Below are 144179 nucleotides of genomic sequence, written 5' to 3' on the forward strand. Positions count from 1 at the left end.
TAGTGTGACGTCACACACCGCCGCGCCGCTGTCTGCGCAGCTCCCCCCTCCCCGGGAGGGGGAAGGGGGAGCCCCAGACCCCCGCGCCGGCTACCCACACCTCAGTTCTTGAGGCTGGATGTCAAAAACGCGAAAAACCGCCGACCGGAGGGAGGGAGGGATGCCGGGGAGCCTCCGGGACTCACCCAGAAAATTGCGTTTCATTACATTCAACGCTGGTTTTCTGGGGGAAGCCCCGTCGGCTCCCCGGAGCCAACTACCCACAGACAGAACAAAAGAGGGACTTACCCGGGAGGCGGTCGTCACTCACCCCTCAACTCGAAGCCGAGACAACTGGCTGCAACCGCCGACCCAAAGCAACACAGACCCGACTAGGCCCAGGGACATTCACGAGGTAACGAGCAGCCAGGACCCTGTTCGACCGCCAAAATCCCCGCGCCCGAATATCAGACCAAGACATATACCCAAAGACGGCAGCAAGAGCCGCGAACTTACGAACGTCATGGGCACGGGGATAGACCGCAGGCTGGCTGGACCTAATAACCCTGCGGACGACCTGAGAGACCCGAACCCGCGAACAGGGAAGAAGGGAAACCGGATCAACCCACAGCGCGTCCCCGGACACAGAAGCTGTGGCACGCAAATAACGGCGAAGCGCCGCAACCGGACACAAAACATGATGCACCCCCGGCCTGACCAACCAAGCATCAACCACCCATGGACCCCTCCGTAACGCAGCAGTCTCATTCTTCGCCAGAAAAGAAGGAGACGGCTGCAAACGAACAAAACAATCACCACGACCAAAAGAGCAGAAACCCCTGCGCCGGAGGAGAGCATGGAGCTCCCCCACCCGACCCCCAGAGGCCAAAGCCAACAAGAAAAGTGCCTTGGAAAAACAATCCTGGACCGAAGGGGCCACAACGAAACGAGGAGATGAAAGGAAAGCGAGCACTCTGTCCAAAGACCAGGACGGCTCAGGCGACGCATGAGCAGGCCGGAGGTGAAACAATGCACGAGACAGCTTGCGAAACGGCGCAGACGTAACATCGATACCGAAAGCAAGCTGAAGCGGCTCCGCCAGCGCTGCACGATACGAAGCGACAGTGTTAGGCATAAGATGACGATCCTGAAACAACCACGAGAGGAAGGACAAGACCACCCGAACAGACAAGGAGCTAACACGACGAAGACGCAAAAAGAAACGGAATGACTGCCAGGAAACTTCATACTGCCGCCGAGAAGAAGCCCTCAGGTGGGACACCAACAAGGAGGCCACCTGATCACCATAGAGATGATGATAGACTCGAGTCAAAAAAACCATACGCGAAGACTCGAGGAGAAGACCGAACCAGCCACGTGACGTACCGGCCCGATCTGCTGAAAGAGGCGGAACCGCGGGAAAACCCTCGGGTTCGGACACCGAGCAACCAGCGCCTGAAACCAAGGCTGGGCCGGCCACCAAGGGGCCAGAAGGACAACTCTCCCCTGGTAAGTCTCTAAGCGAGTCAGGACCTGGAGCAACAGCCGAACCGGGGGAAAGAGGTACAGGAACCCCCACCTCGACCAGTCTAGCCGAAAGGCATCGACCCCGACGGCCTCGCGATCGGGGAAGAGCGCCGCATAAACGGGAAGACGCCGCGACCACGCCGACGCGAAGAGGTCCACTTCAGGGCGCCCGAACGTCTGGCAAAGCCAACGGAAGGACTCGTCGTCGACCGCCCACTCCGTGGAGAGTGGAACGAAGCGAGACATGGCGTTGGCCAAGACATTGGACACGCCCCGTACGTGAACTGCCAGGAGAGCCAAACCCCGAGAACTCAGCAGACGAGTCACCCGAAGCGACCAACCCCAAAGAGACAAGGACCGCATCGAACCCCCATGGTTCAGGCAATGAACCACCGGAGAGCAGTCCGAATGGAGCCGAATCGTCGATCCGCGGGCCACCCGAATCCTCCCCAGAACAAACCACACTGCCGCGAACTCCCGCACCGTGCTGTGAGCTCGACGGAAGGACGGATCCCAACGCCCCTGGCCGGCCTGGGGAGCACTGCCCGCCAAACACACACCGAAACTACGACGTTGGTACAACGTTCGAACAAGTTTTAACACCTCCTAACCAGTTATAACAACCAATATAGCAAGTTGTAACAACGTTCTAATCCGTCATAAACACGTTAAGCCAAGATGTAACAACTTTATTACAAGTTGTAACAAGCGGAAAATAGAGACAGTTTCGGTTTGTGTTTCCAGGGTGGTCACAAAACCCCAGTCGAGAGACGACGCATCCGTGTACACATCGAGCGAGGGCTCAGGTAGGCGCCAAGGCACTGAACCCCGAAAAACCCGAAGAGGAAGCCGGTGACGCAGCAACCGACGCAAGGCCCCCGGGGGTCGAACTCTGCGATCGCGAGAGAGGCGGAAGGGGGAACCCCGAAGGAGCCAGAAAAGCCGTCGAAGCCAAACCCGACCCGGCGGGTAGACCACCATCGCGAAGTTCAGGCTCCCGCACAGCCCCTCGAGCAACCGCCGGGTGACCTGAGGGCCCTCCAGAAACAGACGAAGGCGGGACCGCAGCCGCAGGAGAGACTCCAGAAGGAGAGACAAGGAGGCAGTTCGAGAGTCCCAAACGAGACCCAGCCAAGTCCGAACCTGAGAGGGAACCAGATGGAACTTCCTCCAGTTCACCAAGAACCCGAACCCGGCGAGCTGGGAAAGAACCAAATCCCTGGCTAGCAAGCAAGCTGACTGGCTGGGAGCCCAAACCAGCCAGTCGTCGAGGTAGGCCAACACCCGAACACCTAGGAGACGCAAGCGAGCCACCACAACCCGTGTAAGGCGCGTGAACACGCGAGGTGCCAGGTTCAACCCGAACGGGAGACAACGAAAGCGGTAACTCAGACGCCCCACAACAAAACCGAGCCAGTCCCTGAACCGCGGATGAATCGGGACATGCCAATAAACGTCCCGGAGGTCCAGGGACACCATCCAAGTTCTCGGCTCCAAGAGGAGCCGAACCTGAGACAGCGTAGTCATCCGAAAGGAGGGGCAAGGAACCCAGGGGTTCAGACGGGACAAGTCCAGAATGAACCGCAGGTCCGCGCAGTCCCGTTTCGGAACCGGAAACAGACGGGAAACCCATCTGAGGGACGACGTCGTTTCGACGACGCCCAAGCGTACCCACTCCAAGACGACTCGACAGAGCGCAGGGGAAGAAACCTACCCTGCCAGCCCCGACCCCCCAAAGGGGGGAGGGGCCACCCAACGCCACCGCAGGCCGCGAGACACGACCCGAAAGGCCCACGAATCGTGGGACCAGGCGTGGGCGAACAGCGCAAGCCGCCCCCCCCATCGCCCCGTCAAGGGGGCAAACCGCGAAAGGGCCGGCGACCCTTACGAAACCCAGAACCCCGCACAGCGCGAACACCACGCCGACCAGACGAGGGAGGGTCCGCAGGAGGAGCCAACCCCAAACCTGACACCAGAGGCCTACCACGACGAGAGGAACCCCGAGCCCTGGCACGACCTTTCCGGGAAGACCCACCCCGGGACCCCTGGAAAACCAACAAGTCCGACATCGGACGACAAGCCGCCGACGCAGCCTGAATAAACTGCGCCACGGCCGACTCCCCAAACAGGAGAGGACAAAAAGGTGAAGAACGCCTAAGAGCCAGAGCCCAAGCAGATTCCACGGAGGAACCCAACACCGCCTGCCGACACGCGAGACAGGGAAGCATAAAACAGGGAAACCGCATCCCGCAAAATCGGCGTGAACAGCTTCAACAAGGCAGCCGACGAACGCGCAGCCGCGGACAAGGAGCCGGACCCCGGGACGGACCCAAGCGTCCCCACATCCTCCATGAGCCAATCCGAAGACAGCTCCAGGAGGAAAAAGAACCGCAAGGCCGAACACAAAAGGCCCCGGGCGCGCAAGTCCTCCGCAACGAGCGCCGCCGAAAGGGAGGGAACCTGCACATGGAGCCGAATAACGCCCACATCGCGGGGAAGGGCAGGGGCAAACAAGCACTCATTCAGGTACTCAAGTTCGCCCCCCAGGAAAACCTGAAGCACCGTGGAAGCTTCCCGCCACTCCAGCGTGCGGGAACGATAGAAGGAATGCCAGGAATCCAGACCAAACAAGGGGCAGTCTGCTAGCCAGGACGACTCCGGAACCTCGTAATGGAGCCAGAAAGGGAACGAAGTCCCAAACCTGAACGTGGACGGATCCATTTTCGAGGCATAATCCGGGTCACGCAGGAGGTAAGCTGCAAAGGCCGCTCGCACCACACCAGGTTGGATGCGATAAGCCGAAAACCTCCGGAAGGACGGAACCGACGTACCCAAGGGAACACGGAACCGAACCCGGGGAGGCGCCGACACCAAATCCAACTCGTACACAGAGGGGGGAAAAGAAAACCCCACTCCTTGTAACAATAAGCCCCGCTCAGTGGGAAGAAAATCCGAGGCGGGGTCCAGTGGGGCCCAAGGCTCCCAAGTCAGCCCCTCCCCAGCCTCGAGGTCCGTCACCACAGGACCCGAGGCCGAGTCCTCTCCCCAAGCCCCGACCCCACAAGACAAGGACGGAGCAGCCGGAAAAGCTGGAGGAAGGGGGGCCCACTGGTCAGACCCTGAAGCTTCGGCCGGGAGACAAGACTCGAATGCCTCTGCCGCCCCCCCGGAAGGGGCAACCCCCGAAGCTGCCTGAGTCTCGAGATCAAGCAACCCCTGCTCCAACCCCGAAACCCTCAGACGCTTCGGAGCCGGAAGCAGGGGCGGGGGACCAGAACGAACAGAAGGGGAAGGACGAGGAGGTGCGGACTGAACCAGGATCGAAGCGACCCCCACCCCCAAGTCCGGGTCTCGAAAAGCAAAGCGGGGCAGCCCCGGGGCATCCGGGGAAGCAACCAACCGAGCGCGTTGCAACAGACGAAACCTAGACTGCAACGCACGCGCCGCCTGTACCCGAATAGAATCATCAGGGGATTGGGTAAATTGAGTCACAAGCAAGCAGCAACACTCACAGGACTCAGGGTCGAAAGTATCACTGACCCAACAGGCAGCGTGGCAGAGGCAAAAACAATGAGGGTCACCCTGAGACAAGGGGACCGAGCAACCCTCAAACTCGCACACAGCGAGTGGGGACTCCGGGGTCACATCCATCGGACCCACGCGCCCCCTAGGGGATTCCCAGGGTCCTGAGCGTTTACTTTAAGAGGACTCGCGCTCAGGTAGTCCCAGGCAGGGTGGTGCAAACCGGCGCCCAAAACTACCAAGCAAACTTCTAAAGCTGAACCCCAGGGACGTGTACACTCACGGGGACCTAGCAGGGGGCGCCACCGAGGAAAACAGTGGAAGGGCAAAAACAAACAATAAAATGACAGAACCCCCCACCAGGCAAAAACAAAAAGAAAAACAAAACCCCGCAAGAGGACAGCGAACCCCAAGGAACAGAGCCGGCCGCGATGTCGGGAAATACAAGCTGAGCAGCACCCTGCGCCCCTACCAATACAATACAATACAATACAATTTTATTTAGGTAAGGTACATACATACAATAAATTTTTACAAGGATTGGTTGACTTATAGGTAGAGCTAGTACATACAATGCCTAAAGCCACTATTACGCAAAGCGTTTCGGGCATGATAAACTTAAATGACAAGCTTAATACTAATTGAGCATAATGAGTAGAATGAAAACAAGAAATGAAAACATAGATGAAAAAGCAGCACAAATACAATTATGTCGACAAACAGCGCTCTTTAAAGAAAAAAACAGACATTGGTTGACAATAGAAGGGTAAGGTAGGTTACAGGGAATTTATTAGGTATAGCTTCGCTTTTAACTTAAACTGGTTGAGAGAGGTACAGTCTTTAACATGGTTGGGAAGGTCATTCCACATTCTGGGCCCCTTGATTTGTAGAGCATTTCTAGTTTGATTAAGTCGTACTCTAGGAATATCAAAACTGTAATTATTTCTGGTGTGATGCTCATGGGTTCTGATACAACCTTCTATGAAGCTTTTAAGATCAGGATTGGCATTATAGTTTAGCGTTTTATATATGTATAATACACATGAGAGAATGTGCAGTGACTTAATGTCTAACATATTCAGAGATTTAAGTAGGGGTACCGAGTGATGTCTGGGGCCAGAATTGGATAATGTCTTAATAGCAGCTTTGTGTTGAGTAATTAGAGGACGTAAGTGATTTTGGGTAGTAGAGCCCCAAGCACAAATACCATAGTTGAGATATGGATAGATAAGGGAGTAATGGAGTCACCAGGGCAGGGCGTGGTACATAATATCTGATCTTAGAAAGAATGCCCACAGTTTTTGAAACTTTTTTTGATATGTTTAGAATGTGTCCCTGGAAATTCAGCTTGTGGGCAATGAGAATGCCAAGGAATTTGCCATCTAATTTGTTACAAATTTGGGTATTGTTTATTTTGAGATTTATTTGATTAGAGGATTTATTGCCAAACAGAATATAGAAGGTTTTGTCAATGTTAAGGGTGAGTTTGTTGGCAGTTAGCCACAGATGGACTTTATTTAGCTCAGTATTTACTGTGGCATTTAGAGCAAGGGGATCAGGACTGGAGTAAATGAAGGTTGTGTCGTCAGCAAATAGAATTGGTTTGAGGTGTTGGGAGGCATTTGGAAGGTCATTAATGTAGATGAGAAAGAGGAGAGGGCCAAGTATGCTGCCCTGGGGAACACCAATGTTGATGGGTAGGGTGGGAGAAATTGTATTATTCACAGAAACATATTGGAGCCTGTCAGTAAGGTAGAATTTGAGGTATTGTAGGGAGTGTCCTCTGACTCCATAATGATGTAATTTAAGAAGAAGGTTTTGGTGGTTGACAGTATCAAAAGCTTTACGCAGGTCCACAAACAACCCAACAGGGAACTCATTTTTATCAAGAGCTGTATGAATCGAGTTAAGCATACTAATAAGTGCATCGTTAGTGCTTTTTTTGGGTCTGAAGCCATATTGGCAAGGGCTAAGTATATTGAAACTGAAACTGAACAAATACCTGCGTTCACAGTTCATCCTCGTCGCCAATGTGGTGTTTGTGTGTTACTGAGGAAGTCTTGGTTGTAGGGTTGATGTAAAGTCATGACTTGGTTACTGACTTTAATACTTAATATGATTACATGACTAGTAGCTACCAAGCTTGGCGGGCGTCCTGTACGCTCTCCATTGTTTACCTTCTCCCTCTCTGGCGTCTCAGCCGCCGCACATAGAAAACGGATGGTACCATTTTCTGTGAACATGACAGCTAGATATGAGTAAAGCTGCTTATAGATTAGTTTTCCAAACATTTTTGACAAGTTTGACAGGATAGATATAGGTCTGTAGTTGTTAACATCTGTGAGATTACCACATTTGTGGACAGGCGTTACTCTCACTTTTTTTAGAATATCTGGGAAGGTTTGGAGTTCAAGTGACTTGTTGAAGAGCAAAGCAATAGCAGGGGCTAAAGATCTGGAGGCTTTTTTGTAAATTAAAGTTGGTATCTCCTCAAGGGCACCAGACTTGGTTTTAAGGGAAAGGATATCTCATTGACGTCAGTGGAATTAATAGGCTTTAGGTACAGAGACTGTGGATAGTTACCTGAAAGATAGTCATTAATGTCTGTACTGGAAGATGGAATATCATTTGCAAGGGATGAACCAATGGAAGAGAAGAACCTATTGAACTCAATAGCAGAATCAGAGGCTGAAAGCTGACCATCGTTATTAGACAGGAGAGTCGGTTTGTTATTTAAAGACTTCTTTGATCCCAATATTTGAGAAATGGTTCTCCAAGTTTGTTTAATGTTGCTCTTTATTTGGGTAAATTTATCTTCGTAGTATTTAGTTTTGGCTCGTCTAATTATCTTAGACAGCAATAATGAGTAATTCTTTGAGAATTCTTTGGAGACAATTCCTAACCTATACTTCTTCTCAAGGTCATGTTTTTTTTAATAGATTTAAGATTCCCTTTGTAAGCCAGGGATTGTTAAGCCTTTTGGTTGTGACTTGTTTTGTAAGCATAGGACAGTGGGTATTTTAAAGGCTAAGAGTTTTTTGAAGAAAAGATTGCACTGCTAGGTTGATGTCCACTATGTTACCTAACTCGGACTCCCAGTTGACATTATCAGCAGCAGTTATAAAATTGTCTATAGCAGTTTCATTGTGTAGTCTAAAACGTATCACTCTTGACTCAAGAGGTGGTTTGCTAATGTTAGTTAAGAGAAATGTGGGGTAATGATCTGTAGTGCTATCGGTGATTATACCTGAAGTAAGCGGAGAGGTTATGTTTGTCCAGATGTGATCTAGCGTCGTGGCAGTGCTATCAGTGATTCTAGTAGGTCTAGTGATTAAGGGTATGAGGATACCCTAGTGATTAAGGGTACCAGTGCAAACTGCCTCTTACCTGCCGGTAACAAGGGAGCACAGAACACCCAAGAGCCCAACAGGCGGCCGAAAAACCGAAAGGTAAAACGGACCAGCAGAGGCAGACCCCGAGGAGCCTGTGGAAGGTGGCCCCAAGCCCCAAGGGCAGTACTTACAGGGCACCTAGGGAAGGCAGCCCTAGGCTCATGCAGCCCGAGTACTGAAGATAACTCCTGGCTCTCGCACCCACAAAACCAACACCACACGCAAAGCACAGTGCAGTAGCGACACCGGAGCCAGAGCACACGACCATCGCCTATAGCATCAGCCTCAAGAACTGAGGTGTGGGTAGCCGGCGCGGGGGGGTCTGGGGCTCCCCCTTCCCCCTCCCGGGGAGGGGGGAGCGGCGCGGCGGTGTGTGACGTCACACTAGTTTGCTTGTTTTCGGTTGGGGAGTTCTATCCACTAGTTCGGTTTTTGGTAGCAATTTTAACCAGAATAGGGGTTTGTTTTGGGGCGCTTACCTTTCTGGGTGCCTGTTCCGGTCGATGGCAGACATAGAATGCTTCCAACTACATGGGGGCTTCTATAGGCCATTGCTCCCCTTGCCTCTCTGAGGGGGCCCGGTTCTGGCCGTGGTCCCCGGTAGGCCTAAGAACTCCATACACATGACTGATGCCAAAGTCTGACATTAGCATATCAGCCTGGGATAGCTCCGGGGAGCTTTCCCCCCAGAAAATACATGAAAATAGGTTAATATTGTTTGTAAGGTTGATGGGAAATGTTTATTACTTTTATGATTTAAAAGATGTATAGCCCTAATACTCCATCCTGGGTGCATTCCACCAGGTAATGACCACAGCAAAAGTTTTCCACGAGGCTCTATTGTCACACAAACTTTTCACATTTTCAAACTTGATTCATCTTCCCCCCCCCCCCCTCGTTCCAGGGGTTTTCTTTAAAAGGTCTTCATGCAAATGCCTTGGTTTCTCACAAATGATGGCCTCTGAAATGCTATCACCTGCTAACTCCTTGTTGTGTATCCAAATTAATAAAAACTTTTTAACATCCTCAAGTGTTTGTGTTCTTTGTTTCGGGATTGTTGATATGCCTTTTGCCACTTTAATGCTCATAATGTCCTTATTCTTAGCAAGTACAGTGCATATTGTTGACATAGATTTAACCTCTGTAAATTTAAATTTAGCCTCTGTAACCTTTTCCACTACTGCCCACAAGATGATATGGGGCGCATAATTAATGAACTAAACTAACTAAACATGTTTAGAATCGAGAATTATATGAACGGACAGCCTAAAACTTCCACTAGTGTCACAATGACAGTGTGACATTGTAATTGCCAGAATTAGGCTAGGATATCGATATGTATCGCAGGTGGCTGCAGGTAATGAATAGCCCCCAGTGGTGAATATTCCAATTGTAAACTATGTGTTCAAGTTCAAGTTCAAGTATGTTGATTGAGATAAGCAATAAATACATCTCAAAGGGATAGAGTAGCTTAGGCTATTTCTACCCCCCTCTACTTCAAGTCCCTCAAGGGGCGCACAAATTCAGTGAGTACAAATAGACATATAACAGTACAAGAATCCCATTTAACATTGCATACAGCAAGTACAGCATATAATTGTTACATTCTTGGGGCAAAATTCTTGTAGCTCCTAAGTATACTGTCTATTATACCATTATCACACATCCAAACAATTTGATGTGGTACACTATTTATTTCCTTATTTCTATATTTTTCAATAAGGTGACACTCTAATACATAATGTTCTAAGGTGTGGGCGTACGGCATACTACATAATTTACACTCCTTATCTTTTTCACTGACATCAACACCGTATTGCCAGATATATTTATATCCTAATCGTAATCTCATGTAAATTGAATCCTTCCAAGTAGACTTTCCTTTACCATAAGTGAAGGACGAATTTGTATTTATTATTGAATAATTCTTAAGTGTGTTACTACTGTCCACCATTGCCATTCTCTTTATCATTTTTTCACCCTCCTGAATCACCTTGAGTCTTGTTTTTATTTGTTTCAAGGTTAACTGACATACAACATCAACAAGAGTTTTTTCAGTTGCTCTCTTCGCTATGTCATCAACTACCTCATTCAACAGTATTCCCACATGTGAAGGGATCCACATGAATCTTACTTTATACCCAGTTTTTTCTAGTCTCTTAACATTCTCTCTACACTCTATCACAATATTCTGGTATACTGGGCGTCTGCTATTTAAAGACTCTAACGCTCCTCTGCTGTCCATAAAGAAGCAAGCATTTTTACCACATTTGACTACTTCCTGTAATCCTGCTAATACTCCTTGGAGTTCAGCCTGCGTTGAAGAGACATTGTCAGTTAAGCGGCGTCCAATAACAGTATCTACAGTGCCGATGTCAGTGTACTCCCTGATCGAGACTCCACATCCTGCCTTCCCATCCCTAGCTACTGACCCATCACAGTATACATGTAGAGTGTTTTCCGTAGGCAGTTTTCTAATTATACAATCATATGTTGCCCTCAGCTCTCCTATTTCATACATACTTTTTTCTTTTGCAAGGGAGCAATTTCTACATCTACATTACAATCCTCCCATGGTGGTGTGAATTTTCTCTTGGGCACAACAATACACTCTGTAATAACATCATACTTTATAACATTAGTACATAAGTTATTCATATATACTCTCTTCTTCATCATACACTGTTCACTACTTCCCACCTTTTATTATTATTATTATTTATTTTATTAATTATTTAACAGATGACGAGATAATGAACATTGGAACAAATGTACAGCTCTCTGACCTTCATATAAAAGCTGCATGTGCCAAACCAAACAAACTGTGCCAAGCGTAGAAGGCCTTCATGACCCAGCGTTGCAGCCGGACCTCTCCTGACCAGTTGCAATTGGTGAATTTATTCAAATTATTCAAGTTGATGGTTGTCACTGGGTCACCGTTTCCAATATTGGAGTAACTGGACAAATTAACATATACGACACCAGGCATAAATTACCATCCAAATCTACTGAAGTTATCTTGTGTGCTCTTGCTAATTGCCAGGATGGTAAGCTGATATGTAATATAATGAATGTCAGCAGACACAGGGACTCAAGTATGAGTGGGGTATATGCTGTGGCGTTTGCTGCATCACTTGCAAGTGGTGAAGATCCGGTGAACCTTGTATATGTTGTGGAGAATATGAGACAACATCTACAAGAGAACTTTAAAGGAAAGTATCTCACCTCATTCCCTGCAGCTCAGACACTGAGAAGAAAATGAATCATCTGGTCATGCTCGATCGAAGTTTACTGCATTTGCAGAAAGCCAAATGATAAGAAGCTGATGGTATGCTGTGACCGTTGCAATATTTGGCACCATGGATCATGTGTAGGTGTTACAGAATGTAATGATGATTCGTGGATTTGTTTCTTATGCGCTAGCGAGTTGTGAATTATAAATGAAAAAATATTTGAAAATACATAACTAATACATTATTATAACCTTACCAAATGCTTTGCTGAATCAAATAATGTTATTACTTTCAATGTGTTACAATATCATAATTAAGTGCTGCAAGTGCATGTCAGGTCTTTTGTATAGTCGGTATTTGTTTTATTGTGTACTCTTTTTATGTTATTTAAATTTGAAATAGAAATAGTTTTTAAAGTATGTATCTTAATAAATTTGAACCTTATTTTATTTAATATCAACAAATTAGATTTTGAATTTTACAACCAATTAACGGATGTATTCTATAATATTAAAAATTGTTCAAACTGAAATAAATATATAACACTGTACAGTACAGTTGTGTTTAATTATGTTTTGCAATTCCTTTGGAAAAGGTACTTGTACACCAAGCTGAAGTTCAGTCTCTTGTCTTCTCAAGAGAAGATAGAGGCCAAGGAACTTTCCATAATTGTTATTGCTAATGTTTACTTGTAATACTGGGTATTATTACACACATCCGGTGTTCTTATATACCCTCGACCGCGGCGAGGGTAAGCCGCGGTCGTGTGGTCTGAAAGTCACAAATATTTACAATGGGGCGGTGGATAACATTTCCTCTTCAAGCACTCACACACGAATGAACTATGTTACTTAACTGTCATAAGCAATCATTTGTTTGTATCAAGTGATCGCTGGAAGCACTCGTGCAACATAATTTACACGAGTTCTCAGGATTACTATACTTCTTATAAGCATATACATAATATAGTGCCTAGGAGATTATCTATAATGATATACAATTACAACAACAATTTTATTTAGGTAAGGTACATACATACAATAAATATTTACAAGGATTGTTTGACTTATAGGTATAGCTAGTACATACAATGCCTAAAGCCACTATTACGCAAAGCGTTTCGGGCATGATAAACTTAAATGACAAGCTTAATACTAATTGAGCATAATGAGTAGAATGAAAACAAGAAATGAAAACATAGATGAAAAAGCAGCACAAATACAATTATGTCGACAAACAGCGCTCTTTAAAGAAAAAAACAGACATTGGTTGACAATAGAAGGGTAAGGTAGGTTACAGGGAATTTATTAGGTATAGCTTCGCTTTTAACTTAAACTGGTTGAGAGAGGTACAGTCTTTAACATGGTTGGGAAGGTCATTCCACATTCTGGGCCCCTTGATTTGTAGAGCATTTCTAGTTTGATTAAGTCGTACTCTAGGAATATCAAAACTGTATTTATTTCTGGTGTGATGCTCATGGGTTCTGATACAACCTTCTATGAAGCTTTTGAGATCAGGATTGGCATTATAGTTTAGCGTTTTATATATGTATAATACACATGAGAGAATGTGCAGTGACTTAATGTCTAACATATTCAGAGATTTAAGTAGGGGTACCGAGTGATGTCTGGGGCCAGAATTGGATATTGTCCTAATAGCAGCTTTGTGTTGAGTAATTAGAGGACGTAAGTGATTTTGGGTAGTAGAGCCCCAAGCACAAATACCATAGTTGAGATATGGATAGATAAGGGAGTAATAGAGAGTCACCAGGGCAGGGCGTGGTACATAATATCTGATCTTAGAAAGAATGCCCACAGTTTTTGAAACTTTTTTTGATATGTTTAGAATGTGTCCCTGGAAATTAAGCTTGTGGTCAATGAGATATCTATAGATATCTCAATATGTCATAGATATGTCAATATCTAAGATAATTAGAAGAACCCAAACAAGCTACTGTGGAAATGTGCAGGACAAACATATCAATTGTGACACCAGCTCTCCACATATGTCAGTTGCTTAATTTAGAAACTGTACTTGTGGTCGATCTCGAAGTCCAATGATTGAGAGAATCCTTTGGTTCAAACGCTTTACCCCAAGAGCTTAATACACAAATTCAAGTTGTTGAACCAATTTTATTTGAATTGTTTTACCGGAAAGATATTTAGAGGTTTTATAGTGATTATGTATGTGCTGTTTAGAAGCAACACATCTGGATGGTCTGGATGATGAAAAAAAAGTAGTTAGTGTAGTTAGTAAACAGTTGATTGACGGGCCGAAAGAGCAAAGAGAGGCGGGCCGAAAGAGCAAAGCTCAACCCCCGCAAATACAACTAGGTGAATACATACAATTATAAGCTTTATTTGTGAATCTCAATTAATTAAAGACACATTTTACATTTGGTCAGGTCTACATCAGCAGATAATGAGAATTCCCAGAGATACTTGTAACCGAGTCTAAGCCGAGCGAAGAGACATGGGCGTGTAACGGTTCTATTGTTACGTAAAGTATGGTGACAAATAAACACAGACACTAAGATACTATATATATATTTGGTCGAATATACAGAAGTACACCGGTGATACTTTGGTGTGAGTTGAGCGCACTGAGCGTCGGTACAGTATCTCGCAAGTGTCTGCTCTAGACCACACTTGAAAGTAGACTAGTTAATGTTTGCTATTCTTGCCGCTTATATTGCTCGGGCAACACCTCACCGTGCTGCCCGGGCAACGCCTCACCTCATTCATCTCCAAAGGTTGACAGGAATATTAACACTATATTTGGAGCGAGTATATTATTGGGATAATCTACTCGCTACAGAACTCCCCCTCCCAGGGGATGAAAGGAAAAATACTTGATCAAGGAACTTAGCTGGTCGGTGAATTGTACGCCCTGCTCGCGTTACATAACCATCAAAGTTAACTTCCTCCTCTTCGCTGATGTCATCTAACTGGGTTCGTAGGGTGGGAGGTCGCACAGGATCGTCCGTCGTCGTAGGATCAGGTTGTGGTGCGGCTGGTAACTGGGGTTGTAGGGTGGGAGGTCGTACAGGATCGTCCGTTGTCGTAGGTGGCGGTGCTGCTGGTAACTGTGGTCGAAAAGTGAACTGCGTAGTCGGCGGATGTGTCTCTGGATTTAGCAGTGTCGCAGACGTTTGAGACGAAGCCTGGAGCAGAGCAGAGAGCTGAGTGAGGCCGGAGTCGTGGAGCTCTATGTGGGAGAGCGTGGCGGCTCGATTGAGAATTGTGAGTGTCTAAACTCGGGGAGCGAGAGCGTGGCAGCTCGATTGAGAATTGTGAGTGTCTAAACTCGGGGAGCGAGAGCGTGGCGGCTCGATGCGGTCGTAGTCTGCTGTCTGCTCTGTGTCGAAGCTGTAGCGTCTTGGGTTGATTAGGACTGTACACGCCGAGTACTACGTTGTTGACTGTGGAAATTGTAGTCTGGTACTAAAAGATGTAGGCAGTGTGTGGACAAGCTCGGTGTAGCAGGAGAGAAGAATGTGCATAATTGTTGCTTCCTTGGGTCGCTGGTGGAGCATTTAGATCCGGGGCGGATGGGCTCGGGCACCAGGACATTAGGAGGTAATGTAGGCACGTAGTTAGGACAACGAGGGAATCACTGCTAGAGCTGAATTGTCCTGGAGGCGACGAAGAGTCGGAAACGCAAGCTGTAAGTCCTGTACTGCGCAAAGGGCTTGAGTCGGCAGAGTATCGAAATGCAGTGAACGTGTAGATGAATCTGACGAAAGAGCAGCTTTCGTGGGCGCCCCTGTAGAACAAGCAGTGCCCTGGCAGCGACGGAGAGTCGGCAGGGCAGGCTGTAGATCCCACATTATGTAGTTACTGATGAAGCTGCCAGATGAGTGAGTAGTGATCGTGGAGCAGCAAGCCGTAGTAGATGAAAATGCAGAGATGATCGCGATGAAAATCATAGCTGTGGCAAGGGTGTTGGCAACGTTCCACGACAGGTGGCTGCGGTCCACAGCAAGCAGCAGCAGTGGAGGTCCAGTGAGAGTCAATGTTGTAGTCCATCGTGGCTGGGTATCGTCGAAACTCTCTGGGGTCACCAATGTAACGGTTCTATTGTTACGTAAAGTATGGTGACAAATAAACACAGACACTAAGATACTATATATATATTTGGTCGAATATACAGAAGTACACCGGTGATACTTTGGTGTGAGTTGAGCGCACTGAGCGTCGGTACAGTATCTCGCAAGTGTCTGCTCTAGACCACACTTGAAAGTAGATTAGTTAATGTTTGCTATTCTTGCCGCTTACATTGCTCGGGCAGCACCTCACCGTGCTGCCCGGGCAAAGCCTCACCTCATTCATCTCCAAAGGTTGACAAGAATATTAACACTATATTTGGAGCGAGTATATTATTGGGATAATCTACTCGCTACAGGAGATTTTACATAAGTACAGTACATGGTAGTTTAAGTAGCGAACGCATGTCAACGAATAACAAGTATATATAACAAAACTAATATAATATGTTTATTCAGGTAAGGTATATACATACAAGTGATGTTACATTAATGGATTGATATATAGATAGAGCTAGTACATACAATGCCTAAAGCCACTATTACGCAATGCGTTTCGGGCAAGAAAAACATTAATATCTAGAACTTAATACTAATTGAGCATAAAGAATAAAAAGTGTTGAGAACAAATATAAATAAAGATAAAAAAAAAGGGGGGAACATGACTGAAAAAGCAGCACAAATACAATAGGTTGACAAACAGTGTTGGTTAAAAAAAAAGAAAATAACAGACATGGGTTGACAATAGAGGAGTGAGGTAGGTTACAGGGAATTTATTAGGTAGTGTTTAGTTTTTATCTTAAACTGGTTGAGAGAGGTACAGTCTTTAACATGGTTGGGAAGGTCATTCCACATTCTGGGCCCCTTGATTTGTAGAGCATTTCTAGTTTGATTAAGTCGTACTCTAGGAATATCAAAACTGTATTTATTTCTGGTGTGGTGCTCATGGGTTCTGATACAACCTTCTATGAAGCTTTTGAGATCAGGATTGGCATTATAGTTTAGCGTTTTATATATGTATAATACACATGAGGGAACTATTGTCCTATGAAATCGATTTAACTTCCAAACATATATTTTTTAATAAATGTTAAATGTTTTCTGGCTTGTTATGTTAGATTTTATTAAAAATACGTATTCTACTTGTTAACATTATTTAAATTTGTGATAATTTGTGCAGAGAAGTGCGACAACTGGATATGCCAACAAACACTTTCCAAACAACGATATATCTTGGATAAGTCGCTCCACAACATTGACGCTTAGACCGTCGACTTCTTTTTTTTTTTTTTTTTTTTTTTTTTTTTTTTTTTTTAAATATATACAAGAGTTGTTACATTCTTGTACAGCCACTAGTACGCGTAGCGTTTCGGGCAAGTCCTTAATCCTATAGTCCCTGGAATACGATCCCCTGCCGCGAAGAATCGTTTTTTCATCCAAGTACACATTTTACTGTTGCGTTAAACAGAGGCTACAGTTAAGGAATTGCGCCCAGTAAATCCTCCCCGGCCAGGATACGAACCCATGACATAGCGCTCGCGGAACGCCAGGCGAGTGTCTTACCACTACACCACGGAGACTGCAAATGATGCCACTTATTTACTTATTTCATAATGAAATTATATTAGTTTGGAGTAAATATATGTTTTCTCATGTTCTGCATTCAGCACCCACATTATAGTGAGTAAATATACCATATTACTTCATTACTTAAATAATACTAGGATGGTTTGAGTAGCTTTGGGTCTTTAGTGCACAGAATCTCCAATAGATGGGGCGAGAGTCGCCTCATCTCTCTCGCCCGGGCGAGAGTCGAAACTTAATTTAAAATTGATATATCTTTGTCCTCCAACATGATATATTTCATTTGGTGCAATCATAATAATGTTCATATCTGAGACTTTCTGGAGGCATATAAGATTTTAGGTTTTATTAGCGTATCTTCACGGGAGACATCTCCCGTCACGCAGGGTGCAGTCGCACCTCCACAGATTTCCAGTATCAGCTCTTGATACTGGTGATGGCTCAAAAGGGCCACCACTTACGGGCTATTCATGCCCGTGCCACCTTTTGGGTGGCTTAATCTTCATCAATCAATCAGCGTATCTTTGTTAATTATACAATATATCGGCAAGTGCGTAGGCGTCTGCACTCCATGACCGAAAAGCTACTGAACGCCACTATAAAAACATATATTTTCACTTGAGCTATAAATATGTTTATTGTAATGGATTTAAAATGAAGCTCATATTTATATCTTGCTTAAGACATATAAAACATTTGTGTTTATTAACGAATTTACGTGAAATAAACATTGATCTGAGAGAGAGTTGCTCTGTCGTTCAGTCTGTACGTGGTCGGAGCTCTGTAATTTTTAAAATACATGTATCTTCATTAGAACTTTAAATATGTCTATGGTAAGGTGTTTAAAGTGATGCTTATATGTCTGCCTTTCTTGAGACATATAAAACATATATATTTATTAACGAATTCACGTGAAATAGGCATTGTTTTTTTTTTTTTTTTTTTTTTTTTTTTTTCTACCACAGACGTGGCCACACATTTACAATGCTAACCAGCATATATACATTTTCTTCTGTCCTCCATGGACAGGGTTAGAGAAGTGTTAAACATACAGTTCAAGGGTTTATTGAACACTCAACCACAGAAGGTGATTCGGTGCTTTTAAAATGCTAAGCTAACCTACATACGTAAATACAAAGATACACAGATTTACGTACGCCCTACATAAAGTATTAGATGTGTCTTTTACATAGTGTCATTAATGTACATTCACAAAGGTGAAATGTAATTCTGATCAGCTTCCATATATGCTTTATACCCATACATATACATACACACACACATACACATACATATATACACACATACATGCATTCACATACATTTGTCTCATTTACCCTGACAGGGTGAGGTAGCTGATAAAGAAACTAGTGTGCAATTAAGCACTTAATCACTGAAGGTGATGCAGGTGCTTTTACAAGCTCAGGTTATATAGTTACATCACATACATACATTGTATGATTGATACATTACATGGTCAATTTTGGATACAAGTCCAATATATCATCAAGTGTTCCAGTACTCATATAGTAACTACAGAGTTCAGCATACCTTAGCCCAGGAGGGCGAAAGTCAGTCAGTATGGGACATTCTACAATATAATGTTCAAGAGAGTGCATGTTTTCTCTTTCACAAAGTTGACACATTGTGTACTCGACATTTGGGTTTTGAGAGAGCTGCCAGATACGTCTATATCCCAGGCGTATTCTGGCCACTATAACATCACATTGCCGGGTTCTTGTTCTATTAGTCCCATATGTGAATGTCTCCTCACGATATCTATCATAATATTTAATGCTACAACTTTCAGGTCTTTGAGAATTTGTTAGGTCGGTGAGATTTTCATTAGATATTTGTTTAAGTATTCTCTTTGTCACTGCTAATGAAACACCCATATCAATTTCTACCACTGGTTTTCTGCAAGCTGACTTAGCAAGCATATCAACAGTGTCATGCCTTGAGATGCCAACATGTGATGGTATCCATAGGAATTTAATCTCAAATCTGTTTTCTTTGGCAGCTAAAACATTCATTCGAATATCACTGACTATTTTCTGGGTGTCACTACTATGTGCGTTCAATGCCAGGAGTGCACTCTGCGAGCCACAGTATATAAGTCCACTGCCTTTGTCTTTTAAAAATTCAGTGGCAAGGTATATGCCTGCAAGTTCGGTTTGAGTTGTACTTGCCCAGTCATTGACGCGCTTCATTGCTGTATGTACGAGAGAAGATTGTTCAAATATGTTACATGCACATCCGGTACATCGTCCACCTTCTTCTACAGAGCCGTCGGTATAGCACTGATAAACATCGTTACCCATACTCTGAGTACTTTCAGTGATGCTTTTCAGTGTTAACTGTTTTAACAATGTAGTGTGCACACTATCTTTCTTGGGCGCATTTACAAAATCAACTGATAGATCCCAGTTATCCCATGGAGTAATTGGCTGATTAATCATTAGTCGAGTTGGGTACATATTTAATATTTTGATGGAGTTGGCTACCTTGTAGAACCAATATACATAATCAGATTTCGTTCTTCTTCTATAGACCTCAGGTGAGTGTAGCATATTAGAAAGTTTAGCTTGAAACTTCATGTGTTGTCTAGATCTACTCAATGCCTTCACGCCGAAAACTGTGCTAATAGACAAGATTCTCTCACTTATGGTAGGTAATTTTAACTCTGCTCTCATGTTAACTATTCTCGTGGACTTTGGAGCCCCAAGGATGAGACGCATAGCTTCATTTTGCAAGGTTTCAAGAGATTTCAGCTCTTTGTCAGTATACAGTGTGAGATGTAGAGCATTGTAGTCAATCACAGAGCGTATAAATGATACATAAAACATTCTAGCAAGTCTCACGTTAAGCCCATGATTGACACCAACAAGGACCCGCAAGGGCTTTAATCTCTCCCAAAGTCTCCTCTTGAGAGAAGAAAGGTACCCAGGGTCGTTAATGGGGACACCAAGGTATCTGTAAGACTCGCAGTTCTCAAGTGCTCGCCCATCTATATGATAATTGGGTGGTGGAATACCACATGGAATGAGGGCACGAGTTTTCTGTACAGAGATAAGGAGGCCACATTCCTCAGCTCTAGTAGCAAAAGCGTCGAGCAGAACTTGCATTCTAGGCTCGGTGGCAGCCTGTAAACATATATCATCAGCATAACAAATGACAGTGTCTTCATTATTAGTTGGAAGATCTTTAATAAGTTTATGCATCAGAACGTTGAACAATAAGGGACTGAGGACCCCTCTTTGTGGAGTTCCCAGTTCAAAGTGTTTGCTCTCTGTGCTTTTAACACCATTAAACAAAACATATGCTGTTCGATTAGACAAATAGCCCTTTATCCATTTCAGTAATTTTCCTTGTATTCCCAGCTCGGCAAGCTGTTCCAGTATGATTTCTCTGTTTGCTGTATCAAAAGCTGCTGCTAGGTCGATGAAGACTGTTTGGGGGGAAGCTTCAATATGTGCGAAGTACTCAGCAAAACAGTGTTGTGTACTGAGCCCAGGCATAAATCCAAACAGTTGGGGTGACAGGTGCCCCTGTATACGATACATGAGTCGGTTAAGAACAATACGTTCAAGCACTTTACAAACACACGATGTTAAAGATATGGGTCTATAATTATCTGAGTGTGGTTTGGGGATGGGAACAATGACACTCTTTGTCCAAGCATCAGGTAATACTCCTTCACGTAAACTCATTCTGTACAACACTAATAATGGATTACCTGGTATGTGTGAGACTAATCTCAGTAGACTGTAAGTAATACCATCCTCTCCAGGAGCAGTTGATTTTCCCATCTTTAGTGCATGATTTAATTCCCATTCAGTTACATCATTAAGGTCCGACACGTCGATAGCTGTACAGGCAAGATTGATGGTTCGTTGTCTGTTGGGGCGTGTGTCATCAAGTTTGTGCTGTATGTTAATTGGGAGTGAGTCGTAGCTCGATGTTATTGCCCATTGATCAAGGAGGATGTTTGCTTGTTCTAGTGGGCTGTGGTGCAGCGGTTTGGTTGGGCTGCTTCTAGAGATTTTTCGTATCTTTTCCCAAACTTCAACAAGTGTTGTTTGCTCATTTATACTTTGTAGGAACTCTTCCCAATGTTTATTACGTATGACGTTGCTCATGTCTCTCACCTCTCTATTTGCAACTAGAAATGCATGCAGGTCACCTTGTGCTTTGGTTCGTTTGTACGTATCTCCAAGTTGCTTTACTCGTTCATGTTCTTTAACAAATACGGGGTCAAGGACCCACTTGGGTGGTGGCAGGTGTTGCCCACTTCTGCTAGGCTTACGACCAGTTCCCCAACACACCCATGTGTCGTAGTAGGTAGTAATCGTATCAACGAGATCTCTGGAGAAGGCTTGTACATTCGTTATTGTGTAATCTTGATACCATTTTGATATACAATTAATAAAGTGGTCATGCAAGCCATATGGAATATTCATTTTCCGTCTCTGATGTCTATTAGGTACATCACACTGTACCTCATAGGAAGCAGAAACTGCATAGTGATCACTAACTAAGTGATTTACCAACGAACATTCCATCCTATCTTGCACAAGGTTTCTACCCATTACATAATCAAGTCTGCCTCCCAATAAATGAGTTTGGGTATCCGTAGTATACACGGTTAATCTGTTGTCATAAACATATTTGATAAATTTGCATCCATTATCGTTGTTAGTACTGTCTCCCAGCGTAATATGTCTAGCATTAAAATCTCCCATGTTTATTGTCCTATGATTGTCTAGATCTGGGAACAATGTTACATTGAGTTTCTGGCTTCTGGCATATACGTTGAGGAATGAAAAGTGGCCTGCTGTAGTTTGTACATGAAAGTGATGGTACTGTGTGTGTACATTGTGTGACGTGCTCACAAGAATGTGCGGTAAATCACTTCTGACGTAAGTTAATAGGCCTGTGGCGTTACTGTTATTATAGGATGCATACCCTCTGATCTTTGGTGGGGTTTGTTTATCATGTTGGACGTGTAGGGCTCCTGTAAAGCAATTATATCTATGTTGTTACAGGTAACATATGCAATTAGGTCATTCAGTCTTTTGTTGATGCTACGAATGTTCCAACTGAGAAACCTAATGGTTCTTGTGTCAACAGCAGCCATCGTCTTGGTGTTGTTCCTCCCTGGGACTGGTGGTCCCATTGTTGTCCTCGTCCCACTTACACAATGCGTCAATAAGTGACTGTACTACGTAAAGAGCCACACCAACCTGGCGTTTGGTGTCGTCAGGAACATCTGGTGACATCATTAGATTCTTGATCACTGAGGAACTCGGGATGGTCCGCGAGTGAATGCTCTCTGTAAGTCGTATGGCATAATTACTGTCACGCAGAATATTATCCTTTTCATTCTCGTACTTGGCTTGAGCGCGTTCCTTAAGGTCATGAATCATTTTAAAATATTCTGATGCAGGTCGACTTCCTTTTTCAGTTAATGTTTCTGTGTCACTATCACTGTTGTCATCCCTGAGTTGACTGACGACGTCGCTGCCACCGCCTCCGTTGTCGCCGCTGCTGTCGCCGCTGCCGCCGCTGCTGCTGCTGCTGCTGCTGCTGCTGCTGCTGCCGCCGCCGCCGCCGCCGCCGCCGCTGCTGCTGCTGCTGCTGCTGCTGCTGCTGCTGCTGCTGCTGCTGCCGCCGCCGCCGCCGCCGCCGCCGCCGCCGCCGCCGCCGCTGCTGCTGCTGCCGCCGCCGCCGCCACCACCACCACAGGAACCTTTACCAGCGCGGGCCACGGCTGTGACACAGCTGCATAGAGGCTGCTGTATCTCTTGTGAAGGAGCCTGACGTAGCGCCTGTATAATTTCAGTCAGTTCAGCTACCTGTGCTTGCAAGGTTGCCAACTGTTCTTTAACTGTTGTATCAGGCTGTTGTGTGTTGTCAGGGGCGTTGCTGGTACTGTCACCACTATGGGATGGGTCAACAGTACTAGAGCCGGCATCAGTAGACACTTGTTGTGTCTCGGGCACTTGCCTCCTTGTGCCAAGGGAGGCTGGCCGTTTGGTACAATCTGAGTGCCAGATGGTGACTCCCTCCATACCACATCTGAAACACTTCAGCGGCGGTTTAGACGGAGCCACAGATTCAGGATGTTGCCCTGCTTCTGTTGCAGTGTTCTGTTGCTCCTGTTCCTGCTTTCTTTGGTCTCTGGTCTTCTTATACTGACAGTCCTTCAGTGGATGAGGACCGGAACAGAGAGCACACTTGGGTGTGGGGCACCAGCAGTGCTTAGCTATGTGGCCACTGCCACAGCACTCGTAACACTCCACAGGGTTCGGTTCCCACACCCTGAACGTGCTGGGGGGCGCATACAACCCACCAAACCAATACTGGTCAGGTGGCGGATCAGGCTTTTTCCAGACTATGATTATTTGATCAGTAGGCTTACCATTCTTGGTCAATCTTCGTGCTCTGTGTACCCCGTCTAATTCATAGGCCCACTCTAGTGGATACTTGTGACTGTACCTGTAGACTAGGTATTCATCCATCTTCTTGTTCCGTGTTGGATTATCTAGAGGGGAGAGCTTTACATCACCTATTTTCCCTTGTAGAAGAGCCTCCACAACCTGCTGCTTCTCTCTTGAAACATACACATATGGAGAGTTGACATGTGGACGAAGCACGCCTGCAGAGCCAGGTGGGTACACCTCGCTCAGTTTCTTACTCCATACAATCCTGTCCGCCACACTCGTGCCTTTAGGGAAGGTCAGACGTGTGTACTCGCTCCTTGGTGCTATCGGACGCCTTCCACCCTGTTGTTCACCATCTTCTGTTTCCCTTGTTTCCTTCTCTGACTCTTACTTAGCACCTCCACAAACCCATCACTGGGTGGTGGGGTGACAGTGTCACTGGTCATGGTAGGGGAGAGCCCTGAGGGTCCAGCAGCTACCTCCTCCATACCTGCTTCTTCAGGCGGCATTAATTGTTGCTCTAACCTCGTCCGATACCTGGTTAATACCATTTATAACCATGTGCTGATGAATAACATGACAAATGGCAGGGCAGGCAGCAAGCCTTACCAGTCATCAGCGCCAACAGTCATAAACCTGCTCTGAGGGGAAGAGCACTCTCAGTGGGTTTGAGAGTGCTCAGACCACTTGGATAAACACTTGGATATTCCACTTGGTTGGTTGGGACTCGCAGAGGGCAGCCCTCAGTGACTTATTCTCCTATGTGTGGACAGAATGTCCCCTAAGACAGCCTAACCCTGCTACAAGGGTGAACAGATGCCCAAGTCAAGTGGCCCCCCAGATTTTACAGGTAACCGCATGGGCCACTGGACCGTTCCACTTGACCTGTTGAAATGGCGAAATGAGAAGAATAAGAGAAAGTGGGGAAGATAAGTCTTATAACTAGGAGTGTACAGGTGCTCTGTACAAAGCTGGCATCATTGTAGTGTTGGCGGGTGTCAATTAACCTCCCGCCAGGGAAGGGATAGGGGGGACCGTTGGGTCAGCGCTCTAACCGCAAGGGTCAGAGGTCCGTGGGGGACAGATTACGATCCCACAACTCTCCTTGCTGTTTGTTGCCTGACGCTGTAGATGCCCTGTGGTTCTTGCTAGAGTCTTACAGTGAGTCCCAGGTACACTGTACAGGTGATGCTGTGTTATTAGCACCAGCAATGCTGCATCAAACTAATGTTTGGTAGGCTGCCCCTAAGGGAGCGGAGGGGGCAGGCTGGCCTGCCTTCGACCTCAGGCGCCACTCACTAGTTCACTCTAGGGTTCCCTTGATACTAGTGACTTATGCAACAGTGTTGAAACACTTAGCAGCACAGTAGTATTGTGACGATACCGCCCTGGCTATCACAGCACAAGGTTGGGGGCGAGGGACTTGACCCAAAGAGGGAGATTAATGTAACATCACTTGTATGTATATACCTTACCTGAATAAACATCTGAATCTGAATCTGAATCTGAGAGGAGGCGCGCACATCCTCTCAGTCCAAGGCCTGGCCAGCGAAATGAATAGGCATTGTTCTGAGAGAGAGTTGCTCCGTCGATCGATCTGTCCGGAGTCGGAGCTCGGCTATTATAAAAGTACACGTATCTTCGCTTTAAATTTAAATATGCCCATGGTAAGGTATTTAGAACGAAGCTTATATATCTGTCTTTCTTGTGACATATAAAACTCTTACGTTTATTAAGGAATTTGCGTGAAATAGGCATGGTTCTGAGATGAATGCTGCGGTTTTCGAGCTCGACGAGCGATGAAAACTGCCACTTTTATACAACTACAAATATCTTCGGTTTTACTTAAAATATTTGTCTGGTAGAGGTTTTACATATAGATCGCGTTTTTGTCTTTCTTCTGACTAATAAATAATTTTGGTTTAATCAGTTATCAAGATGTTTTCAACAATATTCTTTCAGCGTTCTTCTTTTCAAACACGGGCGACCCTTTTGAAAACGCGATACTTGGGCTAACCCATCCTATACTTGGGTCAGTTTCCATTATGGTTCGGAACAATTAGAGGGACCGCCAGAGGGTAAACAAGTCTCCAGCCGGCGACAGCTGTTGTGGGAAGGTCTTCGTTATTTGTCCCAAGTTACCGAAGTTGGCGTCAACCATGGCTCACACTGACGGAGGAAAGAAGGTCTTATTCATCTGTCTGGGCGAGTTTAATTACAGTTTTTTTAGTGATATGTGAACCAAATGTAAAATCACATCTTGGGGTAGCATACGGCGGTTATAGCGGTTAAATTTCAGTTACATTTCACATTATAATTAATAGTAATTCATTGTGGCGGGGGACAGGCAGCCAATGTATATGTTCATGTCAGGCCTACATCGTGGTCATCCCCCATGGTCGAATTACTGACCCCCAGAGGATGCAACCCCCACAACAAGCTAACCCTTGGTGCCTACTTACTGCTAGGTGAACAGGTGTATTAGGTGATGGGAAATGCACCTAACTATTTCTGTCCTGCCCTGGATTCAAATACTTGATTCAATCAAGTATTCATATTCGATGAATACTTGATTGTGAGTCAAGAACATGCTAAGACATGGCAAGGTCACTGCAGCCAAGAGATAGGCTGTCTGTGAGGTCAGGCACTCAACAGTATTTACCTATTAGTGTCAACAGTGAGTTCTAGCTCTTTATGCCCAGCCTACTTGCCTTGTATCTGTTGCATTTTTTTTTTGAGATACTATAGTTTTTTTTTTAGTTTATTTCATTTATTATGCACCCCATACCCATCTTGTGGGCGGTAGTGGAAAGGGTTACAGAGGCACATAATGGGCTCAGGGACTGAACCCCACAATTCATTTAGCTAAGCAAGGTACAATCTTGATGAGCTAGTTACAAAATTCAATATGTCGTCACATCAACAATGGGTTCGAGATCGACCTCAAGTACAGGTTCTAAATTAAGCAACTGACATATGTGGAGAGCTAGTGTCAAAATTGATATGTCTGTCCTGCACACCGCCCCCCATCCAGTGGGCAGCGGTAGATAGGTTACAATCACTCGGTTACTACCTACAGTTAGCAAACTGGGGATATTTGGCTAAAATTTCTAGTAGCAGATCATTTTGAATGAAATATTTACACATCGCTGGAACATTGGTTATAGAATTGTCTCTAAATTCACGTATCTTTTCGCACTCCATCACATAGTGACGGAGGGTGTGCGAATAATTTTGTTGACACAGTTTACATTTGGTCAGGTCTACATCAGCAGATAATGAGAATTCCCAGAGATACTTGTAACCGAGTCTAAGCCGAGCAGTAGTAACATCTAGAAGTCTGCTGATTTTATTGGATGATCCATAGATGTGTGGCTCCTCTTGCATGATAGTATGATGATAGATGGAATTACTGGTGTCAATTTCACTTTGCCTCGGATCTACAAGATCTTGTTGAAGTTCTCGGTGTACTGCTGCTCTCAGTTTGCTCATTGACAATCCAAGGTTACACTCAACGGCTCCTTTAAAGGCAGATTCTTTGGCTAACTTATCAGCTCTATCATGCATTCGGAGGCCAACATGAGATGGAGATCACATGAAATGGACTCTGTTACCATCCTTAATAATTTTGTTGTATGTGTGTCTAGCTTCGGACATGAGCATGTTACAGTTATGTCTTAATGAGTTGAGAGCATTTAAGGATGATAAGGAGTTACTTACAATTAATGTATCAAGTTTGGAGACTTGTACACATTTCAGTGCAAGGATCAAGGCAAATAGTTCGGTCTGAAGGGTAGAGGCCCAGTTGTTTATACGGACTCCCCACTCAAAGTACAAGCCATCGCCCATTGTCAGAACAACTGCACTTCCAGCTGCACCCGTGGTGCGGTGTAGGGAACCATCAGTGTATATGATTTGAGAGAGAGAATGTTCTGTGGACAGAGCATCAATATGGCTTAAGGCGTTGAGGTTTGCCTCAAGACGAAGCTTGGGCTGATCTCTAATTTGCTTCTTGGGTGGAAAGGAGGGATTAAAACTGGAAAGGGTGTAAACTCCCACGGTGCAGGAAAGTGCAGGCGATGAGTCACAATAACGTGGCTGAAGTATGTTGACCAGACCACACACTAGAAGTTAAAGGGACGACGACGTTTCGGTCCGTCCTGGACCATTCTCAATCGACTTGAGAATGGTCCAGGACGGACTGAAACGTCGTCGTCCCTTCAACTTCTAGTGCAGGAAAGTGCCGTTGTTGTTTCTCTTGGTACAAATCATGAACCTGATACATTCTGAGTTGAGTTCCATTTTTTGTTATCCATTTGGAACAATGCTGATCTTCATTAAAGAAATTCTGGAGGGCGTCTGTGCAAGGATTAGGATGAGTTAGCCTAAGCATTTGTATACCAATTTGACAGTTAATTTCAGTAACACGATCAACAACGCTCAGAATATTAAGTTCCTTTCTCGTATTAAGTATCTTGGTGGTACAAGGGCACCCAAGGATTATCCTCAAGGCTTCATTCTGCAATTTTTCAAGCCCTCCAAGCTTTCTTTCAGGCATCAAAACAAGCAGAGGTGCAGCATAAACCACTAAAGATCTGATGTGTGCAAGGTACATCATTTTGACAATTCTGACATTGGCACCATAGCCTGAGTGATAACCTGCGACAGCCTTGAGAGCTCGGAGCCTCTCTTTATACTGACGACAGAGTCTGAATACAACAGGACCATACAGTGGCACCTCAAGGCCAAGGTATTTGAATCTGTTTACATAGTCAAGCTGGGAGCCATCAGACAGATGCATCTTGCGAACAGCTTCTTCCTGCCTGGGTGGGCGCCGATTTAGTAGCTTTGTTTTCTCTGCTGAGATAATTAAACCTAGGTCCTGACATGAGTCTAATACAGAGTTAAGAGTGTTCTGCATGTTAGCATACCCAGTCATGTGTATCATTATATCATCAGCATAGCTAATGATGTGGACGTTGGGTTTGCTCGGTATAGAGTTTAACAGCGTATTTATTAAGATATTAAATAAGGTAGGACTAAGGACACCACCCTGCGGGGTACCTAGTTTAAAGTCTCTTGTTACACTTCTATGCCCCTGGAAAAATACAGATGACTGCCTGTTGGATAAGTAACCCCTGATCCAACAAAGAAGCCTACGACCAATATTCATTCTTGCAAGCTCACTCAAGATAACATGTCTATTTGCAATATCAAAAGGCAGACTTAAGATCTAGGAAGGTGGTATATGACTTTTCAGTGTGCAGGGTAAGAAAGGTGGTGATGCAATGATGCACACTCCTTCCATGCATGAAGCCATATATCTGGGGGGATAGCATGGTTCTTATTCTATGGAGGAGATGGTTTAGGACCATTCTCTCGAATGTTTTGCAAATGCAGTTAGTAAGGGAAATTGGGCGGAAAGCATTCTCTTGATTTGGCATGGGAATTGGAATGATCATACTGTTGGTCCAAGAGATAGGAAGCTCCCCAGTAACATAGCTCATAATATACAGCTCAAGCAGGGGATTCCCTGGTACTAAAGGGAGCAGACGCAATATGTCATAAGTGATACCATCTTCACCGGGGGATGTGGCTTTGCCTTTGTTTAGGGCCGCGAGTAATTCAAACTCGGTAAATGGCACGTTGCATTCATCTTCCTCGTGGAGCATGAAGTCAACGAGCCTTTCTCGATCTCCGTAACCAGCATTTAATCTGAACTGTATGTCTGGGGTAAGATTATTGAAGCTAGAGGTGGTTGCCCAAGCATCGACTAACTCGTTTGCTCTGTGTAGAGGGTGAGGGTGTGCTACTTGGCCAATCTTATCGCTTTTAATTCTTTTAATATCTTTCCATGCCTGGCTGAGCGGGTGTGAGAGTTGAGACTGTTAACAAAAGTTTCCCAGTTATCTTGCCTGAGCTCTGTCATGCGCTCCCTCGCCTTGGCTAGGGCTTTCTGAAAGAGCTTGAGCATTGCTGGCGTACGTGTTTCCCTATATGCAAGCTCAACTCATCTGGCAGTGCGTTTACAGAGCATTCAGATGTTTGCTGACCTTTAGGTCGGCCCCCTGCACCATCCAATAGTCGGAACGATATGAAAGGTAATAAATGCCATGCCTATTACAATGACCCCCAAACTGCGTACTTTGAGATACTGTATATACAAGAGTTGTTATATTCTTGTACAGCCACTAGTTCACATAACATTTCGGGCAGGTCCCTGAATTATGATCCCCGCCGCGAAGAATCATTGTTACAACCAAGTACCCATCTTACTGTTGAGTTAAACAGAGGCTACAGTTAAGAATTTGCGCCCCAGTAAATCCTCCCCGGCCAGGATACGAACCCATGACAAAGTGCTCGCGGAACGCCAATTGAGTGTCTTGCCACTACATCACGGAGACTGGTATTTCAACCTAAGTGCTCTGACTTTCAAATTCTTTGTCAAATCTGGCCTTAAAATTGTGGATGGAAGTGGCTTCCACACAATTTCTCTGTAAGAACATTCCACTTGCGAGTATTTTTCCTACGTCCTTCAGCTTGTTTGCATTTTCATCTTCCACTTGTGCTCTTTTGTCCAGCTCTCTCTCAATCTGAAGAGGTTGTAGTGAGTATATGTAAATAATTAGAGTATATTATGTAGAGTATATTAAGAGTATATTATGTAAATAATATACTCCAAATTCTCATTAGCTTCGTGAGTGTAGCACAACTCTCATTAGCACTAATGAAAAAACTCATACCTCTTCACTGATTACAAATTACAATTAATACTTCTTCCCCTAACCTGCTAGAGAATGATGTGAGGCGTTGTATGATATTATAAGCAATCAAGAAGCGAGTAATCATCAGTATAATTTCCACAGTGATTAAGTTAACTTTAGTACAGACGCTTGATAATTACCGCACACTTTCAACCTTAAGAATGTAGTACTTGGTGTGTACAGTTCCAGCTGACTTCAAGACGCTTCAGCTTCGAAGCAGACAGCCTGACTCCGACCGCATCGAGCTACCACGCTCTTATTCCCCATCGAGCTTCCACACTCTCGGCCTCATTGAGTTTCCACTCTCTCGGCCTCATTGATTTTCCATGCTCACTATCTCACATTGAGCTGCCACACTCGTCCCACATTGAGTTCCGCGACTCCAGCCGCACTCGGCTCTTCTCTGCTCCAGGCTTCGTCTCAACGTCTACGACACTGCCAATAACTGACTGCTGTAACCAAGACTACTAAATAAATATGAAAGATCACTAAACTCTGTTTATCTAATTTAACTAAACAGTGTAACATAATCGTACGTTACAAGGCTATCCTTGTCCACCTTATTGATTCCTCTTAGTATCTTGTAGATTGTGATCATATCCCCTCAGTTCCTTCTATCTTCTAGGGTTGTGAGATCAAGTTCCATTAGCCTATCTCCATTAGATCTATAAAGAAAAGTGCAAAGAAAACACGTGTGAGAATGACCACAGAGGAAAAGCAAGAGATCATTCATAAACAGGAAAATGGTACACGTGTTGTTGAACTAGCTAGGCAGTACAACAAATCTTCAGGGGAGGAGGAGGCAGTAGAGGAGGTCCCTTCCTCATTAATTAAGAAAATGTGTGCAGTATGGGAAGAACTGCAAAGTTTTGCTGAAAAGACTCACCCAGATAAAGCTGTAGCAGACTGTTGCATTGATCTTATTACAGTAATGACAATGTGATGTCTCACTACAGACAAGTGTTACAAAGAAGGGAAAACAATCTTCAATGGAACAATTTCTAGTGAGAAAATCAAGCAGTGAGCACAAGCAGGTCCTAGTGGTATGCAGGCAAAAAGTGCCAGGGTGTGTACCCCAGAGAAGTCATCACTGTCTGATGTTATAATGAAAGGGGGACTCCCCTTCTAAACGGTAACACCTCTCCTCCTCCCTCCCTCCCCTCCTCACCGTCTTCCATACACCAACAGGAGTCATCAGTAAAGGCAAGTAATAACTCGTACATACTTTTGTACAAGATTTGGGTGAATTGGGTATAAATTTTACTTTGAAGTTAACTTTTTGGGGAGTCTAGAATGGATTAATTCATTTTCCATTATTTCTCATGGGGAAATTTGCTTCAATTTACAAATTTTCAGGATACGAGCTGTCTCTGGGAACGGATTAAATTCGTAAGCTGAGATACCACTGTATTGCATTTCCTTGTTAAAGTGTTTACTCATGTCCTTTCATGTTCCTTGTTTCTTTTTAGTTTATTTATTTATTTATTTATTTATTTATTTATTTATTTATTTATTTATTTATTTATTTATGCATATACAAGAAGGTACATTGGGATTGTGAGGATACATAATATGGTAATTATAATCTTATAAAGCCACTAGTACGCGCAGCGTTTCGGGCAGGTCCTTAATCTAAGAAAATTTTGTAGGTAAATACTTGCAAAATTTATAAAAAATGATAAGTTACAAGGCAAGAAAAAAAAAAGATGAGGGAAAATTGTAGGTATATTAAAGCACATGGGTAGCTCAGATTGATTGTAATGACAGCGTGAATGGTAGTTGACAAAAATTGGTAGGCACAATACAGTATATGGCTAGCACATAAAAGAAGACAGCAATGAACACAATGGTAAGGTTGTTTGGGTTAAATACATAAAAATTAGGAGATTGGGTAACACTAGGTACAGAGCAAATTTAAAGCTCATTGTAGGAAACTAAGAAGATGAAATTAGGTACTTTTTGGTTTTGCTTTTATATAAGGCAAAAGTTTGACAGCTTTTCAATTCACTAGGGAGTGAGTTCCATAGACTAGGTCCCTTAATTAGCATAGTGTGTTGGCCCCATTCACCTTAAATTACTATTTTACTCTTTGCTCTGTTATGTTCGAAAGAAAATGTTATGAGAAAGAGTCCAACTGCTTTTCTATACTACACCGTGTATTTCCATTCTGTTTTTAATGTAAATAAATGACTGTAGAAGCTCGCTAATCTAGACTATGTGGGAAGGACCCCTTGCCGGATTACCACGTTTTCCGGATTAACATACTTTTTCACCGCGGAAGTTTAATAGTGAACATTTCCAACAATTTTTATACCACAAACAACATAATTTGAATTACCACATAATTATAAAATATTCAACCAGGAACCTCAACTTACCTTGTTGTAGTTCGTCTTCTTGATTGATGCTACACATCTTGAAGTTAAGAATTCTTGACAATTTACATAACCTATTCTAACACAACACTAAAATTAACACTTAAAATTACTGTACAGTTCATGAGGCAAGGTCAGTTTTGACTGCCAGCTGCTGAAGCGTCACTGGTTGAAAGCACTTGGCTTGCATGTGAAGCCTCACTGGTTGAAGGCGCTTGGATTGCCTGTGAGGCCCTCTGGTTGAAGGCGCTTGGATTGCCTGTGAGGCCTCGCTGGTTGAAGGGGCCTGGATTGCCTGTGAGGCTTCATTGCTTGTAGGACTTTTGGTTGCTTTTCTTACAAAACAGGAATCAAGTTTAGCTGCTTGCACCTTCATTCTCACTGGTTGAAATGTATTTCAGGTATTGCTCTTTTTGTTTCCTTATATAGGAAATGGTATTAGTGCTTATATTAAAGTCCTTGGCAACACTTGAAGTCGACCGGCCACTTTCACAAAGTTATGACACGTATCTTGCCTTTAATTGTTAGGGGTAACCACCTTCCTCTTAACACCTCCAGAACGATTGATGCTGCTACCCGACATAGTCTTCGCCAAAAATATTCAAAGTTACTATGAAAACAAAAAAGTTATTTAAAAAAATATTTCACTAATGGCGGCACTGTGGTATAACACGAGGGTCGGCAGCACAAGGGCTTTTTGGCTTGACCTGGCCTGAACGGGGGCCACTTGGGGCAGGCAGGCACGTTACGTAGGTCGCCAGGCGAAAAAAAATTCCCAATATTTTTTGGAGCAAACTTCAGCCTGTGCAAATTGTTTTTAGAAAACTTGTATATTTGTTATAATACAGTATTATATGATACTGTATTTCTTTTGCTTTTGACTGTAATGAATTGTTCTAAAATTATTGGTAATTACTGTACTGTAAAGGCTCTTTATCCCCCAGGCAGTCCCTCCCAATGCTTCCCTTTCCTGACACCACATCCCCTCCTACAACATTCGCCTCGAGCCACAACCTTACAGGATTAATACAGTACGGCCTGATGCCTGCCTTTCTGATTCAGAATAATCTCCGCTTGTCTGGCTTACTGTCCGGGTTGGGCAACATTGGTAACAAGGTAATCGAGTCAGATTTGAACTCTAACGGTATACGCTGATCCGGCAAATATCCACCAGTCCGACTTCTATGGACATTTTGGCCGGATAGGAAGATTAACTTTATCTGGTTACGATTTTTGCCGGATTAGGGCGTTTTCCGGATTGGCTGGTCCCTGATTAGCTAGCTTCTACAGTACTGTACTGTACTATTGCTACATCTATTGATTCCATGTTGTAATAGTCTATGCCTGTCATCCTTAATTATCACCTTTTTGCATTCATTTGTTATTTTCCATGAATGTTTCCATTTTGTTAACTTATTTCTCCCTTGGTATTAAGTGTTTGGTACCCCCCCTCACACTGTGAAATTGTTTATATTTATTTTGTTTTGTTCGAAACGCTTTGTGTAAATTAGCAGGTTTCATTAGCATGTGTAATGCCTATCCCTGCAATTGTACATTACTCTTATGTTCTTTGTACACACATTCTTTTGAATAAAGATTATTATTATTATTATTATTAATTATTATTATTATTGTTATTATTGTTATTATTATTATTATTATTGTTATTATTATTGTTATTATTATTATTGGTTGAACAAATGTGTAGATTACATTAAAGATCCTGATTTAGGTTCCTAAACAAGGATCTTATAATTGCAATTGTACCACATCCTGCCGATGTTGTCCTGTTTGTCTCCAGTGTGAGTGTCTGAATCATATCCACTTCCAGATCTTTCTATCTTAATGATTCTTGTTGCTGTCTTTCCCGTATGGTATGGCTTATATGGGGTTGTGCCTTCTGGTCTCCTCTCTTCCTTTCCAATCCTTGTTACCTTACACTTGTTGGGACTGAACTCCAGCCGCCATTTATCTGACCACTCCTGGGGTTTGTCAAGGTCCTCCTGTAACTTTCTGCAGTTTTCATCTGTTTTCACATTCCTTATCAGCCTTACATCATCTGCAAACATTGACTTGTCCGAGCCAACTCCCTCGGGTACGTCGTTCACATAAATTAGGTATTTTTTATAGATATTTTTTATCTCGCTCCATCTATGTTGGTATATACAATTTTCAGGAACGTGTTCCCTTTCCCTTTGTCCTTTACTTCCCCTTCCTCTAATGTGTAAGTTGTTGGGGGAGTTCTTTTGGCAGTTTTGAGGTTGAGTTCTTGTTTCTAACCATGCAATGGTTTCTTTCGTTTTTGTTGAATTTCTGGGTGCTGTTCCTAGTGGTGGCAAACACGAATAACTTTAATTGTGAGGTTTTCATAGTGCCACCACTCTTTTTGCTTCTAGAAGGGAGCCAGGTTCTGGCTCATGGTCTTCAGTAAGCCTTCAAGAACTCTGCAACTGATGGCACCTAGTAGTATGGCATTGAATTAGTGTAATAGCTTCAGGGAGCCTCTGGGGCCTACCCAGAAATTGGAATTTCATTACATTTAATGGTAGTTTTTTATCTTGTGCTTTGGGAGGTTGTCAGCTATTAACAGCTCTGGAGCCCAGGGGTTAAGTATTCAAATCGGATCTAGGAAAATGTAAGGAAGGGTTAGCTAAGGATGGATGATGCTAGAATTATTTCTGTCAATCTTCAACAGGAAATATCTGCCGCTCACCTATAGCAGAGGCTGTATTTAACCATGTGCTGAAGGAACGAGGTCACACAGATTGGGAAGTAGATTCTGGTGCCATTGGCTCATGGCATGTTGGACTTGGACCTGATTCAAGAGCTGTCAGTGTCATGAAGCGCAACAAAATACCAATGAATCACAAGGCTCGGCAGGTGAGTTTGTCATGGTTAAAGAGGACATCATCTGTTTTACTTAATTCTTAGGTTCAGGTATTTACAGAGCACCACTTGGTTTCCGAACCCGTTGGGGACGAGACCCGTCGGTTAACATGTAAGTTCGTATACGAGAAATGGAGGAAAAAATAAAAAAATAATTTGAAACAAATCTAGGGGAACAAATCGACAGGTTCATAGCGTAAATGCGTGACCGTATTTTGTTTGTACTCACCAATAATTGAAGTCCTGATCCGCTTATGTTGATGATCGATGTTGATGAAGCACAGTTATTTACATGGAAGAGGTGGTGGTGGATGTTGATGGTGTTGGATTGACTGAAGTTGTTGGGTTGACTGGGTCAACATGCGATGAGTCAGGTGCTGGTGATGCAATGCGAGCTTTCTTAGAAGCCATTGCAAAAGACTCTGTAATTGACATTTGTTTCATTCCCTTGGCTCTTAGTTTCAAACTCGCTGTAACTCGTGTCCATAAATGCCAGAATGTATTCAAAATTTTGCTGAACTTTTTCCATATCACATTTTTCCTTTAACGTTTCTTCATCCTCTTCCTCTTCCTCTCCATCTTCTTCATTGCACTCGTCTGGCTTTTTTGCTGTACATACTAATTCTATAATTTCATCATTAGTCATGTTTCGATTGTTTGGGGCTTCTTCATCAAAATCTATCCATCTATCTATGTCATCTTCGATTGTTTCAGTCACCAGTTCTGCTCTAATCTCAGGGGACTTAATCCCCTTGACATAGGCTAGGAGTTCCTCTTAATTTTTTCTTCTCGCTAACTTTCTTCACCGCAAATCCTTCAAAATCTGCCTCGTCATCTTCCTCAGGAAACAGACTTGACGCGGGCCAAAGTTTTTTCCAACCATTTCTTAGTGTTGTCTGCTTTACCTCGTCCCACGCACTAGCAATAGTCCAGATAGCTGACTTTATTGTGAAGACTTTATAAAAGTCCTTAAGTGTTCCAAGCTGATTGTTAAGACGTCTGGCAAACATCCTCTTGTAGTGGTGTTTAAGGTTCTTAATTATTCCTTGATCCATGGGTTGGATCACTGAGGTTGTATTGGGTGGCAAGAACGTTCCAATAATATTGCCATTTATAAGCTCATCACCTCGTGGATGCGTTGAACTGTTATCTAGCAGCAGCACAACTTTGCTGTTTTGCGGGAGACCAACACTTTTCAGGTGCTCCTTCACCTCGGGTACAAAGTTCTTATTAAACCACTCGACAAATATTACTCGAGACATCCACGCACTTGGCTGGTCCTTATAAATCACAGGGAGGCACCTGGCTGACTTTAAAGCCCTGGGGTTTTTACTAATTCCAATCACAAGTAACTTTAATTTGTGCGTGCCAGCTGCATTTGCACAGCACAACAAAGAAATTCTGTTTGTTCTGTTTATAACCACCTGAAGGATCGTCCTCACCACTATGAGCCATCGTTTCTGTGGGAAGCATACGCCAGTACAAACCTGTCTCATCAGCATTATAAATTTGCTCTGGAGATAAATTTTGTTCCTGCACCATCTCCGCAAATTTACTCACATACTCATCAGCACCAACAATATCAGCAGATTGTCTTTCACCATGCACTTTAATAAACCTAATGCCATGACGGGTTTTAAAACTTCTGAGCCAACCATCACTGTATACACACTTTTGAGTAATTTTCATTGCTTGGTGAAATTCACGCGCCTTTTCCACGAGGAGCCAGCCTGCCACTGGCTTCTTCGTCACTTTACGTCTCTGTTTGTACCACTCCCACACTGCGTTATCAACACTCTCCACTTTTGCTTTACTTACTACCTTTCTATTTCGTATTGCTTTATCACTTTCACTTCTAGAGAAATAGTCAAAAATGATAGGTTTAGCCTTAAGAAGATCAAAAACAGTACTTTTACTAATGCCATACTCAGCGCACACGACACTTCTCGGGACACCGCTTTCCACCTTCTTAATTATTTCAACTTTCTTTTCAAATGTCATCACTGACCTCTTTCTTTTACGTAACCCGCTTGTAGATGCTTTCACTGACACAATGCGTGCATTTGGAGCCGACATGGTGCACGGATGTTCCTTGATTGTGCTGATATGTAAAACAAAGTCACGGAATGAACACTCCAGTCTCGTGACAAATTCAAACAATGGGAACAATAGGCCGTGAGTCTGTGACATCACAGGGTAGCAGGCGGCGCCCGACACGGTCAGTGAGCAAACTAAACCATCACCCACCACCCCACCCACCCACCACGGGCCGGCACGACGCTTGGCTGACCGCTTCCTTACCCGAGCCTGCCTGCCTGCCTCCTTCCCAGCCTGCTTGCCTGTCTGCCTGTGCCTGTCTGCCTGTGCCTGTCTGCCTGTGCCTGTCTGCCTGTGCCTGTCTGCCTGTGCCTGTCTGCCTGTGCCTGTCTGCCTGTGCCTGCCAGCTTGCCTTTCCCTCCCTAATTCTCACTACTTCCGTCCCTTCCTGCCTACCTCCTAACATCTCTCCCTACCTCCCCCTCCCTCTTAGCATCTCTCCCTACCTCCTAACATCTCTCCCTACCTCCCCCTCCCTCTTAGCATCTCTCCCTACCTCCCCCTCCCTCTTAGCATCTCTCCCTACCTCCCCCTCCCTCTTAGCATCTCTCCCTACCTCCTAACATCTCTCCCTACCTCCCCCTCCCTCTTAGCATCTCTCCCTACCTCCTAACATCTCTCCCTACCTCCCCCTCCCTCTTAGCATCTCTCCCTACCTCCTAACATCTCTCCCTACCTCCCCCTCCCTCTTAGCATCTCTCCCTACCTCCTAACATCTCTCCCTTCCTCCCCCTCTTTCTTAGCATCTCTCCCTACCTCCTAACATCTCTCCCTACCTCCCCCTCCCTCTTAGCATCTCTCCCTACCTCCTAACATCTCTCCCTACCTCCCCCTCCCTCCTAGCATCTCTCTCTCCCTCCCTTTCTGACTAATTATCCCCCTCTCTCACTGATTCTCCCCCCCCCCCCCTCTCATACTGCCTCCCACCTAAGCTCCATCGTCCATCCACCCACCAGTCAGCCATCAATGACGCAATGCGTCCATTTGGAGCCAACATGGTGCACAGATGTTTCTTGATTGTGCAGATATGTAAAACAAAAGCACAGAATGAACATTCCAGCCTTATGGCAATTCAAAATACTGTAATAGGAATAATAGGCCGTGAATCTGTGAAGTCACAGTGAGCAGCCTGGACCATCTCCCACCCACCACCACAAGCCGGCGTGACGCTTGGTGGACCCTTCCTACCCGAACTTTGTTCGGGTAGCATGACTCCCCAACCCCAATCGGGAAACTGGAAGTTTCGGATAACTAAAGTTCGGAAACCAAGTGGTGCTCTGTACTACTTTAAGTATTTTATATTGTATTTGTCTCGGAAGTTAAACAATTTTGACAATGTACAGTATTGTACTGTATTTATATTTAAAATCTTGCAGGTTTTTAAGGTACAGTACAGTATCCACTCGATTTAATGGCCTATATGGGGCTGTTCCCAGGTTGTTAAATGTGGGGGTTCACCTAAATCCGGAGTTGTTGAAATGTTGGTAATATTTCAAGTAACATTCAGGTCCCTAAGGTATGTTTTATATAACGAAAATTATATAAATTCCAGTTTATAATTGCGTTCCAAGTTAGTGACACGCTGATGAATAAGCCAGCTGTTGGCTACTGCAGGGCTGATTTGTGAACACGGTCTGATCAAGTCCAGATGGTTGGAAAAAAATTAGTTAATTCCTTTATATTGCGAAATATTTCGTGTCTATCAATAAATGATTGCTAGTGTTTTCTCAATAAAAATTAGAGATGTTTTGTTTTACCCTGTACAGTACAGGTAATATATTTTTGTTATTTATAATGTTATGACACAGGCTATGGGGGTTAGGCCATGCAATGGCGATCGAGCCTTGACACTAACCTAGAGCTAGCCAATACGAAATCTTGCGAGTTCACCTTTTCTCTGCTAATGATAGAAAATACATTTGCAGAAACTAATATGCAGCTATTGTTGAAAAACACATTTAATATGTTGTAATCTATATAAATAAAAATGTAAACGTTCGTTTGTTCAAAATCGCTAATCTCCGTAAGTTTTTCACCGATTGTTTTGAAATTTTCACACAACGTTCCATTCGCATCCGAGCGGGTTTTTATATACATACTATATAGATGTCACACCTGTGACAGATAAAAAACATGCTTTTTTGAAAAACAGCGCCATCTATTGCACATAACAACACTTGCTATACTAAATATGTTATGATTCCATTTCATTGTTTCCGATTGCATTAATAAATTGAATTTTCATAGATTTTGATTTATTTCCATTTTGATATAATTATTTTGTATGACATTGTGCTGGAATTGAGTTGTGTTGTTTACCATACCGTTCATTTCGTAAATATAAGTATTTGTTGCCACTTTTGTGACGGGTAAAAACTTTTTTTTTTTTTTTTTTTTTTAAGAAACGGCACCATCTGTCACCATAACAGCAACTCTTGCTGTTACGTGCCTCTCTGAGGGGGCCAGGTTCTGGCTCGTGGTCCCCGGTAGGCCCCGGTAGGGGTACTGTGCAGCTGGTTTTCACCTATTATAGCGGCTGGCTCTCTTCCTCCTGGGTACGTTGTCCACTTGCGGGGTTTTTCTTTTTATTTTTGTTTCTGCCTGGTGTAGGGGGGGGGGGGGTGGTCTGCTTTTGTTCCCCTGCCCTCTGTTTTTTAGGATCTTGACCTCCTTGACCTCCTGTGTTCGGTGGTACCCCCTTCTTGGGCCCCATGAGTGAACACGTCCCGTGGGTTCAGTTTTAGAAGTTTGTTTGGTAGACTTGGGCGCCGGTTAGTAGTACCCTGCCTGGGCTTACCCTTAGCGATAACGGTCTAAGGGCCCTGGGAAACCCTGCAGGGGCGCAAGGGGGTCCAATGGAGGTGACCCCTGGGTCCCCTCTTGCTTTGTGCAAGTTTGAGGGTTGCTCTGTCTCCTTGTCTCAGGGCAACGCTCATTGTTTTTGCCTCCGTTATGCTGCCTGTTGGGTCGATGATACCTTCGACCCATAGTCCTGCAAGCATTGTTACTTGTTTGTGACTCAATTCACCCAATCAACTGATAACACTATTTGGGTACAGGTGGCTCAGGTGTTGCATGCTAGGTTTAGGTTGCTGCAACGTGCTAGGTTTGTTGCTACCCCAGATGCCCCGAGGCTGGCCCGCTTTGCTTATAGGGACCCAGACCTGGGAGTGTTGGTCTCTTCGGCCTTGATTCAGTCCGCACCTCCTCGTTCTTTCCCTGCTGTGGTTCATTCTGGTCGTCCCCACCCCCCCATCCTTGCTTCTGGCTCCAAAGCGTCTGAGGGCTTTGGGGTCGGGGTGGGGATTAGAGTATTCTGAGACTCGGGCAGTTTCAGGGGTTGTCCCTTCCAAGGTGGCAATGAAGGCATTCGAGTCGGTTCCTCCAGCTGTGGCAACTGGGTCTGACTAGTGGGTCACTTTCCTTTCTGCTTTTTTGGCTGCCCCAGCTTTTTCTGGTGAGGCCGGGGCGTTGGAGGATGACTCGTCCCCGAGGCCTGATGTGGAGGTTCCCGGGGTTGGGGAGGGGCTGACTTGTTCCTTGTGGAACAACGGGCTCTATTCCCTTGTAACAGAGCGGAACAAGGAGTTACAAGGAGTGGGGTTTTCCTTTCCACCCCCCCCCCCCTTTGCGTACGAGTTGGATTTGGGTTCAGCCCCTCAACGGGTTTGGTTCCGTACCCCTTTGGGTCTTTCCGTTCTGTCCTTCCGGAGTTTTTTTTTTTTTAGTTTCTTCGCCTTTTAGTCCTCTGCTGTTTGCAGAGTCTGCGGTTGGGCAGTTTCTGCAGGCGGCCTGGGATAGTTGTCGTCTGATGTCGGACTTGTTGGTCCTTCTGGGAGGTTCCTCCCAGAAGGGTCATGCCAGGGCGTGGGGTTCCTCTCGTTGTGGTAGGCCAGAGGTGTCAGTTTCGGAGCCAGCCCTACCTTCGGAACTGTCTGCATCTGGCCGGCACGGTGATTGCTCTGTGCGCAGGTCTGGTTCTCGTAAGGGAGTTGGCCCTTTTGCGGTCCGTCTCATTAACCAGGCGATGGGGAAACCCCCTTCTCCTTTGGGGTGGTTCGGAACTGACGGGGCAGACCTCCTCTTCTGCGCTCTGTAAGGTCATCTTGGAGTGGGTGGGCGTGGGCAAAACGACGACATCTCAAAGGTGGGTTTTCTACCTGTTCCCACGGACCTGCAGTTCATTCTGGACTTGTCCCGTCTGAACCCCTGGGTTTTTTGCCCCTCTGTTTGGATGATTACTGTCTCAGGTCCAGCTTCTGTTGGAGCCCGCCGCTTGGATGGTGTCCCTGGACCTCAAGGACACGTATTGGCACGTCCCGATTCACCCGGGGTTCAGGGACTGGCTCGGTTCTGTACTGGGGCGCCTTAGTTACCGCTTTCGTTGTCTCCCGTTTGGGTTGAACCTGGCTTCTCGCATGTTCACATGCTTTACCCGTGTCGTGGTGGCCTGTCTGCATCTTTTAGGTGATCGGGTGTTGGCCTACCTCGATGACTGGCTGGTATGGGCTCCCAGTCAGTCCGCGAGTCTGCTCACCAGGGATTTGGTTCTTTCCCAGCATGCTGGGTTTGGGTTCCTGGTGAACTGGGGGAAGTCCCATCTGGTCCCATCCCAGGTTCGGATCTGGCTGGGTCTTGTGGGGGACTCTCGGACCGCTTCCGTGTCTCTCCCTCCGGAGTCTCTCCTTCGGCTGCAGTCCCAAATGTGCTTGTTTCTAGGAGGCTCCCGGGTCACCTGGCGGTTGCTCGAGGGTTTGTGCGGGAGCCTGAACTTTGCGATGATGGTCTACCCTCCGGGTCGGGTTTGACTTCGTCGGCTGCTCTGGTTCCTTCGGGGACATCCCTTCCGGCTCTCTCTCGCGATTGCCGAGATTTGGGAAGTTCTGTCCACTCGTTCGGCTTTCGGTAGCAATAGTTTTACCAGAATAGGGGTTTGTTTTGGGACAGCTACCTTTCTGGGTGTCAGACCCGGTCGATGGCAGACATAGAATGCTCTCAATCACATGGCGGTTTCTATAGGCCATTGCTCCTCATGTCTCTCTGAGGGAGCCAGGTTCTGGCTCGTGGTCCCCGGTAGGCAAGAACTCCATGCACATTGACTGATGCCAGACTGATGCGCATATCTATTCAGCCTGGATAACTCCGAGGAGCCTCCGGGTCTCATCCAGAAAATGGCATTTCATTACGTTCAAGGCTAGTTTTTTTCCTCTGGACTTAATCAGATTGTCTTCACACATCAGCATTGAATTAGCCAACAGCTGGCTTAATTGTCGGTGTGTCACTAACTTGGAATGCAATAACATACTGGAATTGTACAGTATTTTGCACACTACATAAAACTTTTAGGCATTTTAATGAGTAAGAAGGCTGCACAGCTTCCAATAAGAGGGAAATATACAATTGTTTTTGTTAAATAATGTTCATGGCAGATGTTACTGTACAAGTAAAGTGCTGTAATTAACCCCTAAGCTGCTTGGGGCTATTTGGCCTTCAACACCCACAGGTGCAAAAAAAAAAAAAAATCATCTTATAAGTGTTCATTTGTGTTCCCTGATCACGGGAAAAATAATATAAAAATCGTAAGTGGCATAATTTAGCTGCCATACCCTGGGAAATCCGGTAAAAAAAGAGGCGTTGACAGAGAAGGCACCAGACGAGGTCTGCTTCGCTTCAGCTGTCAGGCGGATGTTGCCACAAAGATGATATTATCTACTTATTTCAATATCTCCGATTGACTTTTTCTAAGTTTTTTACAGTAATATTATTCAATAGTGTGTAGTGTGATATATTTATATAATAAAATGTGTTTATCATCGCTATACTCAAAATTATGTTGGTGATTCAATTATGTTCATAAAATAATAAACAAATAGTTATGCGGTTATTACACTATATACACACATGTTATATATAAGTATCCTGCATGTTTTGTTCACCATAACGAACCACTGAGTTGGTATTGTGAGTCAAAAAGCAACAAGGAGTGACCACCACACACCAGCTACTCACCACCACTCCCTAAACGCCAACATCCTCCTCCCGCCATACTGTTTTTGCTATTATTCACTATATACAGATGTTATATATAAGTATCTGCATGTTTTGTTCATCGTAACTGTTCAACTAAGCTGGTATAGTGCCCAAAGAGCATAGTGGGCCACCCTTACACAGCATGACAGGTCATGCAGATGATGTCACCACCCTTCACCAAAATGGCTTCTCCCAACACTCCTTTTGCTATTATTGCACTATATATACATGCTATATATAAGTGAACACATTTGTGTTCACCATAACGAACCACTAAGTTGGTATGCTGTCAAAAAGCAACAAGGAGTGGCTACCACACACCAGCCAGCCAGCCACTCGCACCACTCCCTCCCTCGCCAACATCCTCCTCCTCCCACCATATTGTTTTTGCTTTTGCTTTTATTCACTATATACAGAAGTTATATATAAGTATCTGCACGTTTTGTTCACCATAGCGAACCACTGAGCTGATTGCATAGCAACATAGCGAACCCATCATATGATGTATTGGAGTACTATGCATGATTTAAAAGGCCTGCGGATACACGGGGTTCACCTCACCTTCATCAGGGCTCTTGTAAACAGATGCCATTTTTTTTTAAATCGTGGGCCAAATTCCCAAGTGTGAGGGCCTCAGTATTGAGTGAGCCACCAAGCCTGACGCATGCAGCATGAGCTCACAGCACTGCTGTTCAGCTTGTGACCACAGCATCGCCTAAAAATGCCATAATATACATGTTCATGCTATTATTTAGCTTTGATATTATTACAGAAGACCCCTGACTGTAAAAATTACCAGGATTCTGATAATAGCAGGATTGTTGTGATAATTAGCGCTATAGTGGGAGGAGTAATCTTGGTGGGGAGGGAGGTAGCATTGTCTGCTGACTGTGTGACCACGATTTACTGTCTGGACTCACTAGACTCACGATTTTTTTATTATTTTTCCCATGAACAGAGAACTCAAATTAACAGATTAAGAAGAAAAAATAATTTTTTAATTTTTTTTGGTATGCACCTGTGGGTGACAAATGCTAATTAGCCCTGAGCAACACAAGGGTTAACCCTTAAATGGCGCATGGCTATATACTGATTGACACCAACAGGCGCAAAGAAAGAAAAAAAAAAAAAAAAAAAAAACTTCCTAACCTGTTAAGTCGTGTTCCCTGATCACAGGAAAAATATAAAAAAACACAATTATACTTACTGGCGATGTAATTGAGCCTAGAAGATGGATGATGACGCCACAGTTTGCATGTTCGCTCGTGCACTGTGCGTCCCGGAGGTGTCACGCGCGCTCTTCAAGCAGCCACAGTTGCCACGAATTTATTTTCGCGTCATTACAGTGTCTAGGCGTGTATTCTTTGCAATATTAGTCACTAATTATGTTGCACATAATGTCACTTGACAGTTATTGTCAATATATGTTGCACACATCGAGTATACACATGCGCACACAAACGTTTTCCATTATGGCATTATATTATGTACAGTAATCACAATGTTCATTATTTTATATGTACACACTACCTTGAGGTGCTTCCGGGGCTTAGCGTCCCCGCGGCCTGGTCGTCGACCAGACCTCCTGGTTGCTGGACTGATCAACCAGGCTGTTGGACGCGGCTGCTCACAGCCTGACATAAGAGTCACAGCCTGGTTGATCAGGTATCCTTTGGAGGTGCTTATCCAGTTCTCTCTTGAACACTGTGAGGAGTCGGCCAGTTATGCCCCTTATGTGTAGTGGTAGCGTGTTGAACAGTCTCGGGCCTCTGATGTTGATAGAGTTCTCTCTCAGAGTACCTGTTGCACCTCTGCTTTTCAACAGGGGTATTCTGCACATCCTGCCATGTCTTCTGGTCTCATGTGATGTTATTACTAGCACGCACTATGTACAGGTTTTTGCACTATTATTGCACATTTAGAAATCTTGAGTGAGTGGTAGTCGTTGAAGCAGTCGACAGCACACAATGCAACTCCACACCCTTCACACCTTGTTTGCACCATTTTACGTTTTTGCTCTCTTCGTTTTGTTGTTTTACATACTACGCATGCACGTTGGCCTATTGCACGCTTTCCACCTGCTGGCAAATTCTTTAGTCTGTGTTGCTGAAAGGCATCCATGTGAGCGAGCCTGGGTGTTCCATCATGTTGCAACACTAGGTTCATGATTGGTCTTCGTATGCCAGGGACTTCTTGACCAAACTTTGCTAATAACTGTGTTGCAAGTGTAAAGCAAATGAATGGAAAACAGGTTTACGTCCAGTTTTCACCAGGTACAAATTATATCAGTTCAACATGCTCATGTCAACAAGATGGAAAAACACTTTTTTCGTCCACCTCAATGTTTTCCGCACACACTCGATAGTGCCAATCATGATGTCAACCTTATCAATCAAACGCATGTTAATATTGTAGTCAAGAACACAATCTGGCTTATATACTGGTTCTCTCGTTACACGGTGCACCTTGCCACTGTTCAACATTGTACCCTCATGAACGGTTGTCAGCAGATTCACTTCTCTCTTGTCTTTCCACCGTACTGAGAGTATTTCATCACATTTCCGTACCTGACACTCACCAACTGCAAGTCCACCGACAAACACTGGCATTTCCCTTCTTCGTGGCTTTACTGTGCCAACCAACCCGGTTCTATTTTCAGTCAAGAACTTGGCTAGCAATGGACTTGTATAGTAATTATCTGTGCATAGGATGTGGCCCTTGTTATAATAATAATAATTTTTATTTAGGCAAAGGTACATACATAAAGAGATTTTACAAAGTTTGTTGGCTTCATAGATAAGAGCTAGTACATACAATGCCTAAAGCCACTATTACGCAAAGCGTTTCGGGCGTTTCGGTTAATCCATGGTGCCATCGGTGACTTCACCACACTACCAGAGAAACCATGTTCGTCGTTACCGGGAATGTCTACATCGCTAGCTGAATACAGAATCATGTGTAACACGTATCCTGTTTCACAGTCACACAGTACAAAGAATTTCAATCCAAATCTGTTTCGTTTGGAGGGAATATACTGTTTGAATTAAACACGTCCTTTGAATAGTTTAAAGGATTCGTCAATCACCAGCTTCTGTGCTGGTACGTAAAAATCTCTGAATTTTCCAATCACCTCATTCATATAGTGCCTCACTCGCCAAAGTCTATCCTCCTCAGTCTGGTCCTCATTAGTTGCAAAATGCACACACCTGAGGAGTATCTGAAATCTGTCTCTGGACATATATTTCCCGAAGAAAGGTGTTGGAATAGTCAGATCTTTGCTCCAGTAATCTGTGAGAGCGTGTGTGACACAGTGTTTCATCAACATACATATTGTAAGAAACACATACATTTCACCCATATTGGTGTTTTTCCAACGTTGCAAGCATGAAAATTCTGTTATCTCTTTTCTAATGAGATGAGCCGCATGAAGGTTCGTTTGGTGTACAATATATTCCATGAGTGGGTCATCATAGAATGCGGTAAAATAATCACATTCACTCATATCATCACCATTATCAGGGAAAAGATCTGTAATCCCAGCGTCTTTATTGTCAAAGGCAGGAATTCGTGGAATAAAACCAGCACCATCATTCCACACTAGTACACCTGGTGTCCTGGGAGACGCAGGGGACGCAACAGGGGCGCTACGGCGAGGAAGCGATGCACCCCGTGGACCAGGAGCTGAAGCCTGTCTACCCACAGTATGGCCGCTAGGTGCACTTGAGGTAGAGGCACGTGAACATGAGGCTCTTGGTGCCACATGTTGTTCCATGCGGTGGCGCTTGGCTGGGCGAGACGCTGCTGACGCGACAAAATCTCGTCCAGTAACACCACTGGTACTGGCACCAGGCTCGGTAACACTATGTTTTGATTCCACTTCACTAAAACCAGAAAGAGTCTCCTTCCTTTGACTCGTCACCAAAAATATCCTCAGACTCTAAATAATCACAGGAACTGTGTGGCCGAGGGAGAATTGGGGTAGACACTGGGCGAGGCTGCATGGGTGAGCGTATAGGCCTCGCCATGGGAGGCGGCTGTATCTCATATTCACTGTCCGTGCTATCAACATCGGTCAATTGTGTGTAGTCTTTATCAATATCAGAGTCATCAAAGTCGCTTTCCTCACCATCGGAAAATAATTCACTGGTTATTTGCTCTTGGGTGAGTGATTGTGTGGGGCGTGCCCGGGAAGCGTTCAGCCGTGCGCTCGACATGGTGGCTGCTGGGTAACTGAGGCCTCCCAAGCGATAGTAGCCTGAGCTGGATTTTTTTCAAAATGGCGGCTGTTTACTATAGCCCCTGGCCAGCGTATGGGGACTCCCTCTACCCTGCGGGCCTTTCAAATCGTGCGCGGTATGCCCGCGCATCATATGATGCGATGCACAATTTACTGCAAGTCGGGAAAAGCATCATATGATGTGATGCGCAATTGAAGGGTTAATCATTGGAAGAATAAAAAAATGAATCTTACTTATAAATGTTGTAAATGAGCCGAGAAGTTGGGCGATGACGTAAGAGCAAATGCACGCTCAAGCAGCATGCATCCCGGAGGCATCACGCATCGCCTTCAAGCAGCCAGAGTTGCCACAAATTTATTTTTGCGGCATTATTTACAGTGTCTAGGCATATTTTACCACAATTGTTTTCACTCAAATTGTTCAATATAATATCATGATGTTGTATTATAATACAACTTGCGTACATTCAATACATATTGTCATAATTATGCGCGCACACGTGTTTTCTTTTACAACATATATAATGTGTGTTCAGATTTTTCATCATTATATACACGCACTCATTCAATATGTACAGGTTTTTGCACCATTATTGGACATTTACAAGTCCTGGAGACAGTGGTAGTTGTTGAAGCAGTTAACATGACACAATTAAAGGGACGGAACACACTTCACACCATGTTTGTACCAGTCTACGTTTGTGTGGTTTTACAAACAATGCACTCATGCTGGGCTATTGCACGCTTTCCAGATGGTGGCAAATATTTTAGTCTGTGTATTTGAAAGCCCTACTTGTAAGTGAGCCTGGGTGTAGAAGCATGGTGCAATACTGGGTTCTGCATAGGTCTTTGCATGCCAGGAATGTCTTTCTCAAACTTTTTTAGTAACTGTCACAATGGAAAACTAAACACACAGAATATTGGTTTATGACCTGTTTTCACCAGATACATATTGAAACTGTTCAGCATGGTTACATCAACAAGATGAAAAATCATCTTTTTGGTCCACTTCAGTGTTTTTCGTAAACTCGACAGCATCCACCATCATGTCACATTTATCAACCAAATGCATGTTTTGTTATAGTCCATTACACAATCTGGTTTACATATGGGTTGTTTTGTTGTTCTGTTCACCTTTCCACTGTTCACCATTGTATTAACGGTTGTCAACATGTTCACTTCTCTCCTGTCTTTCCACTGCACTGAGAGTATTTGATCAGTTTTTCTTAGCTGACAGTCACCTATTTCAATATTATTGTCAAACACAGGCATTTCCCTTTTTCTTGTTTTTACTGTTCCACACACTCCCGTTCTATTTTCAAGCAAGAACCTAGTTAACAAGGGACTTGTATAATACAGTAGTTATCTGTATATAAAATGTGCCCTATGTTCAGCCATGGTGCCATCAGTGTTTTCACCACACTTCCTGAGAAACCATATTGGTCATTACCAGGAATGTCTACATTGGTAGCAGAATACAGAATCATGTGTAACACAATTCCTGTTTCACAGTCACAGAGAACAAAGAATTTCAATCCAAATCTGTGGCGTTTGGAGGGAATATACTGCTTGAAGGCAACATGTCCTTTGAAAAGCACTAGGGATTTCACCTGTCAATCGTCTGTCAATCTCTGAACTTTCCAATCAGTTCATTCAGAGCATGCCTCACTCTCCAGAGTCTATCATCCTCTGTCTTGTCTTCATTACTTGCAAAATGAAGATACCTGAGGAGTATCTGAAACCTGTCTCGAGACATACATTTCTCGAACAAAGGTGTTGGAATAGTGTGGCATTTGCTCCAATAATCTGAGATGACGTGTTTTACACAATGTCTCATCAACATATATAGTACAAAAATATATACAGTGGTACCTTGCATAACGATTGCCCCAAAAGACGAATATTTTGGGTAACGAACGGCCCGATCGGCGTCAAATTGTCCCATATGACGAACGCTGGTTTGAGTAACGTCAACACCACATGGTGGGGTCGCGCTGCTTCTTGCACATTCTTAGACGCCTCCGACGATGCACATAAAAATATGTTGTTCTTGTTTAAAGATGCTAATGATGCTGGGATATAAAGGGGTGACTGCTGAGATGTTGCAAAGCATTGACGTTTTTGTAGGAAAAAAGAAATGAAATGTCTGATATACAACAAATGTCAAAAAGGTTTGTTCGGTGTTCGGCAGGTAGGCTGCTCCATTATAACAATCTTTGTTTCAAATGTGTTCCATTTGTTTTGTATTTGTCATATACGTCTCAATAATGGAGAAGCCTACCTTACATACACTGAATAAACCATTATGACATTTTCCTTTCTTCAAATGTGTTCAATATTTATTTTTCATTTGTCTTATAGCAAAAGGTTCGTTCGGTGGTCGGCAGGTAGGCTGCTCCATGTTTCTTACATACAAAAATACGTATATAATAAAAAAAATGAAGAATTTTGAAAACCAGTACAAATGTCAAAAAGGTTCGTTCGGTGGTCTACAGGTCGGCTGCTCCATGTTTCTTAAAAAAAAAAAAAAAAAAAAAAAAAAACGAAAAATAAAAACTGTTGAAACAATTTGAAAAAAGGACAAATGTCATAGAGGTTCGTTCAGTGTTTGTCGGGTAGGCTGCTCCATTATTGAGACGTAAGTGACAAATACAAAACAAATGGAACACATTTGAAACAAAGAAAGATTGTCATAATGGAGCAGCCTACCCAACAAACACTGAACGAACCTTTTGCTATAACGAATATGAAAGACAAGGGCTGCTGGCTGGGTTAGTACTGCGTGAGCAACCATTTGTGGCACATGCGCCTCTGGCTCTCAAACACCTGTCCCACACGGTGTTGAAAGACTGTGCTCAGTCGGTGCAATTCAGACCCTATTGTTTGAAGAACATAAGGGTCATAACATTGGCGAAGCTAGGCGCAATAAGGGCTTAACACAACGGTCGGATGCCAGTGATACAGCACCTATGAGGATGATACAGCGAGCATATCCAGGTGTAGCTCTGAGCTCCACCCTTGCCATCTCTAATGTATATAGATGATACATAGATGAATCGTTTTCTGCGTTCAGTGATGATGCATCTGATACAAGTAGCATAGATGAAGTGTTAGCGGCTTCCATGGTGGTGGTGGTGGTCATTGATATTTTCAAGAATACCTGAATCTCTTCCTGACTGATGGACACTCTTTGAGGCTAGCTGAATCTCTTCCTGTGGGGGACCTTACAAAGCGATCTTTTCAAGACTACCTTACAAATTGAGCTTTTCCTATAATCGTTTCAATACTACTTTATGCTTTACAAGCTTGGCTACATACCACCTACAAGTACTAAAGCCAAGGGTGCACGCGAGTGCGTTATGTGCAAGCACACACAACGAAGAAACAGGAAACGAAAATCTATCTGTAGCTGGTGCAAGGAGAGCAAAGTCGCGCTGTGTACCATGGACTACTTCGTTGACTATTACGCACCTCCAAAGTACTGAGTGTGTAATACAGTGTGTTACTGTGTAAATAGTATGTGAAACTGTACATATTGTAATTTTAGTGAATTTTTACCACGTAATATTGTGACAATAAACATTTATTGTGGACACATTACTGACACATGTATCACAGTTTCATGGAAAATTATGAACATTCTACTGTATACATATTGTAAAGGTCACAAATATGCATCATATACTATAAAAGAAACAAATAAAACCGCATTGGAAATGCATAGAAAAAATATTTGAAAATATATTTGGCAACACGCGGTGCTTGAATGGCCTGCGCGACCGTGTCTGGGAGCTTCACACACGGGCGACCAGCCCCTAATGACGTCACAGCGCACCTTTTCCACGCCCTCACAGCCAAAGTAAGTGGAATTTGGTAATTATTTTTACATAGACATGTTCAGGGATTGTAATTTATCATTTTACAAAGAAAAATTATATTTTGGGGAGCATTTGATGTCATGCACACTGGGGATATTTCACAATAAACACAGTGCATCACACTGGTTACATGGGGGGACACTCGTTTTGTATGACGTCCGTTTCACATGACGAACATGGAACGGATTAAATTCGTTATGCGAGGTACCACTGTATATACATTTCACCTACGTTAGTGTTTTCCCATACTGTAATCGTGAAAAATCTGTTAACTCATGTTCAATGAGATGAGCCGCATAAATGTTCGTTTCCTGAACAATGTGTTCTATGAACGGCTCATCAAAATATGCAGTAAAAAAAGCCCATTTCACACATGTCCTCACTAGTATCAGGAAGGTCTGTAATCCCAACATCTTTTTTTCCATGTTTTTATGTAGGCATATGCACTTATAAACTGCAAATTATTGGTTTCTATACATTGGTAAATTCTATTCATCAATAATTTTGCACATTTTTATTTTATACACAGGTATTCCTTATCTGTATGCACCTGAAACAATTCAGATATGGAAAATACTAGTAAAACAATAATGACCTGAATTTCTCCATTTAGATTTTTTATATTAGAAAAGTGATGGATGATAACTAAATGTTTATATTTGAAGGCTGCATTACTTGCCTTACCTTTAGATGATTTCGGGACTTAGCATCCCCACAGCCTCATCATCAACTAGGACTTTATGATATGCAAAAAATTTAAGGCTTTCATTTAATATGTATGCAATTCCTATCATGTGAGATCTAAATTTGTTATTTGTTGACAGCTCAAGAAAGCAGACTTTGCACATTATGACTACATTTTTGGGATGGACCATGATAACATTTCTGACATCAAATCTCGGGCACCTAAGACGTACACAGCCAGCATTGAACTGTTTGGTTCATATGACCCCAAAAAGGAGCTAATTATCAGAGATCCATATTATGTAAGTTGCTTCTGCTAGTACAGTTTGTTTTTAAATGAGTGTTTTGCACAAAAATGTGCGTTTAGATTGTCATTTTAATAAGGTAAATATAAATAATGGATATAAGATCATGATAATCTACAATTAAACCTTTACCTAAGAATTCTATAAAAGGACATTAATAAATATTTAGTGTTGGTGCAACTTTTCTGGGAAGCCCCTTGGTGGCTCCCTATAGCTATCTTGCAGAGATAGCTCCATACTACAAGTCACATCAGTTGCAGGAGTTCTGTTTAGCCTATTGATGACCAGAGCCAATACCTGGCTTCCTTCTCCAATGGAGGTGCAGAGAGAGAGAGGAGCATTCTCTGCACCTCTGCAGAGAATGTCACCTCCCTCTGCACAGGTGCAGAGGTGACATTCTGGTATTTCACCAGGAAAACATCCAGAAAGTCACCGATGCTTTACAGACAACTGCTGGATTCACAACACTCAAAGCCTTGAAACACACTCAACTGATGTGTCCTAAGACATAGGAGCAATCTCAGTGACATAGCCACCAGTGCTCTGCCAGAAACTCCCAAACAACTCCCCAAATGACTCAAACGAAACAAAATAATTCGCTCAAAACAAGTTGGAACCCATTAGTACTGATGAATGCGACCAGGTGGCCTGAAGTTTGGTCCTCAGCCAGTTCATCATTTAGTTCTGTCACTGATGTGTTGCCTAGGGCATCACATTAGTTTTCCATGGTCGTCATCTCTCACGACAAGTCCCAGTGAGAGTCATTTTCCTGTGTATAGTTCCAATATAGTATTTGTTTATTTTCTGGGGAGAGCTCTGTCGGCTCCCCGGACTATCCAGGCTGATATGCTAATGTCAGACTTTGGCACCAATCATGTATATGGAGTTCTGTGGGCCAACTGGGGACCACGAGCCAGAACCTGGCCCCCCCTCACAGAGACACGAGGAGCAATGGCCTATACAAACCCCCGTGTGGTTGGAAGCAGTCTGTCTGCCATCGACCGGGTTAGGCACCCAGAATGGTAGGCGTCCCAAAACAAACCTCTTTTCTGGTGAAAATTGCTACAAAAAGCCAAACAAGTGGATAAACTCCCCAAACAGAAACAGGTTTGTTTGTTTTGTTTTCCCGAGGTTCTTTCTTGTTGGCGTTGGCCTCTTGGGATCGGGTCGGGGTGCTTCATGCTCTCCTCCGGCGCCAGGGTTTTGGCTCTTTTTGGTTCTCCTGATAGATTTCTTTGCTTGCAGCCGTCTCTTCCTTTTCTGGCGAAGACTGACACAGCTGCTTTCCGGAGGGGTCCTTGTTCCAGGGTGCAGTTCTCCCGGGTCGTCCACGGGGTGGTTTGGTCCTGCCAGCCTGCTATCTTTCCCCATGCCCACGTCGTTCGTAGGTTGGCTGTGCGTTCCTTCGTTGATGTTCCAGGGCCTTGTCGGGCCTGTGTGGCCTTGGGTTGGCAGTTTGTCTTTTGTTTTCGCTTCGCGTTGGGGAGTGTGCGACTTCCACCTCCCGGGTTAGGTCCCTCTTGTTTTCGTCTTTGGGTAGGTAGCTCTGGGGAGCCAACCAGAAAACCAACGTTGAATGTAATGAAACGCCATTTTCTGATTGAGACCCAGAGGCTCCCCGGCAACCCTCCCTCCCTATGATTGGCATTTATTTGATATCTAGCCTCAGAACTGGGGTGTGGATGGCTGGTGCGAGGGTCAGGGGCTCCCCCCTTCCCTCTCCCGGGGAAGGGGGAGCTGCGCAGACAGCGCGGTGACGTGTGACGTCATACTCGTTTGCGCGTTAGTTTGGGGAGTTCTATCCACTTGTTCGGCTTTTTGTAGCAATTTTCACCAGAATAGGGGTTTTGGGACGCTTACCTTTCTGGGTGCCTAACCTGGTCGATGGCAGATATAGAATGCTTCCAATCAATAAAAGGCTGTTAAAAAAGTAGGATGCAACAGGCAGGAGTAAAAGGGAAGGTGCTCCAGTGGATAAGGGAGTACTTAAGCAACAGGAAACGGCGAGTAACGGTGAGGAGGGAGACATCAGAGTGGCGAGATGACACCAGCAGAGTCCCACAGGGCTCAGTACTTGGACCCATCCTGTTTCTAGTACAGTATATGTAAACGATCTTCTGGAGGGTATAGACTCGTTCCTCTCAATGTTTGCTGATGATGCAAAAATTATAAGAATCAAGATGGATGAAGATAGACAGAGACTACAGGATGACCTGGACAAACTGGAGGAATGGTCTAGAAAATGGCTGCTAAATTTCAACTCGGGAAAGTGTAAGGTAATGAAATTAGGGGAAGGGAGCAGGAGGCTGAACACAAAGTATCATCTGGGAAGTGAAATCCTGCAAGAGTCAAATAGAGAGAAAGATCTGGGGGTTGATATCACACCGAACCTGTCCCCAAAGGCACACATCAAAAGAATATCATCAGGGGCATATGCTAGACTGGCCAACATAAGAACTGGCTTTAGAAACTTGTGTAAGGAATTGTTCAGAACCCTGTATACACTTATGTAAGACCAATCCTGAAGTATGCAGCTCCAGCCTGGAGTCCATACCTAGTTAAATACAAGACAAAGTTAAAGAAGATTCAGCGGTATGCCACCAGGCTCGTTCCGGAACTGAGAGGAATGAGCAACGAGGAAAGGCTAAAGGAGCTGAACCTCACATCCCTGGAAAACAGAAGAGTAAGGGGAGACATGATAACCACCTACAAAATTCTCAGGGGAATTGACAGGGTGGACAAAGACAAACTCTACAGCACGGGTGGGACACGAACAAGGGGACACAGGTGGAAACTTAGTACCCAGATGAGCCACAGAGATGTTAGAAAGAATTTTTTCAGTGTCAGAGTAGTTAATAAATGGAATGCACTAGGAAGTGATGTGGTGGAGGCTGACTCCATACACAGTTTCAAATGTAGATATGATAAAGCCCAGTAGGCTGAGAAATCTGTACACCAGTTGATTGACAGTTGAGAGGCGGGACCAAAAAGCCAAAGCTCAACCCCCGCAAGCACAATTAGGTGAGTACAATTAGGTGAGTACCACACGGGGGTTTCTATACGCCATTGCTCCTCGTGCCTCTGTGAGGGGGGGCCAGGTTCTGGCTCGTGGTCCCCGGTTGGCCCACAGAACTCCATACACATGACTGATGCCAAAGTCTGACATTAGCATATCAGCCTGGATAGCTCCGGGGAGCCTCCGGGTCTCACCCAGAAAATGGCGTTCATTATATTCAACGCTGCTTTTTTGGCTATGTATTGTACACGAGTACTGAAGTTTAGTCTCTTGTCTGTGTATAGGCCAAAGAACTCAATTTTTACTATTAATGTTGACATTGTCTATGTGAAGGGGAATTTGGTTTGATGGTTTGCTTTTAAATAAAATGTTGTAGGTCTTTTCTATGTTTTGTGTGAGTTTGTTGATTGTCATCCATGAGTGGACTGTTTAATTCATCATTTACAATATTATTTAGAGTGTGGGTGTTGGGTTTTGAGTAGATGAAAGAATTATCAGCAAATAGTATAAGTTTATGAACACTAGAAACATATGACAAATCATTGATGCACATAAAAAATCGAGATGTCCTAGGGTGCTGCCCTGTGGCACTACAATGGTCAATGTGGTTAATGGTTGAGAGGAAGAGGTTATGTCATTGATGGCTACATATTCCCGGTAGTACAGTCGGGTTCGTTCTCAACACACAATCGAGAATTCCGAGTTTGAATCCTGGGCGGGACAGAAATGGTTTGGCACATTTCCTTTCACCTAATGTGCTGTTCACCTAGCAGTGAGTAGGTACTCAGTAGTTAGTCAGCTTGTTGTTGGGTTGCATCCTGGGTGGGTGTTATAAGTTTATGAGCTGCTATGGGGGATCTAGTATTATGGAAAGGGTCAGCAGTTAGAATCAAGGTGTAATAGGGTAGTGACACAATTAGGCCCGGCCCCCAAGCAACATAGGTTCCTGTTTATACTTTAAGGTATTAGAACAGATCTGTCGTCTGGGATACAATCAACTACATCACTACAACAGGAGTAATGGATACACCTCAAAAAACTAACTTATTTATTAAACCCTCTTAACAACCCCCATATACATTAAATAACAATAACAATAATTACTTTACCACACTATCTTACGTTAAAAGCCTTGGTCCACATAGGCAGGATACAAGGTTTTACAATTAGGACAAGCTAGGGTAAAGTCTACTGGTGAAGAACTTGAAGCTTGAGGCAACTTAGGGTAGTGAGTCCACGTGGTGTACCCTAACACAGCACAACACTTAGGGGTACCCAAAACACTGGAACATAATTACTTAATGTAAAATATGCTAGAATGTTCTACATGATGTTAGCAATGATGTTACTACACAATATCTACACTTATGCCAGAAAACGTACATGCAACTGGTACTTAGCTTTGTAAACTAGACACAGGATAAGGTAAGGGAAGGGAGAAGGAAGAGGAGAATCCAGGCAGAGTCCAACAGGTAGGTCTCTACACCCCACAGCCTGGACAGAGAAGAATGCAGCCAGCGTCCAGTCCAGAGCTCCCGAGTTGTTGTGGTTGCCGGGAAGAGCCTAATTGATCGTGCAGCTTACACACATTACAAATCTTCACCGACGTACAATATTGTTTACTTTACTCGTTCTAAGGATAGTTAATAATTACTTCACTTACACTTAATCCACAACAAGCTCAAGAGTCTGACTGCTCTGTGTGAACAAGATTCGTCTTACGTCTGGCAAGGAAGATAGGACAACCACGCATCAGCAAGCGCATTAAATAATGTAAAGTAAATTATACCGAGCTCAAATTGACCTCTGGTTTCCACTGATGAACCCAGGGTCCTAACACTGGGGGTCAGTAATTTGGCCTTGGGTGGGGGAGGGGACCTCGATAAAAGTCAAACGTTTATGAAATATACTGTAGTCTGGTTTCCTTTTCCCCGACATAGTGATTTGTTATAAATTATTATTTGTATCTTTTATTAAAATATGATCGAAGATAGTTCAGAGCAAAACCCCAGATTTCATAATGATGAAGTTTAAATAGGAGATGGTTATGATTTACAGTATCTAAGCACTTTCTCATGTCATTGAAAAAAGTAAATTGTGAACTCACTTTTGTCAAGGCCTGTGTAGATTATATCAGGCAGACTAATAATGGTATCTTTGATACTCTTTTTTTTGGGACTGGAACCCAAATTGACAGGGACTTCATATATTGAATTTTACAAGGTAGGAGTAAAGCTGTATTTAAATTTTTTTTTTTTTCTGGGGGAGCCCCTTTGGCTCCCCAGAGCTATCCAGGCTGATATTTAAATCAGCCTGGATAGGCTGATATTTAAATCAGCCTGGATAGGCTGATTTAAAATCAGTTCTCCGACTCCCCAAAGTCAAATAACCTATCCAGGTTATTTGACTTTGGCATCGGTGTGAATGGAGTTCATAGGCCTACCTGGGACCACAAGCCAGAACCTGGCTCCCTCAGAGAAGCACGAGGAGCAATAGCCTATAGAAATGCACATGTGATTTGGAGCATTCTATGTCTGCCATCGACCAGGCCAGGCACCCAGAAAGGTAAGCGCCCCAAAACAAACCCATATTCTGGTTAAAACTACTATTGAAAGCTAAATGCGTGGACAGAACTCCCCAAATAATAATGAGCAAACGAGCATGACGTCACACGTGCTGTGCCGCTTGTCTGCCCAGCTCCTCCATTCCCGGGAGGGGGGAAGGGGGAGCCCCAGACTCCTCATGCTGGTTATCCACACCCCAGTTCTCAGCTGATATGGCTCAGTGTCAGTCGTGTGACTCCAGCTCCTAATTGTTATCTCAGTGCTGTGTCTTAGGTTGGTGCTGTCTCCACGGTGGTGTGTGAGCTGGGAGTAAATTCACAGGTGCTCGGTCTGCATGCGCTTAGGGGTACCCTTCCCCAAGTGCCCTGAAAGTACCGCCCTTGGGGACTTGGGATTATCTTCCACAAGTCATGTAGGGTGTTCTGTGTTTTGGCCTATTTTGGTGACTGGCTGGTTTGGTTCCTTGGCACCTTCCTCCTTCCTTGCTCAACATCTTTATGGATGCCTCAGCTCTGAGCTGGGTTGTCTCTTCCCCCTTTCTATCCACCCTTCATTGGGCTTGCAGTGCAGTGCAGGAATTTGCAACCTTGAGGAGTTTGCAGCTCTAAGGAGGATTCAGATTCCTCTGGGGTCCGCACTCTGGTTGCATTTGAACTGAACCACAATGCTCCTTTATCTGTACCTGAGAGCTCTTTTCGATCCATTGTCCTTTGGAGCTGTACCCTGCAAGTAGCTCTTCTTCTGGATTCTTGGAGTTCCTTTCCATCTCCATGGAATGAACCATCATTGCTGAATTCTTCCTATGACTATGCAAGCCATTTGGGTTCCTCTTTGCATTGGCATGGAATTAGCACCTTCCTCTTTATGCCGCTCTGTTTCCCGATCACGAGACCCTCAAAGTGGATGCATTTCACCTGGATTGGTAGAGGAGGCGGGGTTCCTGTATCTCTTTTCCCCAATCCAGCTGTTGCTCCAGGTCCTGGCTATGTGAGAGTCCTACCAGGAAAAAGTGTTCCTTCTGGCTCCTTGGTGGCTGGCATGCTGTCCAAAATTATGCAATTTTCCACAGCTCTGCCTCTTTCAGTAGATTGGCCCAGCAAAGTACTTTGCTGGTTCAACCTTCTCCTCTGCTCTTTGCACGGAAGAGAAAGTCAAAGTTTTTTATGCATTTTTATCGCCATCTTTACAGCGAGCATGTGGCTACTTTGATGGTGTCTCACCTGTGATTATCTTCTCGATGGCAATATGAGGTTTCTTGGTGCACTTTTTGCCACTTCCCCTTTCTTCATAATTGCCACTTTATTTGCAAGTGTGTGGTGCTCTCACTTATTTCTTGGCATCTTGTGCCAAGAATTTGCCTCATACCGTATGGCATTTACAGAGCCGCTGTTGCTTGTGTTCAGTGTTGATGCTACCTTGGTGCAGTCTCACACACTGTTTCACCTCTAACCTGCTAATGTGCCTCCTAAGCCAGCTTGGTCTTTTTACTGCATTCTTTCTTTCCTGTCTTATTATTGGTTTACTGTGTTCTCTCCAGTCTGTGATTTTTTGTCTCAAAGAACTCTTTTTGGTGGTTCTTGCCTCTGGTTGTTGGGTTGAGGGACTTCATGCTCTCCTTTGGAGCTGGGTTTTTGTTCCTTTGGCTCTAGTGGCTGGTTTGTTCATTTGAAGCTAACTCCTTTTCTGGCTAAAAATGAGTCGGCTGGCTTCTGGAGGGGTCCTTTGGTTGTTGATGCTTGGTTGGTTTAGCTTGGGGGGGGGGGGGTGTCATGTGATGTGTCTGACGGCAGGTCTCTGCTGCCATCTTTGTGCCACCGGTTCTGCTCCAGTGCATGCTTTGTGGGTAGATCCTGTATCCTTGTTTTCACTGTTCCAAGGTTCATGTTTCTTAGGTTGTCGGCAGTGTTATTCAATCGAGCAACCTTCGTGCCCATGATATTCAGAAGTATGCCTTATCATGGCTGTTCCTTATACTGTATGTTCTCGTTTAAATGCACTATTTGGGAAGGCCCCACAAGATAACCCAGACATCTGCATAAGCGGTATTTCTTACCGGGAAATTAAAAAAAAAAAAAAAATGGACGTATTTGCAATTTTTTTTTTTGTACCACAACCAACATAATTTGAATTTACACACTAATTTAAAAAATATACTAGTACTGTAATTTAAAAGAGAAACATCAACTCAACGGGAGCAGTACTCGTCAAAAGTTTGCGCCGCCCTGCTTGAGGAGGTATGTACTTATGGCAAAAAACCCCCTCCCCATCCGGCCCGTTGGCGTCGTGAGGGGGCTTGGTGGACGGCTGCCGGAGTGTGATGCTCCGTTGGGCAGTCCTCTGTCTTTTTCTGGCCTTGCACTCCTGCTGCTGTCTTCTCCAATTGTGCCGGATCGCTTTTCCTTTTCCTTATGTTTCGTTTTTCTCCCCCCTCTTCTCCTATCTGCTTGTCGTTTCCTGCCGACCTTTTGCTTGTTTCGGATTATTTCTTTGGACTTCTTCTATTTTGACGCCCGGGTGCTTGAGGAGGCATACTCTTGCACCCGTAGAACTGTAATACCCAACGTCTCGAGCGAGGGGAACCTTTTATTGTCAATCCCCCTTTCGTCGCTGAACCCGATCTCGACGGACTGACGGTTCTTAAGGTGGCGTTTGTGGGGCGTATACTCACGACGCACCCCTAGGGGGCCCCGGCATGATCGGCGATAGCTTCCTGTTGGGTGTCCTGCCTCTAATTGTGGCTCCATGGTGGGTAAGGGGGCACATTCGTGGATGAATTTGTCACTTTTCGTCTCTGTCGTTGAATGTTTCCGTTGTACCCTCTCAGGCTCGTGGGGTGGGCGACCAAGCCCCCGAGTCGGCCTGTATTGGAAGACCAGGCTCTGTAGCTCCCGCTGCGTTGGGCCCCGACCTTGCTCCTCCTTTGACCGTCCTGACTTCTTCCCCCAGCTTCCCTCCCTCCTCTGTGGTTGGGTCGAGCCTCCAGCCCCCGGTGGTGACCCCTTCGTCCCCTGGTGTGGCTAAGTCTTTCGTTGTGACTACTGCGCCTTTTGACCCCTCTCTCTAGGGGTTCTCAACGCCGTTCGCGCCCCAACCACACTCGCTCGATTCCTTCCTGTGCTGATGCGTATCAGGCCTTGTTTGGTCCTGCTTCATGGGCCAAATACTTTGATCTCCTCCCTCTTGATTCTGCGCCTCCTGACGATTTCTCCCTCCATCGGCATCTTGTAGATTCCGTGGATGCGTCTGTTACTTTCAACCCCACTCGTCTCGGTACACGTGTCGTTGCTGCTCCTTCTCAGGATGCGGCTTCCTGCTTGGCTGCCTTATCTTGCCTTGGCGAGATCCCTGTTCGGGTCTCCAAGAACGTTCAGATGAATGCCAGTGTTGGCACTATTCTCCTCCCACCCCATGTTGCAACCGGTGTTCGGAATCTACAGGATTGCCACGATGATATTCGGCATATCCTTGATGCCCAAGGCCATTCTGTCCTCCAGGTTGACTCGTTTACTCGTCCCCCTCGTGGTCGTCGCCGTCAACCCCTTCGCGTTGTGAAGATCACCTTTGATGGTAGGACCCTTCCATCCTCTGTCATTCTTGCTGGTGCTAGGTGCTCTGTCCAAGAGTATATTCCTTCTCCTCGGCTGTGTAACAAGTGCTGGAGGTTTGGGCATGGTGCCCTCCGCTGCTCTGGGACTGTCTCTCTCTGTCCTTTGTGTGGGAGTGAAGGTCACTCTAAGTCGGAGTGCACTTCTCCCCAAGCTCGCTGCCTCAACTGCGGTGAGGCCCATCCTACCTTCTCCCGTGCCTGTGTCCATTACAAGCTTGAGGCGGCCGTCCTCAACCTGAAGCACCGGGAGCGTTTATCTTTCCCTGAGGCGAGGCGCCAGGTTCGCCGGCTCCCGCCTTATACTAACATCTCTTATGCTCGCGTGTTGCGCTCTTCCTCTCCTCGTCCTTCCCCCCCTTCCTCAGACTCTCAACCGTTTCCGGGCCTTCGACCCTGATACGCCCACTGCCCCCTCCTCTGTTCCTTTGAGTTCTCTCCCGAGGGGTCCCCCTCCTGGTCCTCTGTCTGGGGTTCCCCTTCTTTCAACCCGGTCTGTCATGTCTCCTGTGTCTTCTTCCTCGTCCCCCTCCGATCCTCCTTCCCATCCTCTTCCTCCATCTATCGGCTCTCCCCACTGCCTGTCGGTGCGGGCAGATGTCCATCGCTCTCCTAACGGCCGTCGTGTGTGCTCTCGTTCGGCTTCTCCTGTTGAGACACTGGAATTTGTTGCCCGGTACGTAGTTGCTGGGACACCGGTCTCTTAAAGTCAGAAGCGTAAGCCTGGCTCCTCTCCTTCCTCTTCCCTGGCGGGAAAGAAGGCTTCGCTTTCTTCCTCAGCTCCTACTTCTGGCTCTGTTGCTCCTTCCCCTCCCGTTTCAGTGATTGCGCCCCCTGTTCCTGCTGTGGAGGTTTCTTTGGCCCCTGCTTCCCTTTCGGTTGCTGTTCTTGCTGGGGTGCACTCCCCTCTTTCTACTCCCCCTCTTCCTGCTGCTGTCCTTGACTGCTCCTCTCCGTTGTCTCCTCCTCTTCCTCCTCCTCCTCCTCCGGACCCCGCCCGCCCACCTCTGATCTGTTCTCCCGTTTCCTTCCCTCCGTCTTTGCTCAGTTTACCCATGCACCCTAACCCTGACTTTGCTGACCCTGATCCCGACCCTGATATTCTTTAACGTGTTCTGTTGCTCTTTTGCCTTTGTTTCTTCCTTGTTCTCTGTTTTTGTCCTTTCTCTTCTCGTCGTTGTCCATTCTTCAATGGAACGTTCGAGGTTATTACGCCAATTTCCTCGAACTCCAACTTCTGATTTCGCGGTTTTCGCCCCTTTGTGTCTGTCTCCAGGAGCCAATGCTTGGTGCTCGTCCTGGTCATTTTCATGGCTATTCCTTTCTCTCCCCCCCCCCCCAGCCATTGCTGGGGCTTCTAATTCTTCTGCTCTCTTGATTCGTGCTGATGTTCCCTTTGTTCCTTTACTTTTTCCTTCGCCTCTCCATTGTTCTGCTGCTCGTATCTTTGTGGGGAATTGGTACACAGTTTGTTCCATTTATCTCCCTCCGAGTGTCCCGCTCTCTCTTCCTGATTTGAAACACCTCCTAGACTCCTTGCCGGAGCCTGTGCTCCTGCTGGGTGACTTCAATTGTCGTCATTCTCTTTGGGGTGACGTTCTGACGAATACCCGGGGTCGCCTCCTTGAGCCGTTTCTCCTCTCTTCTTCCCTGTCTCTAGTGAATTCTGGTGAGCCCACTCATTTGGACTCTCGGACTCGCACCCTTTCTTGTCTTGATCTTTCTCTCTGCTCTTCTTCTCTTTACTTAGATTTCACGTGGCAGGTTCTTGATGACCTCCATGGAAGTGATCATTTCCCCATCCTTGTTTCCTTTTTCTCTTTTCGCCCTTCCCTCTCTTTCCCTAGGTGGCAGTTTGCTAAGGCAGACTGGACCCTATTTACCCTCAGTGCTGCTCTCTCTGACCTCTCCCCTCTGCCTCTCTCTCGCGCTCTCCTCCTTTTTCATGACACTGTCTTCAACGCTGCCCTCCGCTCTATTCCTCGCTCTTCCTCTCGGGGTCCACGGAAGTGCGTTCCCTGGTGGAATGCGGACTGTGCTCGGGCTGTCCGCTGTAAGCGTGCAGCCTGGAAGAGGCACCGCCGTAGGCAGACGACCGATTCTTTTCTTTCGGAAAGCGAGTGCGGTGGCCCGTAGGGCCATCCGTACGGCTAAACGTGAATGTTGGGCATCTTATGTCTCAACACTTACATCCGAAACCCCTCTGGCCCAGATCTGGAAGCGTATCCGCAAGATAGCGGGTAAGTTCGTTCCCGATGTTTCACCGGTCTTTCACCTCCATGATACTCTTGTGGCGGACCCGTTGCAGGTCGCTTCCGAACTGGGTTCCCACTTTTCTTCTGTTAGCTCTGGTCTTCATCTTCCCCAATCTTTCCTTCTTCGTAAACCTGTCCTTGAGTCTCGTCCTTTAGATTTCTGCACTCATCTTCAGCTTCCCTATAATGATCCCTTCTCTCTCTCTCTGAACTTCGTTCTGCCCTGGCCCTCTGCGGTTCTACGGCGGCGGGCTCCGATGGTATTCATTATGAGATGCTTCGCCATCTCCCTCCGAGCACGTCTCAGTATTTACTGAGTCTGTATAATCGGATCTGGGAGTCGTCAGTCCCTGAGGACTGGCTCGATGCCGTTGTCCTCCCTGTTCGCAAACCGGGGTCTCTGGGTACTTCCCCTAAGGACTTTCGCCCTATTGCTCTCACAAGTTGTGTCTGCAAACTCTTTGAACGTATGGTTAACGTTTGTCTGATGTGGTTCCTGGAACGCCATCACCTCCTCTCCCCTTCTCAATTTGGTTTCCGCAAGTGCCGCAGCACAACAGATGTCCTGGTGAACTTGGAGGTCTATATTCGTACTGCTTTTGCTGCGAAGACCTCCGTTGTTGCCGTCCTTTTTGACCTGGAAAAGGCTTACGACACCACTTGGCGTTATCATATCCTATCTCAACTTCATTCTTTTGGCCTTCGTGGCCATCTCCCTCTCTTTCTCCGCAGCTTCCTCTCTCGTCGTTCCTTTCGGGTGCGCCTTGGTACCGCTCTCTCTCCCTCTTTTCAGCAATACGAAGGTGTGCCCCAGGGTAGTGTTCTGAGCACTACTCTCTTTCTGGTTGCCCTCAATGGTCTTCTTTCCTCTCTTCCTTCTGGTGTCTTCTCCGCTCTCTATGTCGATGATCTTACCCTTTGTTGTCAGGGTGATGATTCGCCTCTCCTTCAACGCCGGCTTCAACTTGCAATTGATGCCGTGTCGTCTTGGGCCACAGATCATGGCTTCAAGTTCTCTACTTCTAAGACTTGTGCCATGACTTTTACGCGGAAACGGGTTGTTCTTCGTCCCTCTTTGTCACTTTATGGTCATCACCTTGAATACAAAGATTCCGCGAAGCTTTTGGGGTTATTCCTTGACACTCGTTTGTCTTGGTCTCCCCATATCTCTTACCTCCGTGTTGAGTGCTCTAAGGCCCTTACCCTCCTTCGGGTCTTGTCCCATACTTCTTGGGGGGCAGATAGGCGCACTCTCCTTGCTTTACATTCCTCTCTCGTCCTGTCTAAGCTCGATTATGGTTGCCCTGCTTACTCGTCTGCTTCTCCTTCTACTCTTCGCCGTCTTGATGCTTTGCACCATACTGGGTTGCGCCTCAGTTCTGGTGCCTTTCGTTCGACTCCCATCCTTAGCTTGTATGTTGACACTGGCTTCCTGTCTCTCCAGGACCGCCGTGATCGCTACTGTCTTCGCTATCTTGCGCGGTCCTTGCAACATCCTTCCTCTCGCCTCTGTCGTGCTTTAACTTTTACCCCTCCTGCGGTTCCTGTTCCTCTTCACCACCTCCCTCTTTCTGTCCGGTTATCTCGCCTACAGGATTCTCTTTCCGTTCGTATTTCTGATGTTTCTCCTCGTGTTGTTCCTTCTTTGCCCCCGTGGAGGGTCCCTCTTCCGCGGTTTTGTACATCCTTGACCCGTATCACAAGCTTTTACCCCTCCTACGGTTCTAAAACGCCTTTTCCTCGAGCACTTTTCTTCTCACTCCCGCTCCGTTTCTGTCTTCACCGATGGGTCTAAGTCAGCGGGCGGTGTTGGCTACTCTGTTGTTTTTCCTAATCGCACTTATATGTGTCGCTTGCCTCCGGAGACTAGCATCTTTACAGCGGAACTTTATGCTATTCTCTATGCTCTTCGTCTCCTGCTTTCTCGTTGTCAGTCTTCCTTTGTAGTTATTGTTGACTCTCGTAGTGCCCTCATGGCTCTCGGGTCCTTTAATCCGGTTCATCCAGTAGTTGTCGAGATCCAGCATTGGCTGTTTCTTGTTCACAGTAAATTTAAGTCGGTTGAGTTTTGTTGGGTTCCCAGCCATATTGGTGTGTCTTTAAATGAGCGTGCGGATGCTGCCGCCAAGGAAGCTGTCTGCTCTTGTCCCATCTCTCGTAAAGGCATTCCGTATTCCGACTTTTACTTGGTTATCCATTCCTCAGTCCTTACCCGTTGGCAGGCTTCTTGGTTGTCTGTTACTGGTAACAAGCTACGTACAGTACTCTTAAATGTTGTGTTTCCTCGTGGCCATCCTCCTTCCACCGTAACCGGTGGTGGGAAACAGCTCTGGCGAGGTTGCGTATTGGCCATACTCGCTTAACCCATGGTCACTTGATGGAGCGCCGCCCTGCTCCTTATTGTCCTAGTTGCATTGTCCCTCTTATGGTCGTGCATGTCCTTCTTGAATGTCCTGACTTCCAGGACGAGCGTGTGTCTTGCTTTCCGACCGCCCCTCGCGGTCACCTGTCCCTCGATAGAATTCTTGGTGACTCGGATACTTTTGATATCGTTCGCCTTATGTGTTTTTGTTCTCATATTGGCATCCTTGGTGATATTTAGCGCCCTCTGATTATTTTGCGTATTTGATGGTGCTACATAGCCTTCCCGGTTTGGTGCCTTTTGATAATTACTTATGGCAAAAAAAGAATGATGGCCTTGTGGTTGAAAGATTTTAGACAGAAGTGTGCACTAAGTACTTGAGGTCATGGTGTGCTCTACCTCCATGGAGCCACATAACTGGGATGCTTAGTTGCACTTGGGCATTCTTAGTGAGTGATTGTACTGTATTGTGCATCTCACTGGCATCTTGCCGTGTTTTATTACAGTGGTGTTGGTGGTATTATATTGTTCATATGGCACCACCAAATTAATAAACAAAGAAACCATTTCTTAGGTTTCTTTAAAGGAAGAAAAGGAAGCAGGCCACCAAAGTCAGGAAATAAGTTAATTGTTGGGTGTAGCCTACCTTGGTTACCTACCTTGAGGGGCTTCCGGGGCTTAGCGTCCCCGCGGCCCGGTCGTCGACCAGGCCTCCTGCCTAGCCAAGTTGACATGAGGAAGTATTGTACACAGTTCCGAAGGGGAAACACTGATGACACCCTATCACAGAAACATCGGTCTGGTCATTTGAGGAAGACCTCTTCAAGGTCTACCCTTGCTGTAACATGAAGGGTACTCTCCATGAACATTTTAGATCATTCATAGACCTTGAAGATATCTTTATAGGACAACCGGACCAATGTTTCTGTGATGGCATGTCACCAGTGTTTTCTCATGATAATTTTAGGTTAGTTTCAAATTTAAAAAAAGTCACCGAATCTAGGCTAATATTCAGAACAGTTTTTATAAGAATCAATTTTAATTATATTGATCATTTACTCTTTCCACTTGCACACATCAAATTATTTACCACAATACTCTATTTTCTGATTTATTAAACAAAGTAGCAACATTTGTGGAAGATAGTAACTAATCATGGTAACATCACATGTTTGGCACTTTTGTTGCCATTCCAAGCAATGGATTATTTACATTAACTCTAATATAAGTGCTATAATACTAGTATTGTAAGACACTTCACAGGTCAATTTAATCATCTCCCAGAATCTAGTGATCCAATTGTTAATTGCTCTCTGACTTTAAAAAGTCAAGATATTTTTTGTGCAAATTTCACTAATATAATTTTGACCTTGTCTTTCACATCCACGAAGAGGGAGGCAAAACATTTGATCATAAAAAAATAGAGAGGATTTGGGTAAAAGCAAAAACAATATAAAAAGCTTGTGCTTAAATAATGTACAACAGTGTTCTGACACATGCATGCATCCACACAAATTTTATATTAAATAATGTATTCAGATAATGCATTTGGTGTTAAATGAGGGGCCAGATAGAATATCACAGCCTTTTCATAAACAGTACAGGTAATTAAATTATATGAAAAGTTGTAATACTTATTCTGGCTCTTCTGCAGTTGAATATTTTGTAGCTTGAAACTGCATAGTATGAAGGCATTCTATGATTCATCTCTTAGGGAATATTGGTAATAATAATTATTTAATGCCAATGTTGTAATAAATGTAAAATGTCTTCTTTCTATAGGATGATGATGATAAAGGTTTTGAGAAATGCTATGAACAGTGTCTACGATGCAGTAATGGTTTCATCGACTCGTTGAAGTAGCCTTTGGCAAGCTGCCAGAGTAACTAATTTTCATGGCAACTACACGCTGTCTTAATTATATTGTATCTTAATTGTTATTTGTTTTTACCTGTTTTTAAACTTAAATTAATTAGTATTTTTATACTGTATTACAATATTTAAAAATTAATTGTTATGTTTTAATGTTCATTCTGCTTAGAATTATAACTGGGACTAAATAATGTCAATATAATTCCAGTGTAATTCAATATATATCCCTAGTATTATTTGTGGCAACTCTGTGTATACTTTTGTTGAATAAAATTATATTTGACATAGAACCTGTGTGTATTCCTCTGCATAGAAGTAAGAGCTTTTGTTTGAAGGTGTTAGATACTTTTCATGCCATACATATATATACAGTCTTGGAAAACTCCTAGAGGCATTTTAACTCTTGAAATTAAATCAAATATATAGATGTTAGTTAAAATGATAAGTTAGACAAGAAAATTCAAGGGAGAAAAGAGCTTTCGTCAGAAAAAATGGGAGGAGGATATAGGATAGTGCAAGGATGATATACAGCTAACCTATGCACAAAGCGGCCAAAGAGAAAAATATTAGAAGCAGTTAACGAAATGACTGAACAATAACCGGGATCTGTAAAATCTCGTCCTAAATCTTTCAACAAAGAGCCATCACAGATTGCATTACGTATAAACCCAGACACTCAAACAAAGCATGAACCTGGACAGAGAATGTGGCTCCCCAACTGGAATCACAGATATTAACACCAAGTAAAATACCTAGCACTTCCACAAATATGATAACATCTTTTCTATTTGCCAATATACAAGGTATTAAAACTCCCAAAACAAAGTTCACGTTATAACTGGTCTTCTAAATGAGGTAACTGCAATGTTTGCAGCGTTAACTGAAACTTATACAAAAGACCTGTACGACAAATATGGATTCCAGAATTCTATCTTTTCAGATAAGGTAGGAAAGAGGCTACTGGAGTCAATCAAAAATCATCAGTCATCAAAGACACCCTCATCTACACAACTGCTAAACACCACAAACAATATGGTGGAAATGCTGATAATCAAAATAGAAATTCTAATTGTGGTGATAGTCTTTGTATATAAATCACCAGATGCAAATCCGCAGTTTAAAGACCAAATTATGAAAATAGAATACTGCTTAGAAAAACTCACAAATTTTGTCCCAAACATCATCATATCATGTTGGTGACTTCAACTTACGGCACCTAAATTGGAAAAATGTGGCAAATAAAGTTATACCAGAGAGAATACCAGGAAGCAGTTTAAATGAACAGTTGACACATAGTTGCAGAGATGTGACAGATTTGCAGTAAATCAGCAAATAGTAGAACCAAGTAGAAAAGAAAACACTCTAGATCTTATTTTTACAAACGATGATGACAAGAATTAGGGACATAATGACAAGAACCATACATTACCATAAAATTGCTCTTTAACTGATAAGAAATGTATCAATATTATCAGTTAAAGGGCGATTGATCAGTTAAAAGGCGATTTGAGTAGGATCATTGATACACATTTATCCACTAATCCCTAAATCTCATTAAAGACATTGACCCTCACCTCACTTCTTTCCTGTCTATATATTCAATCTACTGATCTGTAAATCCATCCTTCTGAAGATGTATTATTAAATATGAAAGTACTTAAGAAAATTCCTGTCTTAATCATTCCTTCGTGATCTGTCTCATATATATATATATATATATATATATATATATATATATATATATATATATATATATATGTCGTACCTAGTAGCCAGAACGCACTTCTCAGCCTACTATGCAAGGCCCGATTTGCCTAATAAGCCAAGTTTTCATGAATTAATTGTTTTTCGACTACCTAACCTACCTAACCTAACCTAACCTAGCTTTTTCGGCTACCTAACCTAACCTAACCCATAAAGATAGGTTAGGTTAGGTTAGGTTAGGTAGGGTTGGTTAGGTTCGGTCATATATCTACGTTAATTTTAACTCCAATAAAAAAAAATTGACCTCATACATAATGAAATGGGTAGCTTTATCATTTCATAAGAAAAAAATTTGAGAAAATATATTAATTCGGGAAAACTTGGCTTATTAGGCAAATCGGGCCCTGAATTGTAGGCTGAGAAGTGCGTTCTGGCTACTAGGTACGACATATATATATATATATATATATATATATATATATATATATATATATATATGTCGTACCTAATAGCCAGAACGCACTTCTCAGCCTACTATTCAAGGCCCGATTTGCCTAATAAGCCAAGTTTTCATGAATTAATGTTTTTTCGTCTACCTAACCTACCTAACCTAACCTAACCTAGCTTTTTTTGGCTACCTAACCTAACCTTACCTATAAATATAGGTTAGGTTAGGTTAGGTAGGGTTGGTTAGGTTCGGTCATATATCTACGTTAATTTTAACTCCAATAAAAAAAATTGACCTCATACATAATGAAATAGGTAGCTTTATCATTTCATAAGAAAAAAATTAGAAAAAATATATTAATTCAGGAAAACTTGGCTTATAAGGCAAATCGGGCCTTGAATAGTAGGCCAAAAAGTGAGTTCTGGCTACTAGGTACGACATATATATATATATTATATTATATATATATATATATATGTCGTACCTAGTAGCCAGAACGCACTTCTCAGCCTACTATGCAAGGCCCAATTTGCCTAATAAGCCAAGTTTTCATGAATTAATTGTTTTTCGACTACCTAACCTACCTAACCTAACCTAACCTAACTTTTTCGGCTACCTAACCTAACCTAACCTATAGAGATAGGTTAGGTTAGGTTAGGTAGGGTTGGTTAGGTTCGGTCAAATATATACGTTAATTTTAACTCCAATAAAAAGAAATTGACCTCATACATAATGAAATGGGTAGCTTTATCATTTCATAATAAAAAAATTAGAGAAAATATATGAATTCAAGAAAACTTGGCTTATTAGGCAAATCGGGCCTTGCATAGTAGGCTGAGAAGTGCGTTCTGGCTACTAGGTACGACATATATATATATATATATATATATATATATGTCGTACCTAGTAGCCAGAACGCACTTCTCAGCCTACTATTCAAGGCCCGATTTGCCTACTAAGCCAAGTTTTCATGAATTAATGTTTTTTCGACTACCTAACCTACCTAACCTAACCTAACCTAACTTTTTCTGCTACCTAACCGAACCTAACCTATAAAGATAGGTTAGGTTAGGTTAGGTAGGGTTGGTTAGGTTCGGTCATATATCTACGTTAATTTCAACTTCAATAAACAAAAATTGACCTCATACATAATGAAATTGGTAGCTTTATCATTTCAGAAGAAAAAAATTAGAGAAAATATATTAATTCATAAAAAATTGGCTTATTAGGCAAATCGGGCCTTGCATAGTAGGCCAAGAAGTGCGTTCTGGCTACTAGGTACGACATATATATATATATGTCGTACCTAATAGCCAGAACACACTTCTCAGCCTACTATGCAAGGCCCGATTTGCCTAATAATCCAAGTTTTCCTGAATTAATATATTTTTTCTAATTTTTTTCTTATGAAATGATAAAGCTACCCATTTCATTATGTATGAGGTCAATTTTTTTTTATTGGAGTTAAAATTAACGTAGATATATGACCGAACCTAACCAACCCTACCTAACCTAACCTAACCTATCTCTATCGGTTAGGTTAGGTTAGGTAGCAGAAAAAGTTAGGTTAGGTTAGGTAAGTTAGGTAGTCAAAAAAACATTAATTCATGAAAACTTGGCTTATTAGGCAAATATGGCCATGCATAGTTGGCTGAAAAGTGCGTTCTGGCTATTAGGTACGACATATATATATATATATATATATATATGTCGTACCTAGTAGCCAGAACTCACTTCTCAGCCTACTATTCATGGCCCGATTTGCCTAATAAGCCAAGTTTTCCTGAAATAATATATTTACTATAATTTTTTTCTTATGAAATGATAAAGCCACCCTTTTCTCTATGTATGAGGTCAATTTTTTTTTATTGGAGTTAAAATTAACGTAGATATATGACCGAACCTAACCAACCCTACCTAACCTAACCTAACCTATATTTATAGGTAAGGTTAGGTTAGGTAGCCAAAAAAAGCTAGGTTAGGTTAGGTTAGGTAGGTTAGGTAGACGAAAAAACATTAATTCATGAAAACTTGGCTTATTAGGCAAATCGGGCCTTGAATAGTAGGCTGAGAAGTGCGTTCTGGCTATTAGGTACGACATATATATATATATATATATATATATATATATATATATATATATAATATTATATATATATGTCGTACCTAGTAGCCAGAACGCACTTCTCAGCCTACTATGCAAGGCTCGATTTGCCTAATAAGCCAAGTTTTCATGAATTAATTGTTTTTCGACTACCTAACCTACCTAACCTAACCTAACCTAACTTTTTCGGCAACCTAACCTAACCTAACCTTTAAAGATAGATTAGGTTAGGTTAGGTAGGGTTGGTTAGGTTCGGTCATATATCTACGTTAATTTTAACTCCAATAAAAAAAAATTGACCTCATACATAATGAAATGGGTAGCTTTATCATTTCATAAGAAAAAAATTAGAGAAAATATATTAATTCAGGGAAACTTGGCTTATTAGGCAAATCGGGCCTTGCATAGTAGGCTGAGAAGTGCGTTCTGGCTACTAGGTACTACATATATATATATATATATATATATATATAATATATATATATATATATATATATATATATATATATATATATATATATATATATATATATATAAATATATATATATATATATATACAGTATATATCAGTAAATAGTAAATACAGTAAACACAGTAAATACTGAGCTAAATAAAGTCCATCTTTGGCTAACTGCCAACAAACTCACCCTTAACATTGAGAAAACTTTCTATATTCTGTTTGGCAATAAATCCTCTAATCAAATAAATCTCAAAATAAACAATACCCAAATTTGTAACAAATTAGATGGCAAATTCCTTGGCATTCTCATTGACCACAAGCTGAATTTCCAGGGACACATTCTAAATATATCAAAAAAAGTTTCAAAAACTGTTGGCATTCTTTTTAAGATCAGATATTATGTACCCCGCCCTGCCCTGGTGACTCTCTATTACTGTACTCCCTTATCTATCCATATCTCAACTATGGTATTTGTGCTTGGGGCTCTACTACCCAAAATCATTTATGTCCTCTAATTACTCAACACAAAGCTGCTATTAGGACAATATCCAACTCTGGCCCCAGACATCACTCGGTATCCCTACTCAAATCTCTGAATATGTTAGACATTAAGTCACTGCACATTCTCTCATGTGTATTATACATATATAAAACGCTAAACTGTAATACCAATCCTGACCTCAAAAGCTTCATAGAAGGTTGTAACAGAACCCATGAGCACCACACCAGAAATAAATACAGTTTTGATATTCCTAGAGTACGACTTAATCAAACTAGAAATGTTCTACAAATCAAGGGACCCAGATTGTGGAATGACCTTCCCAACCATGTTAAAGACTGTACCTCTCTCAACCAGTTTAAGATAAAAACGAAGCTATACCTAATAAATTCCCTGTAACCTACCTTACCCCTCTATTGTCAACCAATGTCTGTTTTTTTTAAAGAGCGCTGTTTGTCGACAGAATTGTATTTGTGCTGCTTTTTCAGCTATGTTTTCATTTCATGTTTTCATTTTACTCTTTATGCTCAATTAGTATTAAGCTTTAGTCATTTAAGTTTTTCATGCCCGAAACGCTTTGCATAATAGTGGCTTTAGGCATTGTATGTACTAGCTCTATCCATAAGCCCACCAATCTTTGTAAAAATTTCTGTATGTATGTACCTTACCTAAATAAACATTTATTTATTACTTATTTTATTATATATATATGTATGTATATATATATATATATATATATATGTATATATATATATATATATATATATATATATATATATATATATATATATATGTATATATATATATATATATATATATATATATATATATATATATATATATATATATATATATATATATATATATATATATATTAGTATATTTTGGTAGCAGTCTTTCCTGTAGACATATATTATTAAATATGACCGAAAAAATAAGATTAATAATTCTAACACGAATTTTCTCAATCTTTCGTACATTACGCTTCACTGTTGGAGGTAAATCAAAAATCAATTCTCCAAAATTCATTTTTAATATAAAAAAAAAGAAATAAAAATGAATTTTGGAGAATTGATTTTTGATTTACCTCCAACAGTGAAGCGTAATGTACGAAAGATTGAGAAAATTCGTGTTAGAATTATTAATCTTATTTTTTCGGTCATATTTAATAATATATATATATATATATATATATATATATATATATATATATATATATATATATATATATATATATATATATTATTAAATATGACCGAAAAAGTAAGATTAATAATTCTAACACGAATTTTCTCGATCTTTCGTACGTTTCTTTTCACTGTTGGTGGTAATTCAAAAATCAATTCTCCAAAATTCATTTTTATTTCTAGTCTGACGCGACACTTGAGCGCGTTTCGTAAAACTTATTACATTTTCAAAGACTTTAGCTTACACATACACAACTGAATAGAACTTACACATCTTCGATTTGTTTATATCTACATTTGAGTGAGGTGGATGGGGTGAGGTGGTATTAATAGGGTATTAAATTCCTAAACACAAGACAGAACACGAAACAATGGGTATTTGAATGGAAGTGATTTGTAGAAAGCCTATTGGTCCATATTTCTTGATGCTTCTGTATTGGAGCGGAGTCTTGAGGTGGGCAGAATATAGTTGTGCATTAATTGGCTGTTGATTGCTGGTGTTGACTTCTTGATGTGTAGAGCCTCGCAGACGTCAAGCCGCTTGCTATCGCTGTATCTATCGATGATTTCTGTGTTGTTTACTAGGATTTCTCTGGCGATGGTTTGGTTGTGGGAAGAGATTATATGTTCCATAATGGAGCCCTGTTGCTTATGCATTGTTAAACGCCTAGAAAGAGATGTTGTCTTGCCTATATACTGGGTTTTTTGGAGCTTACAGTCCCCAAGAGGGCATTTGAAGGCATAGACGACGTTGGTCTCTTTTAAAGCCTTCTGCTTTGTGTCTGGAGAGTTTTTCATGAGTAGGTTGGCCGTTTTTCTGGTTTTATAGTAAATCGTCAGTTGTATCCTCTGATTTTTGTCTGTAGGGATAACGTTTCTATTAACAATATCTTTTAGGACCCTTTCCTCGGTTTTATGAGCTGTGGAAAAGAAGCTCCTGTAAAATAGTCTAATAGGGGGTATAGGTGTTGTGTTAGTTGTCTCTTCAGAGGTTGCATGGTGTTTCACTTTCCTTCTTATGATGTCTTCGACGAAGCCATTGGAGAAGCCGTTGTTGACTAGGACCTGCCTTACCCTACAGAGTTCTTCGTCGACTTGCTTCCATTCTGAGCTGTGGCTGAGAGCACGGTCGACATAAGCGTTAACAACACTCACTCCTTATGTCCCTTGCGCCTTCAGCCTGAAGTGTCCAAAGGTATTTGTTGACTTACTGCGGGGCACACGGGCCACAGGGATAAGAGCCTCGTTGGACGTAGAATCACTGTTTACCAACGTACCTGTGGACGAGACAATCGGGATGATAGCCGACAGTGTGTATCGTGATCCGGCCTGCACTCCTCTTGACATACCAGAAAAAGTTCTAAGGAAACTACTCCAAGCTTGTACTAAAGAGGCACCCTTCTTGAGCCCGGATGGGCACATGTATAAGCAAGTAGATGGGGTCACCATGGGTTCTCCCCTAGGTGTCCTGTTTGCAAACTTCTACATGGGTACCATCCAGCAAAAAGTCTTAGTCGAAATGAACTTGAAACCGGCCATATACTGCAGGTATGTTGACGACATTTTTACACAGGTACCTGATGTCAGACATCTGCAGGAGCTGAAGGAGACATTTGAGCAGAGTTCCGTGCTGCGTTTCACTTACGAGATGAAAAAGGATGGGAAGCTGCCCTTTCTAGATGTAACAGTCATGGAAAAGAGCGGAGGTTTCCACACTGCAGTCTACACTAAGGAAACGAACATAGGAATGTGCCTAAATGCCAACAGCGACTGCCCAGACAGGTACAAGAGGAGTGTTGTTAACGCTTATGTCGACCGTGCTTTCAGCCACAGCTCAGAATGGAAGCAAGTCGACGAAGAACTCTGTAGGGTAAGGCAGGTCCTAGTCAACAACGGCTTCTCCAATGGTTTCGTCGAAGACATCATAAGAAGGAAAGTGAAACGCCATGCATCCTCTGAAGAGACAACTAACACAACACCTATACCCCCTATTAGACTATTTTACAGGAACTTCTTTTCCACAGCTCATAAAACGGAGGAAAGGGCCCTGAAAGATATTGTTAATAGAAACGTTATCCCTACAGACAAAAATCAGAGGATACAACTGACGATTTACTATAAAACCAGAAAAACGGCCAGCCTACTCATGAGAAACTCTCCAGACACAAAGCAGAACGCTTTAAAAGAGACCAACGTCGTCTATGCCTTCAAATGCCCTCTTGGGGACTGTAAGCTCCAAAAAACCCAGTATATAGGCAAGACAACAACATCTCTTTCTAGGCGTTTAACGATGCATAAGCAACAGGGCTCCATTAAGGAACATATAATCTCTTCCCACAACCAAACCATCGCCAGAGAAATCCTAGTAAACAACACAGAAATTATCGATAGATACAGCGATAGCAGGCGGCTTGACGTCTGCGAGGCTCTACACATCAAGAAGTCAACACCAGCAATCAACAGCCAATTAATGCACAACTATATTCTACCCACCTCAAGACTCCGCTCCAATATAGAAGCATCAAGAAATATGGACCAATAGGCTTTCTACAAATCACTTCCATTCAAATACCCATTGTTTCGTGTTCTGTCTTGTGTTTAGGAATTTAATACCCTATGAATACCATCTCACCCCATCCACCTCACTCAAATGTAGATATAAACAAATCGAAGATGTGTAAGTTCTATTCAGTTGTGTATGTGTAAGCTAAAGTCTTTGAAAATGTAATAAGTTTTACGAAACGCGCTCAAGTGTCGCGTCAGACTAGAAATAAAAATGAATTTTGGAGAATTGATTTTTGAATTACCACAAACAGTGAAAAGAAACGTACGAAAGATCAAGAAAATTCGTGTTAGAATTATTAATCTTACTTTTCGGTCATATTTAATAATATATGTCTACAGGAAAGACTGCTACCAAAATATACTAATATATATACATACAGTATATATATATATATATATATATATATATATATATATATATATATATATATATATATATATATATATATATATATATATATATATATATATATATATATATATGTCGTACCTAGTAGCCAGAACGCACTTCTCAGCCAATTATGCAAGGCCCGATTTGCCTAATAAGCCAAGTTTTCATGAATTAATTGTTTTTCGACTACCTAACCTACCTAACCTAACCTAACCTAACTTTTTCTGTTACCTAACCTAACCTAACCTATAAAGTTGGGTTAGGTTAGGTTAGGTAGGGTTGGTTAGGTTCGGTCATATATCTACGTTAATTTTAACTCCAATAAAAAAAAATTGACCTCAAACAATGAAATGGGTAGCTTTATCATTTCATAAGAAAAAAATTTGAGAAAATATATTAATTCAGGAAAACTTGGCTTATTAGGCAAATCGGGCCTTCCATAGTAGGCTGAGATGTGCGTTCTGGCTACTAGGTACGACATATATATATATATATATATATATATATATATATATATATATATATATATATATATATATATATATATAATTAATATAAATTGAAATGTTCGTTTGTTCAAAATGGCTAATCTCCAAAAGTTCTTCACTGATTGCATTGAAATTTTCAAACAAAGTTCCATTCGCATCCGAGCGGGTTTTGTATACATGCTATATAGATGTTACGTCTGTGATGCAGAAAAACATGCTTTTTCTGACCAGGGGGAGAAAGATACTGGCAGTATGGGGCGTTAAAGTTTATTGAAGATTAAATTCTGCAGAACATGTAAATATATAAAGTTCACATAAAGTAAGTAATTATATAAAGTTTATATTAAACACGGTTTATATTATAGACTTAAAGTTGATATTATATAAAACTTAATATTGAACATGTAAATATACAAAGTTTCAAATATAATTTAAGGAATATATAACGTTTATATTAAAATATATAAAGTAAATATATAAAGTAAATATATAAAATAAGAATTAACAGTAACAATTCCAAGGACTAGATTTAACTTAAAAGGTACACCCGTAGTAAGTATGAGACCTTAGCCTATAGTGACATGGAAACTAATTCTGCAGAAACCTAAAGGTTAACTGGTACTAGAATTAAGGCCGAGTGCAAATGTGTAGTAATTATATAACACTAGGATATAACAGGCAGGACACAAAGAATAACTAATAAGTGAGAGACCACATAACACGTAATGTACCCGGCCAAGAGGCCGTAAAAGACCTAATGGATAAGGAGAAGGGGGTGTGACTACAAGTAGGGCTTACTAGCACCTAGACTGGGCAAAGTATTAGCTGCGGACAGCGGGACACTTGGGGACCGGCGCTGCACCCCCCTTCCCACATGCAGTGGGGAGACAATCGGGACAACTGTGCAAAGCATGACGGGGGTACAAAAGCAGCCGCTTGCAAAAGGGGGGGAGGGTGGGGTTTTGCGAGGGCAGCGGCGAGGGCAGGCGGAGTGAGGCGGAGCCCTGTTGTGCGCCCGTATTTATACGGCCCCAAACTGCCCGCGCAACGCCGCGGGACGCGCTGCGCAATTGTTTCTTTCTCCCCCGCCAGAAACATCCCCGCTTGTGTTGCAAGCAGTGACCATTTTCTGACCAGGGGGAGAAAGATACTGGCAGTATGGGGCGTTAAAGTTTATTGAAGATTAAATTCTGCAGAACATGTAAATATATAAAGTTCACATAAAGTAAGTAATTATATAAAGTTTATATTAAACACGGTTTATATTATAGACTTAAAGTTGATATTATATAAAACTTAATATTGAACATGTAAATATACAAAGTTTCAAATATAATTTAAGGAATATATAACGTTTATATTAAAATATATAAAGTAAATATATAAAGTAAATATATAAAATAAGAATTAACAGTAACAATTCCAAGGACTAGATTTAACTTAAAAGGTACACCCGTAGTAAGTATGAGACCTTAGCCTATAGTGACATGGAAACTAATTCTGCAGAAACCTAAAGGTTAACTGGTACTAGAATTAAGGCCGAGTGCAAATGTGTAGTAATTATATAACACTAGGATATAACAGGCAGGACACAAAGAATAACTAATAAGTGAGAGACCACATAACACGTAATGTACCCGGCCAAGAGGCCGTAAAAGACCTAATGGATAAGGAGAAGGGGGTGTGACTACAAGTAGGGCTTACTAGCACCTAGACTGGGCAAAGTATTAGCTGCGGACAGCGGGACACTTGGGGACCGGCGCTGCACCCCCACCGCAGGCCAGCGGCCGGACCCCCCCCCGAAGGGCGAGTGCCAGCTGGCCGCGTGATGCACTCAATGTAGCAGAGCAACAACGTCCCGTCTGACGTAGGATGTGAGCACTACTCTTCCGCCTGCCGTTTGCCATTATTTCTGATGTGGCGAGCCCGTCCCGAGACAGCTGGGTGCGGAGCGTAGTCTTCTGAAGTCAAGCCTAGCGCCGAGAGGGCAGCGCGTAGGATCCTGGAGAAATCTCGCCTGGTGACAGGAGCGCTTGTAGGATCTGTGCTTGTAGGATCCGAAGAGTGTTGATTCCTGACCGTGTAAGCGATACCTGGTCCAGTCGGAGCGTGCGTCGATTTTTTGTCGCGTAGCTCACCTCCCCCGGGCTGAAAGATATAAGGCAGTAAGGGTGGGCAGAAGCGGCGTGCAGTGTTATCGTGACAGGCAAGAGCACAGACGAGAGGGAAACCCTAGCTGAATCAATACGGAGACGAAAAAACGGGGGAGGGAGCCCGGCAGCAGGAATTAAGAGAAACCTTAATTAACAATCCTGGATGAATAAAGAGCATCCGAATAATTATACTGTAGCAATGAAGGGGGGCTAACAAATCTAAGAATCTTCCAGCAAACGGAAGGGGGAAGTACCTTTGCTAAGAGCAAAGGTGGGAGAAACCCGGAGAACAGCAAGGAGGCACAAAGCAACTATAACAGGGTAAGACGAAACACTATAAATCTTGAATATAAACAATACATATACCAAGAAAGGGTATAACAACTAAGCAACATATACATAAACAATAAAATGGAATAAGAACCAATTCTTAAAGCCAAATCTATAACATGCTTGTGTCCTAATCGGATGTAGAATGTGAGCGGGGAACATTACCCTTGGTCTCTATCCCATCTCTGCCTCCAGACGGGTGATTGGGCTGGGTAGAAGCCAAGGAGTCTGCCTGAGTGGCCGCTGAGTGTAGTCTTGTGTTGTCAATGAGCGTCTGCGAGCCGCAGCTAGTACGCCGTGAACTTCGGCAACATCTTTAGAACAGGAGCAAAGTGAAATTGACGGCAGGGAGCTGCCATTCAGTAACTGTAATAAGGATAATAATAAGAATACAATGTCGTAAATAATCGTACAATGAAGAATACAATGTAATATCGTAAATAACAGATGACGGCAAGTGCCGCAGAATGGAAGAAATTAAGAAAGCAACGCCAAACCATAATAACAATTTATATTTTAATAAAATAATACTGGAATGACAGTAACGGTACGGAGTAATATTAATACTGCCATATAGCCCAGCAAATAAAGAGAAGATAATAGTATTAACGTAGGCCCTGGGCGGCTGCATCCCGGCACCGCTGCGTGCGTTGATGGTGATCAGAGGAATATCCGGCTCGCGTTCTCTTCCTCGCCGCAGTAGGGTGTGATAGGGGGGGGGGGGGGTTCCGGCTTGTCGTGGCTGCGAATAAAGGGAACAGAAGAAACCGGCATTGAGCGCCAAGCGGGCAGAGCGCAGTGGAAGGAATAGCGGTTGGAGGTAAGGGGCCCCTAACCTAATGAATAGACGAGGTAAAATTAAATAGAATACTATTACGTAGTAGGAAACAACAATGGCGAAGGAACAAGAAGAGTAAAATAGCCCAGAAGGCCGGATGGCCAAAGAACGTTAGCGACCTATGGCCAACAGCATGCTGGCTGCGCTGGCCAACCACAAGCTGGCCGACGTCATGCTAACTGACTGGCTTGAGCTTGCCGAAAGGAAGGCCGAATGGCCAGTTTTTTGCATGACACCGTGCGCGAGGCCATGCTAAACTTCTCGGTAGCATCCAAATGTAACTTAATGTACTGTCGATACGATGAAGAATGGGTGGTCAGATATAATGCACAAAATTCAGAATAGAATATATAATGAGGGAAACGAGTGTAATAGGACGAAATAACCGGAGGAGAAAAAAAAAATTGTGGGGGGGGGGGGCCACCCGAATGCACTGCAATTAGCGTACCTTAGCTGAAAATAACTTAAAGGCACAGAGGCAAAGCAATAGATTAATACAAATCCTAATTGATAGTCCCTTAATAACAAATTGAACGTGAAACTTAAACAAAGAGTAAATTGCGGGAGAAAAATTTTTCCGTAATAAATACAAATCAAATTGCGAGTCCAACAATAACAAAATTAACAGACACGCAGACGTAGGAGGAACCGATAAGCCGCGGCTCGCGCACCGCTAGCCATACCTAAACATACCTAGACAGGAAGGGGAGAAGCATAAAGGTAGCCCAGCGAAAGACTAGTAATTAGTAACTCTGCAAATAGCACATCCTGGCTGACTTCTTAATAATTTACTTAGTAACTCTGCAAATAGCACGTCCTGGCTGACTTTACTTAATAATTTACTTAGTAACTCTGCAAATAGCTCATCCTGGCTGACTTTACTTAATAATTTAATTAGTAACTCTGCAAATAGCACATCCTGGCTGACTTTACGTAATGACGTAAGGCAAGGAAAATGAACAAACATACTGAACACAGCAACGCAAAATTAAACATGCGACATGAGCAAAGCATCAACTGTCGGAGTAAACTAAGGTAGGCTGTTTGGGAAAAGGAATCCGTGGTAATCTGAAAGCAGGAGGCATGTTAGTGCTGAAATGTAGAACGTAATTAAGAGGAAGGGCAAGGCATGTCGCGAGATGTCTGCCAACAAAATAAGAAACCTTCCATATAAGCGTATAAAATCTTAATTTACATTGTCTTAGGAAGGCAAAGAACGGGATATCATTAAATATACGACGTTCCCGACGACGCTTCGACGCCGCCATCTGCTGGAGTGTACCGTGCCCCAGGCAACGTGGGGGCCACCCCCCTGTCCAGGTCACCTGAATAGGGCAAGTCATGGCACGTGAAGTCTGCAGGTACAAAATAAGGGTATACAATCGGCGTGCATATATAACCATTTTTACATTAAGCGAACGGAGGGAAAGCATAACAAATATAACCTGATAAGTAGCGTGAATAAACTGCAAGAGCCAGGCGTAAATACTGTAACCACTGAGGAAACTAAACTGCAAAGCTAAGCATAAAGTACTGTAACTACCGATGAAACTAGGCAAAAATGCAGGGCCAGGAGACGTGAAGCTAAAATAAGGGCCCGCGAATACTGCAAATAGCACATCCTGTCTGACTTTACTTAATAATTCTTAGGAACTCTGCAAATAGCACATCCTGGCTGACTTTACTTAATAATTTACTTAGTAACTCTGCAACTAGCACTGCCTGTCTGACTTTACTTAATAAATTACTTGGTAACTCTGCAAATAGCACATCTTGGCTGTCTTTACTTGATGACGTAAGGCAGGGTAAAAGTGGGCAGCATACTGGACACAGCAACGCAAAAATAAACATGCGACATGAGCAACGCATCAACTGTCGGAGTAAATTAAGGAGGCTGATTGGGAAAGAAAGTCCGAGGTAACCTGAAACAGGAGGCATGTTAGCGCCGAGATGTAGAACATAATTATGAATAGGGCAAGGCATGGCACGTGGTATCTGCAAGTACAAAATAAGGGTATACAATCGGCGTGGATATATAGCCATATTACATTAAGGTAACGGAGGAGATACATAACATAAATATAACCAAATAAGCGACGTGAATAACTGCAAGAGCCAAACGAAAGTACTGTAACTACTGAGGAAACTAGGCAAACTGTGCTATTATAACATAATTACAATTAATACAATTATAACATAAATAATTATAAATTGCAAAACAAAGTATGCTCGAAATAAAGCTGGACTATAATTCGTTAGAGAAACGGGATTAACACTTGTAAGTTTCCACAGTCGGTGGCTGTGGAAACGTTCCGGGCTACACCGGCAGATGAAACGTCTGGATAAACCAGCGGCCTGGGGGGGGGGGGGGGCCCACTGTGACTTCCGGGCTACCAGGCAGACAACACGTCTGGATAAACCAGCGGCCTGAAAGACCACATTTATATGGCCAATGTAAATAAGATACCTGAATAACATCGCCAGCTTAACTCACCACAGGAAGAACGTCGGCTGGACATGAACCCCCGAGCGCAGACAGCGAAGACGGCAGCGGCTATGCCAACCTTCGTGGCTACATTGGGCAGACAAAACGTCTGGAGAAACCAGCGGCCTGGGGGGCCGCAGTAGATTCCGGGCTACACCGGCAGACAACACGTCTGGATAAACCCGCGGCCAGAAAGGCCGTGTATTTATATGACCAATATAAATATAATACCTGTAGAACATCGTCGGCTTAACTCATCGCAGGAAGGACGTCGGCTTAACTCGTCGCAGGAAGGACGTCGGCTTAACTCGTCGCAGGAAGGACGTCGGCTTAACTCGTCGCAGGAAGGACGTCGGCTTAACTCGTCGCAGGAAGGACGTCGGCTTAACTCATCGCAGGAAGGACGTCGGCTTAACTCATCGCAGGAAGGACGTCGGCTTAACTCATCGCAGGAAGGACGTCGGCTTAACTCATCGCAGGAAGGACGTCGGCTTAACTCATCGCAGGAAGGACGTCGGCTTAACTCATCGCAGGAAGGACGTCGGCTTAACTCATCGCAGGAAGGACGTCGGCTGGGGAGCAGCCCCTGAACGCAGTCAGCTAAGACGGCAGCGGCTGTCAACCTTCCTGGCTACGTTGGGCAGACTAAACGTCTGAATAAACCAGCGGCCTGGGAAGCAGCAGTATCTTCCGGGCTACACTGAGCAGACAATACGTCTGATAACCAGCGGCCTGGGAGGCCGCAGTATATTCCGGGCTACACCGAGCAGACAATACGTCTGATAACCAGCGTCCTGGGAGGCCACATGTCTGGATAAGCCAGCAGCTGGGAGGCTGCAGATTCTTCTGGGCTACACCGGGCAGTCAAAACGACTGTAAAAAACGTTTACTGGTACTGGTAAACGAAACTGGTACTGTCTAGCGTCAGTACTTAATAACTTTGACAAAGTCAAGGAAACAAGTATAAAGGTAAAACAGTAAGTAAAATGACATGCACTTAGGCAATGCATAATTAGTAATAAATTGCTGATGGAGCTAATCAATACGAGTCCGAGATAAACTTAAAGGGAGAGGCATGAGGCCCGAAGACAGCATCTAGGACATCCTAGCTGACTTTACTTAAAGGTGAAGCATAAGTTAAACAATTGTAAACCAGTAAAGTAAAAACATGCAGCAAGGGCAATGTAAAAGCAGGACATTTGCTGAGGAAACTAAACATAAATGCAGGGCCAGAAGAAACTTAAAGCAAGAGGCAAGGGCCCGATCCCGACAACTATCGCATCCTAGCTGACTTTACATAATAACTTAAAGGCAAAGCAGAGGTTAAACAAACGAATATAAAACCAGCAAAGAAACTAGCAGCTTGACACTGCATAAAATTCATTAATAAATTAAGGAAACTTATGGAAAACAAGTCCATAAAACTTAAAGCTAGAGGCCGGAGGCCTGTGAACACAGCAGCTAGCATAACCTAGCTGACTTTACATAATAACTTAAAGGCAATAGCAAAAGTTAAACAAACAAATGTAAAACCAGCTAAAGAAAACATGCAGCTTGACACTGCATAAAATTCATTAATGAAGGAAAGTTATGGAAAAACAAGTCCATGAAACAAAGCTAGGAGCCAGAGGCCTGAGACACTGCAGCTAGCCTAACCTAGCCGACTTTACCTAATAACTTATAGGCAAGCAAAGTTACACAAACCTAAGTGTAAAACCTGCAGCTTGACACTGCATTAAATTCAATAATAAATTAAGGAAACTTATGGAAAACACAAGTCCAAGAAAATTTAAAGCTAGAGGCCGGAGGCCTGAGACACAGCAGCTAGCATAACCTAGCTGACTTTACCTAATAACTTATAGGCAATGACCAAAAGTTAAAACAACCTAAATGTAAAACCAGCTAAAGAAACACGCAGCTTGACACTGCATAAAATTCAATAATAAAATGAGGAAACTTATGGAAACAAATCCAGAAAACGAAGCTAGGGGCCAGAGGCCTGTGACACTGCAGCTAGCCTAACCTAGCTAACTTTACCTACTAACTTAAAGGCAATGACCAGAAGTTAAAACAAACCTAAATTTAAATCCAGCTAAAGAAACATGCAGCTTAACACTGCATAAAATTCCAGTAGTAAATTAAGGAAACTTGTGGGAAAACAGGTCCATGAAAACAAAGCTAGGGGCCAGAGGCCTGTGACACAGCAGCTAGCCTAACCTAGCTGACTTTCCCTAATAACTTAAAGGCAAAAGCTAAAGTTAAATAAAACTAAATGTGCAGCCTGCAAAAGAAACAGGGAGCTTGACACTGCAATAAATTCGTTAATAAGTTAAGGAAACTTATGGAAAAACTAGTCCATTAAACTTAAAGCTGGTGGCCAGAGGCCTGAGACTCGGCAGCTAGCCTAACCTAGCTGACTTTACCTAATAACTTATAGGCAATAAGCAAAAGTTAAAACAGACCTGAATGAAAAGCCTGCAAAAGAAACATGCAGCTTGCCACCATTAAATTCATTAATAAATTAAGGAACTTATGAAAATACAAATCCATGAAAATTAAAGCTAGGGGCGAAAGCAAAGGTAAAATTACAGTAAATATTGTAGCGTGAGGAAACACACCCTGACTAACAGTCAGACTGTAAGGAAGGACATATAAAGAACGTAAATAATAAATAACGGCATAACAGAAGTCGCCCAACAGCATACCTCACGTCGACTGGGTGGGGAGCTTAAGGACAGGGCTGAGCAGGTGGGGAAGGAGAGGGTAGGGGTGGACAGGCCTCCTCCCGAGTGTGTTTCAAATAACAGCCACCTACTGGAGAAAAACCCAGTGCCCCATAACACCGAGGGTCACCTTCCCCTCTAGGACCACTGCACCTGCATTTGGTCACCAACGCTGAACCAACAGGCGTGCTTCAGGGCGCGCGCGCCAACAAAGAGACAAACACTGGTCTGACGCGCCAACACAAACACTGGTCCCGCGCGCCAACAAAACACAAAAACTACCTTAAATGTTGAGAAGGGCAGTACGCCCCTAACGGGTCGCTCCGAGTCGTTGTCGCGAGGAACTGTTGTAGGGTCCATGCTGTGAGAACAGTTGAGCGGGCTAAACTTCTGTGTTTACGACTCGCTGAGCAGCAGTGAGTTTTGCGAGGGCAGCGGCGAGGGCAGGCGGAGTGAGGCGGAGCCCTGTTGTGCGCCCGTATTTATACGGCCCCAAACTGCCCGCGCAACGCCGCGGGACGCGCTGCGCAATTGTTTCTTTCTCCCCCGCCAGAAACATCCCCGCTTGTGTTGCAAGCAGTGACCATTTCTGGGGGGAGTTCCGTTGGCTCCCCAGAGCTTTACCAGGCTGATATGCTAATGTCAGACTTTGGCATCAGTCATGCGTATGGAGTTCTAAGGCCTACCGGGGACCACGGCCAGAACCTGGCCCCCTCAGAGAGGCAAGGGGAGCAATGGCCTATAGAAACCCCCGTGTGGTTGGAAGCATTCTATGTCTGCCATCGACCGGATCAAGCATCCAGAAAGGTAAGCATTCCAAAACAAACCCCTATTCTGGTTAAAATTGCTACCTAAAGCCAAACTAGTGGATAGAACTCCCCAACAGAAAACAAGCAAATTAGTATGACGTCACCGCATCGCTGTCTGCGCAGCTCCCAGACCTCCCACGCCGGCTATCCACCCATCAGTTCTTCGGCTAATGCTATAGGCACCGGTTATGTGCTCTGGCTCCAGTAGTTGTTTCAGCACTGTACCTAGAGTGTGGTGTCTGTCTTCTAGGTGGTGCGTGAGCTGGGAGTGAGTCTCCAGTACTCGGGCTGCATGCGCCTAGGGTTCCCTTCCCTAGGTGCCCTGTAAGTACTGCCCTTGGGGCTTGGGGCCACCTTCCACAAGTTCCTTGAGTCCTGCCCCTGCTAGGCCGTTTACTGCTTGGTTTTCGGCCGCTCTTTGTGTGCTCGGGTGTTCTGTCTCCCTTGTTCTTAGGGTAAGGGGCGGTTTTGCACTGGTGGGGCGCAGGGTACTGTGCAGCTTGTCTTTACCAACCATGGCGGCCGGCTCTGTTCCGCTTGGGTGCGCTGTCCTCTTGCGGGGTTTTCTTTTTCTTTTTGTTTATCTACCTGGTGGGGGGGGGGGTCTGCCTTCGTTCTTACCCCTTGTGTTCCTTGTTTTCTGAGTATTTTATGGTGGTACCCCCTGCTAGATCCCCGTGAGTGTACACGTCCCTGGGGTTCAGCTCTTAGAAAGTTGTTTGGTAGCTTTGGGCGCCGGTTAGCAGTACCCTGCCTGGGATTACCTGAGCGCGAGTCCTCTTATAGTAAATGCTCGGGACCCTGGGAAACCCCTGGGGACGCACGGGTCCGATGGATGTGACCCCAGAGTCCCCCCTCGCTTCCAGCGAGTTTGAGGGTTGCTCTCACCCCTTGCCTCTGGGTTACTCTCTGTTTTGCCTCCGTCTGCTGCCTGTGGGGTTGGTGACACCTTCGACCCCGGAGTACTGCGAGTTTTGTTGCTCGTTGTGGCTCGGTTACCCAGTTGTGCTGACTAAGCGGGTGCGGGCAGCAGGGGCGTTGTACTTTGAGCCTTGGTGGTGGCAACGCTCTAGTTGTTTGCTCCCCGGGAGCCCCAGGGCTGCCCCATTTTGGTTCGTGTTGGGACTTGGGGGTGTTGGTGGCTTCGGTTCCTTCCATGCCCCCTTGTCTTTCCCCTGGATCCCCCCTTCCTGCCTGCATCCGGGTTCCTTACCGTCTGTGGGATCGGGGCGGGGTTTGATGGTGTTGAGACTCGGGCAGTCTCGGGGAATTCCCCTTCCGGGGTAGTGGCGGGGGCATTTGATCCTGTTCCTCCAGCCGTGGTGTAAGAGTCTGCCAGTGGGCTCCCTTCCTTAGTGTTTTCCCGGCTGCCCCGGTTTTCTGGTATGGCCGGGGCTTTGGGGGGACGGCTCAGCCCCGGGGCCTGTCGTATAGGTTCCCGGGGCTGGGGAGGGGTTGCCTTGGGGGGCCTTGGCCCCGTAGGACCCCGTGGGGGTTTTTCTTCCCCTCTAGGCGGGGCTTGTGGTTCCGTGGAGTGGGGTCTTTCTTCCCCACTCGCCGTACGTGTTGTTGGGCGTCGGCCCCTCCCCGGGCTCGGTTCCTTGGCCTTTGAGTCGGTTAGTTCCGTCCTGTGGGCGGATGCTTCCCCCCCCCCTCGTTTTGGGGACGGTGTCTTCGTCATACTTCCCTGTTCTTGGGGTTCTACGTGACTTCTGGTCTCGGGTGCGCCTGCGCCTTTGTGTGCCTTCAGGACTAGTGTTGGCTTCTGTGTTCTCGAGGGTTCGGGAAGGTTTTCGCTACTTCCCGCATTATTGGAACGTCTGTCGGCTCCTCATTCGGATCGCCGTTTTGGGCTACTTGTAGCCCGGTTGGGCTGCTTGTGGCCAGTGGCCCGGTTGGGCTACTTGTACTTGTGGCCTGGTTGGGCTACTTGTGGCCTGGTTGGGCTCCTTGTGGCCCTGTTGGGCTACTTGTGGCCCGGTTGGGTACCCTTTTGGGCTTTGTCTTCGCTTCGTTGGAAGGTTTTGTTGTAACTGCTTCCTCTTTTGGCTCCTTTTCTAGTGCAGTAGTCCTGGTTGGCGCCTTCTCGCAGTACGGGTTGTGCGGTTCGGCCTGCGTGTCATGCGCATGTGCGGTGGAGTTTCTTTTGGTCTGGGCAGCGTGTTTTTGTGCTGGTGTTTTGCGCCCTTTTTTCTCGGTGCTTCGCCTCTCGCTCTTCTTCCTTGCTGCGGTATGTGCCCCTTCGCAACGGGGGTGTCCTGGTTTCCAGCTGTGGGGAGGATGCCGAGGTTTACCCTGTGTCATGGGTGTGGGCCGCCTCCTTCGCCTCTACACTGCTCTCCTGCGTGTCCGGCTCTGGCTTCTTCACCTGGCGGTGCTCCCAGGATCTTCTGGGCACTGTTGGGTCGGGTCACGTTCGTGCCTCTGTTTCACAGGTGAGTTTCTGCGGTCTGGTGTCTTTTGGTCGGGCACTGGTTGCAGAGATGTTTATATACCTATCTTTATTTAGGTATATTTCTGTACGACTGAGACCGTTCGCACACCAGTGACTGTCCCTTTTTCAACCCTTCCAGTCCCACTCATGTGCATGTCCAACCCATGCTAGAGTCATTCAGGGGACCTACCTTTTTTCGTGTTATGAGGTGTGTCGGTTGTGGTGCTAGTTATGTACTCACCTGGTAGGGCTCTCCTGGTTGTGCTTGCAGGGTTTGAGCTCTGGCTCTTGGGTCCCGCCTATATGGAAGAACTTGCGGGATAGTACCAGTGGAGTGCAGTGGTGCTATAGGCACAATCGGGGTACACTGTATAACCATCAGAGGTCTGCGATTGTTACATGACCTACTTGCGAGCATACGCCATCTTGCCGGTAAGTCTGTGGACTTCCAGGGCACACTAGCCTGTTTTTGAATAGAAGTTCCGACCCATCCTGGTTGTGGGGGGTATGTGGGCCTGGGGGCCGTTCCAAGCAGCTGCCTAGTGGGCCACCCTCTGGCCGGTCTAGCCTAGCCTCGGGCCGGGCTTGGGGTGTACATGAGCTCCCAGTACCCCATCCAGCAGATATCGAGCAGGGTTCTCCGCTGTCGGTCGCCTGGTGTGCAGGTTCCTGGGCCAGCTGGATTCTGTCGTGTTTCCGTTGGCCCTATCTGGGGTCTGTCTGCTCCGTTCTCTGCCTTTGCAGAAGCGAGTTGCTATTTACATGTTGCGGTGGTGCCTGTTGCTGCTGCTGAATGTGTGCATTGGTAACGCGTTTCGCGGTGGCGTGTCCTTGTTCCTGTGTCCGGTTGTGGTGTGGCACTTTGCTGCTGTTTTGTGCATAGGGTTTGCATATGGGGGTTTGCTTGTTGTGTTTTTATGGTCGGTTTCCACCGATTCCTTTCCTTGTGCGTTCCCTTGTTTCCTCCTCTGCCGCAGGGTTGTTCTACGTGCGTTCCTTGGCTTCTTTGGCGTTCTTTCAGCCTGTGTCCTGTGGTGTGCTTATTTGTCTCGGTCTGTTGCAGTTGCTCGTACCCCTTGGTTCGGGTACTGTTTTCTGGCGGCAACCCTTCTGCCTTCTTCGGTTTCCTAGCTTATCCTGCCGGTTGGCTTTTCGGGGTCTTGCGATGTCTCGCATTGCACCAGTAGTTTCTGAACTCCTGGCGGGCTCGCTTGCTTTGGGGAGTTTTTCTGTTCGGCAGGCGTTCCATCTCCTTGTGCCGCCTGGGTTTCGGTGGTCGTGCTCGAGATCTTCCTGCGGCTCCGCCTTTTCCTGGGCTCGGAGGGGCCTTGTCGGGGCTGCTTACATTCTGCCTCGCGGTCTCGCCTCAGGTTGGTGGTCGGGTGGCTTCGTGGTAGGTATCTAGGTATCCCACTTGCGTCCTTCTTTTTGGCGGCAGTATGGGGTATTTTGGCGGTCCTTCCTTTTCCTGTACCTTCTTAAGTGGCTGCACTTGTTAGCGCCGGCTAGGTTTTCTGGTGGGGGTTGGGGGCCGTCGTCTTGCCACATACTGTCGCCCCTTTTCATGCGGCGCTGGCGGAGCCTCTTCGGCTTGCTTTCGGTCTTGGTGTTGCTTCTGCACCGTTAATAAGCTGTCTCGTGCGTTGTTTCACCTCCGGCCTGTTCGTGCGCCGCTTGCACCATCCTGGTCTCTGGTCAGCGTGCTCTGTCTTCTCCTCGGTTAGTAGTGCCCCCTTCGATTCCGGTTTGTTTTTTCGTCGGCTCTTTTTCCTTTTGGCATTTGCCTCTGGGGGTCAGGTCGCTGAGTTTTCTTGCTCCCTCGGTTTTAGCGTTTTGGTTCGGTGGCAGCAGTCTCCATCTTTTCTGGCGCGGGGTGGGGCTGCTGCGTTCTGGAGGGGTCCTTGGTTTGTGAGGTGCTTGGTTGGTTGGGCCGGGGGTGTGTCGTTTTTTGTGTTCCGTGACGGCCCTCCGCTGTTGTTTGCGTGCCACGGCATCTGTGTCCGGGGTGCGTTTTGCGTTGATCCGGTTCTGTTCTTCCCGGTTCTCGGGTGACGGTGTCCCGGGTTGTCCGCCGTGTTCTTGCGGCTAACCTACCTGTGTTTTTCCCCCATGCCCGTGGCGTTCATGGCTTCGCTGCTCTCGCTGCCGTCTGAGCGACGTGTCCTTGCGGTCATTCGGGCATGGATCTTTGGTGTTCGTACGGGGGCTTTGCTGCTCGTTGTTCTCGTGTTGTTCCCGGGCGTTTTCGGGGCTGTGGTGCCTTGGGTTGGCGTTTGCTGTCGGTTGTCTCACTTCCGTGGGGGATGTGTGGTGTCCGCCTCCCGGTTCCGTTCCTTTGACCTTCCTCTGTGGGTAGTTAGCTCCTGGGAGCCGACGGGGCTCTCCACAGAAAACCAGCGTTGAATGTAATGAAACGCCATTTTCTGGGTGAGACCCGGAGGCTCCCCGGCAATCCTCCCTCCCTCCGGTTGGCGTTTTTTCGCATGTTTTGACATCCAGCCTCAGAACTGATGGGTGGATAGCCGACGTGGGAGGTCTGGGGCTCCCCCTTCCCCCTCCCGGGGAGGGGGGAGCTGCGCAGACAGCGGCGCGGTGACGTGTGATGTCATACTAGTTTGCTTGTTTTCTGTTAGGGAGTTCTATCCACTAGTTCGACTTTAGGTAGCAATTTTAACCAGAATAGGGGTTTGTTTTGGAATGCTTACCTTTCTGGATGCTTGACCTGGTCGATGGCAGACATAGAATGCTTCCAACCACACGGGGGTTTCTATAGACCATTGCTCCCGTTGCCTCTCTGAGGGGACCAGGTTCTGGCCGTGGTCCCCGGTAGGTCCATAAGAACTCCATACACATGACTGATGCCAAAGTCTGACATTAGCATATCAGCCTGGTAAAGCTCTGGGGAGCCTCCGGGTCTCACCCAGAAAATGGCATTTCATTACATTCAACGCTGTTTTTTTAAAAAAGCTTTGTTTTTCATGTGTTTTTCAAGCGAGGGAAATCTTTGAAACCTCTTTACAGATTGCTTTGAAATCTTGACACAACATTGCATTCGAATAAGCGAGTGTTTTTATTTACCTACTATATACATGCCTCACTTGTGACAGGAAAAAACATGTTTTTTTGAAAAACAGCTCCATCTGTAGGACGTATGAGCAACACACACTGTAATCTCCAAAAGTTCTTTACCGATTGCTTTGAACACAACGTTACTTTCGAATACGTGCGTGTTTTGATATACCTAATATTTAGATGTTATTTATTCACTTATTTATTCACCTGTGACAGGTGAAAACATGCATTTTAAAAAAAAAAACAGCGCCATCTGTTGCAAGTAGGAGCAACATACGATGTACAAAATATTTTACAATTCCATTTCAATGTTTATACAGTTTACAGTCAATGTAAATACAATAAATACAGTGTAAATAATAAATTCAATGTAATACAATGTAAATAAATAACAATAAATACAATGTAAATAAATAAATACAGTCAATGTAAATACAGTTTTGATATTCCTAGAGTACGACTTAATCAAACCAGAAATGCTCTACAAATCAAGGGGCCCAGAATGTGGAATGACCTTCCCAACCATGTTAAAGACTGTACCTCTCTCAACCAGTTTAAGTTAAAAACCTAATAAATTCCCTGTAACCTACCTTACCCCTCTGTTGTCAACCCATGTATGTTTTTTTTTTTTTTTTTTTTCAAATCAACGCTGTTTGAATGTAATTTTCTGTAATAATTTGTAATTTTATTTGTGCTGCTTTTTCAACAATGTTCCCCCCTCTTTTACCTCTATTTTTATTTGTTCTCAACACATTTTATTCTTTTTACCCATTAGTTTTAAGCTTTAGTCATTAATGTTTTTCCTGCCCGAAACGCTTTGCGTAATAGTGGCTTTAGGCATTGTATGTACTAGCTCTATCTATAAAGCCAACAAACTTTGTAAAATCTCTTTATGTATGTACCTTACCTAAATAAAAATTATTATTATTATTATTATTATTATTTAAGATTGCATTGATATATTGAATTTTCATAGATTCTGATTTATTTTCATTTTGATTTAATTATTTTGTGTGACGTTGCACAGGAATTAAGCTGTTGTTTACCATACCGTTCATTTCGTGGGTATAGCTTATTTGTTTCTTTTTTCATTGTTTTTCATTTCGTTTTTTAAACTGTTCTTATTTTTCAATGCAATTGGTGGTGAATTTGAGCTGTGTCGATTGATCTGTTTGAATTAAAATATTTCGTTAGTGTTTCTTGTTTTGCTTTGAAAACATGAAAATGGACAGCACGTTTATTTCACAGCTGCAAATGTGCAGCAAATAGCTATGAAGACTCCTGGTTCAACCTTCACAATGAGCAGATGTCTGGATGCCTCCTCTGCCTGCGGGCCGCCTGAGCACGTTCTGTTTTCGCGTTTTGGCCTTGCTACTGTCGTTTGGCATCCCTATTCAACGGTCCGGTTGTACGACGCCTGGCGCTCATATCGCCTTGGGTCACGGGATTGTTGATAGATTTTTTTTTGACGTGTTCTGGTTGGTTCTCCCGGCGGGGTGACGGTGTTCGGGGGCCGGCTTGGCCGAGAGGTGCCGGGGGTTGGCGGGTCTTGGTGGGCTCCTGGTGTACCCTCAGTCGTGGTGGGTGGCTGGCTTTAGCTCTGCCGGAAGACACTGGATGACTTTTGCGTTCTAGTTAGGGGCCGAGTTTTGGTTTTGCTACCTGGTGTTCTCTGTGTGGGGCCGGGCTGGTGCTTGTCACCCCTGAGGGACTCCTGGGGCTCCCCAATCATCTGCCCGTTTGCGTTTTTTCGTCACATGGCGTATTAGTTTCAAGTGATTGGCGTCACTCGCTTCGCGATTAAGCTTGGCGTTTCACCTTTCCTGGCTTCGCGATTAACCCATCACTGGTAAGCCGGGGCGAATTCGATCCGACGATCACCGTCGCCCCTAAATCAACAACAACAACAACAGCTATGAATCCACCGGCTACAACGTTAACTGCTTTCTTCACGTTATGTCAAAATGATGCGTTTGTAAAAACTGCTGTATTCGGAAGTGCCTACGTATTACACATGGAATGCCAGTAGAAAATCATTTGAACGACGTAAACAAGGAGAGCGAGTCGACGGACAACCTGGCATATTCAAATAAACAACGGTAGGCAGACTGTACACCGTGCATCCCAATCAAGATGGCTGCTTCTTTCTTCGCATGCTGTTGGTAAATGTGCCCGGTCCAACGGCTTTCCAGCAATTGAGATTTGTCAACACCACAACACATGCCACTTCCCGTAGTGCTTGTCAAGCTCTGAATTTTTTGGAGAACAACCGACACTGGAATGTATGCATTAATATGCGTCCAACACATCACATCCAAATCAAATTCGTGCATTGTTTGCAAGCATATTGACCACCGACTCTCCTTTATCTCCAACTGAGTAGCTGCGACATTGCTACCAGGTGGAAGAACTACTACTTCGGCTTTGAAATTGCCATTCAAAATGCAATTCATTGAAACTCCCACGTGCAACATTTCCAAAGCATCCGGCATGGGAAAAGTATTGCAGAAATGTAAACTTATTGTTTGGGATGAATGCACAATGGCCTACAAAAAATTGCTCGAGGCTCTTAATCGATCATTGCAAGATTTGCGTTTAAACATCAGACCATTTGGGACCGCATTAATATTGCTTGCAGGAGATTTCATGCAAACATTACCTGTAATTCCTCGATCGACACCAGCGGACGAAATAAATGCTAGGCTGAAATACTCTAACTTTGTGGCGCCACGTAATGACGTTAAAATTAACTACAAATATGCGTGTCCAGCTGCAAAACGATCCATCAGCTGAGATATTCTCACATCAGTTGTTGGAAATTAGGAACGGAAACGTGCCGGTTGATCTGACCTCAGGACGAATTTCATTGCCTCATAACTTTTACAATTTAGAGGCGTTAAATGAAGAATTAGTTGAAAATGTATTTTCCAATATTTAAACCAATTATAAGAATCACGATTGGCTGAGTGAACGAGCTGTTCTTGCGGCCAAGAACAAAGACGTCTACGAACTTAATATTATTCAGTCTAACATACAAAGCGAGGTAGTCACATACAAGTCCGTCGACACTGTTGTGGAAGCAGATGAAGCAGTTAATTACCTAACAGAATATTTGAACTCACTCAATCTGCAAGGGATACCACCGCACGTACTGCAATTGAAAATCGGCGTGCCAAATATCATGTTGCGAAATATCAACCAGCGAAAGCTTAGCAACGTCACGCGGCTTGCATTATAGAATTATTCAACAACGCCGTAGAAGCAACAGTCTTGACAGGACCTTTCGAAGGTGAAGATGTCCTCATTCCTCACATTCCTATGATTCCAACGGATTTGCCATTTCAATTTAAGAGATTGCAATTCCCAATTCGATTTGCGTTTGCAATCACCATCAACAAAGCTCAGGGCCAATCTTTTGAACTGTGCGGTTTAGATCTAGACACGGATTTCTTCTCACATGGACAATTATATGTGGTATGTTCTACAGTTGGCAACCTGACAATCTCAATATCTTCACAGAATATGGAACAAGAAAAAATATTGTATACTCACAAGCATTGTGAAATTAAACCTGTGTTATAAAATTGGTGGTGCTGCTATGGGGGATCTAATATTAAATGAAAGTAGGGGCAGCAGTTAGAATAAAGATGTATCTCTGGCAGTGGGGATCACTAAGGCCCCCAATTAAAACTATACAAAAGTAAACATAGTGGCTTATTACTGCAATTGTCAGCCTAGAGGTTGATCAAGATCTCCTACACAGGATGAATGGATACTCCTTTAACTAACTTACTTATTTATTAACCCCTTAACAACCCCCCCCCAATATACATTCACACCAATAACAATAATAATAATTACTTTACCACACTATCTTACGTTAAAAGCCTTGGTCCACATAAGCAGGATACAAGGTTTACACTCAGAACAAGCTAGGGTAAAGTACTACTAGTGAAGAGCTAGAAGCTTGAGTCAGCTTAGGGTAGGGAGACCACGTGGTTCCACTGGGACCCCTTTTAGAATAACTAGTAATACAAACACTATCAGCATATCAGCTGAATAACCAGAACATAATTTGTAGTCTCACATACAACCAAAGTGTACTTAAGCTCTGCCTTTCCTTTCCAAAGGTGTTTATTTTTATTTTTATTTTTTTGTTTTTTTATTTTTTTTGTTTGTTTGTCATCTTTGCCTGTTTTATACTCTTAATTATTTGTTCTTAGTTAATCCCCTTGTCACTAAACCTAGGGCTTTTTATTACCCTGTTAATTAACCATTACTAAGCTAATTATCTTCAAGATCACTTTTTTATGATTATTATTTTTCTTATTATTTTTTATTTTACATTTATATTGTCAGTCTCTACTGATTTTTTGTTTTTTATTTTATGTAACTTCTGTGTCCTCCCTGGCTATCTATTGGATCTTTATTTTACTTCTAAATTGTTACTATTTTATTGTATTTGCTTTTATTCTTGTGTTTTGCTTTATCGTGTATCTTGTATCGTGATCCCTCTGCATCTCTATGCACACTGATATTGATCCTGATCAAAATCTTCTGTCTCATATCTACACCAACCAGCACAATGATCATCATTATTGCAAGTATTTCACAGCACACCAGGCTAAAAACAAACTTCAAAATAGCACCTGTCTATCAGTTTATAACCAAAATGTTAGATCACTTGGTAAACATTTTGACGATTTAAATGCATTACTCACAGCACTAGGTACTAACCTATCGTTCATTATTTTAACAGAAACTTGGCTAAATAAAGACTATACCCAACTCTACAACTTAGCTGGTTATAAAGCCATTCATAACTGTAGGCCTAATAAAAAAGGTGGTGGCACAGCTATATATTACCGAGATACATTTATCTGCAACAGTGTTATTAGTGACAGAGATGACTACTGTGAATATACTGTTGCTCAGTTTACAATTAAATCCCTTAAATCCTCTTTGACTATTGGAGCCATCTATAGATTTCCCAATACTAACATAGCTTCTTTCTCAGACAACCTAAGGAATCTTATTATAAACAACAATCTCAACAAAAACCACATCATTCTGGGAGGAGACTTTAATATTGACCTCGGTCAACAAAATTGCTCTCAAGTTGACTATTTCCTTAACAGCATGAACTCCTGTATGCTAATCCCCACAATCACCAAACCTACCCGAGTCACTCAAACATCAGCCACTACCTTGGACCACATATGGACAAACATAACAGCTCCCCTTGTATCTGGTATAATCTACGACAGAACAACTGACCACTGTCCTACCTTTCTCATAGCGAACATGGACATAACACCACCAAAAAGCAAAAAACTTTCATTTAGGCTACACAGTGAATCAGCTTTAGACAATCTTACAGAGGCACTTCACAATATTAACTGGGATTCTGAATTCAATAATACCCATGATATAAATTCATTAGCTAACCTCTTCCTCTCCAAAACTCTAAGCCTCTACAACCTTCATTGTCCCCTTCTTACCAAGCAAGTAACTGACAAAAGATTAAACAATCCATGGCTCACAAGTGGCATTCTCAACTCAATCAACAAGAAACATGAATATGAAAAGAAAGTTAGGATTGGCCTAGTTTCAAAGGAAGTAGCTAAAAGGTACTCATCAATGCTTACCAGTATCATAAGAAAGGCAAAACTTGCATATTATGTGAATAGATTCATTGAAGCAAAAGGCAACATGAAGAGCACTTGGAAAACTATCTCTAGTATCCTAGGAACTAAACCACACTCACATAACCAAAAAAAAACTCTACAAGGATGGGGATATACCGTCAACTGATTTAGAAATGGCAAATGAATTTAATAGTTTCTTTTCATCGGTTGGTGCTAATCTTGCCAGTAAAATCCCACAGACTCAGACACATATCTCTCAGGCAGCTATCCAAACTCTCTTCTCCTTTCACCAATCAGCCCAGCAGATGTTGTGTCCATCATACACTCTCTAAAAACCAAGGCAGGGAACACCAGTGAAATTCCGTCCATTGTGTACAAGAGAGCCTCCCATGCCCTTGCCCCACCCATAGCACTACTGTTCAACAAATCTATAGAGTGTCACACCTTCCCTGATATCCTCAAAAAAGCAAGAGTAACGCCAGTCCATAAAGGAGGCAATCCGGCGGACATAAACAATTATAGACCAATATCAAATCTACCCATTTTATCAAAAATATTTGAAAAAATTATTTACAAACAGCTCTATTTCTACCTCGTAAAATTCGACATACTCAGCCCCTGCCAGTTTGGCTTCCGGTCCCAAAAGAGCACCAACGATGCAATCATTAGTCTCCTTGACGTTATCTACTCAGCCCTTGACAAAAATGAGTTTCCGATTGGACTCTTCATTGACCTAAGAAAAGCCTTTGATACTGTTAATCACAACTACCTCGTACTTAAACTCCAGCATTATGGAATCCGAGGCCTTGCCCTTGACTACATCCGATCCTATCTTAGTGACAGACACCAATATGTAACCATCAATGATACAACTTCTTCCACTCTACCAATTACCGTTGGAGTGCCACAGGGCAGCATCTTAGGACCTCTTCTATTTCTTATATATATAAACGATCTGCCTAATGTCTCTAATATTCTCAAACCTATATTGTTTGCTGACGATACTACCCTTATCTATTCAAACCTCAACCCACATACACTAAATAATGAATTAAAAAAGTCCACTTATGGATGTCAACGAACAAACTAACATTAAACATCGAAAAGACTTACTACATCTTATTTGGAAGCAAATCATCAAATGCAATTCAGCTACAGATAGACAACATTAACATCAGTAATAAAAATGATGGCAAGTTTCTTGGCCTATTCCTAGACAAGAGACTCAACTTCAGCACCCACATTCAACACATAACTAAGAAAGTCTCTAAGACAGTTGGTATACTCTCCAAAATCAGATATTATGTTCCTAACTCTGCTCTTCTCTCACTATATTATGCACTAATCTACCCCCGTCTTAATTATGGTATCTGTGCATGGGGGTCTACCACTGCAAACCACCTTAAGCCCATCATCACACAGCAAAAATCTGCTATCAGAATAATAACTAACTCTGCTTTCAGACAACACTCAGCTCCCTTGTTTAAATCCCTAAACTTGCTAAATATTAACTCCCTCCACACATTCTCTTGTGTCAACTACATTTACAAAACCCTGTTCTTAAATGCAAACCATGCTCTGAAACTCTCCCTGGACAGATGTAATAGGACCCATTATCACCACACCAGAAATAAATATCTCTTTGATATCCCCAGGGTCAAACTTAATCTGTGTAAACACTCTATGCAATTTAAGGGACCTAGTCTATGGAACTCACTCCCTAGTGAATTGAAAAACTGTAAAACTTTTGCCTTATTTTAAAGCAAAACCAAAAAGTACCTAACTTCATCTTCTTAGTTTCCTACACTGAGCTTTAAATTTGCTCTGTACCTAGTGTTACCCAATCTCCTAATTTTTATGTAATATCAAACAACCTTATCATTGTGTTCATTGCTATCTTCTTTTATGTGCTAGCCATATGCTGTATTGTGACTACCAATTTTTGTCAACTACCATTCAAGCTGTCATTGCAATCAATCTTATATTGTTTCTGCTGTATTGTGCCTACCAATTTTTGTCAACTACCATTCAAGCTGTCATTGCAATCAATCTTAGCTACCTATGTACTTTAATATACTGTACCTACAATTTTCTCTCATCTTCTTTCTTTTTCATTTCATGTAATCTGTTATCATTTTTTTGTCTATAAATTTTGCAAGTATTTACCTCCTTAAAATTTTCTTAGATTAAGGACCTGCCCGAAACGCTGCGCGTGCTAGTGGCTTTACAAGACTGTAATTACCATATTTGTAATTTTCACATTCCCTATGTACATTCTTGTATATGAATAAATAAATAAATAAATAAATAAAAACTAGGAACACCTAATTTATACAAAGTATAATACTATACACATTAGAACACGCCTATGCCAGACAATGAGAACGTTACACAGTATACTTAGCTGGGTATCAGCGACACAGAAATAAAGAAACGAGAGGAGGTTCCTTTCAACACAGCCAGCCAGCAGAGAAGAACGCTTCCAGCGACCAGCTCAGGGCTCCCGCCTAGTGTGGTGCCGGGAGGAGCCTAATTGATCGTGCAGCTAAACACATTAAAAATCTTCCCCTATGCATCATATTGTTACTTCACTCGTTCTCAGGATAGTTAATCTTATAACAATGTTATACTTAATCCACAACAAGCTCAAGAGTCTGAATGCTTGTGAGCAACACGATTCGTCCTACGTTTGGCAGGGAAGATACGAACAAAGACACATCGTGATGCTTTACAATACTAAAAGGCAGTTTATTAGCTCAGTTTTGACCTCTGGTTTCCACTGAGGAACCCAGGGTCGTAACAACCTGTTAGAAACGTGCATTTTCTCTTTTCTTTCTTTTCCATTTAACGAGACCTTCAAGCCCTTCAAAAGGAACAGCAAGAAGACCCAGCTGAGGATGTTTCTCCAGTGGAGGAGGATGAGGTAGCAATGAATGTCCCTTCCGCAACCATTAAGAAGTGGTGTCAGATGTGGGAAGATATGCAAACTTTTATTTAAAAGACTCGCCCAGAGAAAGCTGTAGTAGGCCGTTGCATTAATCTTTTCAATGACAATGTGATGCCTCACTTCAGAGACATCTTGCGAAGAAGGGAAAACAATCTTCCATGGACAGATTTAATTTGTTGTGAGAACATCGAGCAGTGAGCCACAACCAGGACCTAGTAGTATGCAGGCAAAACGTGCCAGAGAATGCACCCCAGAGAGGTCCTCGCTGCTTGATGTTATAATGGAATGGGACTTAACTTATAAACAGTAACACCTCTCCTCCTCCCCCATCCTCACCATCTTCCATACGCCTACAGCAGTCATCAGCAATGGTAAGTAATAACTTGAACTTAGTTTTGTAGTGTAGATTTTGATGAATTAGGTATAAAATTTAATTTGAAGTGAGGTTTTTGGGTAGTCAGGAACGGATTAATTCGTTTCCCATTATTTCTTATGGGAAAATTAGCTTCGGGATACGAGCTGCCTCCAGGAACGGATTAAACTCTTAAACCGAGGTACCCCTGTATATGTATGTATGTATGTATGTATGTATGTATGTATGTATGTATGTATGTATGTATGTATGTATGTATGTATGTATGTATGTATGTATGTATGTATGTATGTATGACAGTGTCAGACCACGGAGGAAAATTGAAATAGGAATTTCCTTAAGTACTTTCATATATTAATACATCTTCAGAAGGAGTCTGAAGATGTATTAATTAGGATTATTAATATACGAAAGTACTTAAGGAAATTCCTGTTTCAATTTTCCTCCGTGGTCTGACACTGTCACATTTTTAATCACGTGTTTATTTTTGTGATATACACACGTGTATAATATATATATATATATATATATATATATATATATATATATATATATATATATATATATATATATATATATATATATATATATATATATAAATAGCACGCCTTCACTCTTTAGGGGGGAGGGTATATATATATATATATATATATATATATATATATATATATATATATATATATATATATATATATATATATATATATTTATATATATATATATATATATATATATATATATATATATATATATAGCACGCCTTCACTCTTTAGGGGGGGAGGGTATATATATATATATATATATATATATATATATATATATATATATATATATATATATATATATATATATTATTAAATATGACCGAAAAAGTAAGATTAATAATTCTAACACGAATTTTCTCAATCTTTCGTACATTACGCTTCACTGTTGGAGGTAAATAAAAAATCACTTCTCCAAAATTCATTTTTATTTCTAGTCTGACGCGACACGGGCGCGTTTCATAAAACTTATTACATTTTCAAAGACTTCACAAATACACAACTGATTAGAACGTATCTCTGATTTTATATCTACATTTGAGTGAGGTGGGAAGGGTGATGTGGCATTAACACAAGACAGAACAGGAGGGGATATTAATAGGGTATTAAAAGTATCAACACAAGACAGAACAGAAACAATGGGTATTGAATAGAAGTGTTTGTAGAAAGCCTATTGGTCCATATTTCTTGATGCTTCTATATTGGAGCGGAGTCTTGAGGTGGGTAGAATATAGTTGTGCAATAATTGGCTGTTGATTGCTGGTGTTGACTTCTTGATGTGTAGTGCCTCGCAAACGTCAAGCCGCCTGCTATCGCTGTATCTATCGATGATTTCTGTGTTGTTTACTAGGATTTCTCTGGCGATGGTTTGGTTATGGGAAGAGATTATATGTTCCTTAATGGAGCCCTGTTGCTTATGCATCGTTAAAAGCCTAGAAAGAGATGTTGTTGTCTTGCCTATATACTGGGTTTTTTGGAGCTTACAGTCCCCAAGTGGGCATTTGAAGGCATAGACGACATTAGTCTCTTTTAAAGCGTTCTGTTTTGTGTCTGGAGAGTTTCTCATGAGTAGGCTGGCCATTTTTCTGGTTTTATAGTAAATCGTCAGTTGTATCCTCTGATTTTTGTCTGTAGGGATAACGTTTCTATTAACAATATCTTTCAGGACCCTTTCCTCCGTTTTATGAGCTGTGGAAAAGAAGTTCCTGTAAAATAGTCTAATTGGGGGTATAGGTGTTGTGTTAGTTGTCTCTTCAGAGGTTGCATGGCTTTTCACTTTCCTTCTTATGATGTCTTCGATGAAACCATTGGAGAAGCCGTTATTGACTAGGACCTGCCTTACCCTACAGAGTTCTTCGTCGACTTGCTTCCATTCTGAGCTGTGGCTGAGAGCACGGTCGACGTATGCGTTAACAACACTCCTCTTGTACCTGTCAGGGCAGTCGCTGTTGGCATTTAGGCACATTCCTATGTTTGTTTCCTTAGTGTAGACTGCAGTGTGGAAACCTCCGCCCTTTTCCATGACTGTTACATCTAGAAAAGGCAGCTTCCCATCCTTTTCCGTCTCGTAAGTGAAACGCAGCACGGAACTCTGCTCAAATGCCTCCTTCAGCTTCTGCAGATGTCTGACATCAGGTACCTGTGTAAAAATGTCGTCAACATACCTGCAGTATATGGCCGGTTTCAAGTTCATGTCGACTAAGACTTTTTGCTCGATGGTACCCATGTAGAAGTTTGCAAACAGGACACCTAGGGGAGAACCCATGGCGACCCCATCTACTTGCTTATACATGTGCCCATCCGGGCTCAAGAAGGGTGCCTCTTTAGTACAAGCTTGGAGTAGTTTCCTCAGAATACTTTCTGGCATGTCAAGAGGAGTACAGGCTGGATCACGATACACTCTGTCGGCTATCATTCCGATTGTCTCGTCCACAGGTACGTTGGTAAACAGCGATTCTACGTCCAACGAGGCTCTTATCCCTGTGGCCCGTGTGCCCCGCAGTAAGTCCACAAATTCCTTTGGAGACTTCAGGCTGAAGGCGCAAGGAACATAAGGAGTCAGCAGGCCGTTGAGTCGCTTTGCCAGTCTGTACGTGGGTGTGGGTATCTGGCTAATGATTGGCCGAAGTGGGTTTCCAGGCTTGTGCGTCTTGACATTTCCATACGCATATCCAGGTTTATATTCCCCAATGATCTTTGGCAGGTGGAGTCCGGATTTCTTGGCGTTTACAGTTTCGATCAGTTTGTTGACCTTTAGTATCCGTACCCGCATTGAACAACACCTCGACATCCTCACAGACCAACATCACCTCAGCACTGAAACAAGGATTATCAAGAAACTAACAACATTATATGGAGGACCTATGGCAATTCCACGACCAAGAGATGGCTTCCTGAACCTTGCAGGAATTAACCTCACTGAGGACCAAGTCACTCTCCTAAATCTGGGCATAAACTGTCATGTTATGTCCAGACCGAGTGAAATGGCCCGGAAAGTAGAGTTGGAAATTCTGTTGGACGACATATTCGACCTCGAGACACAAAAGAAGGTCACTACCAAAGATACCTTACAAGCAGAACTTATTGCAGAAGGAGGAAAGAATCGAGGCAACTACAGAAGCACCATACTGTCCCCCGAGCTTAAAGCGGCAGCTAAAAGCCTTCGTGAGAACAAGGAGATAGTTGTCAGGAGAGGTGACAAGTCGCCAATATATGTCATTCTTAAAAAAGACGAATATCTGGCGAAAATGAACATCATACTCTCTGACCAAACTAAGTTCCAAAGGGTAACGAAGGACACTACAGCCGAATTAAAAGCAAAGGTCAACAAACTGATCGAAACTGTAAACGCCAAGAAATCCGGACTCCACCTGCCAAAGATCATTGGGGAATATAAACCTGGATATGCGTATGGAAATGTCAAGACGCACAAGCCTGGAAACCCACTTCGGCCAATCATTAGCCAGATACCCACACCCACGTACAGACTGGCAAAGCGACTCAACGGCCTGCTGACTCCTTATGTTCCTTGCGCCTTCAGCCTGAAGTCTCCAAAGGAATTTGTGGACTTACTGCGGGGCACACGGGCCACAGGGATAAGAGCCTCGTTGGACGTAGAATCGCTGTTTACCAACGTACCTGTGGACGAGACAATCGGAATGATAGCCGACAGAGTGTATCGTGATCCAGCCTGTACTCCTCTTGACATGCCAGAAAGTATTCTGAGGAAACTACTCCAAGCTTGTACTAAAGAGGCACCCTTCTTGAGCCCGGATGGGCACATGTATAAGCAAGTAGATGGGGTCGCCATGGGTTCTCCCCTAGGTGTCCTGTTTGCAAACTTCTACATGGGTACCATCGAGCAAAAAGTCTTAGTCGACATGAACTTGAAACCGGCCATATACTGCAGGTATGTTGACGACATTTTTACACAGGTACCTGATGTCAGACATCTGCAGAAGCTGAAGGAGGCATTTGAGCAGAGTTCCGTGCTGCGTTTCACTTACGAGACGGAAAAGGATGGGAAGCTGCCTTTTCTAGATGTAACAGTCAAGGAAAAGGGCGGAGGTTTCCACACTGCAGTCTACACTAAGGAAACAAACATAGGAATGTGCCTAAATGCCAACAGTGACTGCCCTGACAGGTACAAGAGGAGTGTTGTTAACGCATACGTCGACCGTGCTCTCAGCCACAGCTCAGAATGGAAGCCAGTCGACGAAGAACTCTGTAGGGTAAGGCAGGTCCTAGTCAATAACGGCTTCTCCAATGGTTTCATCGAAGACATCATAAGAAGGAAAGTGAAAAGCCATGCAACCTCTGAAGAGACAACTAACACAACACCTATACCCCCTATTAGACTATTTTACAGGAACTTCTTTTCCACAGCTCATAAAACGGAGGAAAGGGTCCTGAAAGATATTGTTAATAGAAACGTTATCCCTACAGACAAAAATCAGAGGATACAACTGACGATTTACTATAAAACCAGAAAAACGGCCAGCCTACTCATGAGAAACTCTCCAGACACAAAACAGAACGCTTTAAAAGAGACTAATGTCGTCTATGCCTTCAAATGCCCACTTGGGGACTGTAAGCTCCAAAAAACCCAGTATATAGGCAAGACAACAACATCTCTTTCTAGGCGTTTAACGATGCATAAGCAACAGGGCTCCATTAAGGAACATATAATCTCTTCCCATAACCAAACCATCGCCAGAGAAATCCTAGTAAACAACACAGAAATCATCGATAGATACAGCGATAGCAGGCGGCTTGACGTTTGCGAGGCACTACACATCAAGAAGTCAACACCAGCAATCAACAGCCAATTATTGCACAACTATATTCTACCCACCTCAAGACTCCGCTCCAATATAGAAGCATCAAGAAATATGGACCAATAGGCTTTCTACAAACACTTCTATTCAATACCCATTGTTTCTGTTCTGTCTTGTGTTGATACTTTTAATACCCTATTAATATCCCCTCCTGTTCTGTCTTGTGTTAATGCCACATCACCCTTCCCACCTCACTCAAATGTAGATATAAAATCAGAGATACGTTCTAATCAGTTGTGTATTTGTGAAGTCTTTGAAAATGTAATAAGAGTTACGAAACGCGCCCGTGTCGCGTCAGACTAGAAATAAAAATGAATTTTGGAGAAGTGATTTTTGATTTACCTCCAACAGTGAAGCGTAATGTACGAAAGATTGAGAAAATTCGTGTTAGAATTATTAATCTTACTTTTTCGGTCATATTTAATAATATATGTCTACAGGAAAGACTGCTACCAAAATATACTAATATATATATATATATATATATATATATATATATTTATATATATATATTAGTATATTTTGGTAGCAGTCTTTCTTGTAAACCTATATTATTAAATATGACCGAAAAAGTAAGATTAACAATTCTAACACGAATTTTCTCAATATTTCTTATGTTTCTTTTCACTGTCGATGGTAATTGAAAAATCAATTCTCCAAAATTCATTTTTATTTCTAGTCTGACGCGACACTTGAACGCGTTTCGTAATAACTTATTACATTTTCAAAGACTTTAGTTACACACACACAACTATAACCTGCAAACACTAAACAGAGTTCTACTATGCTATTATTTAAACTGCTTTCATCTTATATACCCGCATTTGGGTGAGGGGATATGTTACAACAGTTTTGGATGAGGTGAACAAAACTTTCAACACAAGATAGAACAAACTTTCAACACAAGACAGAACACGGTGCAATAGGTATAAATTGAGTAAATTAAAGGGAAGAAGGGAAGTAACTGCAAAGGGCCTATTGGCCCATATTTCTTGATGCTTCTATATTGGTGCGGAGTCTTGAAGTGGGTAGAATATAGTTGTGCATTAATTGGCTGTTGATTGCTGGTGTTGACTTCTTGATGTGTAGAGCCTCGCAGACGTCAAGCCGCCTGCTATCGCTGTGTCTATCGATGATTTCTGTGTTGTTTGTAAAAACTTCTCTGGTGATGGTCTGATTGTGGGAAGAGATTATATGTTCCTTAATGAAGCCCTGTTGCTTAAGCATCTTTAATCGCCTGGAAAGAGATTGATGTTGTCTTGCCTATATACTGAGTTCTTTGAGGCTTACAGTCCCCAAGTGGGCATTTGAAGGCATAGACGACGTTGGTCTCTTAAAGCGTTCTGCTTTGTGTCTGGAGAGTTTCTCATGAGTAGGTTGGCCTTTTTTTTTTTTTTTTGGTTTTATAGTAAATCGTTAATTGTATCTTCTGATTTTTGCTGTAGGGATAACGTTCCTATTAACAATATCTTTCAGGACTCTTTCCTCCGTTTTATGAGCTGTGGAAAAGAAGTTCCTGTAAAATAGTCTAATAGGGGGTATAGGTGTTGTGTTAGTTGTCTCTTCAGAGGTTGCATGGCATTTCACCTTCCTTCTTATGATGTCTTCAACGAAACCATTGGAGAAGCCGTTGTTGACTAGGACCTGCCTTACCCTACAGAGTTCTTCATCGACTTGCTTCCATCTTGAGCTGTGGCTGAGAGCACGGTCGACATAAGCGTTAACAACACTCCTCTTGTACCTGTTTGGGCAGTCACTGTTGGCATTGAGGAACATTCCTATGTTTGTTTCCTTAGTGTAGACTGCAGTGTGGAAACCTCCGCTCCTTTCCATGACTGTTACATCTAGAAAGGGCAGCTTCCCATCTCGACATACCACAAAACATTCTAAGGAAACTACTCCAAGCTTGTACTAAAAAGGCACCCTTCTTGAGCCCAGATGGGCACATGTATAAGTAGATGGGGTCGCCATGGGTTCTCCCCTAGGTGTCATGTTTGCGAACTTCTACATGGGTACCAACGAACAGAAGGTCTTAGTCGACATGAACTTGAAACCGCCCATATACTGCAGGTATGTTGACGACTTTTTACACAGGTACCTGATGTCAGACATCTGCAGGAGCTGAAAGAGGCATTTGAGCGGAATTCTGTGTAGCGTTTCACTTACGAGATGGAGAAGGATGGGAAGCTGCCCTTTCTAGATGTAACAGTAATGGAAAGGAGCGGAGGTTTCCACACTGCAGTCTACACTAAGGAAACAAACATTGGAATGTGCCTCAATGCCAACAGTGACTGCCCAGACAGGTACAAGAGGAGTGTTGTTAACGCTTATGTCGACCGTGCTCTCAGCCACAGCTCAGGATGGAAGCAACTCGACGAAGAACTCTGTAGGGTAAGGCAGGTCCTAGTCAACAATGGCTTCTCCAATGGTTTCGTCGAAGACATCATAAGAAGGAAAGTGAAACGCCATGCAACCTCTGAAGAGACAACTAACACGTACAACACCTATACCCCCTATTAGACTATTTTACAGGAACTTCTTTTCCACAGCTCATAAAACGGAGGAAAGGGTCCTGAAAGATATTGTTAATAGAAACGTTTTCCCTACAGACAAAAATCAGAGGATACAACTGACGATTTACTATAAAACCAGAAAAACGGCCAGCCTACTCATGAGAAACTCTCCAGACACAAAGCAGAACGCTTTAAAAGAGACCAACGTCGTCTATGCCTTCAAATGCCCTCTTGGGGACTGTAAGCTCCAAAAAACCCAGTATATAGGCAAGACAACAACATCTCTTTCTAGGCGTTTAACGATGCATTAGCAACAGGGCTCCATTAAGGAACATATAATCTCTTCCCACAACCAAACCATCGCCAGAGAAATCCTAGTAAACAACACAGAAATTATCGATAGATACAGCGATAGCAGACGGCTTGACGTTTGCGAGGCACTGCACATTAAGAAGTCAACACCAGCAATCAACAGCCAATTAATGCACAACTATATTCTACCCACCTCAAGACTCCGCTCCAATATAGAAGCATCAAGAAATTTGGACCAATAGGCTTTCTACAATCACTTCCATTTCAATACCCATTGTTTCTTGTTCTGTCTTGTGTTGATGAAATTAATACCCTATTAAATACCACCTCACCCCATCCACCTCACTCAAATGTAGATATAAACAAATCGGAGATATGTAAGTTCCATTCAGTTGTGTATGTGTAAAGTCTTTGAAAATGTAATAAGTTTTACGAAACGCGCTCAAGTGTCGCGTCAGACTAGAAATAAAAATGAATTTTGGAGAATTGATTTTTGAATTACCTCCAACAGTGAAAAGAAATGTACGAAAGATTGAGAAAATTCGTGTTAGAATTATTAATCTTACTTTTTCGGTCATATTTAATAATATATGTCTACAGGAAAGACTGCTACCAAAATATACTAATATATATACATATATATATATATATATATATATATATATATATATATATATATATATATATATATATATATATATATATATATATATATATATATATATATATATATATATATATTATACACACAAACACACGCACACACATACACACACACACACACACACACACACACACACACACACACACACACACACACACACACACACACACACACACACACACACACACACACACACACACACACACACACACACACACACACACACACGCTAGCTGTACCCGCCACGCGTTGCTGTGGCTCAGTCTGGTTAAAAGGGAGAGAAAAAAAAAGAGAAAGCGCACGTTTCTAATATGTTTAATTTCACAATGCTTGTGGGTATACAATATTTTCTGTTGTTCCATTGTCAGTGGAGATATAGAGATTGTCAGGTTGGCCGACTCTAGAACACGCAACATATAATTGTTCACGTAAGAAGCAATCCGTGTCTAGATCTAAACCACACAATTCTAAAGATTGGCCCTGAGCTTTGTTGATGGTGATTGCAAACGCCAATCGAATCGGAAATTACAATCTTTTACATTGAAAAAACATATCTGTTGGAATCTTAGGAATGCGAGGAATGAAGACATCTTCACCTTTGAAAGGTCCTGTCAAGATTGTTGCTTCTACGACGTCGCTGATTATTTTTTTTTACTGCAAGGGGCGTGGCGTTGCAAAGTTTTGGCTGGTTGATATTTCGCAACATGATAATTGGCAAGCGGATTTTCACTTGCAGTACGTGTGGTGGTGTCCCTGGCAGATCGAGTGGTTTAAAAAATTCTGTTGGATATTTGACCGCTTCATCTGGTTCCTCAACAGTGTCGACGGACTTGTATGTGACTGCCTTGCTTTGGATGTTAGACTGAATAATATTGTTAAGTTCGTAGACGTCTTTGTTCTTGGCCGCAAGAATAGCTCGTTCACTCAGCCAATCATGATTCATATAATTGGTTTGAATATTGGGAAATACTTTTTCAACCAATTCTTCTTTTGACGTCACTAAATTGAAGAAGTTATGAGGCAATGAAATTCGTCCTGAGGTCAGATCAACCGGCACGTTTCTGTTCCCAATTTCCAACAATTGATGTGAGAATATCTTAGCTGATGGATCGTTTTGCAGCTGGACGGCATATTTGTAGTTAATTTAAATGTCTTTATGTGGCGCCACAAAATAGAATATTTCAGCCCAGCATTTATTTCGTCCGCTGGTGTCGATCGAGGAATTACAGGTAATGTTTACCTGAAATCTCCTGCAAGCAATATTAATGCGGTCCCAAATGGTCTGATGTTTCCACGCAAATCTTGCAATGATCGATCAAGAGCCTCGAGCGATTTTTTGTGGGCCATTGTGCATTCATCCCAAACAATAAGTTTGTATTTCTGCAAAACTTTTCACATGCCGGATGCTTTGGAAATGTTGCACGTGGGAGTTTCAATGAATTGCATATTCAATGGTAATTTCAAAGCCGAAGTAGTAGTGCTAACACCTGGTAGCAATGTCGCAACTATTCCGGTCGATGCAAGAGCTAAGGTATTTTGGGATCGAAATGCTGCCAGAATCAATCTAATTAGAAAGGTTTTACCAGTTCCTCCTGGCGCATCTAAGAAGATTTCTCCAAAACCCATTATTGACAGTTTGAATTATTTGATTGTAAATGCCTTTTCACTGAAGCGTTAGCTTAGGAATATTTGATTGCACATACGACAACAGATCACCCGTGTTGTAATTTTGTTCACGACGCAATTCTACATCGAACGAAGCAGCAGCAGATCGATTCGGTGATGGCATTTCCAATTGATAGAGAACTTTGTTCACGATTTCTAAGCACAAATTTTCAATTATTATCAACGCTTCGTTGTAGATTTTTTCTGTGAAATCCATGTTCATATTTGAATTTTCCTTGCGTATTCGACGCACAATATCTTCAGCCATGTGCGATATATATTTCTCCCATAACTCTGTTGGAGATGAAGGAGAGCAGTGGTCAAAATGATTGCAAACAATGCACAAATTTGATTTGGATCAAATTTGGATCGTCCAACACGTCACGTGTTGGACGCATATTTATGCATACATCCCAGTGTCGGTCGTTCTCCAATAAATTCAGAGCTTGTCGTGCACTACAGGAAGTGGCATGTGTTATGCTGTTGAGAAATCTCAATTTGCTGGAACGCCTTTGGACCGGGCACATTTACCAACAGTATGCGAAGAAAGAAGCATTATCTTGACTGGGATGCACGGTGTACAGTCTGCCTGTCGTAGTTTATTTGAACATGCCAGGCTGTCCGTCGACTCGCTCTCCTCGTTTGCGTCGTTCAAATGATTTTCTACTGGCATTCCATGTGTAATACGTAGGCGCTTCCGTATACAGCAGTGTTTTCGCAAACACGTCATTTTGACATAACGTGAAGAAAGCAGTTAACGTTGTATCCGGTGGATTCATAGCTGTTTGTTGCACGTTTGCAGCTGTGAAATAAACGTGTTGTCCATTTTCTTGTTTTCAAAACCAAAACCAAAAATACTAACGAAATATTTTAATTCAAACGCAGATCAATCGACACAGCTCAGTTTCACCACCAATTACACTGAAAAATAAGAAGAACAGTTAAAAACGAACTGAAAAAAATTAAAAAAAGAAACAAATAAACTATACCTACGAAATGAACGGTATGGTAAACAACACAGCTTAATTCCAATGCAATGTCACACAAAATAATTAAATCAAAATGAAAATAAATAATAAAATTATGAAAATTCAATTTATCAATGCAATTGGAAACATTGAAATGAAATCGTAACATATTTTGCATATCGTGTGTTGCTCTTAGGTGCAACAGATGGCACTATTTAAAAAAAGCTTGTTTTTACCTGTCACAGGTGTGGCATCTAAATAGTAGGTATATAAAAACACGCACGTGTTCAAATAGAACGTTATGTCAAAGTTTCAAAGCAATCGGTGAAGAACTTTTGGAGTGTTAGGGTTTTATGAGCTGTCATGGGGGATCTAGAGTATTATGTGGGAAGGGTCAGCAGTTAGAATCTGGATGTATCAATTAATGAAGATCATATAGACCCGGCCCCCAATGAAAATATAAAACAGTATAACTTAGTGGTTGCAAGGAAATGTCAGCCTAGAGGTAGATCATTGATCTACACATGAAGAATGGATACTCCTTTAAAACTAACTTACTTATTTATTAACCCCCTCTTAACTACCCCCCATATACATTAACAACAATAACAATAATTACTTTACCACACTATCTTACGTTACAAGCCTTGGTCCATATAGACAGGATACAAGGTTTTACAATTAAGACAAGCTAGGGTAAAGTCTACTAGGCAAGGGACACTAGCAAGGATTCTAGGTAGCTTAATGGTACCACTTGAGCACATGTGGTTCCACTGAGACCCCTTAGAGTAACTTAGCAATATAAACACTAGCGTAACATATACATATTACTACACACTTATGCCAGAAAACGAACATGCAGCACGATACTTAGCTTTGTAAACTAGACGCAGGATAAGGTAAGGGAAAGAGAGAAGGAGGAGGAGAATCCAGCAGAGTCCCACAGGTAAGTCTCTACACCACACAGCCCGAACAGAGAAGAAAGTGAGCCTCTAGTCTGAGCTCTCTCCAGCTGTTGCCGGGAAGAGACGTTGGTCTCTTTTAAAGCGTTCTGCTTTGTGTCTGGAGAGTTTCTCATGAGTAGGCTGGCCGTTTTTTTGGTTTTATAGTAAATCGTCAGTTGTATCTTCTGAGTTTTGTCTGTAGGGATAACGTTTCTATTAACAATATCTTTCAGGACCCTTTCCTCCGTTTTATGAGCTGTGGAAAAGAAGTTCCTGTAAAATAGTCTAATAGGGGGTATAGGTGTTGTGTTAGTTGTCTCTTCAGAGGTTGCATGGCGTTTCACTTTCCTTCTTATGATGTCTTCAACGAAACCATTGGAGAAGCCGTTGTTGACTAGGACCTGCCTTACCCTACAGAGTTCTTCGTCGACTTGCTTCCATTCTGAGCTGTGGCTGAGAGCACGGTCGACATAAGCGTTAACAACACTCCTCTTGTACCTGTCTGGGCAGTCACTGTTGGCATTGAGGCACATTCCTATGTTCGTTTCCTTAGTGTAGACTGCAGTGTGGAAACCTCCGCTCCTTTCCATGACTGTTACATCTAGAAAGGGCAGCTTCCCATCCTTCTCCATCTCGTAAGTGAAACGCAACACAGAATTCTGCTCAAATGCCTCCTTCAGCTCCTGCAGATGTCTGATATCAGGTACCTGTGTAAAAATGTGGTCAACATACCTGCAGTATATGGCTGGTTTCAAGTTCATGTCTAACCCTTTACCTAATGCACCTTCTGTTTCAGACATAACTAAGTTTTGCTACTCTGTGGGGTATAATTATTTTTATTGGGCCTTTTGCCCGCCAACTGGTAGTTTTCTGCCATCTTGGCCAAATCCCCTATTTTAGAATTTACCTCTGTCCTACTTCTAATATACTGTGCTACAATATATGGCATACTATCTATAAACTGTTCTATTAACATAATATTCTTAAGTGCCTCGTATGTTTCGGCTTTAGCCGAGCGAATCCATTTATCAAACAATCTAATTTGATCATTAGCAAATTCAGTGAGCGGTTGGTTGTGAGTAGGCCTAAGGTTGCGATAAGCTTGGCGGTGAGCTTCAGGAGTAATTTCATATGCCCGCAAAATACGTTCCCTGACTTTATCATATTCAAAACATTCTTCATCAGGCATATTTATAAAAATATCTTGGGCCTTACCCCTAAGTCTTCCCTGTAGGATTTTCACCCACTCTTCCTTTGGCCAGGTCATGGACATGGCCAACCTCTGAAAATGGTTGAAAAACCTTTCAGGGTCTGACTCTGAAAATTCAGGCAAGTTATGTGTTTTCTCATAATGCCTGGGGTTTGAATCCCTGGCAGGTGGAGGTCCAGTGGCATTCGCTCTAATTCTAGCCTCATCGGTTTTGAGTCTTTGCTCCTCTAATTTTATTTTTGCTAACTCTAGAGCTAACTCTCTGTCCCTATGAGCTGCACTTTCTGCTTGGCTAGGCTGGCATAAAGGTGTATCACTTGCCAATAGTTCTTGATCAATACAATGTTGTAATATTTCATTCACCAAAGTCCACTTTTTATCCGAGTCATTTAATTCTAGCCCAAATTCCTTGCCTTACAATACTAAATTAGACTTGGTAAGTTTCTTTATCTCTACCACTGAAGGATTCCCTGCCAGTTCCTGCATTTTAGCCTCCATCACTAATTAATTTAGCTCCTAGCCAAAGAAAAAATTAAAAAAATAAAAATTGGAAAAACCAGAAATTTGCACGGCCCCTAACACAAGGCCACACTTACGTCAATCGTGAAGGGATCCAGCTGGGTGTCCAGTCAGTGTAAGAATGTCCTTTTGCTAGCTGAGCTGGACCCTAGGCTAACACACAACCGTTCTGCGGAAAACAAAAAATTTTAGTTTTGGCACTCAAGAATCTAATTTTTTTTTACAATTATAAAGTTCCTCCCGGTCTGGCCAACCACTTGTTAAATACTGGGAGTGTCTGTACTATGGGGGATCTATTATAACATGGGTGTAGGGGCAGTAGGTAGCATTCAGAGTTATCAAATATGGGAGAACTAAAAGGCCCGGCCCCCAAAATAAACTATCCACAGTAATAATAACTTGCTACTAGACCATGTCAGACTAGAGGTTGATCATAGCACTCCCACACAGGAAGAAGGGATACTCCGTTACTAGTTACTTATTTATTAACCCCTTAACAACCCCCCACATACATTCACACCAATAACCTAAACAATAATAACTTTACCACACTATCTTACGTTAAAAGCCTTGGTTCACTTAAAACAGGATACAAGGTTTTACACTGAACACAAGCTAGGGTAAAGTTCTACTATGGAAACACTTGAAGCTCGAGTCAGCTTAAGGTAGGGAGACCACGTGGTTCCACTGGGACCCCCTTTAGAATAACTAGTAATATAAACTCTAAAAACACCTACTACACACAAAGTATACTATCTTCTTGAGATGAGGTTATCTTGAGATGATTTCGGGGCTTTAGTGTCCCCGCGGCCCGGTCCTCGACCAGGCCTCCACCCCCAGGAAGCAGCCCGTGACAGCTGACTAACTCCCGGGTACCTATTTACTGCTAGGTAACAGGGGTATTCAGGGTGAAGAAACTTTGCCCATTTGTTTCTGCCTCGTGCGGGAATCGAACCCGCGCCACAGAATTACGACTCCTGCGCGCTATCCACCAGGCAACGAGGCCCCCCTACTACTCTACACATAGAACACGTGTATGCCAGAAATTGAATAATGTACACAGTATATACTTAGCTTGAACAAGACACAGAAATAAGGAAACGAGGAGGAAAGGGTAGGAGGTAGGTGGATCCTATCCACCCAACACCAGCTCAGAAAAAGAACGACTCTCAGTCTTCTTTCCCCCAGCTGGCTCGCTGCCGGCAGACTACTCAACTAATCGTACCACAGCCCTATACCAAGTTTACTCAGGTTTACTTTACAAATGATTAGAAAGTATTAGTAAACATAGTTGGTGCCTATGTTATTATTTAATAATCAACCCCAAGCTCAGTCTTAAATGCTCTTTGAAAAACAAGAATAGTCTTACGTCTGGCAGGGAAGATACAAACAAGTGCACCTCGTGATGCGTTTTCAATACTAAAAGGCAGTTTATTAGCTCAGTTTTGACCTCTGGTTTCCACTGAGGAACCCAGGATCGTAACAATATCTTCTACCGGCTGAATCGACACTGTCTCATCTTCGCCAGCGTCTTCCTCGTCGGCCACCTCTGCCTTCCGAGACAGGATACTCAATGGGTTGGTGGTCTTCTGACTCATCTCCTCGGATGTCAGTCAGGTTCACACTCTCAGGTGTCCCACCCGTGCCGTGGCCTTCTGGGGATTCCTCTGGCACAGTCTCCGCTATGACTCCTGGCAACACCTTTGTCCCGCACAAGTCATTCCCCAGGATCACTTGGACTCCTGGAATAGGTATGTCGGGGCATACTCCCAACATCACCTATGCCGACACATATTCCGACCTTAGCTGGACAGTACAAACGGGCATGTCACTCTCAGACAATAACCCATATACTTTCATCTTACTCCTGCCAGCTAACCGTCCATCATTCCCAATCAGGCTTCTCGTAATCAAGCTCTGATTAGCTCCGGTATCCCTTAAGATACCAACTTTTACCTGAGGTTGGCCTCCAATACTGATCCAACCTTTACTTATGAACGGCCTATACCTCTCGTTCACTAAGTTCACCTTCTGTGGTTTGTCTCGGAACACATTAGTATATTTACTTCGGGGGTCACACATGGCCAGGGTCACAACTCTTTTGCCCTGCCTACAATCTCGCATCACGTGACCCAATCCGTTACAATTGTAACACCTCACCTGGGAAAAGTCTCTTCTATATGTACCAGAGCGGCTCTGACTTTGTCCACTCGCATGAGAGTTCCTCGGGCCAGGTACACTACCTGGTACTCTGCGGGGCTTTACTAGACTCTTGATTTCCTGGACCACCATCAGTTTCTCGTTTAGCTCCTCCATCCTCACTTTCAGACGAAGTGCGCGACCTACTCTTCTGCGTTTTAGGGTATTTACGTTTATCTGCCCATTTATCAAAATTCTTCTCACCCCAGACTCTTCTGGGTCTTTCATAATTTCTTCCTCCCTAGACTCCACTGGATCTGCCATTGCTGCATCTCGCCTCGCTTCTCACTCTGTTCTCCCTCAAGCTCTTGTATGCTTCCGTAATCATATCCGCCCTGTCTGCGGCATCTTTCACCTCCTTTACCCCCGCTTCTTGGATCTTGAACTTTGTTTCGGGATGCATCATTTCTAAGAACTTCTCCATGACCATCAGTTGCTTCTGGTCAGCGTAAGATCCAACTCCGGCAGCCTCAATCCACTTCTGGAATCGTCTTTTCAGATCCCTTGCTGTCTCAACAAACGTGCATGCTCCAACTTTGATCATCTCTCTGAAACGCTTCCTATAAGCTTCTGAGGTTAGTTGAAACGAGCGCAGTATGCTGCTCTTTACTGTGGCATAATCCTGGCACTCTTCCAGTGACAATTGGGTGTATGCTTCCCTGGCTGCACCGGTCAATCTTAACTGGACCAGCTGGGCCCATTCCTCCTGTGGCCACTCCTTGATGCTGGCTACCTTTTCAAAGTGCTCGAAGAAGCTCTCTGCCTCTTCGGGAACAAACAAGGGAATGTCCTTCTCCCTAACCCTAACATCTAGTGAGTGTGATACCTGGGTGGTGCTCTCTGGCAACCCATGTTCAATCCTTTGTTCAGCCAAGGTTCTGTTCGCTTCTATCTGCATTTGTTTTGTTCTCTCTTTTTCTTTTTCGACCTGGGCATTTTCTTTTTCAACCTCTAGTCTTGCTTTCTCTTTTTCTTTCTCCATCTCTAGTCTTGCTTTCTCTTTTTCTTTCTCCATCTCTAGTCTTGCTTTCTCTTTTTCTACCTCCAGTCTGGTTTTCTCTTTTTCTACTTCCAGCCTGGTCTTCTCTTTTTCCTTTTCGGCTTCATTTTTCATCTGGAGTTCTAATTTCATCTTTCCAGTTGGAACTGTTTATCCTCACACGGCATCTGGAGCTCTAACTAGAATCTCTCCAAGCTCCTATTCCAGCTACTTCTGCTACTCTTGCTGCTCCTACTCGATCCCTGGGATCTCACTTCATCCTGCCCATCATCCTCCTTTCCACTTCCAGTTTCTTTTTGAGCTCCTTGTTCTGCCGCTTCACTTTTGGCTCTTAACTGCCTCAGGATCTCATCCTTCATCCCAGCTACTTTAGATGCTTTCAACCTGATGCCACATTTTTCTGCTATTTGTTTTAATTGATCCCTCGTGCAACCTTCCAAGATCCTCAGGCTTGCCTGACTCCACAAACGCTTGCACCTTATCCATCTTGTCCTGTGAGTCTTCCCAAGAGAGAGAATATGCACCAGCGGTCACACAGTTAATCTATTTCAGCAAGGGGTGTACAAATCCACTCTTGGACAGGGTGTGGGTGTGTCAGTTCACTCTCCCGGACAGGCCCCCAATTTATTGTAGTGTGGGTTGGTGGTATTGTCGTGTTGTTGATCCTTCTTTACGGACAACCCAACCAACAACTCGGTGGAGTGCTTATACTTTACCAGGAGATCACACTGGGTGCTTCTGGCTCTTGGAGAGGGGCTCAACGTCACACGCTTAGGAGATGCGGCTCCAACACTTAGCCACGTTGTCATGTGCACACACCCACTCTCTCCTTATGTGATATGATCTCCTCAATCCCCTTTAACTTACTAGTTTTCCGTCCTACCCTGTCCACAGCGATGGTTCTTGGTTCTCTCTCTCTCTCTCTCTCCTTCTTTACTATTTCCTGGGAAGCCTCACTAAGACAAGAGCAAACACCAGCAAATTTGAATACATTTACTGGACCAAGCACATACACAGTACATACACACACATATAATAATAATGATAATGAATCCTACACTCTATACTATTTCAGTCAGGTTGCACTCCAACACCATCAGAACTCTATCATCTGCTTATCAAGTGGTATCCTATCTTCTGATTCACCACCTGATACTATCAACCTCCTCAAGTAGATCAAGTCTTATAACACCATGTTGCACTATCAGCAAAGAATATATATATATAAACATGTGCAAGGAAAATCAGCGTATGAATGCAATAACATATATATATCAGTATAAATGTTCCTTGATATATAACAATGATCAATCGATCACCCTATCAGTCCTAGAACACATACATCTGTAGGTAATCCAGCCTACGACTGTAACTCTATATTTCAGTATAAACACTCCTCGGCACCAGAATGGCAAACAATCACTCACCTTTCACTGCGTCTTGCATGCTAATGACAACCACTCTATCACCTCCCTACAAGTAATCATTTAGAACTTCCCTTCCACATCTGGAAGTTCACTACCCTGATCTCTTCAGGTTCTTCCGGGTTTAACTACCAGGATCCTCTGCAGCTCCTCCAGGCTGCTATCTTCTTGAGGTTATCTTGAGATGATTTCGGGGCTTTAGTGTCCCCGCGGTCCGGTCCTCGACCAGGCCTCCACCCCCAGGAAGCAGCCCGTGATAGCTGACTAACACCCAGGTACCTATTTTACTGCTAGGTAACAGGGGCACAGGATGAAAGAAACTCTACCCATTGTTTCTCGCCGGCGCCCGGGATCGAACCCGGGACCACAGGATCACAAGTCCAGTGTGCTGTCCGCTCGGCTCCCCTGAAGCCGGTCGCCTATACAATGAAGTTTTCCTGGGGCAACTATGGTGCTTCGCCACCTCTACTAGGGTCTTCCACAGCTCTTCTGGCTGCTACACCATGAAGTTCCCTCGAGCGACTATGGTGCTTCACCACCTCTACAGAAGCACGTGACACTCTTCACTGCTTCTCCTCACAGCTCGAGGTCCTCTCCTCCACTACCTTGGAGTCTCATCTGTGCTGGCTTCGAAGTTCTCAGCAACTTCTTCCCAAAAGACAAACCTGCAACCCATTGACACTCCAATAAAAATGTTTTCCCTTAAACACATCTGCTCTCTACATACTGTGAGAGTGGACTCCCCCGTTTTGGGCTGGTCCATGCTCCGCCTTGCCCGGCGGGCTTCACTCACTCTGGGAGGTTCTCCTCCGTCAGGAGCTGGGCTCCCTTAGTCACCTGCCAGCGCTCAGAGGGGACGGACGTCGCTCCGCCCTCCAGGACGTTCCTCCCTCTCCACTCTCTTATTTTAGGCCTTCCACCTTATCAAAACATGTCTAACTTATCAATAAACATTGCTACTGTTCCTGGGCACACGACCAACTACAAGTAATCGCTATAGACTGGCTAAAAATCGCGCTTACCACAGATTGTCTGGTCGAGGGCGCTCCTCCCTCTGACGGAGTCTGGTCAGGGCCCTCCCCACCACGATAATGTCTCTGGGCGGCTTAATAAACACTCCTCGCCGTCCAAGACTTGAGACCACAACGTTCCCAGCTCGATTCCACAGCTGGAACGTCTGCACACTTCTCCTCTCTTGGAGATATATCACTAGGGATCCCTCTCTGACAGGAGCTCACACAGAGCGCGGCTTCCCCTCGCGATGTCTGGCACTCAAGTGAGGGTCAAAGCCCTCCAGAAGCGAGCCTCACGCCTCCAGCAAATTATCCACATCTCCTAACCAGTCATTTATCTATTTTCTTATTCACTGCCCATAATCTCAAATTGTTTATCAAATCCAGCCAACTATTTTACATCTGTATCTTCACCTCTATATTTCCTGGACCTTCTAGTCAGGCCAGGCTTGATAGAATAATTTTCAAAGGGGAGACTCGTTTTTCGGCTACCTGGGGTCATAACAATAAGTGATCCAAGGTAATGGCTGATGTTTGAGTGACTCGGGTAGGTTTGGTAATTGTGGGGATTAGCATACAGTAGTTCATGCTGTTAAGGAAATAGTCAACTTGAGAGCAATTTTGTTGACCCAGGTCAATATTGAAGTCTCCTCCCAGAATGATGTGGTTTTTGTTGAGATTGTTGTTTATAATAAGATTCCTTAGGTTATCTGAGAAAGAAGCCATGTTAGTATTAGGAAATCTATAGATGGCTCCAATAGTCAAGGAGGATTTAAGGGATTTAATTGTAAACTGAGATAAAGTATATTCACAGTAGTCATCTCTATCACTAATGACACTGTTGCAGATAAATGTATCTCGGTAATATATAGCAGTGCCACCACCTTTTTTATTGGGCCTACAGTTGTGAATGGCTTTATAACCAGCTAAGTTGTAGAGTTGGGTATAGTCTTTATTTAGCCAAGTTTCTGTTAAAATAATGAACGATAAGTTAGTACCTAGTGCTGTGGGTAATGCATTTATATCGTCAAAATGTTTACCAAGTGATCTAACATTTTGGTTGTAAACTGATAAGCAGGTGCTATTTAGGAGTTTGTTTTTTGCCTGGTGTGCTGTGAAATACTTGCAATAATGATGATCAATGTGCTGGTTGGTGTAGGACATGTGACCATATGGATATTGCACACAAAATGAGCACAGAAGGAATTACTAGCAAACTAGGGAGATGGATCTTTAACTTTCTAACAAATAGAACAAAGTGTAATAGTTAACAAAGTAAAATTGGAATCATCCACCTTTAAAGCTCAGTTCCCCAGAGTACCATGCTTGCTCCAGTACTTTTCCTTATCCTCATTTCAGACATGGACAAAGATACAAACTATAGTTCTGTATCATCCTTTGCAGATGACACTAGAATTTTCATGAGAAGACAATATAGAGGACACAGAAAGCCTTCAATCCGATGATAATCAAGTATTTCAATGGGCCATAGATAATAGCTTGATGTTTAAAGAGGATAAGTTCTAATTACTACACTATAGAAAAAACTAAAATATCAAAGCAGAAACCATATATAAAACAGTCAAACCACACTATTGAAAAAAAGCAATGCAAACGGTTTAGGAGCAATCATCGTGGAAGACCTTACTTTTAAATAACACAACAAAGTTGCTGTCACAACTGCAAGAAAAATAGCAGGTTGGACAACAAGAACCTTTGAAACAGGAGCTGCCACACCAGTGATACTTTTTAAGACATTAGGACAGTACTCTCAAGAATGGAATATTGTTTCACACTAACAGTCCCATTCAAAGCTGGAGATTATTACTGATCTGGAGAGCATGCAAATATCTTTTACCACTATAAACCACTCGATAAAACATCTTTATTATTGAGACCGCCTAAAAATTCTAAATCTGTATTCCCTAGAGTGCAGGCTGGAGAGATACATAATAACTTACACTTGGAAAATATTAGAAGGTCTGGTTCCAAATCTGCACACAGAAATAATACCACATGAGACCAGGAGGCATGGCAGGATGTGCAAAATTGCCCTAATGTAAAGCTGAGGTGTAACTGGCACGCTGAGAGAAAACTTGTTCAACATGAAAGGCCCAAGACTTTTCAATTCTCTTCCCCTACACATATGGGGCATAACTGTCCGACCTCTAGGGGCTTAACTGTCCGATCAAAAGAGAACTCGACAAGCATCTTCAAAGGATATCTGATTAACCAGGCTGTGAGCAGCCGCATTGAACAGCCTAGTTGATCAGACCAGCCAACAGGAGGCCTGGTCAGAGACTGGGCTGAGGGGATGTCGATACTGGAATCCATCAACAGGTAGTTAGGGTATACATACATACATATATTATTGGTATAGTGTGGCAGCAGGCATTCCTTTAAGCGGTTGAAAGTAACAACATTGTTAGCGTTGATTATACTGTTCAGGCATTTCATGCATCTGACAAACTTCTTTGCATCAGTATCAAGCTTAGTGATTAGGTTACCAAAATTCATGGTCAATCTGGGCTTTAGAAGAATAAAATACAACAAGAATGACTGTATGATGTATCCAAAGTCTTAAAGAAACTGGCAGAAGAACTATGCATATCACTGAAACTACTTTTCACAGAATCTCTGGACCAAAGAGTAGTTCCCCTAGATTGGAAATATGCAAATGTCATCCCTATTTTAAAAAAGGCAGAAAGAGATCATCAGAAAACTACTGGCCGATCAACTTGACTTCACACATCTGCAAGCTCATGGAGAGTATCCTCAGGGAGGAAATCATTCACCATTTTTCAGTGAACAATCTTGTACAATCGACACAACATGGGTTTGTTAAAAACAGGTCTTGCTTACAAGCTAGCTCACATTTTTGGAAACGGTAACCAGCTACTCAGAGGTGGATGTAATATACATGGATTTTGCTAAAGCTTTTGATAAGGTACCACATGAAAAACTGGCAAGGAAATTACAGGCTAATGGAATAAATGATAAAATATTAGAATGGATAAAACAATTGTTGAAGGAAACAAAGCAAAGGGTCGTGCTAAATGGAAACGAATCTGAATGGAGAAAAATGATAAGTGGGGTGACACAAGGGTCCATCTTGGTACCTACCCTTTTTGCTATATACATCAATAATATAGATGAGAATATTGCAAACCACATCATCAAATTTGCAGATGGCACAAAGATTTATAGTAAAGTGGGAAATGATAATGATGGTGCAGGAAAGTGCCGTTGTTGTCTCTCTTGGTACAAATTATAAATTTGATACATTCTGTACAAATTATAAATATGTTACATTCTGAGTTCAATTCCAGTTTTAGTTATCCATTTGGAACAATGTTGACCTTCAATAAAGAAATTCTGGAAGGCTTCTGTGCAAGGGTTAGGATCAGCTAGCCTAAGCATTTTTATCCAAATTTGACAGTTAATTTCAGTAACACGATCAACAACGCTCAGAATATTAAGTTCCTTTCTCATATTAAGTATCTTTGTGCTACGAGGGCACCCAAGGATTATCCTCAAGGCTGCGTTCTGCAATTTTTCAAGCCATTCAAGCTTTCTTTCAGGTATCACAGCAAGAACAGGTGCAGCATAATCCACTAAAGATCTGATGTATGCAAGGAAAATCATTTTGACAATTCTGACATTGACACCATAGCCTGAGTGATAACCTGCAACAGCCTTGAAAGCTCGGAGCCTCTCTTTATACTGACGACAGAGTCTGAATACAACAGGACCATACAGGACAGGACCTCAAGGCCAAGGTATTTGAATATGTTTACATAGTCAAGCTGGGAGCCATCAGACAGTTGCATCTTGCGAACAGCTCCTCCCTGCCTGGGTCAGCTATACTGACGACAGAGTTTGAATACAACAGGACCATACAGTGGCACCTCAAGGCCTAGGTATTTGAATATGTTTACAGAGTCAAGCTGGGAGACATCAGACAGTTGCATCTTGCGAACGGCTCCTCCCTGCCTGGGGTGGGCGCCGATTTAGTATCTTTGTTTTCTCTGCTGAGATGACTAAACCTAGGTCCTGACGTGAGTCTAATACAGAGTTAAGAGTGTTCTGCGTGTTAGCATACTCAGTCGTGTGTATCATTATATCATCAGCATAGCTAATGATGTGCACATTGGGTTTGCTCGGTACAGAGTTTAACAGCGTGTTTATTAAGATATTGAATAATATAGGACTCCTTTCTGTGGGGTACTTAGTTTCGAAGTCTCTTGTTACATTCCTATGCTCCTGAAAAAACACAGATGACTTCCTATTGGATAAGTAACCCCTGATCCAACAAAGAAGCGGACCACCAATATTCACTCTCGCAAGCTCACTCAAGATAAGATGTCGGTTTGCAATATCTAGCTCATCAAGATTGTAACTTGCTTAGCTAAACGAATTGTGGGGTTCAGTCCCTGAGCCCAATACGTGCCTCTGTAACCCTTTCCACTATTGCCCACAAGATGGGTATGGGGTGCACAATAAACGAACTAAACTAATTAACTGCTCTTGTGCCAGGTAAGGCCACTATGGATTTACCATAGCCCGTGCTACTTGGAACTTTTTGTTCCGAGTAGCTAACTCTAAAACAACAACGAATAATCATCCTACCACTTACAGGCTATTCATGCCCATGCCAATCTTCATCAATCAATTAATCAATCAATAATCATCCGCACATCTCCTGTGCCAGGTAAGTACGATGGCTCACCATAGCCCGTGCTCCTTAATTGGACCTTTTGTTCCGAGTAGCCGAATCTAAAACAAGAAATAATTATTCTTACGGGCTATTCATGCCCGTGCCATCTCATGGGTGACCTAATCTTCATCAATCAATCAATAATCATTGAGACCCAGAGACATTTTATTATGTTACACGACCTAAGATCACATTCACTCCAAACATCTACCACTTATGGGCTATTCATGCCCGTGCCACCTCCTGGGGGGCTTAATCTTCAACAATCAATAAATCAATCATCATCACTCTAGCTCCACCAGTGGTTCAGAAGAAGTGGAAACAGACGCTAGAGAGATACCGCGCATCTTCAACATTCACCAACAACAGCCAAGACTTGACCTATGTACGTCATAAAACAGAGAGACTATACATGAAGGGGGCAGTGGTGGCGTGGTGTATGTGGATGTTAGTGCTATAGAAAGAGATGTTTTTGTTAGATTTTTGTCTGAGGATGCAGCTTCAGCATGCAAAAAGTCTGGGTGTTGGAGTCGTATGGAAGTTTTATCTGGGACAGAGGAGGAAGAGTACTGGAATCGCATTATTAGTTTTTGGTGTCAATTAAGAGGGCGGAAAAACAAATATACTGGGAAAGGTACACTTGGCTATTCTAATCAAGTACGGGGCAGAGAAAAGCTACTCCAAAAAGCCTTCAGAGAGGCACAGAATACCAAATTGAATTCACATATTGTTTTTGAAGATTAATTGAAGTACTATAGTACAGTACTTCAATTAACTTTCTTCACGGGGCTCTGTCAGCTATCCTTTTGCCTCCTGGCTCGCTAAAACCCTGACGCCTTACCTTGGCACTTTTTCCCCTGCCCACCTTCGTCACTCTCAGGACTTCATAGAAAGACTGCGTCTGCAACTCTCTTGTAAGATGCTTAGTCTTGATGTCAACTCACTGCTCTGCTCGATGACGTTCTCTCTTTCCTTAGACAGAAGGCGTCTGAGGGCCTTCTTCCTCTCCCGTTCCCACTGACGTTTTCCTCGAACTCATTAGACTCTGTGTTGACTCTAACTCTTTCTCTTTCAACGGTAAATATTACACTCAAACCTTAGGTGTCGCAATGGGTTCCCCTATCTCCCCTATTCTTGCTATATGGAATACTGGAATACTCCCCTATTCTTGCTATATGGAATACTTGGAAACTGTTCTTCTTCCTTCTATTGATACTCGTCCCTCTCTCTGGCTTCGCTATGTTGATGACATTTTTGCTTTATGGCCTGATGACCTTAGTCTTTTCCAGCCTTTCCTCTCCTCTCTTAACAATCTTGCTCCTTCTATCCATCTCAAAGTTGAGTGGGAATCTAATTCCCTCCTTCCTTTTCTTGACGATCACGTTCATAGCTCTGTGTCCAGGTTCTTTTTCTCTGTCTACCGCAAACCCATGCATAGGGGCATCACTTCTTTTCCTACCATCCTCCTTCTGTTATGAAAAGTGTCCTCGTCTCTCTCTTCCTCCGCGCTCTACGTATCAGCGACCCTCAGTTTCTTGATTCTGAAATTGCCTTTATCTACAAATAATTCTCTCGCCTTGGTTACCCTTTGGCAAAAAGGCGATGAGTTAAAGGCGATGAGTTAGGGGTGACATGATAGAGGTTTACAAGTGGTTGAATGGACATAACATAGGGGATATTAATAGGGTATTAAAAGTATCAACACAAGACAGAACACGAAAGAATGGGTATAAATTGGATAAGTTTAAATTTAGGAAAGACTTGGGTCAATACTGGTTTGGTAACAGGTTTGTTGATTTGTGAAACCATTTACCGCGTACCGTAGTGGAGGTGGGGTCCCTCGATTGTTTCAAGCGTTGGTTGGACATGTATATGAGTGGTATAGGGTGGTTATATATAAGAACTGCCGCGTGTGGCCAATAGGCCTTCTGCAGTTACCTTTGGTCTTATCTTCTTAAGTTAACACTAATGACGAAATTCATACCTCTTCCCTAATTACAGTTAACATGCTATCTTGAGGTTATCTTGAGATGATTTCGGGGCTTTAGTGTCCCCGCGGCCCGGTCCTCGACCAGGCCTCCACCCCCAGGAAGCAGCCCATGACAGCTGACTAACACCCAGGTACCTATTTTACTGCTAGGTAACAGGGGCATAGGGTGAAAAAAACTCTGCCCATTGTTTCTCGCCGGCGCCTGGGATCGAACCAGGTGCAGTCACAGTGAGAGGTTGTGTTAGCTGGAGCTCCGATTCTAATAACATTATTATTGCAATAATGGAAGGATTAGTAAAAGATTTGGTGAGTCTGGTTGGAGCTCTGAGAGCAGAGATGGATTCCCTGCGGGAGGAGGTACGACGGCTACGACTTCGGGAGGAAACGAAGGAGGAGGCCAGTGTTGACGAGACCTCATTAAAAAGGACTGACGAAACCAGTATTAAGAAGTCCTCGTCTTGGCAAGTTGTGAAAGACAGGGGTCTTAAAAAGACCTTGGCAAAACCGACAACTAATAGCCTACACCAAAGGACTTTTAACGCATTTGACGTATTAGAGGACGAGTGCTGTGTTGAACCTGTTGTTCAACGAGGTGGCAAAGACAAAGTAACGAGGAGCATTGAAGCGCAGGTCCCTCATACTGCTCGAAAGGAAAAGGGAGAATCGAAGCGAATTTTGGTTGTGGGAGATTCCCAGGTGAGGTATTTAGACAGAACGTTTTGTGCCAGAGATAGGGGGAACAGATTAAGGGTTTGCTATCCGGGAGCTGGAATTGGTGATATTGTTGGAAACATGAATGATATTATGACAGGAAATGGAAACAAACCCATTATTTGTATTAGTGCAGGGGGTAATGATGTTGGACGAGTTAGGAGTGAGGAACTAATACAGAGATTCAGGACAGCCATTGAATTAGTTAGGAGCAAGGGAGGAATCCCGATCATATGTGGCATTCTTCCAAGAAAGGGAGTAGGAAGGAAATGAATGGATATCGAGGGCACTTGGTGTCAATTGCCGGCTGGAAAGATATTGCAAATCAAATGCAATATCTTTCATAGACAACTGGGAACACTTCTATGGAAGAAATGGAATGTATGCTCGTGATGGGGTGCATCTATCGAGAGCTGGGGTTGTTGCTGTTGCGAACTCGTTGGAAGAAGTGGTTAGAGGTGTTTGTTTGGGTTTAAACTGTTAGCTGATAGAGGTATGGGAATTGATTTGGAGGAAGGAGATAATAAAAGTACGTGTTTGTGGGAGAAAGGAATTGGCAAAATGATCAGGGAAAGAGAAGGGCCTCAAAATAACAATTCACTTAAGGTATATTACACTAACAGTAGAAGTCTAAGAAATAAAATTAACGAATTAAATGCTCTTGTCTGCACAGAAAAATTAGATATTATTGCACTTACCGAAACTTGGATGAATGTAGAAAATAGAGAACTATTAGCTGAATATCAAATAAATGGATTTAAACTATTTCACACAGATAGATATATTAGACGAGGAGGGGGAGTAGCCATATATGTTAGGGACAATTTGAAATGTAGTCTCAAAGAGGGAATCAAAACTGAGCCACACACAGAAACTATTTGGATAGAATTATACGAAAAAGCAAATAATATTATAATAGGAGTTATATATAGGCCATCAAATTCAGACAGAATGGAAGCAAAGCATCTATGGGATGAAATATCTAGGGCATCTAGATCTAACAGTATTTACGTCATGGGTGACTTTAATTTTAGTGAAATAAACTGGGTGAACAAAACAGGGAATAGTGAAGCAGAAGATTTTCTAGAATTAATTGACGATTGCTTTCTTACGCAACACATTAAGGAACCAACACGGGAAAATAATATTTTAGATTTAGTGTTAACTAACAGGGAAACACATATTAATGACATCGAAATAGGGAGTGAGCTAGGGAACAGTGATCACAAAGTAATCAGATTTAGCATAGAATGGAATAGACCTGTAGGAGAAAATTCTGTTAAAGTGCCAGATTTTCGAAAAGTTGATTTTAATAGCCTTAGAAATTTTTTGGGTCAAATTGATTGGAAAGTCTTGGGTATGGGGTGGGGGCCGGTCTTGGAGCGAGACATGAACCCAGCGATAGGTGACTTAAATGGGGATTTCGATGTGGATTCAATATATAACTTATTTAAGAATATTCTAAACAAAGCACAGGAACGTAGTATACCATACAAATTGAATAGATCGTATACTAATGACCCAAAGTGGATAACAAAGAATTTGAAGAACCTTATAGGTAAAAAGAGAGCTTGGTACAAAAGGATTAAAAATGGGGAGGTCACTTTAGAACAGGAATTCGTACAACTGGTTAGAAATGTTAAAAAAGAGATAAGGAAAGCAAAAAGAAACTATGAAGTTCGCATAGCAGGGCAAGCAAAGACAAATCCTAAAGGGTTTTTTCAGTTATATCGTACTAAGACTAGGGAAAGGATAGGTCCATTAAAAACTGAGACAGGTCAAATAACAGATAGTGATGAAGAGATGTGTAGTATTTTTAATAAATATTTTGTATCTGTATTTACTAAAGAGGAACTTAACAATATGCCTTCAGCCGAACAAGTCTATGTGGGTGGGGACGAGGACAGGTTGACGAGTTTAGCAGTTACCAGGGAGGATGTTCTTAAACAAATAGTAAAACTCAAACCAAACAAATCCCCAGGGCCGGATGAAGTGTTTGCTAGGGTGCTTAAAGAATGCAAAGAGGAGCTTTGTGACCCACTGTCAACCATATTTAATAAATCAATAGAGTCAGGCAGAGTGCCAGAGTTTTGGAAAGTTGCTAATGTGATACCAGTTTTTAAGAAAGGAGATAGATCACTTGCGTCTAACTATCGACCAATTAGCCTAACGTCTATTGTGGGAAAGTTACTCGAATCTATAATAGCAAATAAAATTCGTCATCTTGAAAAACATAAATTAATAATTGAGTCGCAACATGGTTTTATAAATGGCTGTTCATGTTTAACAAATTTGTTATCTTTTTATTCTAGCATTGTTGAGGCAGTTGATAGTGGTAAGGATTGCGATGTTGTATACCTTGACTTTAGCAAAGCTTTTGATACAGTGCCACATGAAAGACTGATTAAAAAAATAGAGTCTCATGGTATTGGGGGTGCTATATTAAGCTGGATTAGGGCATGGCTATACCAAAGGAAACAGAGAGTTAGTATAAATGGAATCAAGTCAGAGTGGGAAAATGTTGTAAGTGGAGTGCCTCAAGGCTCTGTCCTGGGACCTCTGTTGTTTATAATATATATAAATGATTTAGATTCAGGTTTGAGTAGCAACATTTGCAAATTTGCCGATGATACGAAAATCGGTAGGGAAATTAATTCGGAGGAGGACTCACTATCACTTCAAGTTGATCTAGATAGGGTTTTGAAATGGTCAAAGGATTGGCAGATGCAGTTTAATGCTGATAAATGTAAAGTTCTGAGGTTAGGTAATGATGATAGAGTTACAAGATACGAGCTAGATGGTGTTGTGATTGCGAAGTCGGATTGCGAAAGGGATCTGGGAGTTATGATTAGTAAGAATTTAAAACAAAAGGATCAATGCATAAATGTTCGTAATAAGGCAAATCGGACACTTGGATTTATTAATCGCAGCGTTAGTAACAAGACACCTGGTGTGGTTCTCAAGCTATATCTTGCTCTAGTTAGGCCCCATTTAGATTATGCAGTTCAGTTTTGGTCGCCATATTATAGAATGGATATAAATTCACTTGAACGTGTCCAGCGTAGCATGACTAAGTTAATTCCCCAAATTAGAAATCTTTCATATGAAGAAAGATTAACAAAGCTTAAGTTGCATTCACTGGAAAGGCGAAGAGTTAGGGGTGACATGATAGAGGTTTACAAGTGGATGAATGGACATAACCGGGGGGATATTAATAGGGTATTAAAAGTATCAACACAGGACAGAACACGAAACAATGGATATAAATTGGATAAGTTTAGATTTAGGAAAGACTTGGGTAAATACTGGTTCAGTAACAGGGTTGTTGATTTGTGGAACCAATTGCCGCGTAACATTGTGGAGGTGGGGTCCCTCGATTGTTTCAAGCACGGGTTGGACAAGTATATGAGTGGGATTGGGTGGTTATAGAATAGGAGCTGCCTCGTATGGGCCAATAGGCCTTCTGCAGTTACCTTTGTTCTTATGTTCTTATGTTCTTATGATCGAATGCCAATGACCCAAAGTGGATAACAAAGAATTTGAAGAACCTTATAGGTAAAAAGAGAGCTTGGTACAAAAGGATTAAAAATGGGGAGGTCACTTTAGAACAGGAATTCGTACAACTGGTTAGAAATGTTAAAAAAGAGATAAGGAAAGCAAAAAGAAACTATGAAGTTCGCATAGCAGGGCAAGCAAAGACAAATCCTAAAGGGTTTTTTCAGTTATATCGTACTAAGACTAGGGAAAGGATAGGTCCATTAAAAACTGAGACAGGTCAAATAACAGATAGTGATGAAGAGATGAGTAGTATTTTTAATAAATATTTTGTATCTGTATTTACTAAAGAGGAACTTAACAATATGCCTTCAGCCGAACAAGTCTATGTGGGTGGGGACGAGGACAGGTTGACGAGTTTAACAGTTAGCAGGGAGGATGTTCTTAAACAAATAGTAAAACTCAAACCAAACAAATCCCCAGGGCCGGATGAAGTGTTTGCCAGGGTGCTTAAAGAATGCAAAGAGGAGCTTTGTGACCCACTGTCAACCATATTTAATAAATCAATAGAGTCAGGCAGAGTGCCAGAGTTTTGGAAAGTTAAGAACATAAGAACATAAGAACAAAGGCAACTGCAGAAGGAATGTTGGCCCATACGAGGCAGCTCCTATTTATAACCACCCAATCCCACTCATATACTTGTCCAACCTGCGCTTGAAACAATCGAGGGATCCCACCTCCACAATGTTACGCGGCAATTGATTCCACAAATCAACAACCCTGTTACTGAACCAGTATTTACCCAAGTATTTCCTAAATTTAAACTTATCCAATTTATACCCATTCTTTCGTGTTCTGTCTTGTGTTGATACTTTTAATACCCTATTAATATCCCCTTTGTTATGTCCATTCACCCACCTGTAAACCTCTATCATGTCACCCCTAACTCTTCGCCTTTCCAGTGAATGCAACTTAAGCTTTGTTAATCTTTCTTCATATGAAAGATTTCTAATTTGGGGAATTAACTTAGTCATCCTACGTTGGACACGTTCAAGTGAATTCATATCCATTCTATAATACGGCGACCAAAACTGAACTGCATAATCTAAATGGGGCCTAACCAGAGCAAGATATAGCTTAAGAACCACACCAGGTGTCTTGTTACTAACGCTTCGATTAATAAATCCCAGTGTCCTATTCGCCTTATTACGAACATTCATGCATTGATCCTTTTGTTTTAAATTCTTACTAATCATAACTCCCAGATCCCTTTCGCAATCCGACTTCGCAATCTCAACACCATCTAGCTCGTATCTTGTAACTCTATCATCATTACCTAGCCTCAGAACTTTACATTTCTCAGCATTAAACTGCATTTGCCAATCCTTTGACCATTTCAAAACCCTATCTAGATCAACTTGAAGTGATAGTGAGTCCTCCTCCGAATTAATTTCCCTACCGATTTTCGTATCATCGGCAAATTTGCAAATGTTTCTACTCAAACCTGAATCTAAATCATTTATATATATTATAAACAACAGAGGTCCCAGGACAGAGCCCTGAGGTACTCCACTAACAACATTATCCCACTCTGACTTAACCCCCATTTATACTAACTCTCTGTTTCCTTTGGAATAGCCATGCCCTAATCCAAGTTAGTATAGCACCACCAATACCATGAGCTTCTATTTTTTTTAATTAGTCTTTCATGTGGCACTGTATCAAAAGCTTTGCTAAAGTCAAGGTACACAACATCACAGTCCTTACCACTATCAACTGCCTCAACTATGCTGGAATAAAAAGTTAGCAAATTTGTTAAACATGAACGGCCATTTGTAAAACCATGTTGCGACTCATTTATTAATTTATGTTTTTCAAGATGGAGACGAATTGTATTTGCAATTATTGATTCAAGTAACTTTCCCACAATAGACGTTAGGCTAATTGGCCGATAGTTTGACGCAAGTGATCTATCTCCTTTCTTAAAAATTGGTACCACATTAGCTACCTTCCATGACTCTGGCACGCTGCCTGACTCTATTGATTTATTAAATATGGTAGACAGTGGCTCGGAAAGCTCCTCTTTGCATTCTTTAAGCACCCTGGCAAACACTTCATCCGGCCCTGGGGATTTGTTTGGTTTTAGTTTTTCTAATTGTTTAATTACATCCTCCCTGGTAACTGCTAAACTAGTCAACCTGTCCTCACCCACATAGACTTGTTCGGCTGAAGGCATATTGTTAAGTTCTTCTTTAGTAAATACAGATATAAAATATTTGTTAAAAATACTACTCATCTCCTTGTCATTATCCGATATTTGACCTGTCTCAGATTTTAATGGACCTATCCTTTCCCTAGTCTTAGTTCGATATAACTGAAAAAACCCTTTAGGATTTGACTTTGCTTGCTCTGCTATGCGAACTTCATAGTTTCTTTTTGCTTTCCTAATCTCTTTTTTAACATTTCTAACCAGTTGTATGAATTCCTGTTCTAACCTGACTTCCCCATTCTTAATCCTTTTGTACCAAGCTCTCTTCTTACCTATAAGGTTCTTTAAATTATTTGTTATCCACTTTGGGTCATTAGTATTCGACCTATTCAATTTGTATGGTATACTACGTTCCTGTGCTTTGTTTAGAATATTCTTAAATAAGTTATATATTAAATCCACATCGAAATCCCCTTTTACGTCACCTATCGCTGGGTTCGAGTCTCGCTCTAAGACCGGCCCACACCCCATACCCAAGAGTTTCCAATCTATTTGACCCAAAAAATTTCTTAGGCTATTAAAATCAGCTTTACGAAAATCTGGCACTTTAACAGAATTTTCTCCTACAGGTCTATTCCATTCTATGCTAAATCTGATTACTTTGTGATCACTATTCCCTAGCTCACTCCCTATTTCGATGTCATTAATTTGTGTTTCCCTGTTAGTTAACACTAAATCTAAAATATTATTTTCCCGCGTTGGTTCCTTAATGTGTTGCGTAAGAAAGCAATCGTCAATTAATTCTAGAAAATCTTCTGCTTCACTATTCCCTGTTTTGTTCACCCAGTTTATTCCACTAAAATTAAAGTCACCCATGACATAAATACTGTTAGATCTAGATGATCTAGATATTTCATTCCATAGATGCTTAGCTTCCATTCTGTCTAAATTTGGTGGCCTATATATAACTCCTATTATAATATTATTTGCTTTTTCGTTTAATTCTATCCAAATAGTTTCTGTGTGTGGCTCAGTTTTGATTCCCTCTTTGAGACTACAATTCAAATTGTCCCTAGCATATATGGCTACTCCCCCTCCTCGTCTAATATATCTATCTGTGTGAAATAGTTTAAATCCATTTATCTGATATTCAGCTAATAGTTCTCTATTTTCTACGTTCATCCACATTTCGGTAAGTGCAATAATATCTATTTTTTCTGTGCAGACAAGAGCATTTAATTCATTAATTTTATTTCTTAGACTTCTACTGTTAGTGTAATATATCCTAAGTGAATTGTTATTTTGAGGCCCTTTTCTTTCCCTGATCATTTTGCCAATTCTTTTCTCCCACGAACACATACTTTTATTACCTCCTTCCTCCAAATCAATTCCCATACCACTATCTACTAACAGTTTAAACCCAAACAAACACCTCTAACCACTGGTTCCAACGAGTTCGCAACAGCAACAACCCCAGCTCTCGATAGATGCACACCATCACGAGCATACATTTCATTTCTTCCATGGAAGTGTTCCCAGTTGTCTATGAAAGATATTGCATTTGATTTGCAATATCTTTCCAGCCAGCAATTGACACCAAGTGCCCTCGACAACCATTCATTTCCCACTCCCTTTCTTGGAAGAATGCCACATATGATCGGGATTCCTCCCTTGCTCCTAACTAATTCAATGGCTGTCCTAAATCTCTGTATTAGTTCCTCACTCCTAACTCGCCCAACATCATTACCCCCTGCACTAATACAAATAATGGGTTTGTTCCCATTTCCTGTCATAATATCATTCATGTTTTCAACAATATCACCAATTCCAGCTCCCGGATAACAAACCCTTAATCTGTTCCCCCTATCTCTGGCACAAAACGTTCTGTCTAAATACCTCACCTGGGAATCTCCCACAACCAAAATTCTCTTCGGTACCGCCCTAATTTTCTGAGCAGCCTGAGGGGCCTGCGCTCCGCCGTTCCTCGCTGCAGGCGCACTACAGCACTCGTCCTCCAACACGGCAAATGAATTTGCCGTCCTTAGGGCGTCTGTAGGCGGCCTTGTCAAGGTCTTCTTAAGACCCCTGTCTTTCACTACTCTCCACGATGAGGTCTCGTCAACACTGGTCTCCTCCTTCGTTTCCTCTCGAAGTCTCAGCCGTCGTACCTCCTCCCGCAGGGAATCCATCTCTGCTCTCAGAGCTCCAACCAAACTCACCAAATCATTAACTAATCCTTCCATTATTGCAATAATAATGTTACTCCAGAGCTCCAGCTAACACAACCTCTCACTGTGACAGCACCTGACTGACTGACTGTTACTAACGCTGCGATTAATAAATCCAAGTGTCCGATTTGCCTTATTACGAACATTTATGCATTGATCCCTTTGTTTTAAATTCTTGCTAATCATAACTCCCAGATCCCTTTCGCAATTCGACTTCGCAATCTCAACACCATCTAGCTCGTATCTTGTAACCCTATCATCATTACCTAACCTCAGAACTTTACATTTATCAGCATTAAACTGCATTTGCCAATCCTTCGACCATTTCAAAACCCTATCTAGATCAACTTGAAGTGATAGTGAGTCCTCCTCCGAATTAATTTCCCTACCGATTTTCGTATCATCGGCAAATTTGCAAATGTTGCTACTCAAACCTGAATCTAAATCATTTATATATATTATAAACAACAGAGATCCCAGGACAGAGCCCTGAGGCACCCCACTTACAACATTTTCCCACTCTGACTTGACTCCATTTATACTAACTCTCTGTTTCCTTTGGTATAGCCATGCCCTAATCCAGCCTAATATAGCACCCCCAATACCATGAAACTCTAACTTTTTAATCAGTCTTTCATGTGGCACTGTATCAAAAGCTTTGCTAAAGTCAAGGTACACAACATCGCAATCCTTACCACTATCAACTGCCTCAACAATGCTAGAATAAAAAGATAACAAATTTGTTAAACATGAACAGCCATTTATAAAACCATGTTGCGACTCAATTATTAATTTATGTTTTTCAAGATGAAGACGAATTTTATTTGCTATTATAGATTCGAGTAACTTTCCCACAATAGACGTTAGGCTAATTGGTCGATAGTTAGACGCAAGTGATCTATCTCCTTTCTTAAAAACTGGTATCACATTAGCAACTTTCCAAAACTCTGGCACTCTGCCTGACTCTATTGATTTATTAAATATGGTTGACAGTGGGTCACAAAGCTCCTCTTTGCATTCTTTAAGCACCCTGGCAAACACTTCATCCGGCCCTGGGGATTTGTTTGGTTTGAGTTTTACTATTTGTTTAAGAACATCCTCCCTGCTAACTGTTAAACTCGTCAACCTGTCCTCGTCCCTCCCACATAGACTTGTTCGGCTGAAGGCATATTGTTAAGTTCCTCTTTAGTAAATACAGATACAAAATATTTATTAAAAATACTACTCATCTCTTCATCACTATCTGTTATTTGACTTGTCTCAGTTTTTAATGGACCTATCCTTTCCCTAGTCTTAGTACGATATAACTGAAAAAACCCTTTAGGATTTGTCTTTGCTTGCCCTGCTATGCGAACTTCATAGTTTCTTTTTGCTTTCCTTATATCTTTTTTAACATTTCTAACCAGTTGTACGAATTCCTGTTCTAAAGTGACCTCCCCATTTTTAATCCTTTTGTACCAAGCTCTCTTTTTACCTATATAAGGTTCTTCAAATTCTTTGTTATCCACTTTGGGTCATTGGTATTCGATCTATTCAATTTGTATGGTATACTACGTTCCTGTGCTTTCTTTAGAATATTCTTAAATAAGTTATATATTGAATCCACATCGAAATCCCCATTTACGTCACCTATCGCTGGGTTCATGTCTCGCTCCAAGACCGGCCCCCACCCTATACCCAAGACTTTCCAATCAATTTGACCCAAAAAATTTCTAAGGCTATTAAAATCAGCTTTTCGAAAATCTGGCACTTTAACAGAATTTTCTCCTACAGGTCTATTCCATTCTATGCTAAATCTGATTTCTTTGTGATCACTGTTCCCTAGCTCACTCCCTATTTCGATGTCATTAATTTGTGTTTCCCTGTTAGTTAACACTAAATCTAAAATATTTTTTTCCCGTGTTGGTTCCTTAATGTGTTGCGTAAGAAAGCAATCGTCAATTAATTCTAGAAAATCTTCTGCTTCACTATTCCCTGTTTTGTTCAACCAGTTTATTCCCCTAAAATTAAAGTCACCCATGACGTAAATACTGTTAGATCTAGATGCCCTAGATATTTCATCCCATAGATGCTTTGCTTCCATTCTGTCTAAGTTTGGTGGCCTATATATAACTCCTATTATAATATTATTTTCTTTTTCGTATAATTCTATCCAAATAGTTTCTGTGTGTGGCTCAGTTTTGATTCCCTCTTTGAGACTACATTTCAAATTGTCCCTAACATATATGGCTACTCCCCCTCCTCGTCTAATATATCTATCTGTGTGAAATAGTTTAAATCCATTTATTTGATATTCAGCTAATAGTTCTCTATTTTCTACATTCATCCAAGTTTCGGTAAGTGCAATAATATCTATTTTTTCTGTGCAGACAAGAGCATTTAATTCGTTAATTTTATTTCTTAGACGTCTACTGTTAGTGTAATATACCCTAAGTGAATTGTTATTTTGAGGCCCTTCTCTTTCCCTGATCATTTTGCCAATTCCTTTCTCCCACAAACACGTACTTTTATTATCTCCTTCCTCCAAATCAATTCCCATACCTCTATCAGCTAACAGTTTAAACCCAAACAAACACCTCTAACCACTTCTTCCAACGAGTTCGCAACTGCAACAACCCCAGCTCTCGATAGATGCACCCCATCACGAGCATACATTCCATTTCTTCAATAGAAGTGTTCCCAGTTGTCTATGAAAGATATTGCATTTGATTTGCAATATCTTTCCAGCCGGCAATTGACACCAAGTGCCCTCGATATCCATTCATTTCCTACTCCCTTTCTTGGAAGAATGCCACATATGATCGGGATTCCTCCCTTGCTCCTAACTAATTCAATGGCTGTCCTGAATCTCTGTATTAGTTCCTCACTCCTAACTCGTCCAACATCATTACCCCCTGCAATAATACAAATAATGGGTTTGTTTCCATTTCCTGTCATAATATCATTCATGTTTCCAACAATATCACCAATTCCAGCTCCCGGATAGCAAACCCTTAATCTGTTCCCCCTATCTCTGGCACAAAACGTTCTGTCTAAATACCTCACCTGGGAATCTCCCACAACCAAAATTCGCTTCGATTCTCCCTTTTCCTTTCGAGCAGTTTGAGGGACCTGCGCTTCAATGCTCCTCGTTACTTTGTCTTTGCCACCTCGTTGAACAACATTCAGGCAACCAAATTAGAAATGTTAAATATCCCAAAAGGAATCCACAGGGAAATAGCAGTTAGGCTATATAGACTACGTCTAGGTTACAGATGCAACTGGGAGATTGGTGAACCCCGACAGAGAGAGTGCATCTTCTGCCAAACACAGAATTACGTCACAGAAAAGCCATTACTTCACTATCTTCTGGAATGTGTAGCAACCAATGACCTTAGAAGAGCTTTAAGAGTTCCTGAATCATGCAGTGGCCACCCTGAAGCCATCAACACAGCCACTCTCCTGGTCAACAAAGGTGTCCAGCAGCTGGACACCCTCATAAAGACTGTGAAGTAGTATCCTCCCCCACGATAACAGCTTGATGGTTAAATGCAACCTCAGAACACTGAGAAAAAAAAAATTGTACCACTTACGGGCTATTCATGCCCGTGCCACCTCTTGGGTGGCTTAATCTTTATCAATCAATCATCGTTGAACAACAGGTTCAACACAGCACTCGTCCTCTAATACGTCAAATGCGTTAAAAGTCCTTAGGTGTAGGCTATTAGTTGTCGGTTTTGCCAAGGTCTTTTTAAGACCCCTGTCTTTCACAACTTGCCAAGACGAGGACTTCTTAATACTGGTCTCGTCAGTCCTTCTTAATGAGGTCCCGTCAACACTGGCCTCCTCCTTCGTTTCCTCCCGAAGTCTATATTAATAGGGTATTAAAAGTATCAACACAAGACAGAACACGAAACAATGGGTATAAATTGGATAAGTTTAAATTTAGGAAAGACTTGGGTAAATACTGGTTCAGTAACAGGGTTGTTGATAAGGGGGGGCCTCGTAGCCTGGTGGATAGCGCACAGGACTCGTAATTCTGTGGCGCGGGTTCGATTCCCGCACGAGGCAGAAACAAATGGGCAAAGTTTCTTTCACCCTGAATGCCCCTGTTACCTAGCAGTAAATAGGTACCTGGGAGTTAGTCAGCTGTCACGGGCTGCTTCCTGGGGGTGGAGGCCTGGTCGAGGACCGGGCCGCGGGGACACTAAAGCCCCGAAATCATCTCAAGATATGTGGAACCAATTGCCGCGTAACATTGTTGAGGTGGGGTCCCTCGATTGTTTCAAGCATGGGTTGGACATGTATATGAGTGGGATTGGGTGGTTATAAATAGGAGCTGCCTTGTATGGGCCAATAGGCCTTCTGCAGTTGCCTTTGTTCTTATGTTCTTATCTTATAATAAGAGTCATATACAGGTCTGCAAACTCAGACAGAATAGAAGCAAATCATCTATGGGAAGAAATATCTAGATCATATAGATGAAATAGTATTTGTGAAATTGGTTATTTTAATTTCAACAGGTAAACTGGCTTAAAAGAACGGAATAATGAAGCAGAAGATTTTCTGGAATTAATTGACGATTGCTTCCCTTACGCAACACATTAAGGACCAAGTGCATGAAAATAATATTTTAGACTTAGTGTTAACTAACAGGGAAACGCAAATTAATGACATCTAAATAGGGAGTGAGCTAGGGAACAGCGATAACAAAGATATCAGATTTAGCATAGAATGGAATACATTTGTAGGAGAAATTTAATAACATAAGAACAAAGGTAACTGCAGAAGGCCTATTGGCCCATACGAGGCAGCTCCTATCTATAACCACCCAATCCCACTCATGTACTTGTCCAACCCGTGCTTGAAACAATCGAGGGACCCCACATCCACCACGTTACGCGGCAATTGGTTCCACATATCAACAACCCTGTTACTGAACCAGTATTTACCCAAGTCTGTCCTAAATCTAAACTTATCCAATTAATACCCATTGTTTCGTGTTCTGTCTTGTGTTGATATTTTTAATACCCTATTAATATCCCCCCTGTTATGTCCATTCATCCACTTGTAAACCTCTATTATGTCACCCCTAACTCTTCGCCTTTCCAGTGAATGCAACTTAGGCTTTGTTAATCTTTCTTCATATGAAAGATTTCTAATTTGGGGAATTAACTTAGTCATCCTACGTTGGACCCGTTCAAGTGAATTTATATCCATTCTATAATACGGCGACCAAAACTGAACTGCATAATCTAAATGGGGCCTAACCAGAGCAAGATATAGCTTAAGAACCACACCAGGTGTCTTGTTACTAACACTTCGATTAATAAATCCCAGTGTCCTATTCGCCTTATTACGAACATTCATGCATTGATCCTTTTGTTTTAAATTCTTACCAATCATAACTCCCAGATCCCTTTCGCAATCCGACTTCGCAATCTCAACACCATCTAGCTCGTATCTTGTAACTCTATCATCATTATCGTCGCATAGCAGGGCAAGCAAAGACAAATCCTAAAGGGTTTTTTCAGTTATATCGTACTAAGACTAGGGAAAGGATAGGTCCATTAAAAACTGAGACAGGTCAAATAACAGATAGTGATGAAGAGATGAGTAGTATTTTTAATAAATATTTTGTATCTGTATTTACTAAAGAGGAACTTAACAATATGCCTTCAGCCGAACAAGTCTATGTGGGTGGGGACGAGGACAGGTTGACGAGTTTAGCAGTTACCAGGGAGGATGTTCTTAAACAAATAGTAAAACTCAAACCAAACAAATCCCCAGGGCCGGATGAAGTGTTTGCCAGGGTGCTTAAAGAATGCAAAGAGGAGCTTTGTGACCCACTGTCAACCATATTTAATAAATCAATAGAGTCAGGCAGAGTGCCAGAGTTTTGGAAAGTTGCTAATGTGATACCAGTTTTTAAGAAAGGAGATAGATCACTTGCGTCTAACTATCGACCAATTAGCCTAACGTCTATTGTGGGAAAGTTACTCGAATCTATAATAGCAAATAAAATTCGTCTTCATCTTGAAAAACATAAATTAATAATTGAGTCGCAACATGGTTTTATAAATGGCCGTTCATGTTTAACAAATTTGTTATCTTTTTATTCTAGCATTGTTGAGGCAGTTGATAGTGGTAAGGATTGCGATGTTGTATACCTTGACTTTAGCAAAGCTTTTGATACAGTGCCACATGAAAGACTGATTAAAAAAAATAGAGTCTCATGGTATTGGGGGTGCTATATTAAGCTGGATTAGGGCATGGCTATACCAAAGGAAACAGAGAGTTAGTATAAATGGAATCAAGTCAGAGTGGGAAAATGTTGTAAGTGGAGTGCCTCAAGGCTCTGTCCTGGGACCTCTGTTGTTTATAATATATATAAATGATTTAGATTCAGGTTTGAGTAGCAACATTTGCAAATTTGCCGATGATACGAAAATCGGTAGGGAAATTAATTCGGAGGAGGACTCACTATCACTTCAAGTTGATCTAGATAGGGTTTTGAAATGGTCAAAGGATTGGCAGATGCAGTTTAATGCTGATAAATGTAAAGTTCTGAGGTTAGGTAATGATGATAGAGTTACAAGATACGAGCTAGATGGTGTTGTGATTGCGAAGTCGGATTGCGAAAGGGATCTGGGAGTTATGATTAGTAAGAATTTAAAACAAAAGGATCAATGCATAAATGTTCGTAATAAGGCAAATCGGACACTTGGATTTATTAATCGCAGCGTTAGTAACAAGACACCTGGTGTGGTTCTCAAGCTATATCTTGCTCTAGTTAGGCCCCATTTAGATTATGCAGTTCAGTTTTGGTCGCCATATTATAGAATGGATATAAATTCACTTGAACGTGTCCAGCGTAGGATGACTAAGTTAATTCCCCAAATTAGAAATCTTTCATATGAAGAAAGATTAACAAAGCTTAAGTTGCATTCACTGGAAAGGCGAAGAGTTAGGGGTGACATGATAGAGGTTTACAAGTGGGTCGGTCAGGTGAAGTCACAGTGAGAGGTTGTGTTAACCGGAGCTCCTGAGTGTTGTTATAGCAATATGGAAGTTGTAGTGAAGGACCTGGTGACTCTAGTGGGAGCCCTGAGGACAGAGTTGGACTCTCTGCGGGAGGAGGTGCGTCAGCTTAAAAAACAACGAGAAGTAACGAAGGAGGAGACCAGCAGTAAAGGGACCTCGTCCTGGAGAGTTGCGAAAGACAGG

At 42.9% G+C, this 144179-nt stretch overlaps 1 protein-coding gene across 1 annotated transcript; it reads left to right on the plus strand.

The window, feature by feature from the left end:
- The first annotated feature begins 25772 nt into the window (after positions 1-25772).
- On the plus strand, positions 25773-68944 carry LOC123766264 (low molecular weight phosphotyrosine protein phosphatase). Its single transcript, XM_045755335.2, has 4 exons — positions 25773-25930; positions 35560-35744; positions 52817-52978; positions 68565-68944. The coding sequence occupies exons 1-4, from the start codon at positions 25885-25887 to the stop codon at positions 68643-68645; spliced, it is 474 nt and encodes a 157-aa protein (XP_045611291.1). The 5' UTR covers positions 25773-25884; the 3' UTR covers positions 68646-68944.
- The last annotated feature ends 75235 nt before the right edge of the window (positions 68945-144179 follow it).

The sequence above is a fragment of the Procambarus clarkii genome, chromosome 9, assembly GCF_040958095.1.
Source record: "Procambarus clarkii isolate CNS0578487 chromosome 9, FALCON_Pclarkii_2.0, whole genome shotgun sequence".
NCBI lineage: Eukaryota > Metazoa > Arthropoda > Malacostraca > Decapoda > Cambaridae > Procambarus > Procambarus clarkii.

Bases quoted from the DNA above. Each gene is read 5' to 3' on its own strand.
- LOC123766264 (XM_045755335.2), top strand. From the start codon at position 25,885: ATGGCTCACACTGACGGAGGAAAGAAGGTCTTATTCATCTGTCTGG. The intron at 35,745-52,816 runs GTGAGTTTGTCA...ATTTGTTGACAG, and splicing joins TGAATCACAAGGCTCGGCAG to CTCAAGAAAGCAGACTTTGC. The intron at 52,979-68,564 runs GTAAGTTGCTTC...TTCTTTCTATAG, and splicing joins TTATCAGAGATCCATATTAT to GATGATGATGATAAAGGTTT.